Raw genomic sequence first — 141,288 nt, 5'->3', positions numbered from 1 at the left:
GGCGCCCGCCACCTCGCCCGGCTAGTTTTTTTTTTTTTTTTTTGTATTTTTAGTAGAGACGGGGTTTCACCGTGTTAGCCAGGATGGTCTCGATCTCCTGACCTCGTGATCCGCCCGTCTCCGCCTCCCAAAGTGCTGGGATTACAGGCTTGAGCCACCGCGCCCGGCCTTTTTTTTTTTTTTTTTTTTTTGAGATGGAATCTTGCTCTGCTGCCCAAACTGGAGTGCGGTGGTACGATCCTGGCTCACTGCAACCTCCGCTTCTCAGGAGAAGCTGGGATTACAGGTGTGCCCCACCAGCTCATTTTTTTGAAACAGAATCTCACTCTGTCCCCTAGGCTGGAATACAATGGCATGGTCTTGGCTCACTGCAACCTCCACCTCCAGGGTTCAAGTGGTTCTCCTGCCTCAGCCTCCTGAGCAACTGGGATTACAGGTGCATGCAACCATGCCTGGCTAATTTTTGTATTTTTAGTAGAGATGGAGTTTCACCATGTTGGCCTGGGTGGTTTGGAACTCCTGACCTCAAGTAATCTGCCCACCTTGGCCTCCCAATGTGCTGGGATTACAGGCATGAGCCACTGCACTCAGCCTCAGGAGATTCTTGTTTATATGTGTCCAAGGTGATCAGAGCACAGCTTGCTTTTCATACATTCTAGGGAGACATGAGCCATCAATCAACATATGCAACACCAACATTGGTTCAGTCTGGAAAGGCAGGACAACTTGAAGCAAAAAAGGGAAGATTCCAAGCGGGGAGGAGTTTTCCAGGTCATAGGTAGGTAACAGACAAATGGTTGCATTCTTTTGAGTTTCTGATTAGCCTCTCCAAAGGAGGCAATCAGATATGTGTTTATCTCAGTGACCAGAGGGGTGACTTTGAATAGAATGAATAGAATAGAATGGGAGACAGATTGGCCCTAAGGAGTTTCCAGCTTGACTTTTCCCTTTAGTTTAGTGATTTACAGGTCCCAAGATTTATTTTCCTTTAACACTATATACATGTATTTTTTTTTTTTTTTTTTGAGACGGAGTCTTGCTGTGTGGCCAAGGCTGGAGTGCAGTGGAGTGATCTTGGTTCACTGCAACCTCCGCCTCCAGGGTTCAAGTGATTCTGGTGCCTCAGCCTCCTGAGTAGCTGGGATTACAGCATACTTCACCACCACAACAGGCTAAGTTTTTATGTATTTTTAGTAGAGATGGGGTTCTACCATATGGGCCAGGCTGGTCTCAAAATCCTGACCTCAGTGTTCCTCCCACCTTGGCCTCCAAAAGTGCTGGGATTACAGGCATGAGCCACTGTGCAAGGCCAACACAGTAGTTATATTTTAATTTCAGATAAATGATGAATAAATTTTAAGTATATCTCATATTTGGAATATATTTATACTAAATACTGATTATTTAGCTGAAATTCAAATTTAACTTGGCATCCTGATTTAATTTTTTTTTTTTTTTTTTTTTTTTTGAGACGGAGTCTCGCTGTGTCACCCAGGCTGGAGTGCAGTGGCCCGATCTCGGCTCACTGCAAGCTCTGCCTCCCGGGTTTACGCCATTCTCCTGCCTCAGCCTCCGAGTAGCTGGGACTACAGGCGCCCGCCACCACGCCCAGCTAGTTTTTTGTATTTTTAGTAGAGACGGGGTTTCACCGTGTTAGCCAGGATGGTCTCGATCTCCTGACTTCGTGATCCACCCGCCTCGGCCTCCCAAAGTACTGGGATTACAGGCTTGAGCCACCGCGCCCGGCCTCTGATTTAATTTTTAAATTTAATTTTTATTTTGTAGCCATGGTCTCACTACGTTGCCCAGGCTGGTCTAGAACTCCTGGCTCCAAGCAATCCTCCTGCCTCAGTCTCCCAAAGGGCTGGGATTACAGATGTGAGCCAGGGTCGCCTGCCATTCTATATCTTTATTTGCTACGTTTGACAACCCTATTCTAATGTCATATAACAACAGCAATGAAAACAATAGCAAACACCTATCTAATAGGTTTTGTTTTGTTTTGAGACGGAGTCTTGCTCTGTCGCCAGGCTGGAGTGCAGTGGCGCGATCTCGGCTCACTGCAACCTCTGCCTTCCAGGTTCAAACGATTCTCCTGCCTCAGCCTCCTGAGTAGCTGGGACTATAGGTGTGTGCCACCATGCCCAGCTAATTTTTTGTGTTTTTAAAAGAGACAGGGTTTCACCATGTTAGCCAGGATGGTCTCAATCTCCTGACTTCGTGATCCGCCCACCTTGGCCTCCCAAAGTGCTGGGATTACAGGCATGAGCCACCACGCCCGGCCTATATCTAGCAGTTATTAAATGAAGTGAATAGCCTTTGAGTTTTGTATCCATTAACTCCTTTAATATTTATAAGGAAGGTGTTTTTGTGTGCAGCTTTTTGTTTGTTTTTTGCTTTTGGCTTTATTTCTTTTCTTTTTTGTGTGTGTGTGAGATGGAGTCTTGCTCTGTCATACAGTCTGGAGTGCAGTGGCGTTATCTTGCTTCACTGCAACCTCCGCCTCCCAGGTTCAAGCGGTTCTCCCGCCTCAGCCTCCTGAGTAGCTGGGACTACAGACACACACCACCATGTCTGGCTCATTTTTGTATTTTTGGTAGAGACAGGGTTTCACCATGTTGGCCAGACTGATCTTGAACTCCTGACCTCAAGTGACATGACTGAAACCACCTTTGCAAAATTATGACTGAAACAGAGAGAGATCTAACTTAACTGACTTCATCTTGCTTCTAACCTCCAAGCTGTCCTTGTTCATTCCTGGGTGTAGGCTGAACTAACTTTGGGAGAAACTTAGTTTATACTTTATAGTTTAAACAAAGACCGTAACAGCCCTTTACCAAAGCAGACCTCCTTCTTGACTGGGAACTAGATTGCCTTTGTAGGACTAACATTAGCCACAAGATTAGAGATTACAGTTTAGGGGTCATGCAGCTGGAGGCTACAAGATTCTGACCCTCCCTAAATTTCTCCTAAGATCAGTGCCCAGCACTTTGAGAGGCCCAGGTGGGCTGATCACCGGAGGTCAGGAGTTCGAGACCAGCCTGGCCAACATGGCGCAACCCCGTCTCCACTAAAAATACAAAAAAATTAGCCCGGCATGGTGGCGGGTGCTTATAATCCCAGCTGCTCCCAGGAAAGAGATCAATAAACTGGCTCATCTGATCCTGTGGCCCCCACCCAGGAACTGACTCAGTGCAAGAAGACAGCTCCGATTTCTTAGGATTTCATCTCTGACCAACCAATCAGCACTCCTGGCTCACTGGCTTCCCCTCACCCACCAGGTTATCCTTAAAAACTCTGCTCCCCGAATGCTCTAGGAGACGGATTTGAGTAATAATAAAAGTCTGGTCTCCCGGACAGCTGGCTCTGCATGAATTACTCTTTCTCTATTGCAATTCCCATCTTGATGAATTGGGTCTCTCTAGGCAGCGGGCAAGGTGAATTCCTTGGGCAGTTACACGAACAGCTGGGCCTTTCAAAGCGCTGGGATTTCACCTGGCGTGTTTTTGGCTTTATTTCATCAAGGAAACTGAGGTGGTAATTTGCCCAATGTCACGCAGCCACTATGTACAGGAACAAAAGTGCCCATGTGACTCCTATATAGCTCAGATTTTCTGCGCAGTTATGATTTTAAGTATTCTGTTATCCTGACTAGTTCTACTCAACACTCCTTGCCAAGCCATGCAACATTTTGTTCTAATGAGTATGATCACCACACTCAGAAGATGACTATAGTTTCGGCCAGGCGTGTTGGCTCACGCCTGTAATCCCGGCACTTTGGGAGGCCAAGGCGGGCAGATCACAAGGTCAGGACATCGAGACCATCCTGGCTAACACGGTGGAATTCCGTCTCTACTAAAAATACAAAAAATTAGCCGGGTGCGGTGGTGGGCGCCTATAGTCCCAGCTACTCCGGAGGCTGAGGCAGGAGAATGGCATGAACCCTGGAGGCGGAGCTTGCAGTGAGCCGAGAGCGCACCACTGCACTCCAGCCTGGGCGACAGAGCCACACTCTGTCTCAAAAAAAAAAAAGAAAGAAAGAAAATGACTATAGTTTCATGTAAAGTTGTGAAGGAGATACCCACCACCGCCTCTTGTTATTCCTGCTTTCTCTACCAAGTGTCCCCGCTGAAAAATCAACTGACAAAGGCAGATTAATAGAGAAAATGCATACACATTTATTAACATGCATGGGGTATGGGTGGGGCGAATCACACAGTAATTACCCAATATCCCAGTAGTTGTATAGCCTTATTTCAGAGAGGAGGGAGAGATCAGAAACACAGCAGTTCTGTTAAGGGGCAATAAATGATTACAAGTCAGAATGAATGGATAAGGGAACAGGGATTAACTTGTAAATGGTTCTCTTTGGAAACTGAATGAGCCTGAAAGACAGACATTGTCTTGTAAAAGAATCTGTTCTGATGTGATTACATTCTTGGTCTTCCTTCCTGCAAAAGATCAAAAGATAATAGACAGGGGGAGGAAAAACAATTGCTCTTGGAGGGTCCTTGGGTCTTTATGTAGATTGGGGAAGTCTCTTCCGACCCTGTTGATCTCTAGGGCATGTTTATTTCAAAAGACTCCTTATACCAGGGAGTCATATTTTGGGGTGAAGTTCCCTGTGTTCCTTTACTGGCCTTAACCCCAGTCAGTGGAGATGGATGAGGCAAAGATCTTCTGCTCCTACTGGAGTCCTTCCCAGCATACAGGCATCCCCCTCTGGACTTTGGCATCTGAGAAGGCATTAGTAATCGGAGAAAGTTCTGGGTACCTTCACATCACACCAAGGCTTTACTCCGCCTACAATTAAGAACCTAGGCCAGGCATGGTGGCTCAAGGCTATCATCCTAGCACTTTGGGAGGCCAAGGCGTGGGAAGGGAAGGGGGATAAGACCAGCCTGGTTTCTATTAAAAACAAACAAAAACACAGGCCGGACATGGTGGCTCATGCCTGTGATCCCAGCACTTTGGGAGGAGGAGGTGGACCAATCACTTGAGGTCAGGAGTTCCAGACCATCTTTACCAACGTAGTGAAACCCCATCTCTACTAAAAATACAAAAATTAGCTGGGCATGGTGGTGGGCTCCTATAGTCCCAGCTACTCGGGAGGCTGAGGCAGGAGAACCGCTTGAACCCAGGAGGCAAATGTTGCTGTGAGCTGATATCACACCACTGCACTCCAGCCTGGGCGACAGAGCGAGATTCCATCCCACAAACACACACAAACACATACATATACACGACAACAGCAACAAAAAACACCTGGCTATGTAGTGCTGGGCACAGTAGGGTCCCTAATAAATAGTTTGGTAGGAAATAAATGCATGAATTGCCCTTTTGCTTCATGTTTACCCCCGCACACTAAAGGAGAGATGGCTTTTGTTTATTTTGTTTCCTTTTAATACAACACGTTGTTACTTTTGTTTGGTATGAATGGTGAGCCAAGGCATAGTATTTATTGCTGGGTAATTTTGATAACATCAGAGATTGAGCACCTACTATATGCCAGACACTATTCTAGTCACTTGGGATATATCTCTGCAAAGATCCCAGTCCTCCGAGAGGCTGTAGTCCTAGAACTTTGGGAGGCCAAGACGAGAAGATTGCTTGAGCCCAGGAGTTCGAGACCAGCTAGGACATCATGGCGAAACCCTGTCTCTACCAAAAATACAAAAATTGGCTGGACATAGGGGTGTGTACCTGTGGTCTCAGCTACACGGAAGACTGAGGCAGGAGGATCGCTTGAGCCCGAGAGGTGGGGGGATTGCAGTGAGCCGAGATTGCACTACTGCACTTAATCCTGCACGACAGAGCAAGACCCTGTCTCAAAACAAACAAACAAACAAAAACCCTGGCAGATTAATTGGTGAAAAGGCATACAAAGTTATTAATGCGCACAGGGAGAATAAGAGAGTGATGATCCCAGCCCCTCAACGGGGAAGGGAAGGTTATATTCCATCTTGATGTTACTGAAAGAATGGGGAACATACCCCAAAACAGGATATAAGGGTAAATCATATGGTGGCCAGCAGTTATGGGATGGAGAGAAGCTGAAGCCTGGCTAGCCACAGTGGTCTGTTAGGTCATTGAAACCACACAGGTAGCAGCCTTCAGAGACAAAATAGGTAGTAAATATTCCTTCAGGCTTTAAAAGTTGTCAGGCTCTCAGCTAATGTTTCTACATCTGGGGAAGGGAGGGCTCCAAAGAAATCCTGGCTGCCTCAGGGCAGATTTTCTCTACAGATGCACGTCTTTCCCATGAAAGACAGCTTTCCTTCTATTCTTGTATTTCCAACCCTTCTGAAGAGGTATCTTCTTTTTCTTTTTTATTATGAAATAATAAAATATGTCAAATAAGTTTAATTAACTAATTTATTTATTTTTGAGATGGAGTCTTACTCTGTTGCCGAGGCTGGAGTGCAGTGGTGTGATCTCGGCTCACTGCAACCTCCGCCTCCCAGGTTCAAGAGATTATCCTGCCTCAGCCTCCTGAGCTGGGATTACAGACGCCCGCCATCAAGCCCAGCTAATTTTTGTATTTTTAGTAGACACGGGGATTTCGCTATGTTGCCCAGGCTGGTCTCGAACTCCTGACTTCACACGATCCGCCCACCTCTGCATTCCAAAGTGCTGGGATTACAGGCATGAGCCACTACACCTGGCCAGAAGTATATATTTTGAGGTGAAGTGAAATATTTTGGTTTCCTTCAAGGGAATTATTAGTTATCTTGCTGTGGTGTGGCCTTGGGAGATGCATTCTTTTCTGTTGTTTTTGCCACCTTCTTTGTTTGCCTGCGTTGGGCGCATTGTGGTCTGATGATCAATAGGCTGATTTTCACTTTCTCAAAGTAGAGACTACAGAAAAGTCGAACTTAAGGGCTTATGAAAAACTGCCTATGGAAGCTCAGAGTTTAATATGTTGCATCTTAGTGGACAGTAGGCCTTATGGGGAAAAATAATTAAATACGCTCTAAGGCCTGGAGTGGTAGCTCATGCCTCTAATCCCAGCACTTAGGGAGGCCAAGGCAGGAGCATCACTTGAGCCCAGGTGCTGGAGACCAGCCTGGCCAATATATAGTGAGACCCCATCTCTAAACAAAATTAAAAGTTAAGTACACTTAACTTTTCATAGTTTTAGAAGTAACCCAGGCTGGGCGCAGTGGCTCACGTCTGTCATCCCAGCACTTTGAGAGGCCTAGGCGGGGGGGTTGGCGAGGATCATGAAGTCAAGAGATCCAGACCATCCTGGCCAACGTGGTGAAACCCTGTCTCTACTAAAAATACAAAAAATTAGCTGGGTGTGGTGGCACGCATCTGTAGTCCTAGCTACTTGGGAGGCTGAGGCAGGAGAATTGCTTAAACCCGGGAGGCAGAGGTTGCAGTGAGCCGAGATTGCACCATTGCACTCCAGCCTGGTGACAGAGCGAGACTCCGTCTCAAAAACAAAACAAAACAAAACAAAACAAAGAAGTAATCCTTAGAAGTTAGGATATGCCTTATTTCTAAGCCATAAAATAGAAGGCTGTATTTACAAGAGACTTCTTTGGCTGCTCCCTTCCCCAGATCTAGGAGATATTAACTGAGAGTCTGACAACTTTGAAAGTCTGAAAGAAACATTTACCACCTATTGTGTCTCTGAAGGTTACTACCTGTATGGTAGCCTTTATTTGCCATAACATGGATAAACCTGCAGGACATTATGCTAAACGAAATAAGCCAGACACAAAGAACAATACTACATTATCTCACTTATATGTGAAGATGTGAAAAAGTTGAATACATAGAAACAGAGTAGAACAGTGGTTTACCAGGAGCGGAGTGGGGAGTGGGGACATCTAGGTCAAAGGGGACAAAGTTGCAGCTGCGTAGGATGAATAAGTCTAGATATCTAATGTACCACATGAAGACTATGATTATTGTTAATAGATAATATCGTATTGTATACTGGAAAATTGCTAAGAGTAGAGCTTGGGTTTTTACCACAAACACATACACAAAATATTCATGTGAGGTGATATGCTAAATCTGCTTGACTGTAGTAATCACTTCATTATGTACGTGTATATTAAAACAATGTTTTACACCTTAAATATATACAATTTTAAAGATGCATTTAAAAAAAAGCCAGGATATTCCAGACATATTTTGTTACTCATTTTATATTCACTGCAGTGTGAAAAGCACAACGCAAAGGGTTGTTGTTTTTTTTGAGACGGAGTCTTGCTCTGTCGCCCAGGCTGGAGTGCAGTGGCCCAATCTTGGCTCACTGCAAGCTCCACCTCCTGGGTTCACGCCATTCTCCTGCCTCAGCCTCCCGTGTAGCTGGGACTACAGGCGCCTGCCACCACGCCCGGCTAATATTTTTGTATTTTTTAGTAGAGACGGGGTTTCACCGTGTTAGCCAGGATGGTCTCAATCTCCTGACCTCGTGATCCGCCCCCCTCGGCCTACCGAAATGTTGAGATTACAGGCGTGAGCCGCTGCGCGCAGCCAATGCAAAGGTTTTTTTTTTTGTTTTTTTTTTTTTTTTTTTTTTTTTTTTTTTTTGAGACGGAGTCTCGCTCTGTCGCCCAGGCTGGAGTGCAGTGGCGCGATCTCGGCTCACTGCAAGCTCTACCTCCCGGGTTCACGCCATTCTCCCGCCTCAGCCTCCGAGTAGCTGGGACTACAGGCGCCCGCCACCACGCCCGGCTAGTTTTTTGTATTTTTAGTAGAGACGGGGTTTCACCATGTTAGCCAGGATGGTCTCGATCTCCTGACCTCGTGATCCACCCGCCTCGGCCTCCCAAAGTGCTGGGATTACAGGCTTGAGCCACCGCGCCCGGCCGCAAAGGTTTTTAAACAGACTCTCATTTAATTTTCACAGCCATCTCTAGAGTAGGTACTATTATCTATTATTACTATTATTTTGAGATGGAGTTTCACTCTGCCGCCAAGCTGGAGTGCAGTGTGGCGCAATCTCAGCTCACTGCAACCTTTGCCTCCCGGGTTCAAGGAATTATCTTGCCTCAGCCTCCTGAGTAACTGGGACTAGCCACTATACCCGGCTAATTTTTGTATTTTTAGTAAAGACAGGGGTTTTACCATGTTGGCCAGGCTGATCTCCAACTCATGACCTCAGGTGATCCACCCACATTGGCCTCCCAAAGTGCTGGGATTACAGGCGTGAGCCACCGCGCCTGGACTGTTATTATTATTATTATTATTATTATTATTATTATTATTGTCATTTTTACAGAGGAGAAAGCAGGAGCACCAAGAGGTAGGATAATTTGCTGGAAGACACACATAGCTTAGAAAGGGAAGCCGGGAGATAAGGGGAACAGCCCATTGCTCAGCCAAAATACTTGGCCAAGATCACATCTCTGATACCAGGAATGATATAACCTTTATTAACTGTTTACCATGTACCAGGCACTAAGTTCAGTGATTTCTAAAGACATCATGTAATCCTCACAGCAACCATATGTGGGTCTGCTGTCATCTTGATTTGAGAGAGGCTGAAACTGAGGCTCAGAACAGGTACCTAGCTCAAATCTTACTAGAGAATTGGGAAAGTGCAGATTCAAACCCAGGTCTTCCGACTGCGGGTTCCTAGTGGCCCCAGCCCCCGCTCCACTATATCAGCCTCTGCCAGGAAGCAAGCCGCTAACTGCGGACTTTCGTCGCTGGGGTTTCGAGCCCAGGACACACCTGTACAGACCCCCCGCTAGCCCCGCCCCTTTCCCGGAGGAGAAGTCCCCTCCACCAATCAGCGGCGCCGTGGGCGGGCCGCGGGCGCGCACGCTCCGGGTCCGCAGTTGAAGTGGCGAGAGCGCTCAGAGAAGCGACGCATAGCAGGCGGGGACGGAGCGGGTGCCTCAGTGTCCTTCCCCTCCCCTCTCCTGGCCTCGCCGTCCTCTCCCCGCAGCCGGACCGGAACTATGTGATCCCGGAAGTTCCGGGGCCTTTGCTGTGTGGGATAAACAGTAATGGCGGAGGCTGCAGCTCCCGGAACAACAGCCACAACATCAGGAGCAGGAGCGGCAGCGGCGGCGGCGGCAGCAGCCTCCCCCACCCCGATCCCCACAGTCACCGCCCCGTCCCTGGGGGCGGGCGGAGGGGGCGGCGGCAGCGACGGCAGCGGCGGCGGCTGGACTAAACAGGTCACCTGCAGGTAGGACGTTGCGCGGCGGAGCGCCGGCCGCGGGGAGGGGGCCGCGGGCCGAGCCTGCGGCGCGGGAGGAGGGAGAGCGGCCGGCCGGCGGCGTGAGGCGCGGGAGGGCGGGGACCGGCGTTGTCTCGACCTCTGCAGCCCTCGCGGCCGCCGCCGCCGCCGCCGCGTTCCCCCAGTCACTGCGTCAACCCCCGCTGGGCCGCGGAGACCTCAGCGCTGTCCGCGGAGGCCTGGCGGTGCGCGATTGCTGCGGAGCCGCGGGACTGCACCGCCGCTTACCCTTCCCTGAGCGCTGCCTGAGCTGGCTGCGAGTGCATCGGAGAGAGGTGGGCTGGCTCCTCCCCTGCCGCTGGAAGGATGCCCCCGCCGCTGCCTCCGGCTCCCGGGGCTCGGGAGGTGGGCTCTTCCAGCCGGTCTCCCAGCGATCCTCTCCGGGCCTAGATACCCCGCCGAGGGCCCCAGCGAGCTTGCCTGGCTCCCGGCCCTCTTCTTCCTCCGTGCCATCCGTTTGTAACGTCTTTCCACGTCCCTCGGTCCCTCCGCCCCCCATCCTCCGCCCAACTGTGAGAAGAAGCTTTTGTATTTCTTCTTTGTTTGTTTGTCGAGGTTGGCGGTGCGAGCTTTGTCTTAGAAGCAGGCGTTCGGGGGCCGGGGTCGTCTTCTCCACCCGTGGGTTTTTGAGCTGCAGATTATTACCCTCCCCCAGCACTGTGTTCCTCTTTTGAAATTTACGCATCTTCTGAAGGGCGTGAAAGGGCTCTTCGCTCCCGGAAGAGAGAGGTTTGGTTTTGGTTTGATATGCGAGACTTAAATATTAGAAAAATTAAGGGATGGCGGTTGTATGGATGTGTACGCTTGTAAAAAAAACTAGCTCTACGCAGAAGAGGGCATTTAATTGTACGTTTTTTATATTCCAGTTTTTAAATAGTGATCAGTAGCGACTGTAAGCTTTTCATTTTCTATCAGTTGAATAAATCAGCTGAAATGCCGGTTTTCACCTAGGTGGTGTAATTTAAATGCAAGTATGTAAAAATGATTCCTAATAAGAACTTGTAGTATTAAGGGTGAAATTTGAAACCTTCCCAGTCTTTGCTGGGATACATTTATCCTGGCGACCTTTGAAGCTCTCTCAGCCTTTGATATGATACATTTGAGGTGTGAAAAATAAGCTTAATTATTTTACATAATGGGATGTAGAAAGCAGAAACGCAATTTTAGATCACTTGTCTTATTCATCGGTGGATTGTAAAAATGGAATATTGCAAGGAATGATGATTTTAAAGTTTCTACTCATGGAGCAAATTATTTGAGTATCTGTTTCCCTTTTACAATGCTACAGTTGATTTATATGTGCTAGTTACGTCTTTTTAAAATTGAAGCCGGCCTGTCCGGGTGGCTAGGTCGGCGGTGGCTCACGCCTGTAATCCCTGCATTTGGAGAGGCAGAGGCGGATCTCCTGAGGTCAGGAGTTTGAGACCAGTCTGGCCAACAGGGTGAAATCCTGTCTCTACTAAGAATATGAAAATTAGGCCGGGAACGGTGGCTCACACTAGTAATCCCAGCACTTTGGGAGGCCAAGGCAGGTAGATCACGAAGTGAGAAGTTCAAGACCAGCCTGGCCAGGATGGTGAAACCCGGTCTCTACTAAAAATACAAAAAACGTTAGCCGGGCGTGGTATCAGGCCCCTGTAATCTCAGCTACTCGGGAGGCGGAGGCAGGGAGTTGCTTGAACCCAGGAGGCGGAGGTTGCGGTGACCCGAGATCACACCACTTCACTCCAGCCTGGGCGAAAGTGAAACTCTGCGAAAAAAAAAAAAAAGACCTTAGATTTACCAGTTTTTGGGGTTTTTTTGTATAGCTTTTGCTTGAGACTTTTGTTGTTGTTGTGCAGATTACTTGATAGGTCTGGGATTTTAGTGTTTGACATTGTTTTCGGTTGTTCTAGGTACCAACATGATCTCTTAGTAAAAACTATATTCTCATTTGGATAGAGGAATGTCAACTATGAGCTTTTTTTTTTTTTTTTTTGAGACAGTCCCCCTCTTGTTGCCCAGGTTGGTGTGCAAAGGTGTGCTCTCTACTCACCACAACCCCTGCCTCCCAGGTTTTATTGATTCTCCTGCCTCAGTCTCTGGGATTACAGATGCCTCAGTAGCTGGGATTACAGGCATGCACCACCACACCCGGCTAATTTTGTGTTTTTAGTAGAGGGCTTTCTCCATGTTGGTCAGGCTGGTCTTGAACTCCCGACCTCAGGTGATCTGCCCCCCCCTTGACCTCCCAAAGTGCTGGGATTACAGGCGTGAGCCACTGCCCCCGGCCTATGATCTGTATTGTACACTTTGAGCTCTCTGAGAAGAGCAGGGCCCTATTTTATCTGCAGGACTTTCCTCAGTTCCTGGCATAGAGCAGATACTCAGTAAATGCTTGAATGATGTTGATAAAGCCATACTTAGAATTACCCACTTTAACAGGAACTTTGTAAGATTCTTCTCCTTTCATTTAAAAAAAAAATTGTAAATTACTAAAGACAAAGTACTTAATAGAACACATGTGTATCTTTGTTGTTTTCTTTCTTTTTTTTTTTTTTTGGGACGGAATCTCGCTCTGTTTCCCAGGCTGGAGTGCAGTGGTTGTTTTCTTTCTTTCTTTCTTTTTTTGGGACGGAATCGTGCTCCGTTGCCCAGGCTGGAATGCAGTGGCAAGATCTCGGCCCACTGCAACCTCTGCCTCCCGAGTTCAAGCGATTCTTCTGCCTCAGCCTCCTGAGTAGCTGGGATTATGCCCGGCCACATGTGTGTCTTTCTGGAACTTGACCTTGTTCAGTCATTCAGTAAGTAAACATTGCACGCCAGCAATGGGAGACACAATATTAGGTGCTCAAGAGAGTGCAGACGTGTATACTATATTATAAATAAACATTTTCAATGTTTTCTAGGTAAACGTCCCCTAAAGAGAATCAGGTAGAGGTGTGGTTTAGTGTTTGTGCTGATTTCTCCCTATAGCACATCCCTCCTGTATCTAGGAATTTGACTAAAGCTGTTTTCTTCACTTAGGGTGTAATCCTCTTAAGTTAGTTTTGATTAGAATGTTTTTAATTGCTCAGAATCACCTGTATTTTCTTACTGGTTACATTTTTTCTGATGTTTCTCCCGAGGTTTTCATTGTGTTTTACTTCTGCTGCTTAAGTAAAACCTAAGAATACCTTTCTTCAGAAACTGTGTTATGCTGCCACCACCAGGCTGTTTTTCGTATCTTTTATTACAGGAATACTAAGAAATAGAAATATGCTCATTGCATCTGCTACCTTGAGTTACCTTGAGTGTGTGCAGTTAGAACAGTTAATACTTAAAGAGAAGTTGTAATTTGAATTTAGACCCCGCTTTATTAGAGTGCTTCTGTAATGGTAGATGAGTGTTCTGGTAGTTGAAATAATACACAAAAATCGAAGGTTTTTTGATTTTTATTTTTTGAGATAGGGTTTCTCTCTGTCCCCTAGGCTGGAGTGCAATGGCAGTGTCTTGGCTCATTGCAGCCTCCACCTCCCAGGCTCAAGCAATCAAGCAATCCTCCCGCCTGAACCTCCCCAGTAGCTGGAATTACAGGCACATGCCACCACCCCGGCTAATATTTGCATTTTTGGTAGAGACAGGGTTTCACCCTGTTGCCTAGGCTGGTCTTGAACTCCTAAGCTCGAGTGTGTTTCACCCGCCTTGGCCTCCCAAAGTGCTGGAATTACAGGTGTGAACCACCATGCTCGGTCTTGAAAGTTGTTCTTTTTTTTGAGACAGAGTCTCTGTAGCCGAAGCTGGAGTGCAGTGGCATGATCTCGGCTCACTACAACCTCTGCCTCCTGGGTTCAAGCAATTCTGGTGCCTCAGCCTCCTGAGGAGCTGGGATTACAGGTGCGTGCCATCACGCCCGGCTAATTATTTTTATGTTTAGTAGAGATGGGGTTTCACCATGTTGCCCAGGCTGGTCTTGAATTCCTGACCTCAGGTGATCCACCCGCCTCGGCCTCCCGAAGTCCTGGGATTACAGGAATGAGCCACCGTACCTGGTCTCAAAAGTTTTGAAAAATGTGGTTAACATAACTTAAAAATCGGCTGGGCATGGTGGCTCACGCCTATAATTCCAGCACTTTGGGAGGCCAAGGCAGGCGGGTCACTTGAGGTCAGGAGTTCGAGATCAACCTGGCCAACATGATGAAACCTCGTCTCTACTAAAAATACAAAAATTAGCTGGGCGTGGTGGCGGGCGCCTGTAATTGCAGCCATTCTGGAGGCTGAGGTAGGAGAATTGCTTGATCCCAGGAGGCGGAGGTTGCAGTGAGCCAAGACTGTGCCACTGCACTCCCGCCTGGGTGACAGAGCGAGACTTCATCTCAAAAAAAAAAAAGAAAGAAGAAAGAAAGAAGGAAATCCTTCTAGAAATTCTTTATCTGAGTGCTGTGATGTCCATAGTGAAATTTATTACTTGGAAACTACCTAGTGATTGTGAGAGGAAATAAGTAATAAATATTTAGATGGTATTAAAAGGTTATGCAGCTGGGAAAGAAAAATTAATTTGCTATTGGTACCGTGATTCACCATCACATCTAGCTGTCTTCTACAGCCTTTTATTCTTTTTTTTTGAGACGGAGTCTCAGTGGCATGATCTTGGCTCACTGCAACCTCTGGGCCCCCCACCCACCGCGGGTTCAAGCAATTCTCCTGCCTCAGCCTCCCGAGTAGCTGGGACTACAGGTGCGTGCCACCATGCCTGGCTAATTTTTTGGTTTTTTGTATTTTTAGTAGAGACAGGGTTTCACAGTGTTAGCCAGGATGGTCTCGATCTCCTGACGTCGTGATCCACTTCCCTCAGCCTCCCAAGGTGCTGGGATTACAGGTGTGAGCCACCATGCCCGGCCTAATTTTTGTATTTTTAGTAGGTAGAGGGTTTCACCATGTTGGCCAGGCTGGTTTTGAACACCTGACCTCTGGTGATCTACCCGCCTCAGCCTCCCAAAGTGCTGGGATTATAGGTGTGAGCCTCGGGGCCCACCCTACAGCCTTTTATTCTTTCTTTTTTCTTTCTTTTTTTTTTTTTTTTTTTATTTCCCAATCTCAGATGATCCGCCCAATTTAGCCTTCCAAAGTGCTGGGAATACAGGCGTGAGCCACCATACCGGGCTATATAGCCTTTTATTCTATTTACTTTTTTTTTGTTTTATGATAGGGTGTTGCCCAGACTGGCCTTGAACTCCTGGCCTGGCCTCAAGCTATCCACCCACCTCAGCCTCCAGAGTAGCTGGAATTACAGGCATGAGCCACCACCCCGGCTCTTCTACCTTTTTCTTTTTCTTCTCTCTCTGTCTTTTTTTAATCTAAGATGGAGTTTTGCTCTTGTTGCCCAGGCTAGAGTGCAGTGGTACAATATTGGCTCAGTGCAGTCTCAGCTCGCTGCAGCCGCTGCCTCCTGGGTTCAAGTGATTCTCCTCTCAGGCTCCTGAGTAGCTGGGATTACAGGCTTGTGTCACCACGCTCAGCTAATTTTGTATTTTTAGTAGGAACGGGTTTCACCATGTTGGTCAGGCTGGTCTCGAACTCCCAACCTCAGGTGATCCACCTGCCTTGGCCTCCCAAAGTGCTGGGATTACGGGCGGGAGCCACCGCGCCCAGCCTTCTACCTTTATCTGACAAGTACATATTATGTGCACAGATAGTAGGAGATAATAGGGGGAATAAACCAGTCTTTACCCATCAGGAATTTATAATCTAGTTTGATAAACAGTGTACTCACTCATTAAAAGTTAAATATCAAAGTAAGAAATGTCACTGCAGATGAATTGATTAAATGCCATATCTATAATTTATAGAAATTCCTAAAGAGGTTGTTAAGATGCCTAGAGATACTCTGAGGGTGCTGTATGGTTCTCTTGTACCCTTACAGGGTAACTTGGCAGTTTGTTTTCTATCTTGGAGGCCACTATTAGGTTTCTAAGAGGCACAGCAGTAGGGGGATTCTAGTAAATTTTGTCTTTATTACTGGACAGTGTCTCTCATGGAGTCAGTCTGCACGGTGGAAGGAACTTCAGAAATAATATATGGCCCAGGCTTTCACCGAAGGCAAACTCAACTTGGGTAGTGACATTAAGGTGAATTTGGATGATGGTTTTTTTTTTTGGTGGTGTCATTTAAAAACAAGACACCTACTTATATTCATTGGGTTTTGTTTGGAGGAGAAATTCTTTGACGTAGACTATCTTTTTTTTTTTCTTTTTCTCTCTTTTTGAGGTGGAGTCTCTCTCTGTTGCCCAGGCTGGAGTGCAGTGGCTCAGTGGCGCCATCTCAAGCCCAGGAATCTGAGACCTGCCTCTGCAACATAGCGAGACCCCCAGCTCTACAAAAAATTAAATTTGAGAGTTACTTGTTTAACATCCATAGATAATACATGTAGACATTTCTGAACTAGGAAGACAGAAAAGCCCTACCCAATTTTCTTTTTAAGGTGGAGTCTCACTGTGTTGCCCAGGCTGGAGTGTAGTGGCAGGCTCTTGGCTCACTGCAACCTCCGCCTCCCGGGTTCAAGCGATTCCCCTGCCTCAGCCTCCCGAGTAGTTGGGATTATAGGCGCCTGCACCACGCCCGGCTAATTTTTTTATTTTTAGTAGAGATAGTGTTTCACCATGTTAGTCAGAATGGTCTTGATCTCCTGACCTCGTGATCTGTCCACCTCAGCCTCCCAAAGGTGCTGGGATTGCAGACATGAGGCAGCGAGCCCGGCCCTTTCTTTGTGTTTATTTCGTGTGTTTATGTATTTGATGGTTGAATATATTAGCCATGAATACTAATTGGTTTTAATCTTTTCAAGGATTGGTTTTAATCTAGTTTTGTGGTCCTTTGTCTCACAGGTATTTTATGCATGGGGTTTGTAAGGAAGGAGACAACTGTCGCTACTCGCATGACCTCTCTGACAGTCCATATAGTGTAGTGTGCAAGTATTTTCAGCGAGGGTACTGTATTTATGGAGACCGCTGCAGGTAAGAATGTTTATAAATTTGTTCAGGGGTGGGTTGGAGGAAAAATGTAAAAGACGTAATTCTGATAGCTTTATATGTCATTGATTAAAAATAATGCTTTGAAAATGACTCTTGACTGGGCAGTGGCTCATGCCTATAATCCCAGCACTTTGGCAGGCTGAGGTAGGAGGATTGCTTGAGCTTGGAAGTTTGAGACCAGCCTGGGTAACCTAGTGAGACCTCGTGTCTACAAAATATAGAAAAATTAGCTGGGCATGGTGGTGTGCATCTGTAATCCCAGCTACTTCGGAGGCTGAAGCAGGAGAATTGCATGAACCCGGGAGATGGAGGCTGCAGTGAGTCAAGAGCCTGCCACTACACTCCAGCCTGGGCAACACAGTGAGACTCCACCTTAAAAAGAAAATTGGGTAGGGCTTTTCTGTCTTCCTAGTTCAGAAATGTCTTAGGTGTATTATCTATGGATGTTAAACAAGTAACCCTCAAATTTAATTTTTTGTAGAGATGGGGGTCTCGCTATGTTGCATGGGCTGGTCTCAGATTCCTGGGCTCAAACAATCTTCCTGCCTTGGCCTCGGGAAAAGTGTTGGGATTACAGACATGAGCCACGGAACCTGATCCACCCCCAAATTGAGTAACTTAAAACAGTGAACATTTATTAACTCAGTTTCTGGGGTTGTGGATTCTGAGTGCCTTAGCTGGATGGTTCTAGCTCAGAGACTCTTAAGAGATGGTAGTCAAAATTTTAACAAGGGTAGTAGTCATCTGAAGACTTGATGGGGACTCCAGGATATATATATATATATATATATATATTTTTTTTTTTTTCTTTCTTTCTTTTTTTTTTGTGAGACAGAGTCTCGTTCCTCTGTCGCCCAGGCTGGAGTGCAGTGGCAAGATCTGGGCTCACTGCAACCTCTGCCTCCCAGATTCAAGCAATTCTCCTGCCGCAGTTTCCCGAGTAGATGGGATTACAGCTGTGTGCCACCATGACCGGCTAATTTTTTATATTTTTGGTAGTGACAGGGTTTCATCATGTTGGCCAGGCTAGTCTCAAACTGCTGACCTCAAGTGATCTGCCCACCTCGGCTTCCCAAAGTGCTGGGATTACAGGCATGAGCCACGATGCCCAGCCAGGATTGTTTTTTGTTTGTTTGGTTTGGTTTTTTGTTTGTTTGGTTTGTTTTGTTTAAGACAGAGTCTTGCTCTTGTCACCCAGGCTGGAGTGCAATGGCACGATCTCAGCTCACTGCAACCTCTGCCTCCCAGGTTCAAACAATTCTCCTGCCTCAGCCTCCCGAGTAGCTGGGATTACAGGCATGCACTGCCCCGCCCAGCTAATTTTTGTATTTTTAGTAGGGACAGGGTTTTCACCTTGTTGAAAGGATGGTCTCAATCTCCTGACCAGCCCACACCAGCCTCCCAGAGTGCTGGGATTATAGGCATGAGCCATCACGCCCGGCCCACACACCCCACTAACTTTTGTATTTTTAGTAGAGAGGGGGTTTTACCATGTTGTTGGCCAGGCTGGTCTCAACACTTGCGCTCAGGCAGTCTGCCTGCCTGCCTCTGCCTCCCAAAGTGCTGGGATTAAGGCCTGAGCCACCATGCCTGGCCCACATGGGCCTTTTCATAGGGATGCTTTAGTGTCCTTGCTGCTTGGCAGCTAGCTTTCCCTAGAGCAAACAATTTAACAAAGGAGACACCACAATGCCTTTTATGACCTAGTGTCGGGAGTCATGTAGTGTCACTTCCACTGATTCTGGACTAAGTCCAGCCCACATGTAAAGGGAGAGGATTGGGCTCCAACTTTTGAAGGGAGACATGTCAAAGAGTTTTGCACATACTTTAAACCACTACCCTCGGTAAGACTTGACAGTGTTATAGTCAATGTTTTTTTGTTGTTGTTGAGATGGGTCTGGCTCTGTCGCCCAGGCTGGAGTGCAGTGGCGCGATCTCAACTCACTGCAACCTCCGCCCCCTGGGTTCATGCCATTCTCCTGCCTCAGCCTCCCGAGTAACTGGGACTGCAGGCGCCCGCCACCATGCCTGTCTAATTTTTTGTGGTTTTGGTAGAGGTGGAGTTTCAACGTGTTAGCCAGGATGGTCTCGATCTCCTGACCTCGTGATCCGCCCATTTCAGCCTCCCAAAGGACTGGGATTACAGGCATGAGCCACCGCGCCTGGTGTCATAGTCAATTCTACTGTCATTATCAGAAAATCTAGTGTGAGTCACTGGGTTCAAATGATTAGAGTTCAGAACCTGACATTATTGATGGGGTGGGATATTAATATTAAGTCATCCCACATCTGTTTATTAGAGAGTCCAGTCAAGATGGGGGTGAAGAGAAGATCTTTTTCAAATGACTGTAGGATTTCAGAAGTTGATCCCATGAAAACTTTATTTAGTTGTTATTCATTTTGCCCTCTGCTAATTTGTCATTAGAGTATTGCTGAAAAGGGGGAAAATGACACAGTGACATTATTCTCAAACTCTCCACCAGGTATGTCTTTTTTTTTTTTTTTTTTTTTTTGATACAGAGTCTTACTCTGTCGCCAGGCTGGAGTGCTGTGGCATGATCTTGACTCACCGCAACCTCCGACTCCCTGGTTCAAGCAATTCTCCTGCCTCAGCCTCCCGAGTAGCTGGGATTACAGGCATGCGCCACCACACCCAGCTAATTTTTGCATTTTTAGTAGAGATAGTTTCGCTATGTCAGCCAGGCTGGTCTTGAACTCCTGACCTCAGGTGATCCACCTGCCTTGGCCTCCCAAAGTGTTGGCGTGAGCTACGGCGCCCGGCCTCTCCACTAGACATGTCTTCTGCAGTCCCACTATAAAAGGCAGAAAAAGTAGTGAGAACTTCACCCTACAGTGATGAATGGGGAATCTTTGTGGTGGTACAGTCTCTGCAGGTATTGAGGCTAATTGTAAGGGAGCTGTGTTCCTTGAACTGGGTTCCAGTCTTTTGAGAGTTACTGCCAACTGTTACTGGGGCAGGAGGAGTTGAATATTGATGAGAGTGAAGAATCCAACCTCCCAAGCAGAGGGATGAGAATAGACTTTGAGATAGAATCAGAAGGCTATAGTTAATTAGCATTTGGTCCCTATTTCAGAAGAAGTGCTCATCTGAATGGACTGTGTGGATGAGTGAATGGAAAAATTGAAGGTTAAATTGAAGACATCTGTGCTAAGCCCTAGGCTTTGCATATTAACCAGCTTATTTTTTCAGGCAACTTTGCCAGCCCCAAATAGTTTTGAGACCAGAAGAAATTAGGTAGGTTCCCTATTTTGGTGAGCCTCTGATGTTGACGCAGATGCAAATGGCTCAACTTAAAAGTTGAAAGGGACTAGGCACGGTGGCTCACACCTGTAATCCGCGCACTTTGGGAGGCTGAGGCGGTTGGATCACTTGAGGTCAGGATTTCAAGACCAGCCTAGCCAACATGGTTAAACCCTGTCTCTACTGAAAGTACAAATATTAGCTGGGTATGGTGGCATGTGCCAGGAATCCCAGCTATTTGGGAGGCTGAGGTGGGAGAATCACTTGAACCCCGGAAGGTGGAGTTTGCAGTGAATCTAGATCTAGGCAACAGAATGAGACTTCATCTTAAAAAAGGGCGGGGGGGGTTGGCTGGGCATGGTGGATCACGCCTTTAATCCCAGCACTTTGGGAGGCTGAGGCAAGTGGATCACCTGAGATGGGTAGTTCGAAACCAGCCTGACCAACATGGAAAACCGCGTCTCTACCAAAAATACAAAATTACCCAGGCATGGTGGCGCATGCCTGTAATCCCAGCTACTTTGGAAGCTGAGGCAGGAGAATCACTTAAACCTGTGAGGCGGATGTTGTGGTGAGCCAAGATCGTGCCATTGCGGTCCAGCCTGGGCAACAAGAGCGAAACTCCGTCTCAAAAAAAAAAAAAAAAGCTGAAAGGAACCTTAATTGTTTTTTTTTGTTTGTTTCTTTCTTTGTTTTGAGATCGGGTCTTGCTCCCTTGCCCAGGTTAGAGTGCGATGATGTGAACATGACTCACTGCAACCACCACCTTTGGCTAAGTTTTTTGTTTTGTTTGTAGAGACAGGGTCTCCCTATCTCACCCAGGTTGGTGTCAAACTCCTGGCCTCAACTGATCCTCCCACCCTTGCCTCCCAATATGCCGGGATCATAGGTGTGAACCCACTGGGCCTCCTGACCTCTTAGTTTTCTTTTTAATAAGGATGTAGCTGCCTCTTTTTTTTTTTTTTTTTTTTTTTTGAGACAGAGTCTCGCTCTGTTGCCCAGGCTGGAGTGCTGTGGCGCGATCTCAGCTCACTGCAAGCTCCACCTCCCGGGTTCACACCATCCTCCTGCCTCAGCCTCCCGAGTAGCTGGGACTACAGGCACACGCCTCCATGCCCAGCTAATTTTTTGTATTTTTAGTAGAGATGGCGTTTCACCGTGTTAGCCAGGATGGACTCCTCCTGACCTTGTGATCCCCTTGTCTTGGCCTCCCAAAGTACTGAGATTACAGGTGTGAGCCACCGCACCCGGCCATAGCTGCCTCTTTTCTAAAACTCTTTAAAGGATGAGCCAGAATTGAGCTGGGTTTAGATCTCATAGCATAAAGTGAAAGAATGTAGAGAAACTATAGTAGTAGTCTACTTGAAAGTTTGGTGATAATTGTTGATTACAAGCTGATATAGGTGATTATTAAAAGATTGATTATGGACTAGCTAAATAAGGAATCTTAAAGAGAGGCTTGCTCTGTGATCTTGTTTTCCTATTAAAATTATATCTAGGAACTTAAACCTACTCCTTACTCTTTTTTTTTTTTTTTTTTTTTGAGACGGAGTCTCACTCTGTCGCCAGGCTGGAGTGCAGTGGTGTGATCTCAGCTCATTTCAGTCTCCGCTTCCTGGGTTCAAGCGATTCCCCGACCTCAGCCTCCTGAGTAGCTGGGACTACAGGCGCCCACCACCATTCCCAGCTAAATTTTTTTGTATTTTAGTAAAGACAGGGTTTCACCATGCTGGCCAGGATGGTCTCGATCTCCTGACCTGGTGACATCCACCCGCCTTGACCTCCCAAAGGGCTGGGATTACAGGCATGAGCCACCATGCCTGGCCACCTACTTCTTACTCTTAGTGTTGGGATCCTTTTATGTAACTTGCTCAATGCCCAGGGATTTCCCTCTTCATAGAGGGAGTAGATCATTGATAATGAAGGATAGCATCGTAGCCACAGCAGTTCAGAGGATTTTCTGCATCAGTGTTTTGTAATGATGGTGCTGTTGTTTAGTGAGGCCAGTTCTTTGTTGCTGTTTTGGGACTGTTCTTTGGGACTGTTTTGCATATTGCAGATACCTAGTATTCTCCCAGAATGCCATTAGAACTCCCAGTCTTTGTTTCTGGACACCCTCTGGGGAAAGGGGCGATATTGGCTTGGTTGACTTCTTTCTTTTTTTTTTAAGACAGTCTCGCTGTGTCGCCCAGACTGGAGTGTAGTGGTCTTTTTTTTTTTTTTTAAACAGTCTTGCTATGTCGCCCAGACTAGAGTGTAGTGGCACAGTGTCACAACCTCCACCTTCCTCCTCAGCCTCCCAAGTAGATGGGATTACAGGCATGTGCCACCAGGCCTGGCTAAATTTTGTATTTTCAGTAGAGATGGGGTTTCAATATGTTGGCCAGGCTGGTCTCGAACTCCTGCCCTCAAGTGATCTGCCTGCCTTGGCCTCCCAAAGTGCTGGGAATTACAGGTGTGAACTACTGTGCCTGGGCTGGCTTAGCTGACTTCTTGTTTGGAGTTTTGACTTTTGGACCAGCTGAAGAATCTGATACTTTAAAATACTAAAGGCCACAGAAGCAATGGGGTGGGGGTTGTAAACCAGCTGGGGAAAGAGAGGGCGTCTTCTCTCGCAGAGACAGAAAAATTGATTAAACTTCCTTACACATTTATACTAGGCTGGGCGGGGCAGATCACTTGAACCCAGGAGACCAATGCAAAAACCCCCGTATTTACAAAATAAAAATTAGCTGCGTGTGGTGGTGTGTACCTGTGGTCCCGGCTGCTGGGGAGCCCAGGGAGGTTGAATGCAGTGAGTTGGGATCGTGCCACTGCACTCCAGTCTGGGTAACAGAGCGAGACCCTGTCTCAAAGAAAACAAAAGATAGAAAGTGTGTAAAAATAATTTTTTTAGGCCGGGCGTGGTGGCTCAAGCCTGTAATCCCAGCACTTTGGGAGGCCGAGACGGGCGGATCATGAGGTCAGGAGATCGAGACCATCCTGGCTAATATGGTGAAACCCCGTCTCTACTAAAATATACAAAAAACTAGCCGGGCGAAGTGGCGGGTGCCTGTAGTCCCAGCTACTCGGGAGGCTGAGGCAGGAGAATGGCATGAACCCGAGAGGAGGAGCTTGCAGTGAGCTGAGATCCGGCCACTGCACTCCAGCCTGGGTGACAGAGCAAGACTCCGTCTCAAAAAAAAAAAAAAAAAATAATAATTTTTTTAAAAAAATTATCTTTTAAACCAGAGTTGTTTTGTTTGTTTGCCCACCACCATACCCAGCTAATTTTTGCATTTTTAGTAGAGATGGGGTTTCACCACATTGGCCAGGCTGGTCTCGAACTCCTGACCTCTGGTGAAAGTGCTGGGATTATAGGCGTGAGCCACCACGCCCGGCCAACTGCTTACTTTTGATTTTTTTCTTAGATATGAACATAGCAAGCCATTGAAACAGGAAGAAGCAACTGCTACAGAGCTAACTACAAAGTCATCCCTTGCTGCTTCCTCAAGTCTCTCATCGATAGTTGGACCACTTGTTGAAATGAATACAGGCGAAGCTGAGTCAAGAAATTCAAACTTTGCAACCGTAGGAGCAGGTTCAGAGGACTGGGTGAATGCTATTGAGTTTGTTCCTGGGCAACCCTACTGTGGCCGTAGTAAGTATTCTGAAGAAGAAAATAAGAGTTAGAGGGCTTGGATAGCAGTTCATCCATTTGCTTAGCTTTGACAACTTTCCCCTTTCTGATTCCATTCCTTTTTTAGTTTAATCTTAGTACAGTACTTTAATTTGGATTACCTAAGATTTACAGATAGAGTGAAGGAAACTTTGAATCCCAGTGAAATGAATTCAGAATGTTTTGAAAAACTGAATCCTCTCTTTAATGAGTACTTTTTGAAATTAAATTTCAATTACCCAAGACGTAGATAAAGAAGCAGTGTTTTTTGTTTTGTTTTGTTTTACAAGTCTAATCTTGGAAATACCAGCGTTATAAATCTGTAGCCCAGGCTAGAGTGCAGTGGCCGGATCTCAGCTCACTGCAAGCTCCGCCTCCCGGGTTCACGCCATTCTCCGGCCTCAGCCTCCCGAGTAGCTGGGACTACAGGCGCCCGCCGCCTCGCCCGGCTAGTTTTTTGTATTTCTTAGTAGAGACGGAGTTTCACCATGTTAGCCAGGATGGTCTCGATCTCCTGACCTCGTGATCCACCCGTCTCGGCCTCCCAAAGTGCTGGGATTACAGGCTTGAGCCACCGCGCCCGGCCAACATTCCTTTCTTTCAAGTGAAGAAATTAGTTCAGTAGACTGTTTTGGTATTTAATTGCAGTTTTATTTTCATTTTTTGAAGTTAGATTCTCAGTTCCCTTATAGTTCATGTATCTGCCTTATCGTTTGGACTTTTATCACCCTCTTACACATTTTCAGCTGCACCTTCCTGCACTGAAGCACCCCTGCAGGGCTCAGTGACCAAGGAAGAATCAGAGAAAGAGCAAACCGCCGTGGAGACGAAGAAGCAGCTGTGCCCCTATGCTGCAGTGGGAGAGTGCCGATACGGGGAGAACTGTGTGTATCTCCACGGAGATTCTTGTGACATGTGTGGGCTGCAGGTCCTGCATCCGATGGATGCTGCCCAGAGATCACAGCATATCAAAGTAAGTCTTTAGGGAGTGTGTGTGTGTTATTAGGTGTGATAATCATTATTTGCCTTTTCACAGCATGGTGGGTTTATTTCAGAGAAACATTTGATGAATTGAATGGTTATCAGTGAGTAGGGAAGTTTTCCTTCCTTGGGCTTCTTGGATGCTTTATCAAGAAGTCCAGTGAACAAAATTAACTGGGCATGGAGGCGTGTGTCTGTAGTCCCAGCTACTTGGGAGGTTGAGGCAAAAGAGAAAAAGAGGTCATACTTCCAGAACCTCAGACTATGGACTTCTAACATTTTTTTTCTCTTTTAAAAAATAATGTTTCTGAGATTCACGCTGAACATATTTAATCTTTTGAAAATGCACATTTCATTGGTTTTTAGAATATTTACAGAGATGTGCAATCATTGCCATTTTACAAATTTTAGGATACTTTGATCATCCTACACCCATTAGCAGTCACTCTTCGTTCCACCCTTCCTCCAGCTCCTGGCAATAACGAATGTGCTTTGTCTCTGGATTGGCCTATTGTGGACATTTCGTATAAATGGAATCCTGTAATGTGGTCCGTTGTGACTGGCTTCTTTCACTTAACATACTGATTTCAAGGTTCTCCGTGTGGTTGTGTGTATCTGTTCTTAGTTTTGATGGCTGAATTATTGTCATTGTATGACTAGACCACATTTGTTTTTCTATTCATGAGTTGATGAACACTTAGGTCATTTCCAGTTTTTGGCTATTATGAATAAGGCTGCTAGGAATATTGGTACATAGATTTTTTTGTGAAGATATGTTTTCAGTTCTCTTGGGTATATATACCTAGGAGTGGAATTGCTGGGTTACATAGGAACTCTATGCTTTATGTTTTGAGAAACTGCCATACTTTTCCATAGTGGCTTTAGGATTTTACATTTCCAGCAGCAATGTATGGGAGCCAGGGTAGGTTCAGAAGACAGTGTTATTACAAACTTTAAATTTATTGGAGCAAAGTTTGCTTCTAATCATTTCTATCTCTTTTAAATTTCCATCTGTTTAAATTTGGTTGTAGGGGGTGAGGCATGTTATGAGGTAGACATAATTTGATCCCCTTGTTTGTTTGTTTGAGACAGTCTTGCTTTGTCGCCCAGGCTGGAGTGTAGCAGCACAATCTCGGCTCACTGCAGCCTCCGCCTCCCTGGTTCAAGCCATTCTCCTGCCTCAGCCTCCCGAGTAGCTGGGACTACAGGCGTGCACCACCATGCCCAGCTAATTTTTGTATTTTTAGTAGAGACGGGGTTTTGCCATGTTGGCCAGGATGGTCTCAAACTCCTGACCTCGTGTGATCCACCCAACCTTGGACTTTATAAAATATGATGTCCACACAAAAATTGGTACATGAATGTTCTTGGCAGCATTATTTATAATAGCCCCAAAGTGGGCTAATCTAACCTAACCTAAGTGTTCATCAATCTGTCAAGCTGAGTAGTTGAAAAATCTCGAAGATGTTTTTCTTTAAAGGCACAAGAGAGTTACGTGCCTGTCACCCTTATTTTCTGACAGGTTTTAACTAGGGTCTTAACCTCATGTAGAAACCAGAAATAACAAACACTGTGGGAAGCTGTCTTTAATGTAGTTGAGCTCCAGGTTTGGGGCAGAGAAAATTGGGTAATTTTTCCATTCCCAAAGTTGAGTCTTCATAGTTTGATTTTCTAGTATTGTTAAGTACCGCCGCAAAACAAACAAACAAACAAAAAACCCAAAAAACACCACACCTGTGTTTACTAGTCAGCAAAGCTAATTTTTGTGTCACCTTGGGAACATTGTTTTTTCAGTTGACTGTTTGATTCTTTGAACGTGCATCATTAACTGTTGGTCAAGTTTTTCAGGATTCAATGACTCGATTCCACTTGTTCTCTCTCCACCTTCTCTAGTCGTGCATTGAGGCCCATGAGAAGGACATGGAGCTCTCATTTGCTGTGCAGCGCAGCAAGGACATGGTGTGTGGGATCTGCATGGAGGTGGTCTATGAGAAAGCCAACCCCAGCGAGCGCCGCTTCGGGATCCTCTCCAACTGCAACCACACCTACTGTCTCAAGTGCATTCGCAAGTGGAGGAGTGCTAAGCAATTTGAGAGCAAGATCATAAAGTGAGACTCCTCCCCAGTCTTCATTTGTGCTTTCTCTTTTGGGGAAGAATTTAGTAACTTGTGCCAACTTTCAACCAGATGGACCGCATTTAAATGCATGCATTTTATCTTGAAACTGGGATATTCTAATGGGGATTTCTTCTTTGTATTTCAGCTAGCTTCTAGGTTAGTTGGTGTATCTACCTACTTTTATTTGAATGAGGAAACCTTGTGTATCAGTTAGTAGAATCTTCGTGCTTTTTCTGAGGAGATTGTGTTTAATGGATTATTAGCCAGTTTAGGCTCAGTGAACAAACTGATCTAGCTCTGAATGTATGTTTCCTGACGTTTTACATTTTCCACTTTCCTATTCCATTCATTAAGCTAGCCAATAATCCACCATCCTTTAAAGATTGTTCTCATAACTGAACAAAAACCACATAATCTAAACAGAGCAAAGCTACAAGAAATAAATTTATTTAAACGAAAGAAAAAGGAGTCTGTGTGAAATGTCTTCTTTTGTTTTTGTTTTTTACCTAAGTTATATTAAAAAAAAAACGAACTGGCTAGCCGTTGAGTTGGATTTATAAAGGAGGTTGTTTTGCTTGAAAGAAATGGTCAGTTGTGTGACAGTATGTGGAACCCTTTCAGGAAATGCCCACATGCCTTTCAGTTAAGTCTTTAAGTCTGGAGGCGACACACCAGGGTGTGTCCTTGAAGAGTGGGCCTGTGAAAGGGGAATTTGCATTGCAGCCTGTTCATTGTTTCCCAGGTCCTGCCCAGAATGCCGGATCACATCTAACTTTGTCATTCCAAGTGAGTACTGGGTGGAGGAGAAAGAAGAGAAGCAGAAACTCATTCTGAAATACAAGGAGGCAATGAGGTATGAGCACTGCAGCCTTTTCTCAAGCGAAGAGCCCAACAGAGCTTGGGTTCACTTTGAAAAGAATGGTGCTGCATTATACACTCCTACCTCCTTCCTACCCTTCTTTGACTTCCCAGGAGAGTTTATTTTGTCACCCTGATAACACTTACCCAGTACGTATCTTGCTATAACACAGTCCTTGGGGTCCATACCAAGGGACTGTGTTATAAAGAGGTCTCTATTGTTGACAAGGCCCCACGAGTGGGGTTCTACGTTATTCTGAATCCATGTCATAGCTGTCCTGTGTTCTTGTGTGTTGGCTTTCTAGAAGATTTTCTCTCTATGGCATCTGCTTGTACTAGAGCTATTAACCAGCATAGACTTGAACAGAGTTATCGGTTTCTAGTTAGTGTTTCTTGCATTGGCACACACATGTTCGTAAGAACACATCTTGGGGAGGGCTGTAAGCTGACATACTGGTTCTATCCCTACCTGTTTAAAGAAACCCCGGATGATAGTCAAATACAGACCTGAAATCCACTGTGAATAAGGGTTGCGATATTTTCCTTTCCAGCAACAAGGCGTGCAGGTATTTTGATGAAGGACGTGGGAGCTGCCCATTTGGAGGGAACTGTTTTTACAAGCATGCGTACCCTGATGGCCGTAGAGAGGAGCCACAGAGACAGAAAGTGGGAACATCAAGCAGATACCGGGTAACTCTCACTGTTTTTTTAAAAGAGGGGAAATTCCAAGGTATCAGTTGAGTCCTGCACATACTGGGGTAGGGGAAGGAAAAGGTTAACGCTCAGATCTGGGAGCGAAAGTGTAGAGTATTAAAGGAGGAAACAAACCTCAGAAGCCTGGGAGGGATAGGAAAGGAAAAAATGTGTTAAAGTTCTAGCCTAAACAATTTCCATCAAGTAACCATAGGGGAGGAAGTGGTAAATGGAAACCCTAACTAAGAAGTCTGGTTCGTCATGCCCTCTGGTGTGCTGGACGTTTTGCCTTATAAACAACAGGATAGAAGATACTGCTCGACAGTGCCATCCCTATCATGGCCTTGTTTTTTACAGGCCCAACGAAGGAACCACTTCTGGGAACTCATTGAGGAAAGAGAGAACAGCAACCCCTTTGACAACGATGAAGAAGAGGTTGTCACCTTTGAGCTGGGCGAGATGTTGCTTATGCTTTTGGCTGCAGGTGGGGACGACGACCTAACAGACTCTGAAGATGAGTGGGACTTGTTTCATGATGAGCTGGAAGATTTTTATGACTTGGATCTATAGCAACCTTGCGTGGCGTGTGAACTGGTCTGCTGACCCCAGACAGCAGCTGTGCCCTGTGGTGGTGCGGCAGGGCCTGTGTTCTCTCCTAGGCAGGCCTCTCAACTCCAGGTGCTGTCCTAAGAATTTTTACCCAGGGCCTGTCTTCTCAACCCCTCACCTTTCCCTGAGGAGTGTGTTGTTTTCCCTGTTGAAAAAAAGTTACAAAAATAAATCTTAAAGTTAGTTTTTTGTAACACAAATTTAACTGTCAGACAGTTAGTGTAGGTGTGTTGCGTCATCTGTTTTCAACCAGATTGCGTTTATGGACTTTTCACACACTCATTTTGAGGACCCCAGGTTCAAAAGTAAAAGCAGTGGCCCTGCTTTGGGGTCCAAGAATAGGAGTGATGGGTGAAGGGACCTAAGCTGGCCAATAGCCCTCTGCCCCAGACATGGGATGTGGATCCTTGAGGTTTCTGGTGAAATCTGCACATCTGTGTTTTTTTTTTTATCTGTTCCCTACCCTGTAATCCCTACCACGTGCACTTGTTCTGTGGTTTTGGTCTCTTGTTTAATTGCACACAAGTAATACTACTGGGTAACCAGAATCAGGGGTGAATGTGTTGAGATTTCTACTGTTTTGCATGATAGGAAAATTGAGAAAGAATACATATAAAAGATAGAGAGGCATAACATCAATGCAGAGTTGGAAGTTGACTCCCAAGGGCTGACATGGTGTGTGTGAGTGTGGGTGTGTGATAAGCTTCTCATCCCTGCATAGATGCAGTATTCTTAGCCTTAGTAGAAAAACTTGGTTTAGTGGTTTAAGCCTTGTGTGACGGATAGATCTTAAAGGGCAAAGCAGTATATTGGTAGTTGTCAATATAGCAGTGCTAGCTCTGTCTATATAAATAGAGAAATGGGGTTAGCCATAGAGGTTAAAACTACCTGGTTATCCCATATATTAACACAAACTGGGTCTTGGATACACAGTTGTATTTAATGTTTTACGATCTAGCCTTTCCAGTACAGGCACTTTCTGAGAAACCTTTGTCCTCATTTGGGGCATTTTGTTGTCGGGTTTTTAGTGTTTGTTTTTGTGAGTATCTGCCTCATTCCACCCCTGAGCTTTCAGGTAGACAGATGTGGTTCAAAACTCTGTTCTAAGGTGTTTATTGTAGTGGAGTAATGGGTTTGCAGTGATAAGTCATACTTTTCCACCGAAGGGGAGGGCTTGGGAGAATCCCTGAGACTAGCTAAAGTTAAGTTGTTGGAAGAATTCCTTGATTGGAAATTTTACCTTTGTGTTTTGTTGCTCTGTTTCCTGAAAGTAACTCGGGGATGCTCCTGGTGTGTCCATCTACTGCTTTGATTCCTTGGATCCCGCTCATTCTTTCACTTTAAGAAAAAACAAATAATTGTTGCAGAGGTCTCTGTATTTTGCAGCTGCCCTTTTGTAAGAAGCACTTTTCCCAAATAAAACAATTTAAAAAAAAAAGTTGGCTGTTCTGTGTAATGAGCTGTTTTGAAATGTGCCAATGTCAAAGAATAATGATTTTCTTTCACTCACTCTTCGATTGGTCTCTTGTCAGGTATTCGTGAGGATAGATAATTTGAGAAATGTGTGAGAGAGAGAAAGAGGAACCTTAACTAACCGGGGTCATCAAACAATTCTATACTTGAAAATGTTCAAGACTAACGCTGAGCCGCCTGATCAGCAAAAGGCACCAGCAATTTTCTGCCACCATGCACTTGTGGTTGAACTTGCTTCATGCCCTCAGATAACGGGGGAAGGTCATAACATAATTGTGTTTTGAAAGCTTGTTGTTCTGCATAATTATTTTGTGATTTTTTTTTTTTTTTTTTTTTTTTTTTTGAGACAGAGTCTCGCTCTGTCTCCCAGGCTGGAGTGCAGTGGCCGGATCTCAGTTCACTGCAAGCTCCGCCTCCCGGGTCCACGCCATTCTCCTGCCTCAGCCTCCCGAGTAGCTGGGACTACAGGCGCCCGCCACCTCACCCGGCTAGTTTTTTTTGTATTTTTTAGTAGAGACGGGGTTTCACCGTGTTAGCCAGGATGGTCTCGATCTCCTGACCTCATGATCCACCTGTCTCGGCCTCCCAAAGTGCTGGAATTACAGGCTTGAGCCACCGCGCCCGGCCTATTTTGTGAATTTTTAAGGAGTTTTCATTATTGTGAATTTTTTGTGACTAAGAACCATTCTGCCACTCCCATGGAAGACTTCAGGTGACCTTTTTTCCACACTTATAAAAATAACTTCCTTGATATTAATATTTATATTAAGAATTTATGGCCGAGCATAGTAGCTCATGCCTGTAATCCCAGCACGTTGGGAGGCTGAGGCAGGCTGATCACGAGGTCAGGAGTTTGAGACCAGCCTGGCCAACATGGTGAAACCCCGTCTCTACTAAAAATACAAAAATAAGCTGGGTGTGGTGGTGCGTGCCTGTAATCCCAGCAACTCGGGAGGCTGAGGCAGGAGAATCACTTGAACCTGGGAGGTGGAAGTTTCAATGAGCCGAGATCGCACCATTGCACTTCAGCCTGGGCAATAGAGTGAGTGGGAGACTCCACCTCATAAAAAAAAAAAAAGAAAGAAAGAATTTATACTATTGGGGCCGGGCGCGGTGATTCATGCCTGTAACCCCAGCACTTTGGGAGGTCAAGGCGGGCAGATCACGAGGTCAGGAGATCGAGACCATCCTGGCTAACACGGCGAAACCCCGTCTCTACTAAAAATACAAAAAATTAGCCGGGCGTAGTGGTGGGCACCTGTAGTCCCAGCTTACAGGCTGGCAGGCTGAGGCAGGAGAAAGGTGTGGGCCGAGATCATGCCACTGCACTCTAGCCTGGGCAAAAGAGCAAGACTCTGTCTCATAAAAAAAAAAAAAAAGAATTTATGCTATTGTAAAATGTTTAACCATCTAGGAATCATTTCTGAGTGTGCTTACTGTAGTCATGACAATAACTGGAGATCCACTGAGTAGTTTGTTTCCGTAAGCTTGCAGTACAGCAGCTCCCTGGGGGAGTTAAGCCCACCCTCAGCTGTACTAATCAGGCTATTCTGGGGACCTGCAGAGGGATGGGGAAGAAAGAGCCTGAGAGATGGGTTGGTAGTGCTGGAGCTAGGAGGTGGAGAGCCTTGAGCATTTCTGGAAAGTAGGAAGAAGCACCCTGTTTGCATATCTGAATCTGCAACAGGGAGAGAAGGGTATGGCAAGGTCCAGGGAGTGGCAATCAGTCACTTCTGGGGTGTAGAGAAGTGTATGTTTAGAGCAACTTTTGTATCTTGGAAAAGGCAGTGGAAGCGTCTGTACTAGTCGGAGTAATCTGGAATGCAGATTGCCCCGCTCGCTGGATGCTTTGAAGAGTGAGTTCTCTTCTTCCCGCTAGTGTTAATTGCCTGTTGCAAAACAAGCTGAGGTGTAAGCATTGATGGATGGAATGTCTTACTTTCTCATTTGTGCAAAACTACAATTTCAACCTCTTCCCTGCCAATATACACAATAAATGACATCGCATCGTGCCAGTGATTTGGGAGAGAAGAGGCTTGGTATTGATAAAGGTAGTTGATAAAGGAGAAGAAAGAGCCTTGATATTGATAAGGTAGGTATTGAAATGGTAGTCACAGTACTGGCAACAGATTTCCAATCCTGCTTTGTGGGTTCATGGTTCCGTTGCAAGGCCCAGCTGACTTTCCTAGGCTGAAATGTGAGCAGAAGTGTCGTTTCTGGATGAAAGTTTAAGAGCCCACATGTGATCCTCTTTCCATGGCAACTAGTAAATTTTGAGAAGGTGACTGTTCAACCAGCCTGGGTCACCATGCTGGTATACTTAACTGGAACACTCAGTTAATCCATGAGGGACATGGAATGTGAGCAACTGATAAACCTTTGGGGTGAGAAGCCACTGAGCCAAACAGCCTGTCCTGTCTTGAAATCTTGTTTAAACTGTCATTGTATAAGGAAAATTAAGCAAAAGACTTTTTTTTTTTTTTTTTTTTTTTTTTTTTGAGACGGAGTCTCACTGTCACCGGGCTCGAGTGCAGTGGCACAATCTTGGCTCACTGCAGCCTCTACCCCTGGATTCAAGCAATTCTCCTGCCTCAGCCTCTTGAGTAGCTAGGCTACAAATGTGCGCCACCATGCCTAACTACTTTTTTTGTATTTTTAGTAGAGATGGGGTTTCACCATGTTGGCCAGGATGGTCTCCATCTCCTGACCTCATGATCCGCCTGCCTTGGCCTCCCAAAGTGCTGTAATTACAGGCATGAGCCACCTCGCCCAGCTGAGAAATAATTTTTAAAAACAGTAAGTCCTGTTACTGACGTACTTGTTCATCTGAAGTGGTTAATACAAACTCTCACGCAGTGGCTGTGTTTTATTACTTTTCAGTGTCCAGGACTTATTTCACAAACCTTTAAACAAGTTTACATTGTTGATAAAGGAAGTGCTCTGTTGCAAATTGTTTTAAGACACAGCTTATTTCTTTGTATTGAATGACAGGAAGAGATCTGTTGCTGGTAATAGAATATGCCTTAGATCTTACTTCCCCAGAACTGTCCTGGGCTCTTTGTTTAGTTCACTAGGTCTTTATCTCAGCCCCCTCATCAGTGTATAGAAGAAATAACACCACACAGTACCTGAGCAAATAAAAGCATTTTTAGGTTCTAGTGATAGGCTTCGCGCACACGTGTGTTTTTGAGATGGAGTCTCACTCTATCACCCCAGCTGGAGTACAGTGGCGCAGTTTTGGTTCACTGCAACCTCTGCCTCCTGGGTTCAAACGATTCTCCTGCCTTAGCCTCCTAAGTAGCTGGGACTATAGGTACATGCCATCACGCCCAGCTAATTTTTGTATTTTTCGTAGAGACAGGGTTTCGCCATATTTTGTTTGTTTTCTGAGACAGTCTTGCTCTGTCACCCAGGCTGGAGTGCAATGGCACAATCTCGGCTCACTGCAACCTCTGCCTCCTGGGTTCAAGCTATTCTGCCTCAGCTTCTCAAGTAGCTCAGATTATAGGCGCCAGCCACCACACCTGGCTAATTTGTGTGTGTGGTTTTTTTTTTTTTTTTTGAGGCGGAGTCTCCCTCTGAGCAAGAACAGAGAAAATTAAACATTAAGTAATGTTCTACCTCCTGTTTACCAGGCACTCTACTAGGAGATTTTTTTTTTTTTTTTTTTTTTTTGAGACAGAATCTCGCTCTGTCACCCAGGCTGGAGTGCAGTGGCCGGATCTCAGCTCACTGCAAGCTCCGCCTCCCAGGTTTACGACATTCTCCTGCCTCAGCCTCCCGAGTAGCTGGGACTACAGGCGCCCGCCACCTCGCCCGGCTAGATTTTTGTATTTTTTAGTAGAGACGGGGTTTCACTGTGTTAGCCAGGATGGTCTTGATCTCCTGACCTTGTGATCCACCCATCTCGGCCTCCCAAAGTGCTGGGATTACAGGCTTGAGCCACCGCGCCCGGCCTAACTTGTGTGTTTTTAGTAGAGGTGGGATTTCGCCATGTTGGCCAGGCAGATTTGCCTCCCAAAGTGCTGAGACTACAGGCACCACCACACCCGTCCTAAAACACTTAATGGATGACCTCTTTAGCAAAATGAAGGTATCCACATATTTTAGAGATAATTTGAGTCCTTGTGCATACAGGCACTGTACTACTGCTAGAGATGCTGTGAGCAGAACAAAGTTTGCAGAACAAGTGCTCATCAAACTAGCCCATGTGGTCCCTTCCACTTCCCAGGTCCTTTGTAGTTTGGTTGGTGCTGCGTGGCTAACTCACATCATGTGCTGTGTGCCCTCCTTGTCATTGTCTCTGTTTCATGGAGGTATTGGAAGCTGTGTGTTAAAGTGGCATAGTCAGAAGAGAGGAGGGATCCTGGATCTCTGTGTCATGGATAGAAGAAGAGCTCCCACCCCCAAAATCAAATTTTGTGTAAACAGATAAGTTGAGATTTGGGAGTTTTTTGTTTTGTTTTGCCAGTAGCCTAATATGAAATATCCTAATAAGGCAGTTGTGGCCCTTCATAAAACTGGTGACTGCTTTCCATAGGGGGCCTGGGCTAGTCTGGCCATGGAAAGCTCATTTGAATTGAGATCTGAATGGGAGAAAAGCTACCCTGCAGACAGAAGACATCCTGTGTTATAGCCTGAGGCAGGCAAAGGCAAGACATCCAACAGCTTTTCCTGGACATCACCATTAAGGACACTGGGTGGCCTACAGGGTGCATTCAACTTCCTGTGTTAGGTATAACTTTTACTTTCAGAAAAGTATATACGTGCAAGTCAGTAACATAACAATGTCAGTAACATTTACAGGAATAATGTTGGATTGCCTTAAAATATCAAAAACATTCTTCTACAATTTAATGCTTTAATAAACTGCGATACACTCACCTGATCATGACCTGCTGCAGTTGGAACCAGTCTCCAGCGCAGGGCTTCTCAGCCTTTAATGCGCAAATGAATGAGAGGAGGGGGTTCTTGTTAAAATGCAGATTCTGATTCATGGGTCTGGAATAGGCACAAGACACTTTTATTTCTTGAGACTGGGTTACTCTGTTACCCAGGCTGGAGTGTAGTGGCGCTGTCTTGGCTCACTGCAACCTCCACTTCCCGGGTTTCAGTGATTCTCCTGTCTCAGCCTCCCAAGTACCTGGGACTACGGGTGTGCATCACCACACCCAGCTAATTTTTGTATTTTTATTAGAGACGGGCTTCACCGTGTTGGCCAGAATGGCCTTGATCTCCTGACCTCGTGATCAGCCCGCCTTGGCCTCCCAAAGTGTTGGGATTACAGGCGTGAGCCACCGTGCCCAGCCACTTAAAAAAAAAAATTTAAACTTGGTTCCATAGGCCAAAACCAGTAAGAGCAAATCCTGCAGGCCAAATGCATGTAGAGGAATTTTGATTTAACATTTGAAATAATTTACAACTGAAAATGACCATATGGAAGTGCAGACTGTATTAAGTAAGGGGGTGTAGCAAGGGTACTAGTAAAAGAACTCCAAACACCCTTTTACCCTGCTGGGGTTCAATAACCAGTCAAATCTAGCAAGTTAGTGATTGATAAACCATCACGCATGCAACGTTGAAAGGCCCAGTCCTTTCTTTAGTCTGATTTTTGAAGTATTCTAATAATAACAGCTATTATTCTATTAAGCCAGTAAGTCTTCAGTAAACATATTTCTGTTATGATGGGTGGCGTGAGGGAAGTGGTTGAGTTTGAGAGGACACATGTGATTTCAAAAGCATTGAATGTAGAACTTTTTGCTCGGAATCGCAGCCCCATTATTGTCTTTCACCACTGCATACTGCTGGGTGCCCCGTACGTCTCCCTTCAATCCCATTGTTATTCTCTCCATCGAGGCTTGTCAACTGCCTCCTTCCATCACACCCTAAAGACCATCTATGAGCTAAACTTTAGTCTTAATCTATTTCTCATGCCATCTCTTTTTTATGGAGATCTAATTTACATACCCTAAAATTCACCCTTTTAGAGGGTACAATTTAGTGGTTTTAAAAATACAATGTTGGGGAGGGGCGCGGTGGCTCAAGCCTGTAATCCCAGCACTTTGGGAGGCCGAGACAGGCGGATCACGAGGTCAGGAGATCGAGACCATCCTGGCTAACACGGTGAAACCCCGTCTCTACCAAAAAATACAAAAAAACTAGCCGGGCGAGGTGGCGGGCAACTGTAGTCCCAGCTCCTTGGAAGGCTGAGGCAGGAGAATGGCGTGAACCCGGGAGGTGGAGCTTGCAGTGAGCTGAGATCCGACCACTGCACTCCAACCTGGGCGACAGAGCGAGACTCCATCTCAAAAGAAAAAAAAAAAATACAATGTTGGCTGGGCTCATGCCTGTAATCCCAGCACTTTGGGAGGCCAAGGCAGGTGGATCACCTGAGTTCAAGAGTTTGAGACCAGCCTGGCCAACATGTTGAAACCCCAGTTCTACTAAAAATACACAAAAATTAGCCTGGTGTGGTGGCATGCACCTGTAGTCCCAGCTACTCAGGAGGCTAAGGCAGGATAATTGCTTGAACCCGGGAGACGGACGCTACGGTGAACCAAGATCACACCACTGCACTGCAGCCTAGATGATCGAATGAGACTTTGTCTCATAAAAAAACAAAACAGGCTGGACACGGTGCCTCGTTCCTGTAATCCCAGCACTTTGGGAGGCCGAGGTGGGTGGATCACCTGAGGTCAGGAGTTCGAGACCAACCTGACCGACATGGAGAAACCCCGTCTCTACTAACATATACAAAATTAGCCGGGTACATGCCTGTAATCCCAGCTACTTGGGAGGCTGAGGCAGGAGAATCGCTTGAACCCAGGAGGCGGAGGTTGCGGTGAGCAGAGATCACACCATTGCACTCCAGCCTGGCCAACAAGAGTGAAACTCTGAACCCCGTCTCAAAAACAAACGAACAAACAAAAAACCGGAAAGAGTATGCAGTACTCACCACTAACTCGAGAACATTTTCATCACCACCCCCCTATCACCCCAAAAACCACTATACCCATTGGCAGTCACTCCCCATTTCTGTTTCCCTAGCCCCTGGCAACCACTAACCCATGCTACTACTACATAGAGACAGGATTTCTGTCTATGGATTTGCCTGTTCTGGACACTTCATATAAATGGAATTGTATAATCTGGCTTTTTGTGACTGGTTTCTTTGACTTAGCATAATGTTTTCAAGTTTCATCTGTGCTGTAGCATTTATCCGTACTTCATTTCTTTCAATGGATGGACAGTGTTTTATTGCAGGGGTCCTCAACCCAGGCTGGAGTGCAGTGGCATGATCTTGGCTCACTGCAACCTCTGCCTCCTGGGTTCAAACAATTTTTGTGCCTCAGTCTCCTGAGTAGCTGGAATTACAGGCGCTGGAATTGTGTGTTTTTTTGGGGTTTTTTTTTTTTTTTTTTTTTTTTGATACAAAAATGTAAGCCGGGCACAGTGGCTCACGCCTGTAATCCCAGCATTTTGGGAGGCCAAGGCGGGTAGATCACCTGAGGTAGGGAGTTCGAGACCAGCCTGACCAACATGGAGAAACCCTGTCTACTAAAAATACAAAATTAGCTGGGCGTGGTGGCGCATGCCTATAATCCCAGCTACTTGGGAGGCTGAGGCAGAAAAATTGTTTGAACCCGGGAGGCAAAGGTTGTGGTAGGCTAAGATCATGCCATTGCACTGTAGCCTGGGTAACAGGGGCAAAACTCCCATCTCAACGAAAAAAAAAAAAAAAAGTAAAATTACCAAAGACATTTTGGACTGAATATTAGATGATATTAGTGAATCACTGTAAATTTCCTTGGATGTGATCATTGTATTTAGGAGAATATTCTTTAAACGTTTTTTTTGTTTTAATTTTTTTGAGACAGGGTGTCAGTCTGTTGCCCAGGCTGGAGTGCAGTGGCATGATCTTGGCTCACTGCAACCTCTACCTCCTGGGTTCAAGCAATCCTCCTGCCTCTGCCTCCCAAGTAGCTGGGATTACAACCGTGGGCCACCATGCCCAGCTAAGAGGAGAATGCTCTTATTTGTAGGAAATGCATGTTAAACCTTTGGGGGGCTGAAGTGTGATATCTACTATATATCAAATATGGGAAAATTATAACAAAATTCAAATCTAGGTATGTGGGTGATGGGTAGACATTCATTGTTCTGTTCTATTATTTCAACTTTTCTCTGTGTTTGAAGTTTTTCATATAAAAAGGTAGGAGACGTCAGGTGCGGTGGCTCACGCCTATAATCCCAGCACTTTGGGAGGCTAAGGTGGGTGGATCACTTGAGGTCAGGAGTTTGAGACCCTGTCTGGTGAGCTCCTGGCAGAGTTCAGGTGAAACCCCGTCTCTACTAAAAATACAAAAATTAGCCAGGAATGGTGGTGGGCGCCTGTAATCCCAGCTACTCGGGAGGCTGAGGCAGGAGAATTACTTGAACTCAGGAGGTGGAGGCTGCAGTGAGCTGAGATTGCATCACTGCACTCCAGCCTGGGCAACAAAGCAAGACTCCATCTCAAAAAAAAAATGTTAGGAGAGAAATATTATTTTTTCACATCTCACTAGCTATCTAGAATACAGTCAGGAAGGGAAAAAGCTTGGAAACTCTGCTGTCCATAGCAGCAAAAGGCACTGAGGGGCTGGGGAACTAGAAGGATGGTGTATATGTATGTATGGGCAGGGGTCGGGGGGATGCTGCATAAAAGCCAGGGAAATGAAAAAATCCAAAGATGAAGTGCTGGCTAATATAAGCCAAGTCGGCATTTTATTATAAATAGTGATCAAAGAGAATTAATGGTGGCCACCCAGGTTCCCAGCTCTTTCATCACAAGCTTCTTGTGTGACTACATAAAGAACCTCATTCTGCTGAAGAAGAACCTCATCTTAAATCACCTCATTCCAACAGCCTGAGAAGCATAGGAGTACATTGTGGTGCCAGAACCAGGTGCCCTGGTGCCACCTGCGATCCCAGCTACTGCTACCTAGAAGGCTGGAGGATTGGTTGAGTCCAGGAGTTTGAGACCAGCCTGGGCAACCTAGAAAGATCAATTTACTTTATTTATTTATTTAGTTAGTTAGTTATTTATTTATTTAATTTGAGACAGGGTCTGGTTCAGTCACCCAGGCGGGAGTGCAGTTGTGGATCTTGGCTCATTGCAACCTCTGCCTCCCAGGCTAAAGCCATTCTCCAACCTCAGCCTTCCAATTAGCTAGGACCACAGACTCCCACAAACATGCCTGGCTAATTAAAAAATTTTTTCTGTAGAGATGGGGGTCTCCTCACTATATTGCCCAGGCTGATCTCCAACTCCTGAGCTCAAGCGATCCTCCCACCTTGGCCTCCCAAAGTGGGATGACTGGCATGAGCCACCGCGCCTAACCTGAGACCCTGTTACACACACCCACACACTCCAAAGAGTGCCAATGACACGCTGCTGCATGAGCCTGCGAGGAATGGGAGTACAGGGTGGCTGGATGCTCCAAGCTGCATGTTGTGAGGTTGTAGAAATAACTGATACTAGCGCTCGGCAGGCGACCCGCGGGCCAGGCGTCACAGGTGGCTTCTCCGGGCACGTTGCGCGCGGGTGTCGCTGCTGCCTGTGGGCCCCGGCCGAGCCTTCGTGCACCCCAGCTCAGGAGGGCCCTCCTGGACCCTGGAGTGGTCCCTCGTCGCGGAGAAGCCAGATGGGGCCCAGCGGCGGCTCGTTGGGGACGGGATCCAGCGCTTTGAGAGGCGGCTTCACGCTGGTGGGGATGAAAACGCTGCAGGCGCACAGCGGGAAAACCCTGCTACCCAAGGCCTGCGAAGGGTCCAGTGTGGTCCCGCGCCCCGGGACCACATGGGGAGACTTCAGCGCCCACATCAGCAGGAACCTCTTCCAGGCAAGAAACTCTGTGGAGGGGGCTCGGAGACGGATCCCGCTGTGGTTCCCGATCAGGGACCTGGTGAGCTGGGCACGGCGCCAGCACAGCTGCGGCCACCCAGCCTGAGGCCCAGGCCACCCTCCCAACTCCCTCGGTCAGCAAGAACCCAGGCCCACACCCATATCTGCCTCTCCCAAACCGCTTCCCTGTTCACCTCTGCCCCGCCCCAGCCCAGAGGAGTTTGAGCCACCAACTTTAGTACCTGTAATCTCAGCTACGCGGAAGGCTGAGGCAGGAGGATCCCTTGAGTCCAAGAGTTCAAGATCAGCCTGGGCAATGCAGAGAGACTCCATCTTTAAAATATAATATTTTTTTTCATAGGCATGCACCACCCCACCTGGCTAATTTTTCTATTTTTAGTAGAGATGGGGTTTCACCATGTTGGCCAGACTGGTCTTGAACTCCTGACCTCAAGTGATCTACCTGCTGTGGCCTCCCAAAGTGCTGGGATTACAGATGTGAGCCGCTGCACCTGGCCCCTAGAATTTTTAAATGGAATAAGGTAGGAGTCTCTCCAAAGAGGGAGTTTTCTTTGAAGATTACATCTTGGTCAGTGGATTCATCAAGAAACGTAGGAGGGTTTCCTGTACTGAAGTTGTTTGAACTCTGCTCTTCACCCCAACCCTTCTCCAGGTCTTAGTAGGTCTGAGCTGGGTGGGCAGCTGTCACCTTACTCTTCTCACTTGCCTGGAGTTCATAATGGAGCCTGCTTTCCCAGAGGCTTCACCCATGGCCAAGTCAGAAGAAGATAGTCCAGGGGCCCAGTGTGGTGGCTCACACCTGTAATCCCAGCACTTTGGGAGGCTGAGGCAGGAGGATTGCTTGAGTCCAGGAGTTTGAGACCAGCCTGGGCAGCATAGAAAGACCCCATCTATTTTTTTTTTTTTTTGAGATGGAGTCTCGCTCAGTTGCCCAGGCTGGAGTGCAGGGGCTCGATTTCAGCTCACCACAACCTCTGCCTCCCAGGTTCAAGTGATTCGCCTGCCTCAGTCTCCTGAGTAGCTAGGACTACAGGCATGTGCCACCATACCCGGCTAATTTTTCTATTTTTAGTAGAGACGGGGTTTCCCTATGTTGGCCAGGCTGGTCTCTAACTCCTGACCTCGTGATCTGCCCGCCTCGGCCTCCCAAAGTGCTGGGATTATGGGCGTGAGCCACCACGCCCAGCCACAAGACCCCATCTTTACAAAAAATACAAAAAATGAGGTGGGTATGGTAGTGCAAGCCTGTAGTCTCAGCTAGCTATTCATGGGGCTGAGGTGGGAGGATCACTTGAGCCTGGGAGGTCAAGGCTACAGGGAGTTATCTATGATCATGTTACTGTTCTCCAGATTGGGTGGCAGAGTGAGACCATATCTCTTAAAAAAAAAAGAAAAGAAAAGGAAAAAAAAAAAAAAAAGATAGTCCAGAGAACCCAAGGAGCACTGCCTCAGCCTTTTCTGTGGGCCAGGCAACCCGAGGCCTTTCCAGGATTGGTCATCATGAGTGACACACAGCATCCCTCCAACATCCAGTCAATTTCATATCCCTCTGTTCCTATGCCCTGGAAATTATGCTGCATTAACCATGTGTGATTTGATCTTGGAACCTGTTAGGAAATTATTCTAGAAATGGCGTTTGTCAGAACATGCTGGCACCAAGAAGCTGTAAAAGGTCCTTTCTGGGGCTGAAGGGCACAGGGCTTGGAATAGCGGCAGGAAGGGTTTTGCGAACCCTCTTTCTGAAGAGACACCACCCCAGAATTTCACATCCCCCACCATAACTCTTCCCTGGGCAGGCTAAGTGGCAGGCACCAGCCGCAGGGGCTCTGTGAGGTTGGGTGTAGGTAGTTCCGGGCTGTTTGCTCTGTGGATGGACAACGAAGTCCTTTACCATCGCTTCTTGTGAGGACAGTGCTTTGACATGTGCATTTTCAGATAATGTGAGTTTCTCAAGAATTTCTTTATGTCATCAAGCGTACTTGTGCCAACACATGGAATAGAGAAGGGCTTTATTCTCAAGGAACTAGTAGGCCACAGGGAAGATGCACCCCTTTCCACCTCTTCCCAGGTGGCAAGGCCTTAAATCCCAAACCAAGTGTCCAGACACTGAGCTTCAGTTCCCTGATGGCTGCTGAACAACATGACAATGATTCCCTATCACCTTTGTCTTGCTTTTATATCTTTTTTTTTTTTGAGATGGAGTCTTGCTCTGTCGCCTAGGCTGGAGTGCAGGGGCGCAATCTCGGCTCACTACAGCCTCTGCCTCCTGGGTTCCAGCGATTCTCCTGCCTCAGCCTCCTGGGTAGCTGGGATTACAGGCACATGCCACCACACCCGGCTAATTTTTTGTATTTTTAGTAGCGACGGGGTTTTGCTATGTTGGCCAGGCTGGTCTTGAACTCCTGACCTCAGGTGATCCTCCCACCTCAGCCTCCCAAAGTACTGGGATTACAGGCATGAGCCACCGCGCCAGGCCTGGTTTTATATTTTCAAAGCATTTTCACAGCCATTCCCTCTCTTGGTCCTCACAAGTGTTTAATTAAGTAACGGCATCATATGCTTGAGCAAAGGGAATTCACAGAGGTGTGTGACTTGCCCAAGGATACATAGTGCCCAAGCCTAGGGGTTTGAGTCTCACACCATCACCCTCTCCTTCTATCATGGGCCACGTTTGTCCAGGTGGGTTGCAGAGAGCTGTGGGCCCCTGCCTTGACTTGTTGACTAAGTGGGTGAGCCTGGGCACGTGCACACACACTGCCAAGTACCTGCACCCAAACACAGGAGGCCGCTATATTGGTGACAGACTTAGGAAGTTGGTTTTTCTGGTAGATGTCCTGGTAGAGACAGTTGATTGACTGAGGAAGGACCTGTGGATATGGCTGCGGTACCTCTCAGAACTTTAATGCAAATTCTTTTTGTTTATTTATTTATTTATTTGTTTGCTTGTTTGTTTATTTTTGAGACGGAGTCTCACTCTGTCACCCAGGCTGGAGTGCAATGGTGCAATCTCGGCTCACCGCCCCCTCTGCCTCCCAGGTTCAAGTGATTCTCTTGCCTCAGCCTCCTGAGTAGCTGGGATTACAGGCATACGCCACCACACCTGGCTGATTTTTGTATTTTTAGTAAAGACGGGGTTTCACCATGTTGGTCAGGCTGGTCTCGAACTCCTGACCTCAGGTAACCTGGCCTAATGCAAATTCTTAACTGGACCGTGGAAGCCAGGGTTTGGCAGCTGGTCTCAGAACTTGCCCTTTGTGAACACAGTGAGGAGAGGAGGGTTCTGTAAGGAAGGGCAGACGCTTCAGCAAAAACGAGGGACTCACATGACTCCTCCGGGCTGCGGCTTGTTTAGGGGAGCTGCTCGGGCGACTGGTGTCTTTGTGTGGAGCCCTCCCTCCACTCGGCACCAAGCAGCCATCTGCATCCCCTCAACACCTGTCTGGGAGGCCTGGAGTGGAGGACACCTATGCATAGAAAAACAATCTCCCAGTGGGGATGTCCACACTAGGATGATGGCTGTCCTAGCGGTGATCTCAGGCGTTCCCAGAAGGCCTCCTTCTCTCTAGATGCCTTTCTTTTCCTGTGATCCTGTGAGCTGAAGTCCTGGCTACAGTTCCAACCTTACAGCTTTATGTATAGGTTTGTGTCTTTGATTCCCATCAAAATACAGGTGTCTCAGGGAAGACAGGTACTCCAGGCTGCCATTGGTCTCTGACCTGAGATCTCTTCCTGGGGGTGGAGGAGGAGGGAAAGAGGGTGAGGCTTGCTTTCAGCCGAGGCTGCATGGCTGCTGCTCAGAACGGGAGAGGGCTAGCCCCCATGGGAGGCACGGCAGGCCCTTCATCTTGATCGGTGCCCACCCTGTGCCGGCACTGGGACACACACTGAACAGATTGATGGATCCATTCCTCAAGAATAGACTAAACAACAAGGAAGGAAGACTCTGTCGCAAGACAAGAAATGTCTAAAAGGCACCTTAACTGAGAAAAATGAAGAGTGCTTCCTGATGGTGAAGGAGAACTGGGAGGAGGCTCATGCTCCGTAGGTCTCCTAGTTTTGTCCTTCTTCTCTGTGGCTGGCTTAGTTTATGGATGTATCCTGAAGGTCAGAATTTAAATTCTGGCTCCTACCTAAGGACTCCTTGGGAACCAAGAAATGTATAAAGGAGCAGGAGAATAACTTAAGGCCAAGGAGAAGACCAGTCCAGGGAAGGAGCCCAAAGACTGCCTCCCTCTCGCTGAAAGGCAGATGGGCTGTGATTGGGGCCCTGATACTCAGATGCTAAGAGTGGAGCAGGGAGCCGGGCACGGTGGCTCATGCCTGTAATCCCAGCGCTTTCGTAGGCCAAATCAGGCGGATCACCTGAGGTTGGGAGTTAGGGACCAGCCTGACCAACATGGGAGAAACCCTGTCTCTACTAAAAATACAAAATTAGCTGGGTGTGGTGGTGCGTGCCTGTAATCCCAGCTACTCGGGAGGCTGAGGCAGGAGAATCACTTGAACCCAGGAGGCAGAGGTTGCAGGGAGCCAGATCGTGCCATTGCACACCAGCCTGGGCAACAAGAGCGAAACCCAATCTCAAAAAAAAAAAAAAAAAAAAAAAAAAAAAAAAAAAAGGGCTAGGCGCAGTAGCTCACACCTGTAATCCCAGCACTTTGGGAGGCTGAGGGGGGCGGATCACGAGGTCAGATCGAGACCATCCTGGCTAACATGGTGAAACCCCGTCTCTACTAAAAATACAAAAAATTAGCCGGGTGTGGTGGCACACGCCTATAGTCCCAGCTACTCTGGAGGCTGAGGCAGGAGAATCGCTTGAACCTGGGAGGCAGGGCTTGCAGTGAGCCAAGATCACGCCACTGCACTCCAACTTGGGCAACAGAGCAAGACACTGTCTCAAAAAAAAAAAAAAAGAGTGGAGCAGGGAAAGGGGGAACTGAGAGCTACTGCTGGATGAGAGGATGCTGGATGAGAGAAAGTCCAAGGATGTTAAGAGTAGCAGGCTGGGCGCAGTGGCTCAAGCCTGTAATTCCAGCATTTTGGGAGGCTGAGGCGGGTGGATCACCTGAGGTCAGGAGTTCAAGACCAGCCTGACCAACATGGTGAAACCCTGTCTCTACTAAAAATACAAAAATTAGCCAGGTGTGGTGGTATACCCCTATAATCCCAGCTACTCAGGAGACTGAGGCAGGAGAATCACTTGAACCTGGGAGGTGAAGGTTGCAGTGAGCTGAGATCGTGCCATTGCACTCCAGCCTGGGTGACAGAGTGAGATTCCATCTCAAAAAAAAAAAAAAAAAAAAAGAGGAGCAGCAGAACGCAGCTGGTACCTCTTTCCCCTCCACTGGCATCACAAACCAAGGGGACCATTCACTTCCCACAGACCTCACACAACTTCTGGCCACAAGAAGCAGCTCAGTAAATGGCAGCTGCAGTCATAAGTGGTGTTTGTCCTCCGGAAGCCCCAGGTGAGTGTGCACAGCTCCCTGGGACCCTGGAAGGGCTCCCTGGCCTGCTCCTGCTGCCTGCCCTGATGTCCTCTAACACAGTCCTGGAAACGAGGGGCGCCTGGTGCCTTCCAGCCTCCTCTTACATGTTTAGTTCTGAAATCCAGGGTTACTCCATTCCAGAAGGCACCAGCTGCTCTCTGGCCACATCTTACAGAAGGGGCAGTACAACGCTGGCTTGATATTCATCTATGAACCAATTTAATTTTAATTCAAAAATGACTTCTGATCTGGCAGATGATTTGGGGTTCTAGAAAGAAATTGGGTCAGGCATGGTGGCTGACGCCTGTAATCCCAGCTTTTTGGGAGGCTGAGGTGGGAGAATCCTGTGAGCTCAGGAATTGGAGACCAGCCTGGGCAACACAGCAAGACTTCATTTCTACAATTAAAAAAGAAAAAAGAAAAAAGACTGGGTGCAGCGGTTCACGCCTGTAATCCCAGCACTTTGGGAGGCTGAGACGGGCAGATCACGAGGTCAGGAGTTCGAGACCAGCCTGGCTAACATGGTGAAACCCCATCTCTACTAAAAACACAAAAATTAGCTAGGCGTGGTGGCGGGCGCCTGTAATCCCAGATACTAGGGAGTTGAGGCAGGAGAATCGCTTGAATCTGGAAGGGGGAGGTTGCAGTGAGCCAAGATCGCATCATTGCACTCCAGCCTGGGCAACAAGAGTGAAACTCCGTCTCAAAAAAAAAAAAAAAAAAAAAAGGCTGGGCATGGTGGCTCATGCCCATAATCCCAGCACTTTGGGAGGCCAAGATGGGTGGATCACGAGGTCAGGAGTTCAAGACCAGCCTGGCCAACATGGTGAAACCCAGTCTCTACTAAAAATACAAAAAAAATTACCTGGGCGTGGTGGTGGGCGCCTATAGTCCCAGCTACTTGGGAGGCTGAGGCAGGAGACTCACTTGAACCCAGTAGGTGGAGGTTGAGGTTGCAGTGAGCCGAGATCGCACCACTGCATTCCAGCCTGGGTGACAGAGTGAGACTCAGTCTCAAAAGAAAAAAAAAAAAGAAGAAGAAGATCAGGCGTGGTGGCTCATGCCTATAATCCCAGCACTTTGGGAAGCTAATGTGGGCAGATCACTTGAGCTCAGGAGTTCAAGATCAGCCCGAGCAACATGGTGAAACCTCGTCTCTACAACAAGTACAAAAATTAGCCAGGTGTGGTGGCGTGTGCCTGTAGTCCCAGCCACTTGGGAGACTGAAGTGGGAGAATCTCTTGAACCCAGGATGCGGAGGTTGCAGTGAGCCAAGATCCCACCACTGCACTCCAGCCTGGGTGACAGAGTATGACCCTGTCTCAAAAAAAAAAAAAAAAAAAAAAAAAAAGAAAAGAAAAGAAAGAAAGAAAAAACATTGCAGGTGTCTCCCCTATCCCAGGTGGGTGGCCAAGGCAGCCCTGCTAGAATAGAGTGAATTCCAGTTCCATCTCCATCAGACAGTTGCTGACCATTTGGCAAGATGGTACTTCTGGTATTTCTGCTAAAAGGCTTTGCTCCCCAAAGTGAAGACCTGAGGTGTGAATGTCAGGAACAAAATGATAGCAGCATTCTGGTTTCTAATTGCGGGCTTTTGTTCCATTCTCCCTGCCTGAGCTGTTTCAAACTGCTCCAGAATGTTCCAAACAGCCTCTTCTCTCTCTTGCTGTTTTGCCTCCTTCCTCTCCTTCACTACGCTCTTCTTCAAGCAAGAAACAAAATTCGGTAGAAGGCAGCAGAAGCGTTGGGGAGACAGAAAAGTGAAAGGGGAGAAGAGTACAATTCGTCCTCCCTCTCCTGGCCTGAAGTCCTGCTTTCTCCGGAGTCAAGAGTCAGTGAAAACAATGGTGCTGGTTTTCCTGAGAGTCAGCAGCTACGACCTGTGGTGTGAGTCAAGGGAGAAGCGTGACCCATCCAGACTGGGAGGATTAGGGGTGAGCGGCAAGTCCACGCTGGGGTCTAAAGTGCCACTGGGGCAACACTACGGTATCCTGGCTACCTTTAGTTTCAGAGGCTGCCTCTTTGGTGGGTGTGACTGGCTTTGCAAACATCTTAGCAAGTGCAGTGGGTCTTTTCACTTGGACCCTGGGCCATAAGAACGGGGCTGGAGTCCAGTGGGAGGCTGTTCAGGGCACTCTCCCCATATAGGTGCAGGCTGTTGCGGGCGATCAGCTCCTTGGCCATGAGCACGAAGAGTTCGTCTATGTTCTTGGATTCCTTGGCCGATGTCTCCAAAACGGCCAGGAGGCCGTACTTCTCAGCCAGTGTGCAGGCATCTTCAAACAGGACGTGCCGCTTTTCCCAGAGGTCACATTTATTTCCTGGAAGGAAAAAGATAAGCAGATATTCCATTGAATAACTTAATCTGGTTTCTTTCAAGATGAACTTTACAAATAACATTTTAGTTCTTCAATAGGCATGCATGCATTCATTCACAAATGGTAATTGAGGGCACACTTTTTTGTTTGTTTGTTTCTTTTGTTTTTTTGAGATGGAGTTTCACTCTTGTCTCAAGGTGGAGTGTAGGCTGTCGCCCAGGCTGGAGTGCAATTTGACTGTGGTGGTGATTAAAGGAATCTATGCATGTGATCAAATTGTGTATAATTATGCACAATTTGTCGCCCAGGCTGGAGTGCAATGGCGGAATCTTGGCTCACTGCAACCTCCATCTCCTGGGTTCAAGCGATTCCCCTGCCTCAGCCTCCCAAGCAGCTGGAATTACAGGCACCTGCCACCATGCCCGGCTAGTTTTGTATTTTTAGTAGAGATGGGGTTTCGCCATATTGGCCAGGCTGGTCTCAAACTCCTGACCTCAGGTGATCGCCTGCCTTGACCTCCCAAAGTGCTGGGATTACAGGTGTAAGCCACCGCGCCCAGCCCTTGCTCCTCTTTTTACTCTCTTTTTTTCCCCCCTCAAACAGCAGAGTGTTGGATGTTGTGTGAGACGGGGCTCATTTAGCTGAGTAGACTGTGATCAGGATTCGCTGGATTGGAGGTGCATAATGGAAGACTTTTTTTTTTTGAGATGGAGTCTCTGTCACTCAGGCTGGAGTGCAGTGGTGCTGTCTCGGCTCACTGCTACCTTTGCCTCCCAGGTTCAAACTATTCTTGTGCCTCAGACTCCCGAGTAGCTGGGATTATAGGCCAGTGCTACCATGCCTGGCTAATTTTTGTATTTTCAGTAGAGACAAGGTTTCACCATGTTGGCCAGGCTGGTCTTGAACTCCTGGCATCCAGTGATCTGCCCGCCTTGGCCTCCCAAAGTGCCTGGGATTATAGGCATGAGCCACCACGCCTGGCCTAAAGGACTTTCTGAGAAAGCTATAATTTACATACAATAAAAGTTTGCCTTGGTTTCCCTGAGGCAGGAATCTAAAGATAAAATTACTTTCCCACAGGATTTGTTCTACCAGACATCAAGATTTATTACAAAACTGTAGTAATTAAGACAAGCTAGACTAGTGTTACTCAACCTGGTTTTCATTACTGTCCCCACAGGAGCCTCTGTAGAGATTTTTTTCCCCTACTTCCCCCTTCTTCCATAAAACATGTTTAAGCCTTTTATTTTGAAACAATTATAGATATATGGGAAGTCATTATATATGTATATATTATAGACACGTGTATATATACACACATATATACACACATATGTATATATACTCATGTATGTATATATACACACACATATCTACACATATATACATATATACACACATATCTATGTGGGGAAAAGAAAGAGAGATCAGCCTGTTACTGTGTCTATATAGAAAGAAGTAGACATAAGAGACTCCATTTTGTTCTGTATTTGAGATGCTGTTAATCTGTGACCCTACCCCCAACCTTGTCCTTGCAAGAGACATGTGCTGCGGTGACTCAATGTTTAATGGATTGGGCTGTGCAGGATGTGTCTTTGTTAAACAAGTGCCTGAAGGCAGCTTGCTGGTTAAAAGTCATCACCATTCTCTTAATTTCAACTATCCAGGGACACGTACAGGGCCAAAGGTTGCAGGGACCTCTGCCTAGGAAAGCTAGGTATTGTCCAAGGTTTCTCCCCATGTGATAGGCTGAAAAAATGCTGCTAAAAGGTTTATGGAGATGTTTGCATATGCATCTCAAGGCACAGCATTTTCCTTTAAACTTATTCATGTCACAGAGATTTTTGTTCATATGTCTTACTGCCGATTTCCTCCCTACAATGATCCTATTGTCCTGCCACTCCCTTATCTTTAAGATGGTAAAGATAATTATCAATAAATACTAAGGGAACTCAGAGACCGGTGCCGTCGTGGGTCCTCTGTAAGCTGAGCACTGGTCCCCTGGGACCACTTTCTCTTTCTCTATACCTTGTCTGTGTGTCTCATTTCTTTTCTCAAGTCTCTCGTTCCACCTAACGAGAAACACCCACAGGTGTGGAGGGGCAGGCCACCCCTTCATCTCTATACATATATATATATAGAGAGAGAGAGAGAGAGAGAAAGGGGGGGTCCAGTTTACTCTTCACCCAGTTTCCCCCAGTGGTAATATCTTGTATAACTATAGCACATTATCAATATCAGGAAATTGACATGGGTGCTATCCACAGACTTTAATCAGATTTCTTGTCACGAGGCCAGGCTTGATGGCTCATGCCTGTAATCCCTGCACTTTGGGAAGCCGAGGCAGGTGGATCACCTGAGGTCAGAAGTTCAAGACCAGCCTGACCAACATGGCGAAACCCCATCTCTACTAAAAATACAAAATTAGGCCAGGCGCAGTGGCTCAAGCCTGTAATCCCAGTACTTTGGGAGGCCGAGACGGGCGGATCACGAGGTCAGAAGATCGAGACCATCCTGGCTAACACGGTGAAACCCTGTCTCTACTAAAAAAATACAAAAAACTAGCCGGGCGAGGTGGCAGGCGCCTGTAGTCCCAGCTATTCGGGAGGCTGAGTCAGGAGAATGGCATGAACCTGGGAGGCGGAGCTTGCAGTGAGCTGAGATCCGGCCACTGCACTCCAGCCTGGGTGACAGAGCGAGACTCCGTCTCAAAAAAAAAAAAAAAAATACAAAATTTTTTTTTGGTGTGGTGGTGGATGCCCGTAGTCCCAGCTACTTGGGAGGCTGAAGCAGGAGAATCACCTGAACCCAGGAGGCAGAGGTTGCAGTGAGCTGATATCGTACCATTGCACTGCAGCCTGGGCGACAACAGTGAAATGCCATCTCAAAAAAAAAAAAAAAAAAAAAAAAAAAAAAAATTTCTTGGCCAGGCACGGTGGCTCACACCTGTAATCCCTGCACTATGGGAGGCCAAGGTGGGTGGATCACCTGAGGTCAGGAATTCGAGACCAGCCTGGCCAACATGGTAAAAACCCTGTCTCTACTAAAAATACAAAAAATTAGCTGGGTGTGGTGCTGGGCGCCTGTAATCCCAGCTACTCAGGAGGCTGAGGCAGGAGAATCACTTGAACCTGGGAGGCGGAGGTTGCAGTGAACTAAGATCGTGCCACTGCGCTCCAGCCTGGGCAACAAGAACAAAATTCTTTCTAAAAAATAAAAAATAAAAAGACTTCTTGTTATGAAATGAATCAATGTCCCACGCACTTATTTGTGTGTATGTTTATAATTATACACAATTTGATCACATGCGTAGATTCCTTTAATCACCACCACAGTCAAAGCATTGAACAGCTCCATTCTCACAAAGCTCTCTTTCATGTTATTCCTTTATAACTCTCACCACCCCCGGTCCTCCGCCCCTGCTAACCACTAATCTCTTCTAGTTCTAGAATATTATATAAATGGATTCATATACGTAACCTTTTGAGATTATCTTTTTTTCTTTTTTTTTTTTTTTTGAGACGGAGTCTCGCTCTGTCACCCAGGCTGGAGTGCAGTGGCCGGATCTCAGCTCACTGCAAGCTCCGCCTCCCGGGTTTACGCCATTCTCCTGCCTCAGCCTCCCGAGTAGCTGGGACTACAGGTGCCCGCCACCTCGCCCGGCTAAGTTTTTGTATTTTTAGTAGAGACGGGGTTTCACTGTGTTAGCCAGGGTGGTCTCGATCTCCTGACCTCGTGATCCGCCCGTCTCGGCCTCCCAAAGTGCTGGGATTACAGGCTTGAGCCACCGCGCCCGGCCTGAGATTATCTTTTTTTTCACTCAGCTAATTCCTTTGAGATCCATTCAAGTTGTTGTATAAATCAGTAGTTTGTTTTCTGCATACCACTAATGGTTTTCACTGCTGAGTAGTATTCAATAGTATGCATGGACCAACATTTGTGGTTTTTTGTTTTTTGTTTTTTCAAACATAGTCTCTCTGTTGCCCAGGCTGGATTCTCCTGCCTCCATCTCTTGAGTAGCTGGGACTCCAGGAGTGCACCACCATGCCCAGCTAATTTTTGTATTTTTAGTAGAGACGGGGTTTCAAGGCTGGCCTGAACTCCTGACCTCAGCTGATCTGCCCACCTTGGCCTCCCTACATGTTGGGATTACAGGCATGAGCCACCACACCCAGCCAAGGACCAACATTTGTTTAACCATCCACCTTATTTATTTATTAATTTGAGCACAGCCTTGCTCTGTAGCCCAGGATGGAGTGCAGTGGTGCGATCTTGGCTCACTGCAACCTCCACCTCCCAGATTCAAGCGATTCTCCTGCCTCAGCCTCTCGAGTAACTGGGATTACAGGTGTGCACCCCCATGCCTGGCTAATTTTTGTATTTTTTGGAAAGACAGGGTTTCACCATGTTTGCCAGGCTGGTCTTGAACTCCTGACCTCAAGTGTTCCATCCACCTCAGCCTCCCAAAGTGCTGGGATTACAGGCGTGAGCCACTGTGCCTGGCCTTTATTCATTTTTTTTTTGAGACAGGGTCTTGTCCTGTCACCTGGGCTGGAGTGCAGTAGCATGGTCATAGGTCACTGCAACGTTAATGTTCTGGGCTCAAGCAATCAGCCTCTCAAATAGCTAGGACTACAGGCACACACCATCACACATGGCAAATTTGTGTGTGTGTGTGTGTGTGTGTGTGTGTGAGTGACAGGGTCTTACTTTGTTGCACAGACTGGAGTTCAGTGGAGTGATCTTGGCCTATGAAAATTTAATACCACAGATGTACTGTGTATGGCCTTTTGGAGGGTCATAAACCATTGTAATATTGAAGATATTTTCACTCCCAAGAGCATGAATGAATAAGATCAATGGAGAGGAAAAACAGCTCAGAAGCAAACTCATGTATAAATGATGTGTACTCTACAAAAAGATGGTGCCACAGAGCAGTGGAAAAGGTCGCCCTTTTTTTTTTTTTTTTTTTTTTTGAGACAGAGTCTCACTCTGTTGCCCAGGCTGGAGTGTAGTGGCACGATGTCGGCTCACTGCAACCTCCACCTCCTGGGTTCAAGTGATTCTCCTGCCTCCGCCTCCCAAGTAGCTGGGATTACAGGCACCCACCACAACACCCAGCTAATTTTTGTATTTTTCTAGTAGAGATGGAGTTTTACCATGTTGGCCAGGCTGGTCTTGAACTCCTGACTTCAGGTGATCAGCCCATCTCGGCCTCCCAAAGTGTTGGGATTACAGGCAATAACCACTGTGCCTGGCCAAGGTTGCCTTTTTAGTAAACTGTACCAAGACAATTAGATCTTTATATGAAAAAGTTTTGACCCATACCTTTCACCATACACAAAAAATCAATTACACGTAGATCACAGATCTAAATCTAAAGGCAGGGTAATGATAATAATTAATCGATTAAACTTTAAAAGGTAATATAATCCTGATGATTTCAATTAAGAAAAAGTTTCCTAAATAGGACACAGGAAGCAATCATTATTAAAGAAAAGATCGGCCGGGCGCGGTGGCTCAAGCCTGTAATCCCAGCACTTTGGGAGGCCGAGACGGGCGGATCACGAGGTCAGGAGATCGAGACCATCCTGGCTAACACGGTGAAACCCCGTCTCTACTAAAAAATACAAAAAAAACTAGCCGGGTGAGGTGGCGGGCGCCTGTAGTCCCAGCTACTCGGGAGGCTGAGGCAGGAGAATGGCGTGAACCCGGGAGGCGGAGCTTGCAGTGAGCTGAGATCCGGCCACTGCACTCCAGCCTGGGCGACAGAGCGAGACTCCGTCTCAAAAAAAAAAAAAAAAAAAAAAAAAAAAAAAAAAAAAGAAAAGATCAATAGATTGAAATATATTAAAATTAAGAGTGTCTGTTCACCAAAATACACCACCAAGAGAGGAAAAGGCTGGGTATAGTAGTTCATGCCTGTAATCCCAGTGGTTTGGGAAGCTGAGGCAAGAGGATCACTTGAGCCCAGGAATTCAAGACCAGCCTGGGCAATACAGCAAGGCCCCATCTCTACAAAACATAAAAAAAACTAGCTGGGGCTGGGCGTGGTGCCTCACATCTCTAATCTCAGCACTTTGGGAGCCTGAGGCCGGTGGATTACTTGAGGCCAGGAGTTTGAGACCGGAGTTTGAGACCAGCTTGGCCAACATGGTGAAACCCCATCTTTACTCATAATACAAAAATTAGCTGGGTGTAATGGCACATGCCTATAATCCCAGCTACTTGGGAGGCTGAGGCATGAGACTCGCTTGAACCCAGGAGGTGGAGGTTGCAGTGAGACAAGATTGGGCCACTATACACAGTGGGTCACAGTATATCTGGGTCACAGTTCGAGACTCTGTCTCAAACAAAAACAAAAACAAAAACAAAACCTAACTGGACATGGTGGAATGCTCCTGTCGTCCCAGCTACTTGGAAGATTGAGGCAGGAGGATTGCTTCAGCCCAGGAGTTCGAAGCTGCAGTAAGCTAGGATGGCACTATTGCACTCCAGCCTGGGTGACAGAGTTGGACCCTATCTATAAAAAATAAAACATAAAAAAACCAAAATGTTCCTTCCTTCAGGTATTTTTAAGAAGAGAGAGGGAAAGGGGACTCCACAGGGTGGAAGATGATGTTTGCAACACATGTAACTGACAAGGGCTGGGGCCTCCTTCAAGAGAGCCTAGTGCAGGGAATGCAGGTGACAGAGCCCAGCAGGACTAGTGCAGTGCCCTGGGGGGATAGCACCCCATCCCCCGTACCGTGCAGGCACTCATGCACAACCATGCTGCAAGATGCAGGATTCGATTCCTCTATCAGGCAACCTTGGCTTTTGAGCACCCCATTGCCTGAAAAATAAACTTTCTTCGAGTTGTGCTTAGTCTAAGACTCTTTCTACCTACAAAGTTGTCCTTCCTCCGTTCTCTCCTTCCCAGGGGCAGGTCTACATCTCATAGAAGACTCCCTGCCTCCTTCTGCTCCTTCTTTTTTTTGTTTGTTTTTTGAGATGGAGTCTCGCTCTGTTGCCCCCAGGCTGGAGTGCAAGGGTACGATCTCAGCTCACACAACCTCTGCCTCCTGGGTTCAAGCGATTCTCCTGCCTCAGCCTCCTGAGCAGCTGGGATTACAGTCGCCCGCCACCACGCCCAGCTATTTTTTGTATTTTTAGTAGAGACGAGGTTTCACCATCGAGACAGGCTGGTCTCGAACTCCTGACCTCAGGTGATCCACCTGCCTCGGCCTCCCAAAGTGCTCCTCCCAAGGGGATTACAGGCATGAGCCACCGTGCCCAGCCCTGCTCCTTCTTCTTTATCCCTCACTGCTGTTTCTCCCAATATATCTCTTGCATGTCTATCTCATCCTGTCCCAACATCTGCTTCCTGGAGGACCCACACTGACACAGACTCATTTTCAGAAGATATAAGCTACTCTGAGGAATTAACAAGAAAAAGATAACAAACAGAAAAATGGGACTTGGACTTGAAAAGTATTTCACAACAGAGGATATCCAAATAGCTAACACACATCTGAAAGGTGTTCAGTCTCATTAATAGACAGGGAAGTGCAAATGAAGAACACTAGTGATCTCATGACACACTTCTCAGGATGCATGGAAGTAAAAGGACTAACAGCACCAAATGTTGGTGAGGATGTAGAACAACTGGAACCCGCGCATGCTGCTGATGGGAGTACAGACTAGAATGACCACTCTGCAAGTGGTTTGAGATTATCTAGAGCGGCATGACCATGCAATTTTGCTTCTGGGTATTACCCAACAGAGCTGTGTGCCCATCGGCATCAATAAAGATGTACCAGAATGCTCAGAGCAGCATTATTTTCCTAGTTGCCCCAAACTAGAAACAACTCAAATGTCCATTGCCAACAGAACACAGAAATACTCTGTAGGGTGTTCTTGCAAAGGAATAGTATACAAATTATACAAAAGAATAGATTACAGCCACATGCAACAATGGATGAAACTCATAAACAATATCGAGGGAAAGAAACTTAGGCAAAAAGGTATGATTTTGTTTATATATAACGTATAAAACAATAGCAAAACAAGATGAGGCATGGTGGATCATGCCTGTAATCCCAGCACTTTGGGAGGCTGAGATGGGTGGATCACTTGAGGTTGGGAGTTCAAGACCAGCCTGGCCAACATAGTAAAACCTGTATGTACTAAAAATACAAAAATCAGCTGGGCATGGTGGCACCTGCCTGTAATCCCAGCTACTTGGGAGTCTGAGGCATGAGAATCGCTTGAACCTGGGAGGCGGAGTTTGCAGTGAGCCGAGATCATGGCACTGCACTCCAGCCTGGACAATGGAGTGAAACTCCATCTCAAAAAAAAAAAAAAAAAGCAAAACAAAACAAAACTGCAGTATTTAGGGATGTGGGCTTAGGTATTAAAATGATTAAAAAAGAAAAAAGCAAAAAAGTATTTATCATAAAAGCACTTGCCTTTGGGGCAGAGGGAGTAGGGAGTAATGAAGTGAAAGCTGGTGGGGGTGGAGAGTGGGCTGGCAATATTCTTTTTTTTTTTTTTTTTCTGAGACAGGGTCTCACTGTGTCACCCAGGCTGGAGTGCAGTGGCGTGATCACAGCTCACTGCAGACGCTACCTCCTGGGCTAAAGCAGTCCTCCCAATTCAGGCTCCCTCATAGCTGGGACTACAGGCACATGCCATCATGCGCAGCTAATTTGCAATTTTTTTATAGAGATCAGGTCTCCTGTGTTGCTCAGGCTGATCTCAAACTCCTGGGCTCAAGAGATCCTCCCATCTCTGCCTCCCAAAGTGTTGGGGTTACAGGTGTGAGCCCACAAGCAGTCAATATTCTCTGTCTTTTTTTTTTTTTTTTAAGAGACTGAGTCTCTGTCACCCAGGCTGGAGTGCAGTGGTGCAATCTTGGCTCATCACACCGTCCGCCTCCCAGGTGCAAGCAATTCTCCTGCCTCAGCCTCCCAAGTAGCTGGGATTACGGGTGCACGCCGCTATGCCTGGCTAATTTTCTTTTCTTTTTTGTATTTTAGTAGAGACAGGGTTTCACTGTGTTGCCCAGGCTGGTTTCGAACTCCTGAGCTCAGGCAATCTGCCCGCCTCGGTCCCCCAAAGTGCTAGGACTACAGGCATGAGCCACCACGCCCGGCCAATATTCTCTGTCTTGACCCAGCTGGTGTTTGCTCAGCTGTTCCCTTTGAGATAAATCAATGTGTACTTTTCTTTATATACTTAATATGTCCCAACAAAAACGATTTTGAAAATCCTTTCCCATAGTCGCTGTCATCAACCTGCTCAGTGTCAAAGCTGGACTTAGATCATAATGATCCCCAAAGAAGTTTCAATCCAAGACCGTTTTCAGCAGACATTAGCACATTTGAGTGCTATAGTAGGCTGGGAAAGGGGTCCCATGGAGACCAGGCTCTAGCCTCAGGCAGCTGTCAATGCTAACAGGGTCTTTGCAGGTGTGATTAATTTGAGGATCTTGAGATGGGGGGATTATTCTGGATTAGCTGGGCAGGCCCTGAATGCAACCGCAAGTGTCCTTACAAGGCGGAGGCAGAAGGAGCCTTGATCCCATACAGGGAGGAGAAGGTGATGTGAAGGCAGAGGCACACAAAGCCAAAGATTGCACCAGAAGCCAGAGGAGGTGAGGGACCGAGTCTTCCCTAGAGCTTCCAGAGGGGCACGGCCCTGCTAACACCTCCATTTCAGCCCCGCAGGACCGATTTCAGACTTGTAGCCTCCAGAACAGTGGGAGAACACATCTGCTGTTTTTAGCCCCCAGCTTGTGGCAGCTGGTTACAGCAGCCACAGGAAGCTCGTATAGCGCGCACCTTCAGGAGAAGCATGCGCGTGTTTTTAGCTGGTGAGCCTGAAGCTCAGGGCTGAGCTCTGCTTCTAGAAGAAAGGAATGAGAGCCCCTGGTGGAGGAAGGGATGTGGTGGGAAAAGGAACCTCTGCAGCCAGGAATCTGATCTACTCCCTGCATCCTGCGCCATCTGTGCATTTTGACTTTTTTTGTTTTATTATTATTTTTTTTTAGAAATAGGGTCTCCATCTGTTACCTAGGCTGGAGCACAGTGGCTCAATAATAGTTCACTTCAGCCTTGAACTCCTAGCCTCAAGTGATGTGCCCACCTCAGCCTCTGGAGTAGCTGAGACTACAGCATATACCACTGAGTCAACTCTTTATTTATTTATTTATTTATTTATTTGTTTGAGACAGAATCTCCCTCTGTCACCCAGGCTGGAGTGCAGTGGCATGCTCTTGGCTCACTGCAACCTCCGCCTCTTGGGTTCAAGCGATTCTCATGCCTCAGCCTCCCAAGTAGCTGGGACTACAGGCACTCACCACCATGCCTGGCTGATTTTTTTTGTATTTTTAATAGAGACAGGGTTTCACCATGTTGGCCAGGCTGGTCTCAAACTCCTGACCTCAAGTGATACGCCCACCTCGGCCTCCCAAAGTGCTGGGATTATAGGCGTGAGCCACTGCGCCCGGCCTTGAAGATTTTATTCAATCTGTTCTGTATGACTATTTATACATTTGACTGCATAAATAGTAATGTATTTGGCCATGGGGCATTGGCCCAGACCCTGCTGAGGGTGTTATGTAACACAGAGTACACTTTTCTAAAATCTGACAAATTCTGAACTCTGAAATATTTGAAAAAAACCCTGCTGAGAGTTTTTGTTGAGTGACTGTGGACCTGTAAATATAACAGGACTTTAAGCAGAAGGTTTGGCTAAGATCCTTAGAGGGACAACTATCAGATGCTGAAGAAAGTTATGAGACAGAGCATCCAGGATAACCTATAAAAAATGGTCGGCTCACTATAATCCCAGCACTTTGGGAGGCCGAGGCGGATGGATCACTTGAGGTTAGGAGTTTGAGACCAGTCTGTCCAGCACAGTGAAACTCTGCCTCTATTAAAAATACAAAAATTACCCAGGCATGGTGGCAGGTGCCTGTAATCCCAGCTGCTTGGGAGGCTGAGGCAAGAGAATCACTTGAACGCTGGTGGCAGAGGTTGCAGTGAGCCGAGACTGCACCACTGCACTCCAGCCTGGGCAACAGAGCAAGACCCTATCTCAAAAAAAAAATTTTTTTTAAATAAATAAATAAATAAATAAAAAATGAGGTCACCTCCTAAAGCCCTTGCTGCGATGGAGTGGGGATGGGAGAAAGATGGGAAGCCAGCCATGCCCAGAAGAAAGCAGGGCTGGGATCTGAAGTACCTTATGAACCATGTTCAGGAATATGTGCATTATTCTAAGGGAAATGGGGGCCTTTGAGGGTTTTACATGGGGCCATTAGGAGGAGCCGGGCCCCCTGTGGCCAGCTAGAGGAGGAAGAGCTGTACAAATCAACATGCAATCAACCACTGACACCGGGGTCATTCCTGTGCTGATGAAGTGGCTTCAAGGAGCTGGGGATAAACTTCTGAGACAGAAAGTAGCACCTGTATGAGGCAATATGTGCAGGGACACTTCCGTGAGGGATGACATAAATTTTTCTGGATTCAGGCGGGGAGGCCACATACAGAAAACAGGAAGGCCCCTGTGTCAGCCCTCTGACAGGGACACCTTATCAACTGGGAGACTGCAACACTCCAGGTCATCTTTGGGGGTATTTCTAGAACTGAGGAAGAAGTGAGGCAGAGATGGTTGTTATGAAAGACAGACTAGGGTAAAAATACCAAGAAAACATTCTGAGACTCCTGGAAATCCTGCGACATCCTGGCATCTGTCACCCTTCTCTGATGCATCTGTTTCACAGATTGACTAGTTAAAGATGGAGCTGGCTGGGGGAGAGGCAGCTGGGGGCTTGTGGGCTGGAGACAGGGAGCTGCCTTCAAAGATAGCACAGTGGGGCCAGGTGTGGTGGCTCATGCCTGTAATCCCAGCACTTTGGGAGGCCGAGGTGGGTGGATCACCTGAGGTCAGGAGTTCCAGACCAGCCTGGCCAACATGGTGAAATCCTGTCTCTACTAAAAATACAAACATTAGCTGAGGGTGGTGGTGGGAGCCTGTAATCCCAGCTACTCGGGAGGCTGAGGCAGGAGAATTGCTTGAACCTGAGAGGCAGAGATTGCAGTGAGTCAAGGTCACGCCACTGTACTCCAGCCTGGGCAACAGAGCAAGACTCCGTCTCAAAAAGAGAGAAGGTAGCACAGAGGGAGGCACCTGAGGTTGGACAGCTTTCCCTTCAGCCCAGAGGAAGAACTGCCTCCATTGTGTCCTGGAGATGCATGACCTTAATAAAAAGGTAGATCTGGTCCACATTCCTGGGGAAACCGCATGTAGCTTAGAACTGCTTCATTCACAAGTGAGATGCGTGCTATTCTGCCCTTCTCTAGGAGTCACTATTGCTGAGTTTCCTTCTGCCCCTGGAGGGCATGGGCTGCACCTGCCTGTCCACTCTGGCCCTTTGTATGCCATGGCACAGCTCTCCCATCTTTGCTCTACTACAACATAACTGTTTCCTTTTATTATTTATTTATTTATTTTTTTAAGAGACCAGGTTTTGCTTTCTCACCCAGGCTGGAGTGCAGTGGTGTGATCACAGCTCCCTGCAGCCTCAAATTCCTGGGCTCAAGTGATCCCCCCACCCCAACCTCCCACCACATCTCACTATTTTATTTTGTTTTAGTTTTTGTAGAGATGAGGTCTCACTATGTTGACCAGGATGGTCTCAAGCTATCCTCCTGCCTCAGCTTCCCAAAGTGCTGGGATTACAGGCATGAACCACCACACCTGGCCCAAAGACATTCATCACAGAAATAGAAAAGATTATCCTAAAATTTATATGGAACCATGAAAGACTCAGAATAGCCAAAGATATCCTGAGCAAAAAGAACCAACCTCGAGAAATCACATTGCCTGACTTCAAATTATACTATAGAACTATAGTAACCAAAACAGTGTGGTACTGATAAAAACAGACACATAGACCAATGGAACAGAATACAGAATCCAGAAATAAATCCATATATCTACAATAAAGTCACTTTCAACAAAGGTGCTAAGAACACATGTTGGAGAAAGGACAGTCTCTTCAATAGATGGTGCTGGGAAAACTGGATACCCATACGGAGTGCAATGGTATAATCAGCTCACTGCAACCTCTGCCTGCTGGGCTCAAGCAATCCTCCCTCCTCAGCCTCCTGAGTAGCTGGGACTGCAGGTGCACACCACCACACTCAGCTAATTTTTTTAATTTTTTGTAGAGATGAGGTTTTGCCATGTTGCTCAGGCTGGTCTCGATCTCCTGGGCTCAAGCAATTTACCTGCCTTGCCCTCCAAAGTGCTGGGATTACAGGCATGAGCCACCGCGCCCCACCTAGTTTATGTATTTTTTTTTTTTTTTTTTTTTTGAGACGGAGTCTTGCTCTGTCACCCAGACTGGAGTGCAGTGGCCGGATCTCAGCTCACTGCAAGCTCCTCCTCTCGGGTTCATGCCATTCTCCTGCCTCAGCCTCCCAAGTAGCTGGGACTACAGGCACCCGCCACTTCGCCTGGCTAGTTTTTTGTATTTTTTAGTAGAGACGGGGTTTCACCGTGTTAGCCAGGATGGTCTCGATCTCCTGACCTCATGATCCGCCCGTCTCGGCCTCCCAAAGTGCTGGGATTACAGGCTTGAGCCACCGTGCCCGGCCGTTTATGTATTTTAATGTACATTATTGGTAAACACTTATAAATTGACTCTTCTTTTTTCTTTTTAAAAATCCACTTGTGGCCGGGAGTGGTGGCTCACGCCTGTAATCCCAGCACTTTGGGAGGCCGAGGTGGGGGGATCACAAGGTCAGGAGATCGAGACCATCCTGGCTAACATGGTGAAACCCCATCTCTACTAAAAGTACAAAAAAATTAGCCGGGCGTGGTGGCAGGCACCTGTAGTCCCAGCTACTCGGGAGGCTGAGGCAGGAGAATGGCATGAACCTGGGAGGCGGAGCTTGCAATGAGCTGAGATCGCGCCACTGCACTCGAGACTGGGTGACAGAGCAAGACTCCGTCTCAAAAACAAACAAACAAACAAACCCACTTGTACCCAATAAATATATATATACCTACTAGATTCCCATAAACAAGTAAAAAACAAAATTCACCTGTTCACTCTGCAGTAGAGATTGTCAAAAATAAAAACAAAGGGCCAGGCACAGTGGCTTATGCCGTAATCCCAGCACTTTGGGAGGGCCAGGCAGGAGGATCACTTGAGCCTGGGAGTTCAAGACCAGCCTGGGCAATAAGGCAAAACCCCATCTTTACAAAAATTAAAAAAAAAAAAGGGACTGGGCATGGTGGGATCCAGTTTAAAGGCACTTTCTGGGGCCCTATCCATCACTTGCACATTTAAGATTTCATTTTCCACTGCCATCAGAAACACGCAGAAAGCTGAGCATCCTCAGAGGAGAGTAAACCAAAGTTAAAAACTTCAAAAATGCCATACCAATCAGCATAATGACCAAATTTGCAGCTCCATATTTCTCTATCTCATGAATCCAGTGAGGGACGGACTCAAACGTGGACCGCCGGGTGAGGTCATAGGCGATGATGGCCGCGTGGGCACTGCGGTAGTAGCTTTGGGTGATGGTGCGAAAGCGCTCCTGGCCAGCTGTGTCCCACACCTGCATCTGGAGAAGGACAGGAAGGGGAGTCCAAATCAGGGGTTCCCACAGGTAATGGGAACTCCTTCACCTACATCGTCTTAAAAACACAGTTTTCTGGGTCTCACTTCTAGATATTCAGACCCAGTAGATCTGGAGTAGGATGCAGGAATCTATTCTTTCAATTTTTCACTGGATGACTTGGGTATCCTCCTTGGCTGGGGAACTACCATCTAAGACAAACTTGTCCATTCTGCAACCCGCGGGACACATTTGGCCCAGGACAGCTTGGAATGTGGCCCAACACAAATTTTTAAACTTTCTTAAAATATTATGAGATCTTTTTGCAATTTTTTTTTTTTTTTTAGCTCATCAGGTATCATTAGTGTTAGTGTAATTTATGTGTGGTCCAAGATAATTCTTCTTCCAACATGGCCCAGGGAAACCAGAAGCTTGGACAGCCCTGATTGAAGGGATGCTGCTGTCCGAGAGGCGGACCTATTTTATCCTGGGGTCTTGTGTTCTTTGCCTTTTCACCTGATTCATCACGTGGTCCAGATTTGGGGACTCATCTTTTGAGCCTGCGCATGGATCTGAACACTGGCAAAGGTGATAATATTGGCCGAACTGTTTTGATTTTAAAGGAACACTCAAGCTGTTCATGTCTGGAATGTCCTCACAATAATGCCTCCCAAATTAGCCACCCAAGCAGCAGCACCAATTCACACAGCCTCTCACAGTGTCTGAGGGTAACAATTTCTTCATATTCTCACACTATTTATATAAAATTTATTTTTTAGAGAAAGTTTGCAAACCATACACCAAAGCTAGAGATAATAGAAAAATGAGGCTGGGTGCAGTGGCTCATGCCTATGATCCCAGCACTTTGGGAGGCTGAGGTGGCGGATTGCTTAAGCTCAGGAGTTTGAGACCAGTCTGGCAATATGGTGAAACCCCATCTCTACGAAACATACAAAAATTAGCTGGGCATGGCGGCGCATGCCTGTAGTCCCAGCTACTTGGGAGACTGACGCAGGAGGATCCCTTGAGCACAGGAGGTTGAGGCTGTAGTGAGCTGAGATCATGCGCCACTGCCCTCCATCTGGGCAACAGAGTGAGACCCTGTCTCAAAAAAAATTTAAAAAACCCCTCATACACCTATCATCCAGATTTAATAATTAATGAGATTTTGTTACTTGCTTCATCTAGCCCTTTCTGTTGATTTCTTTGAGGTATTTTTAAATTTTTAAAATTTTTATTTATTATTTTATATTTTTGAGACAGAGTCTTGCTGACTCCCAGGCTGGAGTGCAATGGTGTGATGTTGGCTCACTGCAACCTCTGTCTCCTGGGTTCAAGTAATTTTCATGCCTCAAGCCTCCCGAGCAGCTGGGATTACAGGCGTGTGCCACCACGCCCAGTTAATTTTTTGTATTTTTAGTAGAGACAGGTTTTCACCACGTTGGCCAGGCTGGTCTTGAACTCCTGACCTTGGGTAATCTTCCTGCCTCAGCCTCCAAAAGTGCTGGGATTACAGGCATGAGCCACCGTGCCTGGCAGTTTATGGCATTTTTGAGTACATAGAAAATTTGACCTCTTTTTTTTTTGAGACTCTGTCGCCTAGGCTGGAGTGCAATGGTATGATCTCGGCTCACTGTAACCTCTGCCTCCCAGGTTTGAGACATTCTTGTGCCTCAGCCTCCTGAGTAGCTGGGACTATAGGCGCCAGCCACCACGCCTGGCTAATTTTTGTATTTTTAGTAGAGACAGGGTTTCAACATGTTGGCCAGGCTGGTCTTGAACTCCTGACCTCAAGTGATCCATCTGCCTCGGCCTCCCAAAGTGCTAGGATTACAAGTGTGAGCCACCTTGCCTGGCCGCTAGAACATTTGACCTTTTAAGGCCAGGCATGGTGGCTCATGCCTGTAATCCCAGCACTTTGGGAGGGTGAAGTGGGAGGATTTGAGCCCTGGAGTTTGAGACTGGCCTGGGCAACACAGGAAAATCCCGTCTCTACAACAAATTTAAAAGATGAGTTGGGCATGGTGGGGTGCACCTGTGGTCCCAGCTATTCAGGAGGCTGAGGTGAGAGGATCGCTTGAGCCAGGGAGATGGAGGCTGGAGTGAGCTGTGATCATGCCACTGGACTGTAGCCTGGGTGACAGAACAAGACCCTGTCTCAGGCTGGGTGTGGTAGCTCACACCTGTAATCCCAGCACTTTGGGAGGTAGAGGCAGGTGGATCACTTGAGGTTAGGACCTTGAGACCAGTCTGGCCAGCATAGTGAAACCCTATCTCTACTAAAAATACAAAACTTAGCCAGGCGTGGTGGTGTGCACCTGTAAATCCAGCTACTTGGAATGCTGAGGCATGAGAATTGCTTGAGCCCAGGAGGCAGAGATTGCAGTGAGCTGAAATTGCGCTCCTGGACTCCAGCCTGGGTGATGGAGTGAGACTCTGCCTCAAAAAAACAAAAAGCCCTGTCTATCCCCTCCCCCCGCCAAAAAAATAAATAAATAAAAGCCAATTTGACCTTTATATAGTTAGAGAAATGTATAAATTTGAGCTTCATAGTTAGATTCAGCAATATTTTTTTATTGGCTTCTGGATTCGTGTCTCATTTAAAGCCTGATTTTCCCATTCCATGATGAGAAAAATAAATACTCCCATGTTTTCTTCCACTATTTGTATGATTTCATGTTTTGTATTGAAATATTTTATCGCTCAGACATGTGCTTTGTTGTTGGGAATTCTGGCTAAAAAAGGTGGAACTGGCTGGGCGCGGTGGCTCACACCTATAATCCCAGCACTTTGGAAGGCCAAGGCGGGCAGATCACGAGGTCAGGAGATCCAGACCATCCTGGCTAACACGGTGAAACCCTGTCTCTACTAAAAATATCAAAAAAAAAAAAAAAAAAAATTAGCCAGGCGTGGTGTTGGGCACCTGTACTCCCAGCTACTTGGGAGGCTGAGACAGGAAAATAGCGTGAACCTGGGAGGTAGAGCTTGCAGTGAGCCAAGATTGCACCACTGCACTCCAGCCTGGGCAATAGAGCAAGACTCTGTCTCAAAAAAAAAAAAAACAAAAAAGGTGGAATCAGTCCCGTCCCAGTGCCCTCTGACCTTCACTTTCTTGCCATCAATATCAAGGGAGCGCACGGTAAAGTCCACTCCAATCGTGTTCTGCTGTGTCTCCGTGTAGACTCCAGACTTGAAATGCTGCACCACACACGTCTTCCCCACATTGGAATCCCCAATGAGGATAATCTTGAACAGATAGTCAAAGTTCTCATCTGCTGCCCTGGCTGAGCCGGAGAAGTGCATGGTTCTTGCCACCTAGAACAGAGCTAGGTAGAAAGGATGGAATTCAGCACCAGGAACTGGGGATCCAGTACAAGACAAGACGGAGGGAGGTCATTACCTTCACAGCACTACATCCTTGTGAGAGGATGATGCTAATCATGCTAGTTAGGCATAGAGGAGTTGCCCCCATAAGCGGACATCTGCCTTACATGTGTTGATCTTACTTTAGGGGTGCTCTTGGAATAAAGAGTTTCTACTGCCATTCTCTGGTGGGTCCAGTGGACGGTCAACACCATCAGATAAAAGCAGTGATATATCCTAGGCCTAGAGATGAGGTGCCACATGCTCCATCAGAGTGCCTGGAAAGCAGGAGGATGGCTGAGGAAATGCCTACAGCAGTGACTCACCTGCCATTGGACATCCCACCAGTGTCAATTTTACCTGGGGAGAAAGACTCCCAACTGCTATAAGGCTGACCATCCAGGCCAGGCACGGTGGCTCATGCCTGTAATCCCAGTGCTTTGGGAGGCTGAGGTGGATGGATCACCTGAGGTTGGGAGTTTGAGACAAGCCTGACCAACATGGAGAAACCCCGTCTTTACTAAAAATATTAAACCGCCTGGGTGTGGTGGCTCATGCCTGTAATTCTAGCTACTTGGGAGGCTGAGGCAGGAAAATCCCTTGAACCCAGGAGACAGAGGTTGCAGTGAGCTGAGATCACGCCATTGCACTCCAGCCTGGGCAACAAGAGTGAAACTCCATCTCAAAAAACAAACCAAAAACAAAAATGCTGACCATCCAGGCAGCCAGCAACAAGGACTGATAAGCGGTGATTGGTAAGTCAACTTGGAGAAGAGTGACATGGCCTTTTTGTCTTGTTTGGAGCCTAATTTTTTCAACCAGGAAATTAGGATTTTGAGAATATTCAAAATTAAAATCATGGCTATAATGTTATGGCATAATTTACCAAAGGCTGGTTATGGCATGTTTTACCAAAGGTTTTTTTTTTCCTTTTTCCTTTTTTTTGAGACAGAGTCTTGCTCTGTCACCCAGGCTGGAGTGAAATGGCATGATCTCAGCCCACTGCGACCTCTGCCTTCCAGTTCAAATGATTCTCCTGCCTCAGCCTCCTGAGTAGCTGGGACTATAGACCTGCACCACCACACCCAGCTGATTTTTGTATTTTTAGTAGAGACAGGGTTTCACCATGTTGGTCAGGCTAGTCTCGAATGCCTGACCTCAAGTGATTTACCCACCTCAGCCTCCCAAAGTGCCGGGATTACAGGCCTGAGCCACCACGCACTGCCGGAAAATTAAGGTTTCTAATGACAGTGTTTCACAAACTAACTGATTATCAGAATTATCTGCGAGTATCATTGAAAAATATATATTTCCTTCTTTTTTTTTTTTTGAGACAGAGTTTCATTCTTCTTGCCCAGACTGGAGTGCAATGGTGTGATCTTGGCTCACTGCAACCTCGGCCTCCCTGATTCAAGCGATTCTCTTGCCTCAGCCTCCCAAGTAGCTGGGATTACAGGCGCCTGCCACCGGGCCCAGCTAATTTTTGCATTTTTAGTCGATACGGGGTTTCATGATGTTGAGCAGGCTGGTTATGAACTCCAGTCATCTGACCTCAGGCGATCTGCCCACCTCAGCCTCCCAAAGTGATGAGATTACAGGCATGAGCCACAGTGTCTGGTTGGAAAATAAAGGTTTCTAATGACAGTGTTTCACAAACTAACTGATGGTCAGAATTATCTGGGAATATCATTGAAAAAAATATATTTTTGGAGCTCATCCCAGACTTGCTAAACTAATTTTACCTTGTTCTTTTAAAAATTATTTCTTAGTATTCTTTTTTTTTTTTTTTTTGAGACAGAGTCTTGCTCTGTCACTCAGGTTGGAGTGCAGTGGTATGATCTCAAAACTGCACCAGGCCAGGTTTTGTGTTTTGTGTTTTTAACTTTAAAATACGTTTACTGTGCCAGGCGCAGTCGCTCATGCCTGTAATCCCAGCACTTTGGGAGGCTGAGGCAGAAGGATCACTTGATACCAGGAGGTTGAAAGTAGTCTGGTCAACATAATGAGACTCCCCACCGCCCCCCCAACCCCCAGCGCATCTTTATTAAAATCATAAGAAATAGGCCAGGTGCAGTGGCTCACACCTGTAATCCCAGCAATTTGGGAGGCTGAGGCAGGTGGATCACTTGAGGTCAGGAGTTCAAGATCAGCCTGGCCAACATGGTGAAACCCAATCTCTACTAAAAATACAAAAAATTAGCCGGGTGTGGTGGCATGCACCTGTAATCCCAGCTACAGGGGAGGCTAAGGCAGGAGAATGGCTTGAACCCAGAGGGCAGAGGTTGCAGTGAGCCAAGATCGCACCATTGCAGTCCAGCCTGGGCAACAAGAGCGAAACTCCATTTCAAAACACAAACAAACAAACAAACAAAAACACAAAACTAAAAACCTCTCTCTCTCCCCTCCCCTCCCCTCCTCTCTCTCATGCTGTCTCTTCCCCAGGTGATTCTGATGACGAGCCAGGCTTGGAAAACACCAATTGACCAAGTTACCTACCTGAAACTTTACTCCCACCATCAGCATCCCTGGCTTAAATGTCCACCTATGCTTCAATATCTCTGATCACAAGGAACTGACTACCTCCTGAAAAATTTCCATTTTACACCGGGCAGTTCTCACTTCTGTGGGACTGACACCTCCCTCCATGAGGTTTCCATCTGTCTAGCTCAGTGCTATCCTTACTCTGCCAAGACACATCACATTCCTGTTCCACATGACAGCCCATCAGATATTTGAAGCAGCAAGAATATCCCCCCGAGGAGAATATCTCCATCTTCTTTAACTGTTCTTCATGAGAGTGTGTTCGGACTCCTCATCCAATAGCTCTAAAAGTAACTGAAACCTGATCCCACTTAATGATCACATCTGATGTGCTGCAAATTGCCCCTGCCTTGTGACATCCTTCTTCACTTCTCTGTTTTACCCTGGTTTTCTCTAAAGTCATAGACAAGGACAGTCTGTCTCATCACACAAGGTAAAATGCACTCAAGTGTCCAATCTGCATGCAAAAACCCAGGGCTTTAAGGCGATGAAGAAGGATCCCATACCTCTCTTGGACCTCTCTGAAATCAATATGGGTAGATGATCCAGCAGACAACAGACACAAGCAAAGCACTTTTTTCCTGTCTGACTTTTCAACTAAAGACAGCCATTCCACTTCCGGTGTCTTGGTCTTATCACTGTAACTTGAGCTGAGACTTTACTTCCATGTCTCCCCTCACCCTCCGGAGTCCTCAGGGTTTCCACAAAAGCCCCCTTTCATTTAGCTTACAAGCCTTGCCGGGAGACACAGGCAGCGTCCACCCCGATGATGTCCTCCCGCCGGCATCCCGCAACCTTTGCCTTCCTGGTTCACCTGTCACTTACCTGTCCGGCTCTCTCACCTCTGCTGGTCAGCAGGTAATGTTTTCTCTTTCTTCTGGTTTTCCTTTTCAGCCCTCAGTGCCCCCTTCTTCCTCCTGCCTCGCTGCTTGGTGGGAAGTGTAGTTCTGGCCCCAGGTGTCAGGTTTGGCGTCCTGAGAAAGTGAAAGGAAAGTACAATCCCTCCCACCTGCCCTGAGCCCAGGGCTGCCGCAGGGTACAAAGCACCAGGTGAAAGTGGCCAGCACAGGGCAGAGCGCAGAGCCGGCTTTCTCACCAGCCTTTGCCAGCCTAGCAGAAAGCCCTCACGGGAAGGAATAGCCAGCGAATTCAACCAGCGCTGGCCCATACGATGCTGCCCCTGCTCCTTTCTTCTACTTACCTTCTCTTGTGTGTTCTTGCATCCTTTGCTCTCAATTTGTCCTGCTGTCCCTTGTTAGGAAAAAATTTCAGAATGTATCTCATGTAGTAAGAGTGACTGTTTTGCAAAATGTTTGGGTCAGTTGTACATGTGCATATTGTACTGGGTGATGTAAAAAAAAATTTTTTTTTTTGAGACAAGGTCTCACTCTGTCACCCAGGCTGAAGTGCAGTGGCACCATCATGGCTCACTGCAGCCTCAACCTCCTGGGCTCAATAATCCTCCTGCCTCAGCCTCCCGAATATCTGGGACTACAGCTGGCCTGGGGGTTGTTAGCTGAGAGAATATCAACTAAAGGAGGATACAGATCTTAAGTAATTTTTTTATTATATATATGCATATTTTTTAGAGACAGGGTCTTGCTCTGTGGCCCAGGCTGGAGTGCAGAGGCGTGATCATGGTTCACTGCAGCCATAACATCCCAGGCTCAAGGAAGCCTCCCACTTCAGCCTCCCAAGTAGCTGGGACTACAGTCATACACCACCATGCCCGCTTATTATTTATTTTTTTTTAGAGATGGGGTCACCCTATGTTGCCCATGGTGGTTTGAAACTCCTGGTTTGACCAGGCGTGATGGCTCATGCCTGTAATCACAGCACTTTGGGAGGCTGAGGTGGGCAGATCACCTGAGGTCAGGAGTTCGAGAGCAGCCTGGCCAACATGGCAAAACCCCATCTCTACTAAAAATACAAAAATTAGCCGGGTGTGGTGGTGTGCCTATAATCCCAGCTACTCTGGCAAGAGAATCGCTTGAGCCTGGGAGGTGGAGGTTGCAGGAGCCAAGGTCATGCCACTGCACTCCAGCCTGGGTGACAGAGTGAGACTCCGTCTCAAAAAAAAAAGAAAAAAGAAAAAAAGAAAAGAAACTCCTGGGCTCAAGTGATCCTCCTGCCTTGGCTTCCCAAAGTGCTGGGATTACAAGGCATGAACCACCGTGCCTGGCCAGATTGTAAGTAATTTAAGTCTTTGTTTTGTCAATCTGAATATCTCTTTGTGAGGAGTCAGAGAAAGGAGATGATGCAAAAAGAAGGAAACAAAAATTAAAACTAAAAGAACTTTGAAGGTATATGCAAAGAAAGAGCTGAAAAAAAAAAGTCTGCCTCACTCTCTCAAAAATTCTACCATAGAGCAAAGGTTACCGTGCAGAAACCCTCCAGTTTATCAGTCCCAGACGCTGGCGGTAGAAGCATGAAGCTGAGGTGAATTTTCCTTACTATTTTTTTCCACAGAGTCTAGAACAGTAACTGTCTCTCATTGTCTATCACAGGGGCCAGATTTTCTCCACTACATAGGATGTGATATGTAGGCAGTTAAATGGCATTAAAGACACAATAAGTAAAATTGAAAGAGACATATTGTTTGATAAAATGTCGACATTGGTGTCCTGTTTCCAAACTGTGGGCTGAGACCTATAAATGAGTCATGAAATCAATCTTTGTGGGTTGCAACCAGCTCTTTCACAAGCAGGGATTAGGAAATAATTTCAGAATGTATCTTGTGTAGTAACAGTGACTAATGTTTTGCAAAATGTTTGGGTCAGTTGTACACGTGCATATTGTATTGGGTGATGTAAAAAAAAAATGTTTTTCTTTGAGACAGGGTCTCGCTCTGTCACCCAGGCTGAAGTGCAGTGGCACCATCATGGCTCACTGCAGCCTCAACCTCCTGGGCTCAAGCAATCTTCCTGCCTCAGCCTCCTGTGTTTCTGGGACTATAGGTGTGCACCATCATGCCCAGCTATTTTTTTTCATTTTTTTCAGAGCCAGGGCCTCACTTTGTTACCCAGACTGGTCTTGAACTCCTGGGATCAAGCAATCCTCCCACATCAGCCTCTCAAAGTGCTGGATAACAGGTGTAGGCCACCGTGCCCGGCCTGAAATGTCTTTTTTACTGTAGGCTGGGGTCCACAACGTTTGGGAAGCACTGAAATACAGGGCAATGTATTCACTGTCCAAGAATATTACTTCTATGATGTCTTCAGATAACCTTGAAAATATTTATCTTACCCAAAATTCCAGTTACATATCCATTTTCAGGATACTCTCTTCTGGGTGAGATAAACTCAACACTGGCAAGCAGAGCAAGAGAACAAGAGACTCTGCCAAATATTGCTGCAGGGTGAGAACCACCAGCACAATGTGGAAATCCAGTGTAGGTCAAGATTCGCCCCAAATGTGTGATCGGGAAATAAAACCTGTTAGGTGTCAATGTCATGAAGCTAAGTGTCCAAATGTTGTCTTTTTCCGGTAATGGTTACTTTTTTTTCTTTTTTTTTTTTTTTTCCGAGATCAGGTTTAGCTTTTGTTACCTAGGCTAGAGTGCAATGGTGCGATCTTGGCTCACTGCAACCTCCACCTCCCGGGTTCAAGCGATTCTCCTGCCTCAGCCTCCCGAGTAGTTGGGATTACAGGCACCCACCACCACACCCAGCTAATTTTTGTATTTTTAGTAGAGATGGGGTTTCACTATGTTAGCTAGGCTGGTCTCGAACTCCTGACCTCAGGTGATCTGCCCACCTTGGCCTCCCAAAGTGCTGGGATTATAGGGGTGAGCCACTGCACCCCGGGTGGTTACTGTTTAAAAAAAAAAAAAGTCACCTGACTCAGACCCACTGAGCACTCGGAGAACATCTACAGGTAGAAAACACATTTTACAAATATTTAAATATCCTGATGGTTTTGGAAGTCAAGGAGAGAGAGATGCTGCCTCTGTCTACCACCCGACCCTCTCCACCAAGGTCACTATAAATACAAAGAGCATAGCTTGGGCTACAGGAAAGAAGGCATTCATATGTATAAATATGTGTGTATATATACACCTTTTTTTTTTATTTTTTAAGAGATTGGGTCTTCCTCTGTCATCCAGGCTGCAGTGCAGTGGCACAATCAGAGCTCACTGTAGCCTCCAAAGGCAGGGCTGAAGTGATCCTCCTGCCTCAACCTCCCTAGCAGCTGGGACTTCAGGTCCACACCACCACGTGGCTAAGAAGGCATTCTAGCCCTGAGTGGTGGTGACACAGGTCATATACTTGATAGTATACACACACACATATATATGTATACACCCATATATAAATATAATACAAAAAAGTATGTATTTCACTCTATGTATATATATTTACCATTTTAACCTTTTTTTTTTTTTTTTGAGACGGAGTCTCCCTCTGTAGCCCGGGCTGGAGTGCAGTGGCCGGATCTCAGCTCACTGCAAGCTCCGCCTCCCAGGTTTACGCCATTCTCCTGCCTCAGCCTCCCGAGTAGCTGGGACTACAGGCGCCCGCCACCTCGCCCGGCTAGTTTTTTGTATTTTTTTTTTAGTAGAGACGGGGTTTCACGGTGTTAGCCAGGATGGTCTCGATCTCCTGACCTCGTGATCCGCCCGTCTCGGCCCCCAAAGTGCTGGGATTACAGGCTTGAGCCACCACGCCCGGCCCATTTTAACCATTTTTAAGTGTACAATTCAATGGCATTAAATACATTGCTGTGCAACCAACATCACCATCCCTCTCCAGGACTTTTTTGTCATCCCAAATAGAAACTCCATAGCCATTAAACAACAATTTCTCATTTCCCCTTCCCTCCAGCCATGGGCAACCACTATGCTACTTTCCGACTCTATGAAGTTGACTATTCTGTCTACATCATATAAGTGTAATTGTACTGTACTGGTCCTTTTATGTCTCACTTATTTCACTTAGCATAACGTTTTTTAAGATTCATCTATGTTGTAGCATGTGTCAGAACTTGCTTCCTTTTTTAGGCTGAAAAATAAACGACTCACAATATATTTTTAAAAATAAAAGTAACATATTTGGCTCATTTATTTTTACTCACCCTGACATCATATTTCTCCTTGGATGCCCAGAGACAAAACTACCACTGTATAAGGGCAAATAAAAATGAAAAATAACAGGCTTAATTCCTCTGCTGGACATAGAGACTTCTCAGCCTTCTCTCTCTTCTTTCAAAATTTCTTTCTCTGTCCTTTTCAAATGTATACAAATCTTTATAACGGCAAAATGAGCCTCTTGCCAGTATCACAACTCAGAAATGTGTCCTCAAGGACTTGGGGGTCATCTTTTTGAAATGCAGTGGAGTTAGTGCCTGTATCTCCCAGTTCCTACAGGAGGGTAGGAGACTACACTTAGTGGGCATGGGCGCCTTGTTCAACTTATAAAACTACCTCCTGCTATAAAGATATGCGAAATTTGGCCTGGCGCGGTGGCTCACGCCTGTAATCCCAGCACTTTGGGAGGCCAAGGCGGGCAGATCAGGAGGTAAGCAGATCGAGACCATCCTGGCTAACACGGTGAAACCCCGTCTCTACTAAAAATACGAAAAAATTAGCCGGGCGAGGTGGCGGGCGCCTGTAGTCCCAGCTACTCGGGAGGCTGAGGCAGGAGAATGGTGTGAACCCGGGAGGCGGAGCTTGCAGTGAACTGAGATCGCGCCACTGCCCTCCAGCCTGGGCGACAGAGCGAGACTCCGCCTCAAAAACAAAACAAAACAAAAAAGATATGCGAAGTTTAAAAAACGAACAACAACAACAAAAAGTTATGTGAAGTTTGTTTTGCTTCTGGATAAAGCCAACATGAGTGGTCTCCCCAATTACTACTATTAAGTAGGAGGAACTATGTTTGACAAAAGGTGTTGTCAAGTTCTGTTATTTGAAGACTAGTGATCGTTTATCTTATGTAATGGTTGTTGTGGAGATTTTCTGGGTTAAGAGAAGTTTTTTTTTTCTTTAAAATTCGGATAAGTGTCTGTATTTTTTCCCTTTATTTAAGAAACGGCTGCGGTGCTGGTGGTGGTGGTGGGGGGCTCTCACTATCTTGCCCAGGCTGGTCTCAAACTCTTGTCCTCAAATGATGCTCCTACTTCGGCCTCCCAAAGTGTTAGGATTACTGGTGTGAGCCACTTGTGCCAGATTTTATTTTATTTTTTATTTTTTTATTTTTATTTTTGGAGGCAGGGTCTCCTTCTGTTACCCAGGCTGGAGTGCAGTGGAGCGATCACAGCTGCCAGCCTCAAACTTTTGGGCTCAAGCGATCCTTGCACCTCGGTCGCCGCAGTAGCAGGGACCACAGGCACATGCCACTACCCCTGGGTAATTTTTAAATTCTTTGTAGAGATGAGGTCTTGGCTATGTTGCTCAGGCTGGTCTTGAACTACTGGGTTCAAGTGATCCTCCCTTCTCGACCTCCTAAAGTGTTGGATTACAGGCGCGAGCCCACTGTGCCCGGCCTGCATTTAATTAGACACCTAAAATTTAGGCTGGTCAGTGGCACACTTAGCAGCATGTTACTTTTTATAAAAACAAAGACCGAATACCGCTTTTTTGGGAGGGGGGGGAAAGAAAAAGTATGCACCAGTTCTCCCCATATCGTTTCTTCTCTCTACCTCTGGTGTTTGCAGCTAACATTCCTGGCCAGGTCTGCAGCAACCGAGTTCTCTGGGCTCTCAGCCTCCGCCCTCCTCACCCTTCTCCGCGCCGGCAGGTGAGGCCGCGCCGAGGGACTACAACTCCCAGCGTGCCCCGGGACGGGAGGGTCACGGGAGGGTCACGTGGGCGTCCGGAAACCCTGGCCGCGGCGCCAGGGGTGAGCTGGCGGCGGGGGCGGCCGGCAGCGGAGCCAAGCCGAATCCGCGAGCGGAGCCGGGGCTGGAGAGCGGCAACCACTGCGGATCTCGGGTGGGCGAGCCGTGATGCGTGGGGCCGAAGACCTGCTAGGGGCGGGGGCTGGGGCGGGTCCAATCCGAGGGGCTTCCCCGGTCGGTAGGGCGGTGGGGAGATGTAGGTGGCGGCCCCCCTTGGGCGGGGCGACTAGGCAGGGTCGGCCGCTCGCCCCCTACATCTCCTCCCTGGGCCCGGGCCTGGCGTCCCGGCGGTCACGGGGAGGCTGTGATGGGGAGGATGGGGAGGAGAAGGACCCCCGGGGGACCCTGCGGCCCGGCCTGGATCCACGCGGCGGCGGCTTTTGTGCTCCTCGCCCGCCTGTCCTCCAGCCGTGGGTTGGGAGATTCTGACTTGATCAGAAAAGAGCTTGTCGTTCGGACCAGGAGAGAGGGGATGCTTTTCAGGTAGGTAGGGAAGGAAGCTCTTTGGGAAGGAGGTATAGAGATCAAAGAAGAAGCGTGGTCTCAGTGGAGTGACTGGTTTTGTTTTCTGGTAGCATGAACTCGATCAAGGAATTTGGTCAAATTATTCGTCATTCCCTCTTTACTCTTCTTCGCAGGATGTGTTCTGTTTATTCTCAGTTTTGACAGGAGATAATGGGAATGTGTCCCCGGAGTTTTTAGTGTTTTCTTGAAATGTAAGATGGTAGGCTATCTCGTGGTAACTGTTACTGAAAAGTTTATAGGGAGGAGTGGTTCCTGGGGTGAGCAAAATCATTCAGTTGTTACCTTTTTGTCCACCGCTTTATTTCTACCTTTACACAAATTTATACATACATACATATATATGTAATAGTTGTTGAAGGGAATGTCTTCAGTGCTTTGGTGCTTGATTTCTTTTCCGTTGGTTTGATGTTTCTTGGATACGAGGCTCTATACTAAAAACTCCATATAAATTATCTCGTTTAATCAATACATGAGGAAATTGAGCTTCGGGTCGGGCGTGGTGTCTCATGCCTGCAATCCCAGCACTTTGGGAGGCCGAGGCCTGTGGATCCTTTGAGGTCAGCAGTTCAAGACCAGCCTGGCCAACATGATGAAACTCCGTCTCTACTAAAACAAAACAAAACAAAAAACAAAAATTAGCCGGTCGTGGTGGCGCTCATCTGTAATCCCAGCTACTCGGGAGGCTGAGGCAGGAGAATCACTTGAACCCGGGAGGCGGAGGTTGCAGTGAACCGAGATCATGCCGCTGCACTCCAGCCTGGGCGACAGAGCCAGACTCTGTCTTTTTATTCTTCTTCTTCTTCTTTTTTTTTTTTTGAGACAGAGTTTTTGCTCTTGTTGCCCAGGCTGGAGTGCAGGGGCACCATCTCGGCTCACTGCAACCTCCGCCTCCCGGGTTCACACCATTCTCCTGCCTCAGCCTCCCGAGTAGCTGGGACTACAGGCGCCCGCCACCACGCCCGGCTGACTTTTCTATTTTTAGTAGAGACGGGGTTTCGCCATGGTGGCCGTGATGGTCTGCCTGTCTCGGCCTCCCAAAACGCTGGAATTATAGGCGTGAGCCACCGCGCCTGGCCTCAGACTCTGTCTTAAAAAAAAAAAAAAAGGAAAAGAAAAAAAGAAATTGAGATTCAGAGAAGCTGCTTAAGTGGAAGGTCTTAGATTCCATACCTGGCTTGTCTCTTGAATGACACCATTCTTCTATTAGTCTTTGATTTCCAGTCTCTGCCTAAGAAGGTGACCCGGAAACAATAACTTTATAAAAGTTAAGTCAACAGTGTCTTGCTGCTTTCTGGCTGTCAGGATCAACTGTCTTGTTCATTGTTTAAGGTTCTGATTTGTCTCTGTTCATCAGTGCTAATGTCATGTCACTACAGTGACCATTAACTAGATTATAAATCCTTTGTGTAGAAGAGGAAAAGATTTTTATCTTGAAAACTAGTTGTCTTTGAAACATGTCCAAAAACAGGGAGGAAGAATGTGGTTTTGGAAACCCTGGAATAAGATGAGAGATATTTACAGATAAATGCCAGGTATTTTATGTCTGTGGTAATGAGACAATTTAAGAAGAGAGAAAAATTACAGGAAGACTTGAGTTATGAATAAAAAGGATTATGCGGTACAAGTAAATGGCTTCATATAAGATAATGTGGGATAAAAAAGATACTTGTGGCTTGCTGCAGTGGCTCACGCCCATAATCCTAGGGGTTTGGGAGGCTGAGTCAGGAGGATCTATCTCTTAAGGCCAGGAATTCAAGACCAGACTGGGTAACATAGCAAGACCCTGTCTCTATAAAAACTAAGAAAATTAGCTAGGTGTGATGGTGTCCACCTGTAGTCCCAGCAACTTTTTTGGAGGCTGAGGCAGGAGGATCGCTTAAGCCTAGGTAGGAGATTGAGGCTGCAGTGAACTATGATCACGCCACTGCACTCCAGCCTGGGTAACAGAGTGAGACCCGGTCTTTGGAAAAAAAAAAAAAAGATACTTGTATGAGTGTGAGCATTGAGATGCTGAACTGCAACATATACAATACTGTAAAAAGGGTGAACTCAACTATCCTTTTAATAATTTCCCACATTCTTCTTTACACTTTGAATACACATAATCTTTTTACTCTGCAGACAAAAAAAATGAAGTCTGGGAGGATCTAGAATTAGGTCTGAGTTGGAATGTGCACTCCATCTCTTAAGAGAGATTGCTTTCTTTTTTAAAAAATTTTTTGAGGGCTGGGTGCAGTGGCTTACACCTGTAATCCTAGCACTTTGGGAGGCTGAGGCAGGTGGATCACGAGATCAGGAGTTCGAGACCAGTCTTGCCAATATGGTGAAACCCTGTCTCTACTAAAAATACAAAAATTAGCTGGACGTGGTGGTGCATGCCTGTAGTCCCAGCTACTTGGGAGGCTGAGGCAGAAGAATTGCTTGAACCTGGGAGGTGGAGGTTGCAGTGAGCCAAGATCATGCCACTGTGCTCCAGCCTGGGTGACAGAGTGAGACCCTGTCTCAAAAAAAATTTTTGTGTGTGATGGAGTCTCGCTCTGTCGCCCCAGGCTGGAGTGCAGTGGTGCAGTCATGGCTCACTGCTGCTTCAGTCTCGCGAGCTCAAGTGATTCTCCCACCTCAGCCTCCCAGATAGATGGGGCCACAGGTGTCCACCACCATGACTGGCTAATTTTTGTATTTTTTGTAGAGATGGGGTCTCCCTATGTTGCCAAGGTTGGTCTTAAACTCCTGAGCTTAAGTGATCCTCCCGCCTTGGCCTCCCAAAGTGCTGGGATTATAGGTATGAGCCACTGGACCAGACCTAGAGATTACTTTCTAATATCTGTTTTCTCATCTGTAAAATACTGAGAGAACTAAATGCAGTAATGCATGGTAGGTACCTAGCATGGTACCTGGTACTTTGTAAGCATTCAGTGTTCTGCCTTCAGCCAGCCAATTCATTGATTAAAAAAAAACTTTTTTTTTTTATATGGGGTCTCACTTTGTTGCCCAGTCTGGAGTGCAATGGTGCAACCCTGGCTCACTTCACTTCAGTCTCCACCTACCGGATTCAAGCAATCCTCCCGCCTCCACCTCTTGAGTAGCTGGGACTACAGGTGTGCTATTTTTCCCATCCTTTTGAGGATGGGAAATTACCATGCTCTGCTAATTTTTGTGTTTTTTATAGAGACAGGGTTTCACCATATTGCTCAGGCTGGTCCCGAGCTCCTGGGCTCAAGCTATCTGCCTGCCTTGGCCTCCCAAAGTGTTGAGATTACAAGTGTGAGCCATTGCGCCTGGCCCAAAAAATCTTTATTGATCATTCTCAGTGCTCTGCTGGGTCCTGTGGATGTAGCTGTGGGACTCAGGACAGAGAGAGCCACTGCTTTTATGGAGCTTACAGATGAACAGTAGACATGGAAACAATTAAACCAGATAATTGAGAGAAATGCTCTGAAGGAAAGAAATGACGAAAGAGATGAGACAGGTAGTAACTAGGGGAGACCATTTTAGATAGTGTGGTCAGGGAGGTCACTCTAGGGGGTGACATTTCATTGACTAGCCAAGAAAAGGAGCAAGCCGTTTGCCAAGAAGCAGGACAGAAGCACTTCTCTTGTAGAACAGCAAACACAAAGCCCGAAGCAAGAGGAGGCTTGATGGGTTCAGGGACAGGAGAGGGATTAGGTGTGGGGAGACAGTGGTGGTGGTGAGGGTGGGAGGTAGGTGGGCCAAGTAGAAAGGAGACAGGCTAGATCCTCACCAGGCGGCCTGGCAAAGGATTGGGAACCACCCAGCTGCCCAGTGGGGGACTGGTTAAATATCTAAAGATTCGTTCATGTCAGGGAGGACGGTACATGTGTTCAGAAAAGTGCAGCAGCTCTGCGGTTGCTTATATGGATGGACCTCCAACCTCTGGGAAGTGAAGAAAATGCACAGCAGATAGTGTGTGCTGTGTGCTTGCATTTGTGATCTTGGGGGCTCTCCCTGGTATGTGTGCAGAGGCACAGATTGTGCCCCTGAAGGAAAGAAAGAAGATATGAAAAAAACTGGTTAGGAGATCAGGGTGGACTGAGAACACAGGAGGGAGTTGTATCCTTTGAGGTTTTTTTTTCTTTTTTTTTTTTATTGGAACAGAGTCTTGCTCTGTCGCCCAGGCTGGAATACAGTGGCGTGATCTCAGCTCACTGCAACCTCCACCTCCTGGGTTCAAATGATTCTCCTGCTTCAGCCTCCTGAATAGCTGGGATTACAGGCACATGCCACTGCGTCCAGATAATTTTTGTATTTTTAGTAGAGACATGGTTTCCCTGTGTTGGCCAGGCTGGTCTCAAACTCCTGACCTCAGGTGATCTGCCCACCTCAGCCTCCCAAAGTGCTGGGATTACAGGAGTGAGCCACTGTGCCAAGCCATATCCTTTGAATTTTATACCTTAGGCATATAATACCAGTTGAAAAGTAATGAAATAAAACAAAACCCAACCTCTGCAGTTTAGTTATTGGCTCCAGCAGGCTCCTCCTCCATCTGTACCAACCCATCTGTCAGCCCAGTCCCTCCCCAGCCCTAAGCATCCTATTTACCTGCAGAGGTTAGACAGGCTTTGAAGGCTGTGGCAAAGAATCTGTGTTTTTATCTGAGTCTTGAGAAGGCAGTAAAGGGTTTTAAGCAGAACCTGTCGAGGTAGGCAGGTGGGAGATGCTGCTGGTGGTTTATCTTAGGCGATGGCAGTGAGGATGGAGAGGAGAGGGTGGCGGTCAAGAGGACCAGAACCAAGAGGCTGGGGACTGAGCTTATCCATCTGGATGTTGGGGTTTGGGATATATTTTGGAGGTGAAAAGGACTGGATTTAGTAATGGATTGGATGTAGAAGTTAAGGGAAAAGAAGTAAAGGCTACCTCGTAGTTACCTTGGTTGACTGTAACGAATGGCAGTACCTTTGCTGAGATGGGGAATACCAAGGGATGTCGTAGGTCATTAGCGACTATCTGGGCTGGTGGAGGTTACATGGACACCTTTCAGTCCCACTGGAGTGTAGCTCCAGCCAGGACCTTCAGTTATCTTCCTGCTTAGATGCTGGTCCACTGAGGGTTCCAAGTTGGAAAAGAGAAAGGGAGGGGAGAGGGTTCTCCCTAAGGAGAGTTTCCCGTACAGGCCACCAAAATGTTGCAGGTGATCAGCGACTATCTGGGCTGGTGGTGTAGGCGGTGAGAAGAATTTGCCAAGGCAGTTATAGGTATAGAAAGGCAGATTTATTAGAGAAGGTAGGAGAGTATGTTTGCAAGGAAGCAACAGGCAGGTCAGCAAGAGAGGAGCTGACTACAAGGAGATGAAGGCTTGCTGGAGATTTTATAGGATGGTGCTGTGTGCTGAAGAGGGCTTTGTGCAGTACAGATAACGATAAGGTTGCAGTGAGCTAACTTGCATTTTTCTATGCAGTGAGCTAACTTGCATTTTTCTATCAGCTGAGCGTCTGGTGATTACTGGGTGCAGGAAGATTGTAAGTTACTTGCGCAAAAGGGGTGTGTGTCCTGGACCACGAAGAAAGGCGGACTTAGTTTATCTGCTTATCCTTTTTGGTTTCCCCTGATCCCACCAGCCTGACTCCTTTTTCTCTAGTTAGAACTCCACATGGGAGGGATAGATTTGGAGGGAGAAGTGAAGAATTGTGTTTTATTTTATCTTTTGTTTTTTTTTTTTTTTTTTGAGACGGAGTCTGGCTCTGTGGCCCAGGCTGGAGTGCAGTGGCCGGATCTCAGCTCACTGCAAGCTCTGCCTCCTGGGTTCACGCCATTCTCCTGCCTCAGCCCCCCAAGTAGCTGGGACTACAGGCGCCCGCCATCTCGCCCGGCTAGTTTTTTGTATTTTTTTAGTAGAGACGGGGTTTCACCGAGTTAGCCAGGATGGTCTCGATCTCCTGACCTCGTGATCCGCCCGTCTCGGCCTCCCAAAGTGCTGGGATTACAGGCTTGAGCCACCGCGCCCGGCCTATTTTATCTTATTTTTTTGAAACGGAGTCTCACTCTGTTGCCCAGACTGGAGTGTAGTGGCCTGATCTCGGCTCACTGCAATGTCTGCGTCCTGGGTTCAAGCGATTCTCCTGCCTCAGCCTCCCAAGTAGTTGGGATTACAAGACGCATGCCACCATGACCGGCTAATTTTTGTATTTTTAGTAGAGACGAAGTTTCACTATGTCGGCCAGGCTGGCCTCGAGCTCCTAATCTCAAGTGATCTGCCTGCCTTGGCCTCCCAAAGCGCTGGGATTACAGGCGAGAGCCACTGAGCCTGGCCTAAGAGTTCTGTTTTAGATCTATGGAGGGATATGAAGTGGTCATTTGGATCCTGGAGGGTCTAAGTTAGAGCCATGAATCTGAGAATTGTTGACATAAAGGCATGGTACCCTAGGAAGGAGGAGAGAAAGATGTTGGAAGTTTAAAAAGAGAAGTGTGAAATCGCTGTCTCAGTTTGAGAAAGCAAAATTACTTGGAAGTGTAGTAGGCTTGCTGGGCAGTATTGCATGCCCTTTGAGGTTTGTGGTTTTGAATAAAAAGTGAATCAGCCTGCTCGAGTGGTTTTTCTGTGGCAAAACTCAGCTGCTTGGGTGCAGGGAAGGAGGAGGACAGAAACAAGGAAGTGCACTGTAGATTCTAAGTTGGTAAGGCGGGAAATGAGGACAGGACGGGGCTGGATAAGGGAAAAACGAGGCTACTGAATTGGGAGCCTTGTTGAGGTCAAATGACTGTTGAGGTGTGGTGTATTCAGGTAAGTGATCTGCAAGGAAAGGAAGCAGAAGGTTTGAAATCCGGTTACCAGCGTTCAGCCTTGCGTGGGTTTTTATTGCGGGATGGAGGAGAAGGGTGGTGGTGAAGAGAACTGGAACTGAGAGACCCAGGAGGAAACTTATCCACCTGGCCGTGGGGATGGAGGTTGGGTGACCGTGGCTCAGGATGCGGGGAGATCAGTCTCTGACATCTATGGGGAACAGCAGGCTATAGAGCCCCAAGGTGTGAGTTTCAAAGAAGGGGGTTCTTGGCAGGAAGACGCTCCAGAAATGGCCTCGGGGAGCAAAGACAACTTGGACCCCTTGTGTCCTTGAGGCATGTAGGTTGCTGGAGGGAAGATTTTCCCTCTTGAGAGGCGTTAGGGGAAGTGAAGGTATCGGAAGTGTCCAGAGTCTTGTAAGGATATGGTGCCTGCTACCCATGTAACTAGGTTTCCAGAGAGCAAGGATACGGGGCTTGCTAACCGTGTATCTCTGTTTCCAGATGGCATGGTCCAAAGGGCTAGGGGTGGGGTGTGTGGCAAGGCTGGGCAGAAGAGATGAATGGGGCAGAGTGGGTGTGTGGTGGCTTCACGTGTGTCATCTCTTTTCCTGCTGACCCCTCCCCTGCCCACTCTGCAGTCGACTTTCTTCAGAGAGTTCCTCATACGAGACAGTTGGGTTTTTTGGTTTGGTTTTTTTTTTTTTTGAGGCAGGATCTTCCTCTGTCACCTAGGCAGGAGTGCAGTGGCATTGTCATAGCTCACTGCAGCCTTGAAGGCCTGGCCTCAAATGATCCTCCTGCCTCAGCCTCCCTAGTAGCTAGGACTACGGTACATGCCACCACATCTGGCAAAATTTTAAATTTTTTATAGAGACAAGGTCTGTTGCCCAGGCTGATATTGAACTCCTGGCCTCAAGTTTTCCTCTTGCCTTGGCTTCTGAAGAACAGCTTTATATTTGGGTTGGAAAGGACTCTAAATACCACTGCAGAAAGTGAAATTAGAAATAATGTTTGGGGGAAATTTTATATCCCAAAGCAGTGTTGTAGAAGGCAGCGCATTGCCTTCCATCTGGACGTGTTGCTGCAGCGCGAAGTCATCTTTTACTAAGCAGTGATTGCACACTATTGTAACCGCCCAATGGGTTCGCCTTGCCTGCTGCCTAGACAGAGCCAATTTATCAAGACTGGGGAATTGCAATGGCAAAACAGTAGTTCACACAGAGCCGGCTGTGTGGGAGATGGGAGTTTTATTATTACTCAAGTCAGTCTCCCTGAGCATTCGGGGATCAGAGTTTTTAAAGATAATTTGGCGGGTAGGGGCTTGGGAAGTGGGGGAGTGCTGATTGGTCAGGTTGGAGATGGAGTCATCGCGGGCTGAAAGGAGTTTTTCTTGCTGCCTTCTGTTCCTGGGTGGGATGGCAGAGCTGGTTGAGCCACATTACCGGTCTGGGTGGTGTCAGCTGATCCATTGAGTGCAGGGGCTGCAAAATATCTCAGGCACTGATCTTAAGTTTTACAATAGTGATGTTTTCCCCAGGAGCAATTTGGGGAGGTTCAGACCCTTGGAGCCAGAGGCTGCATGACCCCTAAATTGTAATTTCTAATCTTATAGCTAATTGGTTAGTCCTGCAAAGGCAGACTGGACCCCAGGCAAGAAGGGGGTCTGTTATCAATTTTGTTTCAGAGTCAAACCATGAACTGAATTCCTTCCTAAAGTTAGTTCAGCCTATGCCCAGGAATGAACAAGGACAGCTTACGGGTTAGAAGCAAGTAGGGCCGGTTAGCTCTGATTGCTTTCACTGTCATAATTTCCTCAGTGATAGTTTTGCAAAGGCAGTTTCACTATTGTGTTCCATTCTGGAAATTACCATTTTTGATGGGTAGTCCTCTAGGACTAAGAAAAACTGGAAAAACTTCACTACGAAAATCACATGAGTTAGTGATTGTGAACTTGCTTTGGAAAGTAGAAGGTTATGGTTCTGGATTTTTTTTTTTTTTAAGACGGAGTTTTGCTCTTATTGCCTATGCTGGAGTGCAGTGGTGTGATCTTGGCTCGCTGCAACCTCTGCCTCCCAGGTTCAAGCGATTCTCCTGCCTCAGCCTCCTGAGTAGCTGGGACTACAGGCACCTGCCACCACGCCCGACTAATTTTTTTATTTTTAGTAGAGATGGGGTTTCACCATGTTGGCCAGGCTGGTCTCGAACCCCAGACTTCGTGATCTTCCTGCCTCGGCCTCCCAAAGTGCTGGGATTCCAGGGGTGAACCACCATGCCCGGCCAATGGTTTTCTGGATTTTATTTGATGGCAAGAATCTTATATATATATATATTTTTATATATAAAAAATATATAAATATATATATATATTTTTCTTTTCTGCAGAGAATGGAAGGAAAGGAATCCTTTTTTTTGGTTGGGGGGGGAGGGGGACAGGGTCTCACTCTGCCGTGCAGGCTGGAATGCGGTGGCACAATCTTGGCTCACTGCAACCTCTGCCTCCCAGGCTCAAGTGATTCTCCTATCTCAGCCTCCTGAGTAGCTGTGACCACAGGCACGCACCACCACCCCTGGCTACTTTTTGTATTTTTTGTGAAGACGGGGTTTTGCCATGTTTCCCAGGCAGGTCTCAAACTCCTGGGCTCAAGCAGTCCTCCTACCTCAACCTCCCAAATTTCAGGCATGAGCCACCATGCCTGTCCAGAATCTTATTTTTAACAAGGATTTTTTTTTTTTGGTCTTTTAAAATAATTCTAATGGGGGTTTAGGGAGATGTTGGCCAAAGGATAAAAAATTTCAGTTAGGAGGAATAAGTTTAAGAGAACTATTGTACAATATGGTGACTATAGGCTTTGTTTTTTTGAGACAGGCCCTCACTCTGTCACCCAGCCTGGAGTGCAGTGGCACAATCGCAGCTCACTGAGCCTCTAACTCTCAGGTGATCCTCCCATCTCAGCCTCTGGAGTGACTGGGACTATAGGCTTGCGCCATCACACCGGACTAATATATGTATATATATTTAGATGGAGTCTCGGTCTGTTGCCCAGGCTGGAGTGCAGTGGCGTGATTTTGGCTCACTGCAGCCTCCACCTTCTAGGTTCAAGTGATTCTCGTGCCTCAACCTCCTGAGTAGCTGGGATTACAGGTGTGCATCACCATGCCCAGCTAATTTTGTATTTTTAGTAGAGACAGGGGTTTCGCCATGTTGGCCAGGCTGGTCTCGAACTCCTGATCTCAAGTGATCCACTCGCCTCGGCCTCCCAAGGTGCTGGGATTACAGATGTGAGTCACTGCACCCGACCTAGCTAATATTTTTTTTTTTTTTTTTTTTTTTTTGACACGGAGTCTCGCTCTGTCGCCCAGGCTGGAGTGCAGTGGCCGGATCTCAGCTCACTGCAAGCTCCGCCTCCCGGGTTCACGCCATTCTCCTGCCTCAGCCTCCCGAGTAGCTGGGACTACAGGCGCCCGCCACCTCGCCCGGCTAGTTTTTTTTGTATTTTTTAGTAGAGACGGAGTTTCACCGTGTTAGCCAGGATGGTCTCGATCTCCTGACCTCGTGATCCGCCCGTCTCGGCCTCCCAAAGTGCTGGGATTACAGGCTTGAGCCACCGCGCCCGGCCGACCTAGCTAATATTTTTGTATTTTTTGTAGAAATAGGGTGTTGCTGTGTTGCCCAGGCTGGTCTCAGACCCCTGAACTCCAGCAATCCACCCGCCTTGACCTCCCAAAGTGCTGATGTACAGGCCTGTGAGCCACTGTGCCGGACTGGTGACTATAGTTAATAACAATGTACTCTATTTTGAAAATTGCTAAAAGAGTAGATTTTAAATTTTCTCACCACAAAAAATAAGTAGGTGAGGTAATGGATATATTAACTAGCTTGACTGAGCCATTCCACAGTGAGCACAGGTAAATATATACAATTTTTTTTTTTTTTTTTTTTTTTTGAGAAAATACTGAATGACAAGCTACAATGAATTCAGAAATGCTGAAATGAAATTCCGTTTTGAAATTTGGTTTTATTAATTTTTTTTCTTTTTCTTTTTTTTTTTTTTTTTGAGACGGAGTCTTGCTCTGTCGCCCAGGCTGGAGTGCAGTGGCGCGATCTCGGCTCACTGCAAGCTCCGCCTCCCGGGTTCACGCCATTCTCTTGCCTCAGCCTCCCGAGTAGCTGGGACTACAGGCGCCCACCGCTGCGCCCGGCTAATTTTTTCTATTTTTAGTAGAGACGGGGTTTCACCATGGTCTCGATCTCCTGACCTTGTGATCCGCCCGCCTCGGCCTCCCAAAGTGCTGGGATTACAGGCGTGAGCCACCGTGCCCGGCGGGTTTTATTAATTTTAACAGCATTTACACATACTTGAAAAATTTTGGAACACTCTTGTTCAGTGTGTATTTAGAGTGGTAAAGAGAGTATTCTTCAAAAAGTAGGACGTGTTCGATGGACTCCGACTTGACACAAACTCCTGTACACCCCAGGGTCCCTGAGCTCATGAATGATTGGAAATCGCTTCTGTGATAGATAGGATACATGTGCAAAGGTATTATTATTGCATAGGACCAAATGTTACAGTATTTATCTTAAATGCCATTATGCACACAGCAGGTGAATGTTTAAAACTGTTTTCCTGGGCAAGGTGGCTCACGCCTGTAGTCTTAGCACTTTGGAAGGCTGAGGTGGAAGGATTGCTTGAGGCCAGGAATTCAAGACCAGCCTGGACAACATGGCAAAACTCTGACTTAACATAAATGCAAAAAATAAGCTGGATGTGGTGGCGTGTGCGCCTGTATTCCCAAAGGATTGCTTGAGCCTGAGAGGTCAAGGCTGCAGTGAGCTGAGGTTGTGCCACTGCACTCCGGTCTGGGTGACAAAATGAAACCTTGTCTCAGTCAATCAATCAATCAATCAATCAGGCCGGGCATGGAGGCTCACGCCTGTGATCCCAACAATTTGGGAGGCCAAGGATGGTGGATCATCTGAGGTTAGGAGTTTGAGACCAACCTGGCAAACATGATGAAACCCCGTCTCTATTAAAAACACAAAAATTAGCTAGGCATGATGGCGGGCACCTATAATTCCAGCTACTTGGGAGGCTAAGGCAGGAGAATCTCTTGAACCTGAGAAACAGAGGTTGCAGTGAGCTGAGATCATGCCACTGCATTCCAGCCTGGGCAACAGAGCCAGACTCTGTCTCAGAAAAAAATAGATAAATAAAAGAATAAAATAAAGCCTGTTTGCCCAATGTGCATATTAAGCCTTTTCTCCCGAATCATTGTAACTTAGGAAAAGATCGTCTATTTAGAAACTAAATCCAAATGGCCTCAAATATCTTGGTAGTTATTTAAAGCTATTAATATAAGTGTACAGCCCTAGATTATGCAGCTCTATTGCCAATGTGCTGTAATTTCAATCTGTTGGAGCATTTATTTTTGGAATTATGATTTTACACGATACATTATTGAATTTCATATCCCATGCCCTTTCCTGGAGTACATACTACAGTGTTTTGAGGTGGGAAGGTGTCCAGTTCAAAGAGCTATGATTTGTAGAGAATGATTAAAGTTTTGAGTTTTTCCACTTGGGTTTCATGTTTAATTTTCAGGATGGAAGTAAATTTAGTCATAACACTAATAGCTCTTGTTTTTGTAACTTCCTGGAATTATAGACAGGAAGTTTATTTACATTTTGTGAGTGGAATTTTATTGTCCTACTCTGCACGTAATTTTATTAACATTTTCCAAGAAGAATGACTTTAAAATGAAATTAGCTAAATTCTACTGATTTGGAATTAATCCTTGGCAGATCAGTGGCTAATATAATTTATCTGAATATGTCACATACATTGTTACTTTTAGCCTTACAGCTCTCAAATGAGATAAGCCATTTTATGGATGACCACTTGTGATTTATAGAGCATGACCTGTCCCAGGGCTCACAGCCAGTAAGGAAAACAACTGTTATGTGTACATAATTGTAACCATCTCAACTTTGTTTCTTTTATCTGCAAGTTGCAAGAATGGCCTTTCTGCTGGGTCTCTTAGCCTTTAAGGTTTGGGTGCATCTATTGAGCTGTGGCTAGTGAAAATAAGTAGTGTAACAGTTCCAGTGAACATAGATCTGAGAGCCAAGCCCTGTGATTCTCTCTTGAGTATTGGGAGCTCTTGCATGTGTTCCCTACCTTGACTACTGTTGTATATTTATCATACAAGCCATTTTATGTATTTTTTTCCCCTGAATATGAGAATAAATTACATTACTTTTTCTGTTGTGGCGGGGGGCAGGCAAGGTCTTACTCTGTGGTACAGGCTGGAGTGCAATGGTGTGATCATAGCTCCCAGCCTCCTTGAACCCCTGGGCTCAAGCGATCCTCCTGCCTTAGCCTGCTGAGTAGCAGGGACCACAGACACGAGCCACCATGCTTGGCTATTGGTTTTTTTTTTAGTTTTTGTAGAGATGGGGTCTCACTATGTTGCCCAGGCTGTTCTCAAACTCTTGGGCTTAAGTGTTCCTCCCGCTTTGGCCTACTAAAGTGTGGGGATTACAGGCATGAGCCAACATGTCTAGCCTAAATTACAGTACTTTTCTAATGCTGTGGGTGTTTCCATTATAAAAATTATATTGATGTTTATTGTAGGCTTTTTAAGAAAAAAGTATATAGAAGAAAATTAAAATTATCCATTATTTCACTCCCCAGAGAGAACTGGTATATTCCCTATTTATTTGTATTATGTAAATACAGTTGGGTTGATTAGATTTATAACCATAACCAGCTCCCACTTTTTTTCACTTGACATTTTCTCATGTCATTAAAAAGTCTTCATGGCAAATGATTATAAATGATTCAGCCATTCAGACATACCATAATTTATTTAATTATTCCCCTATTATTGTATCTTTAAATCGATTCTGCAGACTCATAACTGGAGACATTAAGTTTAGCTGCTTACTTTATGCTTAATTGTTCTTGGATATCAGAGAATGGGTGCAGCTTTTAGAGAATACAGTCAAATGAAAAGGCACTGGGGCTGGGCACAGTGGCTTACTTTTGGAGGCCAAGGTGGGCAGATTGCTTTGAGCTCAGGAGTTTGAGACCAGCCTGGGCAACGTGATGAAACCATGTTTCTACAAAAAATACAAACATTAACCAGGCATGGTGGCTCATGCTTCTAGTCCCAGCTACTTGGGAGGCTGAGGCTGGAGAATGGCTTGAGCCTGGGAAGCGGAGGTTGCAGTGAGTCGAGATCGTGCTACTGTACTCCAGCCTGGGTGACGGAGTGAGACCCTGTCTCAAAAAGAAAAAAAAAAAAAAAAAGAAGCTGCTGGAAGTAGTGGAAGGAGATGGCAAGGAGTGGCCCGACCTCTTTCTCTGTTTCGTTGACTGACACAGTTTTTTTCATTTTGAGGGGATACTGGGGGGCAGACAGGGGTTAGGCAGCTTGCCCAGAGTCTTGCACTGGGACCTCACCTCAAGGCAATAGAAGATCGTGTAGAACATTGTCTTGAATCATTTTGTTTTGTTTTGCTTAGAGTCAGGGGTCTCACTTTGTTGCCCAGGGTCGACTGCAGTGGCGTGATCATAGCTCACTGTAACCTCGAACTCCTGGACTCAAGGGATCCTCTTGTCTCAGCCTGTCCAATAGCTGGGGGACTACAGGTGTGAGCCATTGTGCCCAGCTCCTCCTTTCTTTTGATATTAAAAATCTCCTCCAACACTTTGTGAAAAATACTTTTTATAGGCCTAAACACATCTTGTATTTTTTAAGGAATAGATCCCTGGAAATACATTTTTTTTAAGTGAAAGCAAGTTTATTCAAAAGTAAAGGAAGAAAAGGGCAGCACTCCATCGAGAGAGCAGCCCAGAAATTGAATTTTTTTTTTTTTTTTTTTTTTTTTTGAGACAGAGTCTTGCTCTGTCGCCCAGGCTGGAGCGCAGTGACCAGATCTCGGCTCACTGCAAGCTCCGCCTCCCGGGTTCCCGCCATTCTCCTGCCTCAGCCTCCCGAGTAGCTGGGACTACAGGCGCCCGCCACCTCGCCCGGCTAGTTTTTTGTATTTTTTAGTGGAGACGGGGTTTCACCGTGTTAGCCAGGATGGTCTCGATCTCCTGACCTCGTGATCTGCCCGTCTCGGCCTCCCAAAGTGCTGGGATTACAGGCTTGAGCCACCGCGCCCGGCTTAGAAATTGAATTTTTGTGTCAAACACTCTTGATGAACACGGCTAGATTGTCCTCCCATAATATTATACTAATTTTTACTTCTGTCAGTAGCGTGTGGGAGTTCAGGAACTGTTATACCCTGAGCTGCATTGAGCACAATCTTTTTTAACTATCCAAATGTTTTCTTGCCTTAATTATATTTCTAATATTACCAGTGGGATTGAACTTTTATTTCTTAAGTTCAATAGCCATTTCATTTCTTCTGAGTTGTCTGTCTATTTCCTTTGCTCATTTTTTCTGTAAGAATGAGTGATTTTCTTATCAGTTTGTATGAGCTCTTTCTATTAAGATATAATCTCTTGTCCAGGATTTTTTTTTTTTTTTAAGACTACCTAATAGCTTTAACATAATTATTAATCTAGTTTTCTGGTGTCAACTAGGCCATGAGATTTTTTCCCACAAGGCCTGATTATATGGTGACTGTAAATCGAAATAATTCAGTTTTTGGATAATCTGCCAAGGTTTAATAAGTCCATAATGTGTTTTGTCTTTCCAGAAAGAAGAAATGATGTAAATCACTCACTCTCCAAACTTTAAGGTCAAAGGTGAGAAGGAAGGTCAGGAAGAACATGGCCTGGCCAAGTGTTTTTCAAAGAGGGTCTCTGCTGTCCCGGTTCAGCCATCATCACGTTGTAGTGTTCCTGCTCACCTTCTTCAGGTAAGCACGTTGCTAAAGCTGCTCTCCTGCTTTTTTTCTTTTGAGGGAGCTATTGCATGGCAAGTGTCAAATGCACTGATGGGCATACACTTACAATGTTAGTTATTCCTTCTGTTGTAGTCTTGATAGCTCTAATATAGTAGTTCTCGAGGGCTATTTTGCCCTCCAGAGGACATTTGGCAGTGTCTAAGATAGTTTTGGTTGTCATGAGCAGGGAGGAATGCTACTTGTAGTTAGTGGTGGAGACCAGGGATGTTACTAAACGTTCTCCCATGCCCAGGACAGCTCTTCACAACAAAGAACATTTCGGCTCAAAATGTCAATAATGTGGAGGCGGAGAAGCCCTGGTCTGTTTGTGTTTTTTTTTTTATTTTGTACTTTTTTTTTTTTTGAGATGGAATATCGCTTTGTTGCGCAGGCTGGAGTGCAGTGGCATGACCTCGGCTCACTGCAACCTCCACCTCCTGGGTTCAAGTGATTCTCCTGCCTCAGCCTCCCGAGTAGCTGGGATTACAGGCACGTGCCACCATGCCCAGCTACTAAATAGAAACAGTTTCACTGTGTTAGCCAGGATGGTCTCGATCTCCTGACTTCATGATCTGCCCGCCTCGGCCTCCCAAAGTGCTGGGATTACGGGTGTGAGCCACCACGCCCGGCCAACATATCTCACTTCTTTTCATCACCCTGTTTGGAGAGAGAAGTCCTCTATTTGTTAAAACCAGGAGCTGGAGAACAAAGGTGATCTTAAGTGGTTCTCTTAGAAACATAGCATATACATCAGGCCATTGGGTGTTAGAGGCGTGCTATAAGTGACCTTATTACTCAGCTTTTTTTGATATTTCTGCTGAGTAGATTTTATTATTAATCTTTATGAAAGACACCAGAAATAATGTTTGTTTGTTTGTTTGTTTGTTTGTTTATTTGAGATGGGATCTCACCCTGTCACCCAGGCTGGAGTGCAGTAGTGTGATCACGGTTCACTGCAGCCTCTGACTCGCGGGATCAAATGCTCTACCTGCCTCAGCCTCTTGAGTAGCTGGGACCACAAGCACGAACCACCACGCCTGGCTTCTTCTTATTTTTTTATTATTATTTGTAGAGATGAGGTCTTCTTATGTTCCCCAGGCTGGTCTTGAACTCCTGGGCTCAATCAGTCCTCCCGCCTCAGCCTCCCAAAGTGCTGGGGTTATAGGCATGAGCTACCATGCTTGGCTCATCCTTTTTTTTTTTTTTTTTTTTTAAAGAGAAGAATTCTTGGCCAGGCATGGCGGCTCACACCTGTAATCCCAGCACTTTGGGAGGCCGAGGCGGGTGGATCACCTGAGGTCAGGAGTTTGAGACTAACCTGGCCAACATGGTGAAACCCCATCTCTCCTAAAAATACAAAAATCAGCTGGGCGTGGAGGCCCGCACCTGTAATTCCAGCTACTCGGGAGGCTGAGGCAGGAGAATTGGCTTGAATCTGGGAGGCGGAGTTTACAGTGAGCTGAGATTACACCACTGCACTCCAGCCTGGGCAACAGAGCGAGACTCCGTCTCAGGAAAAAAAAAAAAAGAGAAGAATTCTTTTTTTTTTTTTTTTTTTTTTGAGACGGAGTCTTGCTCTGTCCCCCCCCCAGGCTGGAGTGCAGTGGCCGGATCTCGGCTCACTGCAAGCTCCACCTCCCGGGTTCACGCCATTCTCCTGCCTCAGCCTCCCGAGTAACTGGGACTACAGGCGCCCACCACCTCGCCCGGCTAGTTTTTTTGTATTTTTTAGTAGAGACGGGGTTTCACCATGTTAGCCAGGATGGTCTCGATCTCCTGACCTCGTGATCCGCCCGTCTCGGCCTCCCAAAGTGCTGGGATTACAGGCTTGAGCCACTGCGCCCGGCCAAAAGAGAAGAATTCTAAAATTGTTCAGTGTCATGCCTGTAATCCCAGCAATTTGAGAGGCCAAGTGGTGGGAGGATCACTTGAGCCCTGGAGTTTGAGACCATCCTGGGCAACATAGCAAGACTCTGTCTCTATAAAAAATACAGAAATTTTTGTAGCCTGAGTAACCTGAGTAGCTAAGATTACAGGTGCACTGAGCGTGGTGGGGTGCGCCTGTAATCCCAGCTACTTAGGCTGGGGCGGGAGGTTCGCTTGAGCGCGGGAGGTCAAGCCCAGTGAGCTATGATCATAACTGCACTCCAGCTTGAGTGACAGAGGGAGATCCTGTCTCAAAAACTAAAAATAAATAAAATTGAGAGAGCCTCTCTGAATCTATTTTGGTTCAAGTGGCTGCTCCCCAAATAAAATAAAACACAATTGAATAAAAGAAATGGGCTTATACCTGTGATTTTTTTGAATGCTGTTTCTCCTTGCTATTCATTCATCTGTATTCTCTCTATTTTGTAGTTATTCATTGCTCCATGCTTCACGAAAAACATTTAGCAATGTCAAAGTCAGTATCTCTGAGCAGTGGACCCCAAGTGCTTTTAACACGTCAGTTGAGCTGCCTGTGGAGGTAAGCAGAACAAAGTGCTGGGATGGATTGAAGGAGATCGTGCCCACCCCTAGATTCTTCTTACGTTCTTTTTTGCATCTTTTGCTTGCCAGGACTCTGAAATGGCTCACTGTTTCCTATCACGTAAGAGCCAAACTATTCTACTAATTTCAAAGCCTACTCCGACTCAGTCCCATTTTACCTCTCCAGCTGGCTTATTTCTAACCGTTTAGAAATCACACCTTCTGGCTGGGCGCGGTGGCTCAAGCCTGTAATCCCAGCACTTTGGGAGGCCGAGACAGGCAGATCACGAGGTCAGGAGATCGAGACCATCCTGGCTAACACGGTGAAACCCCGTCTCTACTAAAAAATACAAAAAAACTAGCCGGGCGAGGTGGCGGGCGCCTGTAGTCCCAGCTACTCGGGAGGCTGAGGCAGGGGAATGGCGTAAACCCTGGAGGCGGAGTTTGCAGTAAGCCGAGATCCGGCCACTGCACTCCAGCCTGGGCGACAGAGCGGGACTCCGTCTCAAAAAAAAAAAAGAAATCACACCTTCTGACGAGGCTGTTTTTTCACTGGCTTTCATTAGTGCTGTACTCGTTTCTGTCTTTGAGATATTGCATGTTATCTTTTTTTTTTTTTTTTTTTTTTTTTTTAGACGGAGTCTCAGCTGTGTCGCCCAGGCTGGAGTGCAGTGGCCGGATCTCAGCTCACTGCAAGCTCTGCCTCCCGGGTTTTTACGCCATTCTCCTGCCTCAGCCTCCCGAGTAGCCGGGACTACAGGCGCCCGCCACCTCGCCCGGCTAGTTTTTTGTATTTTTTAGTAGAGACGGGGTTTCACCGTGTTAGCCAGGATGGTCTCGAACTCCTGACCTCGTAATCCGCCCGTCTCGGCCTCCCAAAGTGCTGGGATTACAGGCTTGAGCCACCGCGCCCGGCCCTTGCATGTTATCTTTTATGTGCTCTTTTGCCTTTTTCCACCTGTCTGAAGTTTGCCTTTCTCTTTGTGTCAAGATAAAATGCCACTTTTTTTTTTTCTTTTTTTGAAACAGGGTATCTTTCTGTTGCCCAGGCTGGAGTGCAGTGACACGATCTCTCAGGAAACATCTCTGCAGTCTCCACCTTCTGGGCTCAAGCAATCCTCCCACCTCAGCCCCCTGAGTAGCTGGGACTACAGGCGCTCACCACCATGCCCGGCTAATCTTTTTTTTTGTTTTTGAGATGGGGTTTCACCATTTCCCCAGGCTGATCTTGAACTCCTGAGCTCAAGTGATCCACCTGCCTTGGCCTCCCAAAATGCTGGGATTATAATGTGAGCCATCACACCTGGGGAAAATGCCACGTTTTCAATCAAGTTTTTTCCCAACTTCTAATTTTTCCCTTCACTAAACTCTTGTACACTGTGTATAGCATATTGTAATGTCTTGGTATTTCAATATTTTCTAATTGTTTGTTTTTCTTTTTTTGGAGACAGAGTCTCGCTCTGTTGCCCTGGCTGGAGTGCCCTGGCACGGCGCCATCTCGGCTCACTGCAAGCTCCGCCTCCCGGGTTCATGCCATTCTCCTGCCTCAGCCTCCCGTGTAGCTGGGACTGCAGGCGCCCGCCACCTCGCCCGGCTAATTTTTTTTTTGTATTTTTAGTAGAGATGGGGTTTCACCCTGTTAGTCAGGATGGTTGCTATCTCCTGACCTCGTGATCTGCCCTCCTTGGCCTCCCAAAGTCTGGGATTATAGGTGTGAGTCACCACACCCAGCCTGTTTCTTTTTTTACTTTAAATTTTTTTGTAGAGATAGTGTCTTGCCCTGTTGCCCAGGCTGGTCTTGAACTCCTGGACTCAAGCCATCTTCCGTCCTTGGCTTCCCAAAGTTTTAGGGTTACAGGTATGAGCCATTGCGCCCAGCCTGTTTCATTTGTTTGTATCTTGCTTATGTGCCTTGAAGTCAGGCGCAATCTCGGCTCACTGCAACCTCCGCCTCTGGGGTTCAAGCAATTCTCCGGCCTCAGCCTCCCAAGTAGCTGGGATTACAGGCGTGCACCACCACACCCAGCTAATTTTTCTATTTTTCGTAGAGAAGGGGTTTTGCCATGTTAGCCAGGCTAGTCTAATTCCTGACCTCAAGTGATCTGCCTGCCTCGGCCTCCCATAGTGTTGGTATTACAGGCATGAGCCACTGCCCCTGGCTAGAGTCATAAATCTTTTTTTTTTTTGAGATGGTGTCTTGCCCTTTCGCCAGGCTGGAGTGCAGTGGCGTGATCTCAGCTCACTGCAACATCCACCTCCCGGGTTCATGCGATTCTCCTGCGTCAGCCTCCCGAGTAGCTGGGGACTACAGGCGCCCGCCACCATGCCCGGCTACTTTTTGTATTTTTTAGTAGAGACAGGGTTTCACCGTGTTGGCCAGGATGGTCTTGATCCCTTGACCTCGTGATCTTCCCACCTCGGTCTCCCAAAGTGCTGGGATTACAGGTGTGCGCCACCGCCCCTGGCCCAGATCATAAATCTTAAAGATGGAAGTGGTCTCAGAGAGATCATGCACCCTGCCCTCCCAGATTGGAATCTTTCTTTGTCATTCTTGGAAGATAACCATCCAGCTTCTGCTTCAGTAGTTCTAGGCAGAAGAAACTTGCTGTTGTGTGAGGTGGATGCTTACATTTTTATTCAGCTTTTGAAGAATATTCCTCCCTGTCTCTGTAAGTTTCTGTTTAGGCAAAACATTTTTGGCTCCTTCAGCTGTAGTTTAGTGACACTGAGCACTGATTGTGGGATTTCAGGTACAGCCTGAACAATATAGAGAAAAACAGGATTTCGTTTAGGCACTAGATTTCCGGTTGTATTGCCTAAGGCTGCCTTTATTTTTAAGTAACTGGGTTGGGGGTTCCCAAGACCACCCCCAGTTTGGTGATTAGGAGGACCCAACATAGAGTATGTGTGGCTGTAATTTATTCCAGTGAGAGGATATGAGGTAAACTCAGCAAAGGGAAGAGGCCGGCCTGGTGTGAAGTCTGGAAGAGGCCAGGCCCAGAGGCCTCTTTCATTAATTTTTAATTTAAAAAGTTTTTAAATTATTTTTTAAGAGATGGGGCTCTTGCTATGTTGCCCAGGCCGTACTTGAACTCCTGGACTCAAACGATCCTCCTGCCTCAGCCTCCTGAGTAGCTGGGACTACACGTGTGTGCCACCGTGGCCAACTAAAAAAATATTTTGCTTATATATTTTTAAAAGTTAAAAAGTTAAACAGAAAAACATTTCTTAAGTGCTCTAAATAGCATCCTAAAAAGTACCTTTTATAGCTTTCATTTCTATGCTTAGCTCTGGGTGTTTTACAAAATGAGTTCAGCAGACACAGTCTCTGTTACCTTTAGAACTTATAATGGATCCACTGACATGGACAAACTTTGGAAATGGTAAATAAACATAATAAACATAAAATCTATGTCTATAGATAATAATCACTAGATATTATATTTGGGAACAACTCAGCTAAAAACTATAATAAAAATTTGTACAGTTCTTACATGAGAATAGTGCTAGAGAATCTAAAATTATCCCCAGGAGAAGGAAAAAGAATTTAAAGTGTCTTGGGCCAGGCGCGATGGCTCAGGCCTGTAATCCCACCACTTTGGGAGGCCTAGGTAGGAGGATTGCTTGAGGCAAGGAGTTTGAGACTAGTCTGGGCAACATAGAGAGACCACTGTTTCTACAAAAATGAAAAAAAACACCAAAAAAACCAAACAAAAAAACACTTTGGGAGGCCGAGGCGGGCAGATCACTTGAGGTCGGGAGTTTGAGAGCAGCCTGGCCAACATGGCGACACTCCATCTCTACTGAAAATACAAAAATTAGCTGGGTATGGTGGTGCATGCCTGTAGTCCCAGCTTCTTGGGAGGCTGAGGCAGGAGAATGGCTTGAACCCGGGAGGTGGAGTTTGCAATGAGCCGAGATCATGCCATTGCACTCCAGCCTGGGTGACAGAGTGAGACTGTCTCAAAAAAAAAAAAAAAAAAAATTTTAGCTGGGTGTGGTGGCACATATCTGTACTCCCAGCTACTTAGGAGGCTGAGGTGGGAGGATGATTTGGTCTCTGGAGGTCAAGGCTGCAGTGAGCCATGTTTGTGCCACTGCACTCCAGCTTGGGTGACAGAGCAAGACCCTGTCTCAAAAAGTGTCTTTGGAGATTCCATCTCAACCTTGTGCACAGCTACTTGGTAGATTCCCACGTAAACATGTTCCACTCTGCCTTATGCAAAGAACCGCATGCATAAGTTGGCCTGTCGTCCATCCTCTGCTCACCACTTTGAGGAAGCCCTTCCGTGTTAGTGAGCCTCCCCTGTCCTCCTGCATAGCCCTTATTCTGTTATAAACATTCTCACCTGGGAAACCCACACAGGGACCTTTAGTGTGTGCACAGGAAGTACCTCACATCGAGCAAGTGTAGTAGCTTATATAGTCCCCCCAGCACAATACAAGAAAACCCTGCAGTACATTCAGGCTGGTAAGTTCACATCAAACGTACGCTCAGACCAGGTTGAATCACATTTAGCATGTTGACTTAGTTGTATTGGTGACTTTCATTAAACATTGGATGGTTCACTGTGAATAACTGGAACATGACTAACCAAGTAGTATAGTCATCCTGATCTGAGCTATGTTATTGATGTTAACTTTCTTCTCCAGGCTTTTTTCTGTTACCCTGTTTCCTGCATCTGTTTGTTAGTCCTACTTTCTTCTTTTAGTTTTTGGTTCGGTTTTGTTTTCCATTTAAGTCAACAGTCAAAAAATATATTTCAACTGAATTCTGGCAGTGAAGCAGAAAAAAAAGCTGTTTAAAATCTGTTAATTCTTGGAAAAGCCACACCTGCAGGGAGTTTTCGGTAACTTCTTGGAGGAGTAAAGAAAACCTACAACTTTGAGCAGCTGCTTAATAAGGTCCTTGTCTCTAGCTCACACCGGTGCGTGTACCCAGCAGGGCTTAATCATGGGTCCTGATCAGTCTGGTGGGCACACAAGGATGGAAGACTGTGGTTGCAGGGAAAATGTGGGAACGTCACTCTCATTGAAGACATTTAGGACCCCAAATTGGCATTGCTGAAAATCCTGTTTGATGTCAGCTGTGTGAGCCTGCGCTGCTTTCTCATCTTGGATAGAACGCGTCTTCACAGTATGTGTGAGGTGGCATTAAAGTAACCAGATTGGTGCCAGAAGCCACCCAGAAATGAGTTCCACTGCTTTGGAATCACACTTTATTATTTGTTTATGATTTGGGGATTTTATTTTTTGTTAAAGATATATTTCTTTGATTCTTTTGTTGTTCATAAGCTGGATTATTGAGTATTCACACACGTGTGAGATGTGCCACCCTTGGACCTTGTTACAACGTGGGCACATTACTCACTTGACATGGATTAAAAATAAAGATTTTTTAAAAAATTGCTGATTGCGATTTTTCTCTTTAAAATTCTCTTAAAGGTAATTTTTTTTTTTTTTTTTTTTTTTTTTTTGAGACGGAGTTTTGCTCTGTAGCTCAGGCTGGAGTGCAATGGCGCTCTCTCTCAGCTCACTGCAATTTCTGCTTCCCAGGTTCAAGCGATTCTCCTAAGTCTATGGAGTAGCTGGGATTACAGGTGCACACCACCACGCCCGGCTGATTTTTTTTATTTTAGTAGAGATGAGGTTTCACCGTGTTGCCCAGGCTGGTCTCGAACTCCTGAGCTCAGGCAATCCACCTGCCTCCGCCTTCCAAAGTGCTAGGATTACAAGCATAAGCTACTGCACCCGGCCTGTTTTTTTTTTCCTTTTTTTTTTTTTTTTTGAGGTGCAGTCTTGATCTGTCGCCCAGGCTGGAGTGCAGTGGCACAATCTTGTGCTCACTACAACCTTTGCCTCCTGGGTTGAAGCGATTCTTTTGCCTTAACCTCCTGAGTAGCTGGGACTACAGGCGCGTGCCACCACACCTGGCTAATTTTTGTATTTTTAGTAGAGATGGGGTTTCACCATATTGGCCAGGCTGGTCTCAAACTCCTGGCCTCGTGATCCCCCCATCTCGGTCTCCCAGAGTGCTGGGATTACAGGCATGAGCCACTGCGCTGGCCTTGTTTGTTTTTTAAGATGGGGTCTTGCTCTGTTGCTCAGGCTGGAGTACAGTGGCATGATTATAGCTCACTGCAGCCTTGAAGTCCTGGGCTCAGGCGATCTTCCCATCTCAGCTTCCTGTACTCTGGCACTACAGGTGTGCACCAGCATGCCCAGCTAACTTATTTTTATTTTTGTAGAGATGTGGGGGGTGTCTCACCATGTTGCCTATGCTGGTCTTCAACTCCTGGTCTCAAAGGATCCTCCTGCCTGGGCCTCCCAGAGTGTTGGATTATAAGCATGAGTTACTGGACCCAGCCTCTTTAAACATTCTAAAATCTAATTTTTTTTTTTTTTTTGAGATTGTGTCTTGCTTTGTCACCCAGGCTGGAGTACAGTGTCAATCTCAGCTCACTGCAACCTCTGCCTCCTGGGTTCAAGCGATTCTTCCACCTCAGTCTCACGAGTAGCTGGGCCTACAGGCACATGCCACCGCGCCCGGCTAGTTTTTGTATTTTTTGGTAGAGATAGGGCTTTGCCATGTTGGCCAGGCTGGTCTCAAACTCCTGACCTCAAGCGACCAGCCTGTCTCGGCCTCCCAGAGTGCTTGGGATGGTAGGCATAAGCCACTGTACTTGGCCTAAAATCAAAATTTCTTTCTGGCCGGGCGCGGTGGCTCAAGCCTGTAATCCCAGCACTTTGGGAGGCCGAGACGGGCGGATCACGAGGTCAGGACATCGAGACCATCCTGGGTAACACAGTGAAACCCCGTCTCTACTAAAAATACAAAAACTTAGCCGGGCGAGGTGGCAGGCGCCTGTAGTCCCAGCTACTCGGGAGGCTGAGGCAGGAGAATGGCGTGAACCCGGGAGGCAGAGCTTGCAGTGAGCTGAGATCCGGCCACTGCACTCCAGCCTGGGTGACAGCGCGAGACTCCGTCTCAAAAAAAAAAAAAAAAAATTTCTTTCTGTAACAACCCATCTCAGAAATGCCAGGATATTATAATTAGTAAGTACCTCAGAAATGATTTAGTCCAAGCATTTTCTAGCTTTTTGGTCATAGGACCTCAAAATGTTTTTGGTTATATGGGTTTATATCTATAGATACTAGTTTAGAAATTAAAGCTGAGAATTTAAAAAATACATTGGAGTTTTTGGGATTGCATTTTAATGAATTAAATAAGTCAATAAATAGTAACATAAATAACATCTTCTGAAAAATGACTTTTTCAAAACAAAATAATGAGTGGCATTGTTTTTACAGTTTTGCACATCACTTCATGTCTGTTAATAGGAGATAGTGGGTTTTCATGTCTCCTTTGAATTCAGTGTATTGCAGAGTTTATTCAAAGATCTTTAGCTGGGCATGGTGGAGTGTGTAGTCCCACATACTCAGAAAGCTAATGCTGGATCGCTTGAGCCTAGGATTTCAAGAGCAACCTAGGCAACATAATGAGACTCCATCTCAAAAAAAAAAAAAAATTCTTTGAAATATAGGAAGAAAATTTGGCCTTTTTACAGGTTTGAAGTTAGAAAAGAGGGAAGTGTTTTTGTAGCCTTTTCAGCTAGTTATAGATGTTCATTTGTCTTTGGTACTACAGCAAAATTTGGGTAAGTGATAATTTCTTAAAAATTAGTTCCAGTGATGGAATCTGAAACTATCAATGCACTTTGGAATACTCTTACATTAAGATCCATTGGTCTGTGGTGTTCTTTGGATCTTTAAAGTGACAGGCTCATTTCATTCATGTCTGAGGCAATCCCTGCCAAATACTCAAATCTGAGTAACTAGTTTCTCAGTCAGTCTTTCAAGTCAAAATACGTTCTAGCTGCTTTGGTATCAGAAGTGATTCTTGCAGACTTTCTACTTACTGACACAGAATATGAAAAATTATTGGCCGGACGCAGTGGCTCACTCCTGTAATCCCAGCATTTTGGGAGGCTGAGGGGAGCAGATCATGAGGTCAGGAGTTCGAGATCAGCCTGACCAACATGGTGAAACCCCGTCTGTACTAAAATTACAAAAATTAGCCGGGCATGGTGGCACGTGCCTGTAATTTCAACTACTCAGGAGGCTGTGGTAGGAGAATCGTTTGAACCCGGGAGGCAGAGGTTGCTGTGAGCCGAGATCGCACCACTGCACTCAAGCCCGGGCGACAGAGTGAGGCTGTGTCTCAAAAAAAAAAAAAGAAAAAGAAAAATTATTTTACTCAAGGACCTACGGTTTATAAAATTAAAAATTTTTACTGCTTCATGAAGGACAGTCTTATTTGACACTGTTATTATTATTATTTTTTTTTTGACATAGAGTCTCATTCTGTCACCCAGGCTGAAGTGCAGTGGCACAATCTCAGTTCAGTGCAACCTCCTCCTTTCAGGTTCAAGCAATTCTACTGCCTCAGCTTCCCGAGTAGCTGGGATTGCAGGTACTCGCCACCGCACCGGGCTAATTTTTATAATTTTAGCAGAGATGGGGGTTTCACCGTGTTGGTCAGGCTGGTCTTGAACTTTTGACTTCAAGTGATCCACCCTCCTGGGCCTCCCAAAGTGCTGGGATTACAGGTGTGAGCCGCCCAGCCCAGCCGACATTGGCTTTTTAAAATCTTTTTTTGGTTTTTTATTGTAAGGATGTTGCAGTGGGCGATATGGTGATTACTAGTGCTGTCTGGCGTTACTGCCTTGGTTTATGCTAAGGTGCGGCAGTTTCTCTCCAGTGCAGAAGGAAACAAAGTCGAAAGGACATCACATTTTAATGTGGTGCAAATAATTTTGACCTTGCAGACCCCCTTGGAGGAAGGCTCTGGAGGCCTCTCCGTCTACCCGAGTTCCGTGGACCACAGTTGGAGGGCTGTGATCTGGTCCATCTCCCATGCTGTTGAAGAACCCCTTCTGCATCTTTGAGAAATTACCTTCCCGTTTCCCTCGGGGATGTCTATTGTGGGGGAAATTCACTACACCGTGAAGCAGCCCATTACATTTTTGAAGGTTCTGTAAACTAACTCAGATCTTTTTTCCACCGCTGGCCCTTCATAAAGTTGAGGATAACTTTTCACAGATCCCCTGTGTCTCTCTTTTTCAGCATAAATTTGTATTTCCATTTCCTTCAGTGGTTCCTCTCATGGCCTGGTTTCGTATATCCTGCTCATCTTTCTTTAGAATGAAAATGAATGGACATTATTTAATTCATTACAAAAGATACTGACAAAATAACCATGGGTTATTTTCACTGTTAGACCCTGTATAAATATGTGTAAGACTTGGTTCTTATCCTAAAGGAATTTAAAAAACTGGATTCATTTCAACACAGCTGAAGAATATAAACATCCTGCAGAATCATACATGGCATTTTGCAGTTAGAAAGAACCTAGCTCTCGGCTGAGTGCGGTGGTTCATGCCCGTAATCTCAGCACTTTGGGAGGTGGAGGCGGGCAAATCACTTGAGGTCGGGATTTCAAGACCAGCATGGCCAACATGGCAAAACCCCATCTCTACTAAAAATACAAAAACCATCTGGGCATGGTGGCACGTGCCTGTAATCCTAGCTGAGGGAGGCTGAGGCAGGAGAATCCCTTGCACCCAGGAGGTAGAGGTTGCAGTGAGCCAAGATCGCGCCACTGCCCTCCAGCCTGGGCAATGGAGTGAGACTCCATCTCAAAAAAATAAATAAATAAAAATAGAACTTAACTCGTTTTGTGGTTCTACAGACTGGCCACTGAGGTACTCTGAGAGCTGCTCAGCTGTTTTGTCGTGAATGGGTTGTAGGTGAGATGCGATCTCCCTTCCCTAAGCTCCTGGGGTTGCTAGGTGGGGCTTGGGATAGTCTCCTCCTGATTTTAGACTGGTGGATATTCCCAGGCCAATCAGCTCTGACCTTGAACATCATCTTCAGTTTACCCCAGTGTGTTGTACAAAGATCGTTTTCTATGTGGGCCTATGAAGAAGCTGAGAAGTATTGGGATAAGTGGCCTCTCTAGGGCAACAAATTCTTTGTTTTTTTTTTGTTTTTTTTTTTGAGATGGACTCTCGCTCTGTCGCCCGGGCTGGAGTGCAGTGGCACGATCTCGGCTCACTGCAAGCTCCGCCTCCCGGGTTCACGCCATTCTCCTGTAGCGCAACAAATTCTTAAGCATAGAGTTGGGGTTGTAAGTTTTCTGAGTACCAGACTAGAAAGATAATAAAGTTGGCAAGACATTGTGATTTGATTGAAGTAGGTTAATGAAGGACACTTTTTTTCATTTTAAAAATCAAGATGTGATTTATAATTACCTTTTTAGTATACAGTTCTACAGTTTTTGATAACACATATAGTGTTGTAACTATTCCAAGATATAGAACATCACTCCCTAGATTCTCTTTACCCCTTGTTAGCCCTTCTTGCTTCCCTCAGCCCTAGGCAACCACTGATCAGTAGGAAATTATTTTTGAAGAGTATTGTAAAATGTTTCCTTTGATGGAGTTAGACTTAATTTCTCCCATCCAAGTAGTAACCAGGCCTGACCCCACTTAACTTCCTATATCAGATGAGATCACATGCTTTCAGGGTGGTATGGCCCTAGATGGTAGGCATAATTTCTAATTGATTGGATATTGAATTCTGCCAAACAAAAAGATTATAATCAGAATGTATTTCTTCTAAATGTCTGCTTTTAAACTTACTGCCCCACTTTCTTACTTAATTCACTTAGTCACTAGCGTTTGGGCATTCTAATGATACATGTTTGAGGTGATAGGTTAATTGCCCTGAATTGATCATTACATGTTGAATATATGTTGAAATATGACACTGTACTCCCTTAATATGTACAATGATTATGTGTCAATTAAAAATAATAAAAGCAAAAAAAAAAATACTAGTTATTTCTTTTCTTTTTTTTTGAGACGGAGTCTCGCGCTGTCACCCAGGCTGGAGTGCAGTGGCCGGATCTCAGCTCACTGCAAGCTCCGCCTCCCGGGTTCACGCCATTCTCCTGCCTCAGCCTCCCAAGTAGCTGGGACTACAGGCGCCCGCCACCTCGCCCGGCTAGTTTTTTTGTATTTTTTAGTAGAGACGGGGTTTCACCGTGTTAACCAGGATGGTCTCGATCTCCCGACCTCGTGATCCGCCCGTCTCGGCCTCCCAAAGTGCTGGGATTACAGGCTTGAGCCACCGCGCCCGGCCATTTCTTTTCTTTTCTTTTTTGAGACGGAGTTTTGCTCTTGTTGTCCAGGCTGGAGTGCAATGGTGCAATCTCTGCTCACCGCAACCTCCACCTCCCGGGTTCAAGCAGTTCTTGTGCCTCAGCCTCCTGAGTAGCTGGGATTACAGGCATGTGCCACCACGCCCAACTAATTTTGTATTTTTAGTAGAGATGGGCTTTCTCCATGTTGGTCAGGCTGGTCTCAAACTCCTGACCTCAGGTGGTCTGCCTGCCTCGGCCTCCCAAAGTGTTGGGATTACAGGTGTGAGCCACCGCACCCGGCTATACTAGTCATTTCTGAATGCATTTGAAGTAAAAGTTGGTCTTGAGCATTACTGGTGTTTTGGAAGTGTTTGTGAAGGGGCTTTGGGAAACAGAAAGCGCTAGCAGATTCCACAGGGACTGACCCATTCCTGCTGTCTTACTGCAGATCTGGAGCAGCAACCATTTGTTCCCCAGTGCAGAGAAAGCGACTCTTTTCCTCGGAACACTGGATACCATTTTCCTCTTCTCCTATGCTGTGGTAAGTTTTAGAACTCTAGGGTTTAAAGGTAAAGAAAAATGTAAAAGGAAACAACGCTGAGCCTTACGAAATGTGTACAGGATTTTCAATTTGCTGACCGAGGCAGAGTTCAGTATTTCTGAAGTTTATATTTTTTATTCTTCCCATTCATTTATTAATTCATTCAACAGATATTTATTGCTCATGTAGCACATGTCAATGGGAATTTATCCTGAACAACGCAAAAATGCCCTGCCTTGATGGAGCCTGTGTTCTTCGGTGGGGAGCTTGGGGAGACAGTCACCAAATGCTATAAATAAATTGTAGAGTACATTTGAAGGTGATAAGTGCAATGAAGGAAAATAAAGCAGAGAAGGGGGACTAAAGGGGCCTGAGTGAGGTTGTAATTTTAAGTAGCATAGCTGGGAGACCTCAGGAGGCAGCGGGCATTTGAGTGAAGACCCAAGCAGGTGAGTGAGGTCGGTGTGCTTGGATCAGAGCTGTAAGAAGTGAGGCCAGAGATGTGGCGGGGCTCAGATCAGTAGGGTTTTGGTGCCTTTGTAGGGGCTTTGGCTTTAACCTTGAGTGCGATGGGAGCTGCTGGAAGGTTTTGTGCAGAGCAGCAGTAGGACCTGACTTAGGTTTGGACAGGCGCACTTGCTCTGGGAGCTGAGTTCTTTGGAGGTGAAGGATGATGGTGGCTTGGGTCCAGCATAGCAGTAACAGAGGTTGCGGGAAAGTAGATTTTAGTAGTGTGTTGGAGGTAAAGCCAATATTTTTTCCCTCTTGAATGTGGAATGTAAGAGAAATGTGTGAAGAACACCTCCAGGGTGGAAGTGTCATGGTGGAGGGGAAACTGGGGAGATAGAAAGATTTGGGGACTCGCTTTTGGATGCATTACATTTGACCACTACTGCCCAGATGATGAAGAGCACGCGCTTGGCCATTGAGTCAGAGTTCAAGGTATAGGTTCAGGCTGAAGATACACATCCCAAGGATTGTATTGGCCTTTATTATTATTATTATTATTTTTTATTTATTTTTTTTTTGAGACGGAGTCTTGCTCTGTAGCCCGGGCTGGAGTGCAGTGGCCGGATCTCAGCTCACTGCAAGCTCCGCCTCCCGGGTTTAGGCCATTCTCCTGCCTCAGCCTCCGGAGTAGCTGGGACTACAGGCGCCCGCCACCTCGCCCGGCTAGTTTTTTGTATTTTTAGTAGAGACGGGGTTTCACGGTGTTAGCCAGGATGGTCTCGATCTCCTGACCTCGTGATCCGCCCGTCTCGGCCTCCCAAAGTGCTGGGATTACAGGCTTGAGCCACCGCGCCCGGCCTGGCCTTTATTATTTTTATTATTTTTTATTTTTGAGACAGAGTTTGCTCTTGTCACCCAGGCTGGAGTGCAATGGCACGATCTCGGCTCACTGCAACCTCCGCCTCCCGGGTTCAAGCAGTTCTCCTGCCTCAGCCTCCCGAGTAGCTGGGATTACAGGCATGCACCACCACGCCCGGCTAATTTTGTATTTTTTTAGTAGAGATGTTGGTCAGGCTGATCTCGAACTTCTGACTTCAGGCGATCTGCCTGCCTTGGCCTCCCAAGTGCTGGGATTACAGGCATGAGCCACTGCGCCTTCCCTTTTAGATGATGTATAGATCAAAACTGTGAAACTGCATGAATTGATCAAGGGAACAGGCGAGGGCAGGGAAGAGGTGTGAAGCCTGAGCCCTAGGGCTTCCACTCCTCAGAGGTGGGTGAGGAATGGGCCAGGTGGCGGGGATGGAGTGGTAAGGAAGGTGGGGCTAGGTGTGGTGGCTCACGCCTGTAATCCTAGCACTTTGGGAAGCCGAGGCGGGTAAATAACTTGGAGTCAGGAGTTTGAGACCATCCTGGCCAACAGGAAGAAACCCCGTTTCCAATAAAAATACAAAAATTAGCCAGATGTGGGTGCCTGTAGTCCCAGCTACTTGGGAGGCTGAGGCAGGAGAATTACTTGAACCCAGGAGGAGGAGGTTGCAGTGAGCCGAGATTGTGCCACTGCACTCCAGCCTGGATGGCAAAATGAGATTCCGTCTCAAAAAAAAAAAAAAAGCAAGGCGGGATCCTGGAGAGGTAGCATCCTGGGAGACATTCCACGGTGGTGAGGAGTAATTCAGCATAAGGATAGGCAGCTGGCATCTCTGGCTTGCTGTAGGAACGGCTGTGGTGGCTCCCACATTAGAGTTCTGGAGCCGACAGTGGCAGCAGCTGGAACGTGGACTGTGAGAGGAGCCTTCCTTTTCTCCCCAGCATATAAGATGCTGTCTTTAAGTGTGCCTTATTAAAAACGCCTTTTAATTCTCAATGTTCAGGCCATGTGAAATACTGGGTAAAAGTCCTGAAGTAGTTTCTAAATGTTTATTTGGTTAATTATATTTATTTATTTATTTATTTTATTTATTATTTCTTTTTTGAGATGCAGACTTGCTCTGTCGCCCAGGCTGGAGTGCAGTGGGGCAATCTCAGCTCGCTGTAGCCTCTGCCTCCCAGGTTCCAGCAATTCTCCTGCCTCAGCCTTCTGGGTAATTGGGATTACAAGTGCACGCCACCATGCCCGGCTAATTTTTGTATTTTTAGTAGAGACGGGGTTTCACCATGTTGGCCAGGCTGGTCTCGAGCTCCTGTCCTCAGTTGATCCGCCCACCTCTGCCTTCCAAAGTGCTGGGATTACAGGCGTGAGCTACCACACCTGGCCTATATGTGTGTGTGTATAGTGTGTGTGTGTGTGTGTGTGTGTATGTGTATATATATATATATATATATATTTTTTTTTTTTTTTTGAGATGGAGTCTCACTCTGTTGCCCAGGCTGGAGTGCAGTGGTGCAATCTCGGCTCACTGCAGCCTCCACCCCCTGGGTTCAAGCAATTCTTCTGCCTCAGCCTCTCGAGTAGCTGGGACTGCAGGCATGTGCCACCACGCCCTGGTAATTTTTTTTGTATTTTTAGTAGAGACGGGGTTTTACCATGTTGGTCAGGCTGGTCTCGAACTCCTGACCTCAAATTATCCGCCCGCCTCAACCTCCCAAAGTTCTGGGTGGGATTATAGGCATGAGCCACCACGCCCAGTCTATTTGTTTAATTATGAAGAGTATCTTTTCTTCAAAGAGGAAACAGAGAAACAGTTGGAATGGTTCTCTGGTCATTCATTTAGTCTGTGTAAAATCCCCAGATAGGGGCACTGGGCTTTGGCTAGAGCTGGTGACAGGGTGCTTGCTTCTCTTTGAGCCACTCATTTCCTTCAGGGACCATTTTAAGAGGCAGTGCAGTCTACTGGAAAGGCCAGCTCTGCCATGATTAACTAGCTGTGTTAAACTTGGTTGCAAAGTAGAACTTAACCTTTTTTGGTATTTAGTTTCCTCATCTATAGAGTCATCTAGAGGAATAAATAGATTTAGGACATAAAAGATCAGTGCCATGAAAAATCAATGGTCATGGTTTTTTATCTTGAGCTGTACTTCCTTCTGTAATTTAGGGTCACTTTGCTTTCTGCAGCAAAACAGAATGTATTGATTCTGGCAGGGCACGGTGGCTCACACCTGTAATCCCACCCAGCACTTTGGGAGGCTGAGGCGGGTGGATCACCTGAGGTCAGGAGTTCGAGACCAGTCTGGCCAACATGGTGAAACCCCATCTCTACTAAAAATACAAAATTAGCCAGGCATGGTGGTGCACACTTGTAGTCCCAGCTACTTGGGAGGCTGAGGCAGGAGAATTGCTTGAACCTAGGAGGCAGAGGCTGCAGTGAGCCAAGATCGCACCATTGCATTTCAGCCTGGACGACAGAGTGAGACTCTATCTCAAAAAAAAAAAAAAAAAAAAAGCATGTATTGTTATGTCATCATCTAAAGCAGAATTGAGATTTTCTTCGTCCCTTTTGTTCTGTGTAGCATAAGTCCATGTGAGGGGCAGCTAGACAACATAGAATTTACTTTAAGGCTGACATGGTTCTCTTAGGATGAGGAAGCTTGATGATAATGAGGGAGAAACATTCATATTTAAATTTATCTTTTTTTTTTTTTTTTTTTTTTGAGATGGAGTCTCACTCTATCGCCCAGGCTGGAGTGCAGTGGCGCAATCTTGGCTCACTGCAAGCTCCGGCTCCTGGGTTCAAGTGATTCTCCTGCCTCAGCCTCCCGAGTAGCTGAGATTACAGGCACGTACCACTGCGCATGGCTAATTTTTGTATTTTAAGTAGAGACAGGTTTCACCATGTCAGTCAGGCTGGTCTTGAACTCCACCTCAGGTGATCCACCCATCTCGGCCTCCCAAAGTGCTGGGTTTACAGGTGTGAGCTACTGCACTTGGTCATGTTTTTTTTTTTAGAGATGGGTTCTTGCTATGTTGACCAGTTTGGTCTTGAGCTATTGGCCTCTAGCAATTCTCCCCTCTCCCAAAGTTCTAGGATTACCGGCGTGAGACACCACGCCCAGCCAAGTTTTTCTAGTGATATAGAGATACTCAATTTATCAGAAACACCTGGTCCTAACTGAGTTTAGGTTTTAAGTCAAGACATTTTAAATATTTATGGAAGAAACCTAAAGTCTGCTGCCCTTAAGGTCTTCAGTCTCACTTCCTGCCATGATCTCAGCATTTTAATTCCTGCCCCTCAGTGGGAGGAGAGTAGAAGACAGAACCTGTCTCCAACTAATTATTGTCTCTGCCTTCCTACTCTCCCTGCCTTGGGATGTCATGAAACCCAAGGGTCAGATTCAACAGGCGGCTGGTGTGCCCTGGAACCTTCTATTCCACTTTTTACAAGTTTGGAACTGAAACTGCAGGGCGTGTGGTAACACATGTTAACCCAGAGTGCAGATGGCTAAGAGGAATCCCTTTGGGAGAGCTTATCACTGATGGGCAGGAATTAATCTAGTCTAGAAAATGGAATATGTTTGTGTGCTTGTTTCATTAGAATCATTCTTACCTATTTTTTTCCAGTTAGAGAATCAAGTAAAACCAAAGTTTGCCCTGAATTTTGGTGTGTTTGTGGTAGAGTATGCAGAAGCCCACGGCCATTTCCTTTTTTTTTTTTTTTAAATTTTTTTTCCTTCTATTTTTGTAACTTTTTTGTTTTCACTTCATTACTGACCCTGTTATCCAGCCCACTGCCATTTCATGAAACGTTTGTGAAACTCCTGTAGACAGCTAGCCTAGGCATGTGAATAAGGGTTAATTTTAAATAATGTCTGCGTTTGTCTCATTTGCTTTTCAGTGCATGTTACTTTTTCATACTGTGTTGTTATTTAGAGCTGTAAAAGAAAATGCTTTATTTTCAGGGCCTTTTCATCAGTGGCATTGTTGGGGATCGGTTGAATTTGCGGTGGGTTCTGTCTTTCGGCATGTGCTCTTCTGCATTCGTGGTAAGTTGAAAAGGTCTTATTATTATTTTGGTCAGGTATCTTAGAATCCAAGTCAACCCCCTACTTCTCTGTAGAATAGAATAGTAAGATTAATCCTCAGTGTTCGAATCCCTCATTTGCCTTTTCACTTAGATGAGTCTTTTTTTTTTTTCTGAGACAGAGTCTTGCTCTGTTACCCCAGGCTGGAGTGCAGTGGTGCGATCTGAGCTCACTGCAACCACTGCCTCCTGGGTTCAAGTGATTCTCCTGAGTTGCTGGGACTATAGGTGCAAGTCACCACGCCCGGGTGATTTTTGTATTTTTAGTAGAGACGGGGTTTCACTATGTTGGCTAAGCTCATCTCTGACCTCAAGTGATCCTCCTGCCTCGGCCTCCCAAAGTGCTGGGATTACAGGCGTGAGCCACCGTGCCTGGCCAGATGAGTCTTTTTAGAGTAAGATTCTAATCAGGTCCCTTTGTTGTCCCTCAGGCACCAGCAGAGTTAATCAGTAGTCTGACTAAATGGCCTGGCATTCGCTAGACCCTGGCCCCAGCCTGCCTTCCCATCATATTTGTCACTCTGCTTCATCCCTTTGCTCCAGCCAAGCTGGACTGCTTTCCAGGCCACTAACACCCTGCTCCTTTCTTTTTTTTTATTTTCATTTTTGAGATGGAGTTTCGCTCTTGCTGCCCAGACTGGAATGGAATGGTGTGATCTTGCCTCACCACAGCCTCCACCTCCTGGGTTCAAGCAGTTCTCGTGCCTCAGCCTCCCGAGTAGCTGGGATTACAAGCATGCGCCACCACGCCTGACTGATTTATTTATTTTTAGTAGAGACAGGGTTTCTCCATGTTGATCAGGCTGGTCTCGAACTCCCGATCTCAGATGATCCGCCCACCTAGGCCTCCCAAAGTGCTTGAATTACAGGTGTGAGCCACCGTGCCCGGCCTCATCCTGCTCCTTTCTATCTCGGTGCTTTTGTTCCTGCTGTTCTGCCTGCCTTGGATGGTCCCCTATTCAGCTCTCCATAGTCCGACTCACAGTCTCCTTCAAGCATTGGCCAAATGACACCTCTTTGAGAATGCCGGTCTCTCTTCTGAGCTCCCGTGCCTGCTTCTTTGCAGGCACTTGAAACAGTCTGCTGCTTAGCTTGGTTGTTTCTGTTTCAGTCTTGCTTTCCCTTAGGGTGGGCGTGGAGTGGTTAAAATCACAGATTCCCTACACCAGGACAGCCTGGGTTTCTGTCTCTCTTCTGTGGTTTCCTAGCTTATGATTTCTGTGAACTTCAGAGGGAGATATGCATATTACCTCTCCCTGGCTGGCAGTGAGGACTGCAAGTTTCTGTATGTGAGGCGTTTGAAACAAGTGCTGTGTAGGGAAGGATCCATATCTGACTAATCTTTTCTTTTTTTTTTTTTTTTTTTTGAAACGGAGTCTTGCTGTGTCACCCAGTCCAGAGTGCAGTGGCATGATCTTGGCTCACTGCAACCTCCACTTCCCGGATTCAAGCCATTCTCCTGCCTCAGCCTCCTGAGTAGCTGGGACTACAGGTGTGCACCACCATGCCTGGCTAATTTTTGTATTTTTAGTAGAGTCAGGGTTTCACCATGTTGGCCAGGCTGGTCTCAAACTCCTGACCTCAGGTGATCTACCTGCCCCAGCCTCCCAAAGTGCTGGGATTACAGGCGTGAGCCACCGTGCCCGGCCTCTATATCTGACTAATTGTCATTGTTTACTAGCTTCTAGTCAGGAATTTTTGTTGATTAAATGAAACCATGGAGTTTAGTTAGACCATAATTTATTATGATTATTATTTTTTTTAGAGATAAGGTCTCAGTTTGCTGCCTAGGCTGGAGTGCAACAGTGTGATCCCGGAGCCTTGAACTCTCAAGCTCGAGCAGTCCTCCCACTTTAGCCTCCTGAGTAGCTGGGACTGTAGGTGTGTACTGTTATACTCAGCAATTTTTAGATTTTTTAGTCATGGGGTCTCACTATATTGCCCAGGTTGATCCTTGAACTCCTGGCCTTAAGTGATCCTCCCTCCTTTGCCTCCCCAAACACTAGAATTAGAGGCACAAGTCCCTGCGTTTGGCCTACTATTGTTTTTCAGTGTTTGTCATTTGAGTGTAAGTAAAACCTTTTTTTCCTCTTGAAATTTTAGAGATGGAAGCACTTTATTTTTTATGAGTTGCTTACCCACACATATAAACATATTATTTTAAAACCTGTGTACAGACTTTTTTGCTTTTTATATATTTTTTAAAAACTGCAGTTTGTACATAAACTTGCCCTTTTTAAGCATATTGTTCAGACTTTCAACAGATGAGTAGTTTTGTGACTGCCCCTCCTTTCTCCAGCCCCTGGCAACCCCTGATCATTTTTCTGTGTACCGTTTTGCTTATTCTAGAATGTCTTATAACTGGAACCAGACAGTATTATACATGCTATTTTTTAATCATGCAGAGTATTCTCAAAATAGAGTTTGACTGTAGATAAAATGTCCACTTGAGCAAAATGCCTGGAAAAAAGCAGCCCCTTGATGAAAGCTGCTAAATGATTCAGCAGATCACAAGTTCGATAGGTTTCGCTTTCGTTGATTAACTCAGGAGCTGCAGCCATAACAGTGGCTGGTACTCACCCCGTGCCTCTGCCTAGAGCGGCGCCTGGCACTGTTCCGGGGAAGGTGGCCTCCCTGGGCTCATTCCATCCTCACAGCAACCCTCTGGAGGTTGCTGTTCCCTCCACATGCACAGTCTGAGGGTGAGGAGATGGAAATAGATGTCAAACGAGGAATTCACTTTTTAGTCTTGGAAGATGTCAGTTAGAGCGCTGATAGCTTAATGACTTCACGTCTTTGACATCACCTCCGCTGTGGTGGGCAGTGATTGGGCGGCTGCCTCCTCATTGTGGCTCTGAGCAGGACCCCTGTGATGCCAGCCACATGACTTACAGGCACTGGCTGTGTGAGTGTATCCTTCATGTGGTCTCTACTCTGAAGCAAGTGGGTGGAGTGGCATCCCCTGAAAGTTTCAGTGTGGCTGTTACATATTCCTTTTGTTTTCTCCTCTTCAAGGTGTTTGTCTTTGGCACGCTCACAGAATGGCTGCGTTTCTACAACAAATGGCTGTACTGCTGCCTGTGGATTGTGAACGGCCTGCTGCAGTCCACCGGTTGGCCCTGTGTGGTTGCTATTATGGGCAACTGGTTTGGGAAAGCCGGGTATGCCACTTCTTTCCTCTCTGATTTCTCTGTTTAAGTGGTTTCCATGATGAATTTTTCAGATTTGTCAAAGTCAGTTACTTTGATGCCTTAGATATCACCCACATCTTTCATTAGCAAGTCAGAGGAGTTCAGGGAGAGAGAGTTTCACGTCAGTGTGCGTTGGAAATGGTGTGGGCCCTAGAAGTGATCCGGCCCAGGAGACACATTCCTACTACTCTTTGGGCTGTGGGCAGATTCTGAGTGTGGGCCAAGTCAGGAGGTCTCAATTTTTTATTTTACTCATTGTTTCTTTAGAGAACATAAAAATCTCATTTGCTATCTGTCGTGTATCTTCCTTTGGGTTTTGCCTTCCCTGCCCATTTTTGAGAGTGATCTTATTTAACCTTTTTATATTAAAGATAAGGAAATTGAGGTCAAAGGTTATTCATGTGACCTGCCCAAGGTCATGTAACAAGGGCTCTAATTAGATTCAGATGAAGAACACCAGACTTTGGGGCTTGATCAAATGGGGTACTTTTTTCCCCTAAACCTTCAAGTAGCTTTTTTTTCCTTTTTTTTTTTTTTTTTTTTGAGACAGAGTCTTGTTCTGTCACTAGGCTGGAGTGCAGTGGGGCAATCTCCGCTCACTGCAACCTCCGCCTCCCGGGTTCAAGTGATTCTCCTGCCTCAGTCTCCTGAGTAGCTGGGACTACAGGCGTGTAACATGACGTTCAGCTAATTTTTTTTTTTTTTTGAGATGGGGTTTTGCTCTTGTTGCCCAGTGCAATGGTGCGATCTCAGCTCACCACAACCTCTACCTCCCAGGTTCAAGCAATTTTCCGGCCGTAGCCTCCTGAGTAGCTGGGATTACAGGCATGTACCCCCACACTTGGCTAGTTTTACATTTTTAGTAGAGACAGGGTTTCTCCATGTTGGTCAGGCTGGTCTCAAATTCCTGACCTCAGGTGATTTCGCCCTCCTCAGCCTCCTAAAGTGCTGGGATTACAGGTGTGAGCCACCACGCCCAGCTATAATTTTATATATAAATGGATTCATACAGTATGTACTCTTTTTTTTTGTCCTGTAAAGAAAGGGTCTGTGTTGCCCAGGCTGGTCTCAAGCTCCTGGCCTCAGCTATTCTGCCTTGCCTCCCAAAGTGCTGGGAATACAGGCATGAGCCACCACGCCCAGCCTTTGTGTCTTCTTTTATTCAGCATAATTAGAAATTTATTCATGTTTATTCATTCACCTGTAGATGAACATTTGGGTTGTTTTCAGTTTTGGGCTATTACAAATAAAGCTCCTGGGAACATTTGTGTACAAATCCTTGTGTGGACATATGCTTTCATTTCTCTTGGGTAAATACGTAGGAGGAGAATGGCTGGATCATATGTTAGGTGTGTATTTCCCTTTTTTTTCGTTTTTTCCCAAGATGGAGTTTTGCTCTTACTGCCCAGGCTGGAGTGCAATGGTGTGATCTTCTCTCACTGCAACCTCCGCCTCGTGGGTTCAAGTGATTCTCCTGCCTCAGCCTCCGGAGTAGCTGGGATTACAGGGGCCTGCCGCCACGCCCAGCTAATTTTTTATATTTTTAGTAGAGACAGGGTTTCTCCATGTTGGTTAGACTGGTCTTGAACTCCTGACCTCAGGTGATTCACCCGCCTTGGCCTCCCAAAGCGCTGGGATTACAGGCGTGAGCCTCCGCGCCCGGGTGCATTTACCATTTTAAGACACTGGCAGTCCAAAGTAGTTGTACCATTTTACATTCTCATCAGCACAGCATAAGGATTCTTATTACTCTGTGCCCTTCCCAGCACTTGGCATGCTTGGTGTTTTTTGATTTTAGCCATTTTAATAGGTGTGTAATGATATCTCATTGTGACTTTAATTTGCATTTTTCTCATGTCTAATGACTTGAGCATCTTTTTAAAAATATTTTTGCTTTGTTTTGTTTTTGAAACAGGGTCTCGCCCTGTCACTCAGGCTGGAGTACAGTGGTGTGATCTCGGCTCACTGCAACCTCCGCCTCTTGGTTTCAAGTGATTCTCTTGCCTCCCTCCCAGGTAGCTGGGATTATAGGTGTGCAGCCACTATGCACAGCTAATTTTTGTATTTTTAATAGAGACGGGGTTTCACCATGTTGGTCAGGCTAGTCTCAAACTCCTGACCTCAAGTGACCTGCCCACCTCAGGCCTCCCAAAGGCTAGGATTACAGGCGTGAGCCATCTTGCCTGGCCAATTCAGTGTTTTTTCATGTGCTTATTTGCATATTTTTTTGTGTGAAGTATCTATTAAAATCTTTTGCCCACTTTTCAAAGACTTTGTATTTTGAGATGATTGTAGATTCATGCTTTTTACCATTCTGTTGCATTGTCTGTTGTCATATTTTACTGAGTTTTGAGAGTGCCTTACATTCTGGATATAGCTTTTTTGGGGGGTGGGGGGAGGCGGAGTCTTGCTCTGTTGCCAAGGCTGGAGTGCAGTGGCGTGATCTCGGCTTACTGCAACCTCCGCCTTGCAGGTTCAAGCTGTTCTCTTGCCTCAGCCTTCCAAGTAGCTGGGATTACAGGCATGTGCCACCACGCCCAGCTAATTTTGTATTTTTAGTAGAGATAGGCTTTCTCCATGTTGGTCAGGCTGGTCTCGAACTCCTGACCTCAGGTGATCCGCCTGCCTTGGCCTCCCAAAGTGCTGGGGTTACAGGCGTGAGCCACTGTGCCCGGCCCATTTTAGTGTATTTTAAAAAACTTTTAAAATAGCGTGTTTAGTCTTGGTAGTATGCACCTTGGTGGTTTTGGCTGTTTTGTATTTTGAACTGCCCAGAGTATCTCTTCTGACCGTGGTCCTTTGTCTCCCACTGTTTTCCATCTTAGACGAGGAGTTGTTTTTGGTCTCTGGAGTGCCTGTGCTTCTGTGGGCAACATTTTGGGAGCGTGCCTAGCTTCTTCTGTTCTTCAGTATGGTTATGAGGTAGGTGTTGTTTTCTAGCTCTCATGCTCTCTCTCTCTCTGTGTGTGTGCGCACATGTGTGTTGCTTTTTATATATTAAATAATACTGTGGCCATTTAAAACTATGCAGAACTGTGTCTGGATAGGGCAAGGCTTGTATTAAAAGTAGTCAAACTTCTGACCGGGCATGGTGGCTCACACCTGTAACCCCAGCACTTTGGGAGGCTAAGGTGGGCGGATCACCTGAGGTCAGGAGTTTGAGACTAGCTTGGCCAACATGGTGAAACCCCATCTCTACTCAAAAAATACAAACATCAGCCGGGTGTGGTGGTGCATGCCTATAGTTCCAGCTACTCCGGATGCTGAGACAGGAGAATCACTTGAACCCGGGAGGCGGAGGTTCCAGTGAGCCAAGGTCGTACCACTTCACTCCAGCCTGGGTGACAGAGTGAGACTCCATTCAAAAATAATTTTTAAAAAAAGTAGACAACCTTTTGATATATTCATTAAAAGTAGACACATTTCTGATATATTCAAACACATAAAAATTATCCAGACACAGTTCTACATAGTTTTAAATGGCCACAGTATTATTTAATATAAAAAATTATTCATAACAAAAACACTATGGAGAGCCTAAAGACATATAACCAGTTGAGAAGTATTTGCAACTGATGTTACAGATAAAGGACTAACCTGGGTCAGGCATGGCGGCTCCCACCTGTAATCCCAGCACTTTGGGAGGCTGAAGTAGAAGAATCACTTGAGCCCAGGAGTTCAAGACCAGCCTGGGCGATATAATAAGACCTCGTATCTACAAAAAAACTAAAAAATTAGCTGAGTGTGGGGGTGTGTGCCTGTAGTTCCTGCTATTCAGGAGGCTGAGGTGGGAGGATTGATTGCTTGAGCCTGGGAGCTGGAGGGTACAGTGAGCCAAGACATACCACTGCACTCCAATCTGGGTGATGGAACAAGACCCTGTCTCAAAAAAAAACAAAAAAACCCACCAAAAACAAAGGCTAATCCCTCTCATATGTAAAGAGCATCCATGAATTTTAAGAAAAAGACCAACAACAGAAAGATACAGAATTTGAATGTATAGTTATGGAAAGGATATAGAAATGGCTTGTAACTATATGTAAAATATTCTACTCACTGCTTATTCATTTAATAAATATTTAACTCCCCATATGTGCTCTTGGAACTGTAGAATATAGAACTGACCAAAAGAGACAAAAATCTCTGTTCTTACAGAACTTAGCAGGGAAATGCAAATTAAAGCTATGTTATTTAAAAAAAGGAGGGGGGGAGAAAAACTATACTCTATACTTATTAGACTGGTAAAAATCCAAAAGTTTGAAAACATGTTGTACTTGTAAGAACCTGAAGAGACAGGCATTACAATCGAAAGACTAACAGAGTCACTAACTCGTGGAGGGATCAAAAAGGCAGTATCTTATCAAAATTACAGCTACACACACTGAGCAGTTCCACCTCCAGGAATTATTCACACAGATGAATAGACTGAAACACATGCAAATGATACATCTACAAGGTTCTTTATTTTGGCATTGTTTATAATGCCAGAATGTTGCAGAGCAGTGCACTGCAACAATCTCAAAAGTGTGCTAAGTGGGCCGAGTGCGGTGGCTCATGCCTGTAATCCCAGCACTTTGGGAGGCCAAGGCAGGTGGATCACAAGGTCAGGAGTTCGAGACCAGCCTGGCCAACATGGTGAAACCCCGTCTCTACTAAAAATACAAAAATTAGCCAAACATGGTCACGGGCACCTGTAATCCCAGCTATTCCAGAGGCTGAGGCAGAGAATTTCTTGAATCTGAGAGGCAGAGGTTGCAGTGAACCAAGATCACGCCACTGCACTCCAGCCTGAGTGGCAAAGCAAGACTCTGTCTCAAAAAAAAAAAAAAAAATAGTGTGCTAAGTGAAGACGGCAAGGGTGTAAAACTGTATTGAATGCCGTTTTTGTAAGAAGGAAGAATGAAAGAGAATATGCTTGTATTAGCTTGTATGTTTCCAAAACGATTTCTGGGCAGTAAAAATGAACAGCAATGGTTATATGTTGGGAAAATTGGGAGAATTGAGCAGATAGGGAAGGTGGGGTAGGAGGGAGAGTTTTTACTGTACATTTTTTTATTTTTTCCAAGACTGAGTCTCACTCTGTCACACAGGCTGGAGTGCAATGGTGTGATCTCAGCTTACTGCAACCTCCTGGGTTCAGGGGATTCTCTTGTCTCAGTCTCCTGAGTAGCTGGGATTACAGGTGTATGCCACCATGCCTGAGTAATTTTTGTATTTTTAGTAGAGACGGGGTTTCACCATGTTGGCCAGGCTAGTCTCGAACTCCTGACCTTGGGTGAGCCGCCCACCTCGGCCTCCCCAAGTGCTGGGATTATAGGCGTGAGCCGCCATGCCCAGCTTTACTGTATATCTTATTCCTCTATTGCTTGAATCATGTGAATATATCACCTACTCAAAAACCTAAATTATTAAAAGTAAGTTTGCTCTTTTAAAAAGTGGATACATTTTTAAACAGCTCACCAAGAGTTTTGGTGTAGTTAGGGTCAGTGAGAAGTCCTTCATTCCCTTTGTTCATGGCCACCTTTATTCTAGGCTTCTTAGCCTCACCCCTGGATTATGTAGTTGGTTCAGATGAAAATTTCTGTTCACCTTCTGTGCTGCTCTCAGATTTGACTTCTGGAAACACTGCTTTAATTTTGTCACTCACTGGTTTAAAAATTCAGAGTGTCCACATCAGGCTCCATTCTCTGTTAAATAAAAATTCAGCCGTGCAGCCTGATGATGGAAAGTCTTTAATCTACCTGTCACCTTTCCAAATCAGTTTTCTTCCCTATTATACCCTAACAGAAGCCCTCTCCTTGAGTCGTGCAGTAAGCTTTCTATCTCCTTCCACCCCGTGCCTTTGCTTACCATGTGCCTGGAAAGATGGACAATTGGCTTTCATTTTCCATTCTTCCCTAAGACAGTGTCTTACTGCTTCAGCCTCTTCAGCTCTTTCCTTCGTCTGGATTCCTGTATGTGTTTCTCAGTAGGATTGGGCCTTCTCATTTATCCAACTACATGGTGCTTTATAATATTGTTTCATGTATTAATCCCTTCAACTGTATGTAATACCTTCGAGGGCAGATACTGTCTTTTATGGGAGGCTATGTGATACAAATAACTAGATTTTTGGAGCTAGTCTAATTTCACAACCATAATAGTACCACTTAGTATCCAGGGGACCTTAATTTTCCTCTCTGAGCCTCATAGAATCACCAGGAAGAATTAAATGAGAAAACACGAGTAGAACACTTTGCACATCGCCTGGCCCAGTAGAAGCACTGGGTGCTGCCTTGCTTACCAGTCTCCCTTCCCACCTCTCCCCAACCCCCACCTCCCCCCACCTGCCTTTACTGAATATGCTTGTGATGACTGTCCCCAGATATGTAAGGACCCCCTTTCCCCCTCTCCTCCAGTATGCCTTTCTGGTGACGGCGTCTGTGCAGTTTGCCGGTGGGATCGTTATCTTCTTTGGACTCCTGGTGTCACCAGAAGAAATTGGTGAGGAGAAGCCGTCCCTTCTATTCCGAATGTCTTACTATTATGGCCAAAAGGAAATCTGAGGCCAAAAAAATCGAATCTCTTTTTTCCTAGGAGAACTCTGAGCTCCTTTTAGTGAGTGAAAGGAGAACAGTACTGCCGTTTGAGTCCTGTCGACATTGTAGCCAGCCCCTGGCACAGCTGGACATGTTTGAGGGGAGTGATGCACATCTTTTGTAGATACAGGAAAATCTTCGCATTTGCAAATGATTTTTATAATTGAGACACTGGCAAGGAATGAACATGGATGTATTTCTAATTTCACTTCTTGAAACATTTCTTTTCATCCATAAAAATGATTCACAAAAATGATACCTGTACTTAAATACAGATCACATACAAGCGAAACCACAGAAGCAAACAGATGTACAATTCTTCTATCTTTTCAGGATTTTTAGACAGACTGTGTGACTTTAATTGACCTTAGTTGACCTTGGTCTCTGGACTTTCGTTGCTGTTTCTGTAAAATGGAAATAAAAATAACATCGCCCCATCGCCCCATAAGTAGTGATGTATGCCGAGCCCTTCGCACGTGGTGGTCTCTCCATAAACAGTGGCTGTCGCTGTTGTTTTAGGTCTCTCAGGTATTGAGGCAGAAGAAAACTTTGAAGAAGACTCACACAGGCCATTAATTAATGGTGGTGAAAATGAAGAGGAATATGAGCCGAATTATTCAATCCAAGATGATAGTTCTGTCGCCCAAGTCAAGGCAATAAGCTTCTACCAGGCGTGTTGCCTTCCTGGAGTCATACCGGTAAGAGCCACTCACATCTCACCACTGCCAGGGAGGTGTGAGAGCCCGTGACATCCCCTCTGCCTGGGATAAAGCTTCCCTAAGTCTTGAGCCTGTCTTGGATACTTTATTTTAGGAATATATGTTCTGAGGAATGTTGTCTCGGGCCCCTCAGCTTATCTGATCCCTAATGCAGGGGTTGACAAACCTTCCATGAAGAGGCAGAGAGTAAATATTTTCGACTTCGGGAAACCATCCAGTCTCCCCACTACTCAGCTCTGTAGAGCAAAATAAGTCACAGAAAACATGGGACAGTTAGGCATGGCCAGACTTGGCCAAAGAGCCCTGCTTTCCTGACCCTGATCTAGTATGTGACTAAAAAGGCAAAATTGATATTTTTTAATGTCTACTTTTGGGCCTTTCAAAGTATTATAGGATTATATGTGGACCAAGAAGAAGGGTTGTGAATGGTTCCTAAGTCTGCCTTGCCCCTTTTATTATTTGTTTATGTTTTTGAGACAGAGTCCCGCTCTGTCACCCAGGCTGGAGTGCAGTGGTGCAATCTTGGCTCTCTGCAAGCTCCACCTCTCGGGTTCAGGCGATTCTCCTGCCTCAGCCTCCCGAGTAGCTGGGATTGCAGGTGCCTGCCACCACACCCAGCTAATTTTTTGTATTTTTAGTAGAGACGGGGTTTCACTGTGTTAGCCAGGATGGTCTCCATCTCCTGACCTCCCTGCCCGCTTTGGCCTCCCAGAATGCTGGGATTACAGGTGTGAGCCACCGCGCCCAGCTTGCCCGCTTTTAAAGGGTCCAGAACAGAGCACTCCACAGTCTTTCTTGGTCATGCATTCCAGTGTTTTCCACAGCCTGTGCAGTCAGGAAAGCCTTCTAACGTCTACACTAAATCCCGTCTGCAGTTTTTCTGTCTTGATGTTTCGGGCGCTCTAGCACTGGAGTGGAAGTTAAGAGGCCTAGGTTATGTTTCCAGCTTACCCACTAACTTTCTGTGACACTTGGGGTAAGTCACGCAACCCATCCGTGTGTCTCAGTTCCCCTTCCCATGGAATAGAAATTATTCCAGTCTTCCCCGGGGCCTGTAACATTGGGCTGTTGTGTTTTGAACAAGCACCTGTTGTTATTTCATTTGTCAGCGGTGCTTTATGAATGTGATCCCTCAGGTAGAGTGATCTGTAGGCCATCTTAATACGTGCCTGTCAATCCTCTTCTGTCGGTGCCCCCAAGCTGAGAGAACTCACGTTTCCAACAGAGTTAAGTATGAGTTAAAATGTAATTTTCCACAATCCTTTAACCCAGTGATGATAGACGATATAAGAGAAATGCAGGTTGCTTTAGGCCTGTTCTTATGCTATTGATTATTATCTTTTAACTGGTTTTTAAAATACTCTACTGGTAATAGTTTAATTTTTGAGAAAGATCTTTGTTGTGACTAAATATGGACCGCTTTTGCTGTTCCTTTGTTCTTCACAAGCTGTTGTTCTCTGACATGGGCAGGGATGTAAAGGAAATCTAGTTAACTTAATTCCTTTGTCTTTGTAGCAGGCTGTCTGGTCAGAATGCACTCGTGATTGGGATTTGGCCCTCTAGGGGGTGGCTGTTGCCTGCCAGGGAAGCTGTTTTAAAACAAGTGATACCTAGGGAATAACTGGCAGCTCCAGGGAAAAGAATATACTAGCCAGACACCCTTTGAAGTCAGCCTCTCTGTTCCCCCCACTTTTTCCTTTGATGCTAAATGTCAGGATTTCCTGGTAGTAATGTGTTGAATATAGGAGGCTCAGCCCCACCACCGTCTTCATGTAGCTGCAGCATTTTTTCCCCTAAAGGAGAGAGTCACAAGGACGATGATGACATGTTCTTTCATTTTTGACTCGCCAGAGAGACTCTCTTCTTTGCCACCGGACCGGGGTATGTGGAGCTTTTGGAAACTAGTGTGAAAGGGATTATCATGCTGCTGCCTTCTTAGACCTTGGAACTGTAGTGTAGCCCCTTTGCTCTCCATTGTTCATAGTGTTGCCTTGGCAAGGAGTAGAATAACCAAGCCCGTTTGGCTGCTCCCAGTAAAGGCCGTGGTGCTTCCTGGACTTCTTTGCCTGTGGTTAACGCTGGTTAGTGGCATGAATACCATTCATCTTTGTGTGAATAAAGAAATGTGGGCATGTGCCCTGCCTTATAGACTCCAAACACTGGCTTGCTTCTGCTGGAGAACTGATAGGAGGAGAAACTGGAGACAGCTAAGAAGTAGCCATATGTGTTTTTTATTCCAAAGGCCTACTGTACATGCCTGTCTAGAAGTTAACAGGGATGAAGAGCAGAGGGAGACTGGCTGAAGTCAGGCATGTGGGGGTTTGTAGAGATGTTTAATTGTAAAATCAGGTTCTGTTCATCCTAAATTCCTTTATTTTGTTTTGCTTTTAAATGACATTAAAAATGGTGGTCATGCTGTGCTATTTGTCCCTCACTGAGAGTTGAATGCTTTTCTTGTAGTACTCACTGGCCTACGCCTGCTTGAAGTTAGTGAATTACTCCTTCTTCTTCTGGCTCCCCTTTTATCTGAGTAACAACTTCGGCTGGAAGGAGGCGGAAGCCGACAAGCTGTCCATTTGGTACGACGTTGGAGGGATCGTAGGTATGCCAGTGATGCGCCTTTTCCATAATAAAGTTAGTCACTAGTGATCTTTTACTGGGTTGTGAAATCTGGCCTCATTTAAAGTTTTATTACTTATTCTACAGCCATTTCCCTAAACTGTCCTATTAGTAAACAGCCAAACTCTTAAAAAAAAAAAAAAAAGGAAAAAACAAGTGGTCCATAGAAAGGAAGACCCAGCCTAAGGCAGCGCTGTGATTTACTGGGCTCTTTTTTCTTAGTCCTTTGTTGATGGATCAGTTCTTTTGTCTTGGGAAGCACATGGAAATCTCTTTAAATGCAATCCTTTCATACGGCTTTCTCATTGATATCTTAGCTCTAAAGCTAATTGTATGTCGGAGATCCAAGTTAGAATGTGAACGTGTTCATTGTATCTACCTCCCGCTTTCCCCACCTCCCCCAGCCTAATAAGGGAGAATACACCAGTCCCCCCTTTATCTGTGGTTTCACTTTTCGAAGTTTCAGTTACTCTTAATACTGTACAATAAGATATTTTCAGAGAGACCATTCACATAACTTATGTTACAGTATATTGTTATTGTTTTCTATTTTTGTTAGTTACTGTTAATTTCTGTGCCCAACTTATAAATTAAACTTGATCATGGGAATGTATGTATAGAAAAAAACATAGTATATATAGAGTTTGCTACTGTCTGTGGTTTCAGGCAAACGCGGGGGTCATGGAACATATCGGCTGAGGATAAAGGGGAACCACACCTTAGTATGTAGGTTGTCAGATCATAGAGGTAGACGTAACAGCAGGGATTAACTTTTGTGAATGTTTTACAGTTGTTTCATTGTAAACAAAGATTTTAATAGTGGTTTATTTTGTGGTAGCTGGACGTATCAACAAGGAAGTAATAAGTATGAACAAGGAAATAAGACAGAGGAGCAGAATGTACTTTAGTGGGTATTACTTACATGGCTATGCCAGATCTTAATAACCTTCAATAATGTTAACGGTTAGAATTGTGGTGAGACTCAACTGCCATGAGCTTGTGAAAGCACACAGTCTATGCTAGGCAATCTAATATTACTGTATTTGAACTTGGCTGCCCGCATTCTTAAATCCAGAGCCAAAGGTGAGGTTGCAACCTTTAGACCTCACCGTACTTCTGTATCCTCTGAAGTTGAAATTGTCCAGCTGCCTCCTGTCTGATAAGGACACACCAGATGTCCTGTAGCCCCTAGAACTCAGAATGGTGCTGTATGTGACATTGTTGCTTGAAAGATTCATATCCCTGCTTTTTAAAGATTGTGTCCTATTACCAAACCATAACTGCTAAATTTTATTTTAGTGAATATTTACTAGCCACTATATATATATATATTTTTTTTGGAGATGGGGATACTGCTCTGTTGCCCATGCTGGAGTGCAGTGGCATGATCTTGGCTCACTGCAGCCACAACCTCCTGGGCTCAAGCGATCCTCCCACCTCAGCCCCCTGAGTACCTGGGGCTACAGTCACGCACCACCACACCCAGCTATTTTTTTTGTATTTTTTGTAGAGATGGCGTTTCACTGTGTTGCCCAGGCTGGTCTCAAACTCCTGGGCTCAGGCAATTTGCCCACCTCCGTCTCCCAAAGTGCTGGGATTACAGACGTGAGCCACTGTGTCCACCTACTGGCCTCAATATACTGTAAGACACAATTTTTTATTTTTTGAGACACAGTCTTGCTCTGTTGCCCAGGCTAGAGTGCAGTGGCACAATACAGCTCACGGTAGCCTCAGCCTCCTGGGTTCAGCAGCACGATACGGTTCACCACAGCCTCAACCTCCTGGGCCCAAGCAATCCTCCTACCTCAGCCTCCCAAGTAGCTGGGAATATAGGCACGTGCTACCATGCCCAGCTAATTTATCTTTTATAGAGATAAGGGCACTGTGTTGCCCAGGCTGGTTTGAACCCCTGGCCTCAAGCAGTCCCCTGGCCTTGGTCTCCCAAAGTGCTGGGATTATAGGTGTGAGCCACCATGCCCAGAGAGACATAGTTCTTAATTCATTATCTTTTAAATTAAAAAGAAAAATCAGAAATAGCATTCACAGCTTGTTTTTGTAAGGGATAGCCGATGGTTTTGACCGTTTTTCCTTTTTTCATGTTTTGCTGTCTGATTTGTGGTCGCCTGTCCGCATTGGTCATCATGGCGATTTAACAGACAGTTTATCTTCCTAAAAGGAAGTAATGGAGGACCCCTTTTCAGGGAGTCAGCCATATTTTTTTTTTTTTTTTTTAGACGGAGTCTCACTCTGTCGCCCAGGCTGGAGTGCAGGGGCACAATCTCGGCTCACTGCAAGCTCTGCCTCCCAGGTTCACACCCTTCTCCTGCCTCAGCCTCCTGAGTAGCTGGGACTACAGGCGCCTGCCACCATGCCCGGCTAATTTTTTGTACTTTATTAGTAGAGAGGGGGTTTCACCATGTTGGCCAGGATGATCTGTATCTCCTGACCTCGTGATCTGCCTACCTCGGCCTCCCAAACTGCTGGGATTACAGGCGTGAGCCACCGCGCCCGGCCCAGCCACATTTTTTGATAGACCAGTGTTAGGCTGCTGCCAGTGAGACTAGAGGGCCAATGGGGAGCACACCTCAGGTGAGCGAGCTAAATTAGAAGTGATTTTGATTGCTCGACACTCTGTGCTTGAAGGTGGAACTTTGCAAGGCTTCATCTCTGACGTACTACAGAAGAGAGCGCCGGTTCTTGCCTTGAGTCTACTTCTGGCGGTTGGGTCCCTTGTCGGGTATAGTCGTGAGTATTCCTTTGCAATTACGAATTCCTTTGCTTCCCTAATCTGGTAGGAATAAGGCATTTTGTCTGGAGTCAGTGACCAGTGCTAGGGAGAGCCTGGAGACCAGCTTCAAGGCCTGATATGCCCACCTTTGCATTGTCCTGTGAATGCCTGGGAAACCTGTCATCACATCGTTTTATTTGTCTTGGGAGGAAACTGACATCTCTTTTGCTTTGTTAATTTGCTTAAAAGCTTGCTTGGGAGTGTATATGCTTTGTTTGGGGGAGGCTCCAGAGGCATGGCATTATAGCCAATAAAACAATAAAAAGGGAACAGGTTTCAAAAGCGGAAAGATGGTAATTAGTAGGTGTGGTATATGTCCCTTAAGATGCTGCTGAGACAGGAGTAGGGCTTTTCTTTAGCTTTTAGAAGTCTCGTTAGCTTGAGCACCAGCAAGAGGCAGACGTTACAAATCAGAGTTGAAAGCGGCAGAGAGAGTTGTGTCTCTTTGTTGTCTCTGGGAGTGATTTGTGAGGTCGCGGAGACTCAGATCTTTGCGTACTGTTGGCAGAGGCACGTGGAGTCCGCTTTTTAAGTCACTGTGGTTTGTCTGTGTCTTCCCTCACAGGTTCTCCAAACGATAAGGCCATCAATGCCCTTCTGATGACTGTTACAGGTGCGGCCCATGGCTCTGCTCCACCGTGCTTCTGCTACTCTGTCAATTCAGAGGAAAAGGGAAACTGTTTTCTCCCTCAATTTGAGTAGTACCGAAACCTTAATTACAGAGAATTCAGATTTTAGAAGGAAAGATGTCTCCTTTTCCAGATTATTTTTCTCTGCTCTTTCTTACATCACCTCCTCAGTCCTATTGTGACAGAAGCAGTCCCTATTGACAGAAATTTTCTTAAGATTTTTTTTTTTTTGAAATGGAGTCTCGCTCTGTCACCCAGGCTGGAGTGCAGTGGCGCGATCTTGGCTCACTGCAAGCTCTGCCTCCCAGGTTCATGCCATTCTCTTACCTCAGCCTGCCGAGTAGCTGGGACCACAGGCGCCCGCCACCACGCCTGGCTAATTTTTTGTATTTTTAGTAGAGATGGGGTTTCACTGTGTTAGCCAGGATGGTCTCGATCTCCTGACCTCGTGATCTGCCTGCCTCGGCCTCCCAAAGTGCTGGGATTACAGGTGTGAGCCACTGCATCTGGCAGATTTTCTAAGATTTTTGATTACTGTCCCAGCTTCTGCTTTTATTTCTAGAAGTGACTTAGAAAGATGCCACATGGGAGACCAATTCACAAGCTTTCAAAAAAATCCACAATAGCTTGTGTCTCCTCCTGTGTTGGAGTCGGTCAGCATTTTGTCACTTGAGCACTAGATAGAATAGTTGGGTGCATTTAGGGACTATGTTATAGAAAAATTACTTATTTTATTTATTATTTATTTATTGAGACAGAATCTTGCTTTGTTTCCCAGGTGGAGTGTAGTGGCGCAGTCTCAGCTCACTGCAACCTCCACCTCCTGGGTTCAAGCGATTCTTCTGCCTCAGCCCCCTGAGTAGCTGGTAATATAGGCATGCACCACCCTGCCCAGCTAATTTTTGTATTTTTAGTAGAGACAGTGTTTCACCATGTTGCCCAGGCTGGTCTCAAACTCCTGACCTCAGGTGATCCACCCGCCTTAGCCTCCCAAAATGCTGGGATTACAGGCATGAGCCACCGTCCCCAGCCAGAACAATTACTTATTTTAAACTTATTTTATTTTTATTTTTGAGAAGGAGTCTTGCTCTTGTCACCCAGACGGGAATGCAGTGGTGCGATCTCAGCTTACTGCAACCTCTACCTCCTGGATTCAAGTGATTCTTCTGCCTCAGCTTCCCGAGTAGCTGGGATTACAGGCACCTGCCACCACGCCCAGCTAATTTTTGTATTTTTAGTAGAGACAGTGTTTCACCATGTTGCCCAGGCTGGTCTCGAACTCCTGACTTCGGGTTATCTGCCCACCTCAGCCCCTCAAAGTGCTGAGATTACAGGCATGAGCCACTGCGCCCAGCCAGAAAAGTTACTTATTTTAAACTTTAGATCGTGCTTGGCAGAGTGAGCTGCTCATTCTGCTTGGGGTACATGGAACTGATACCAGCAGTGAGAACAGAATCACCTGGGCCATCCCATGCCTGATTCATGGGCAGCCTCACTGAGAGCAGTGGCAGGTAGCGTCACCTGCTCCATTTCAGTGGCTTTTTCCTCTTTGCTCTTTTTTTCAGTATTCCTGGTTGAATTTGTGTAGTGGAAAGATCATACGATGCAACTCTACCATAATAGAATTTATTTGACAAGCTAGTGCAGTTGATATTAATGAATGTAAACTTCACAGGATTAGACAGGCTATGTGTTTCACTATATTTTTGTATCTTTGGGTTCTACAAAATATACTAGAGTGTCACATAATTCAAGAAGAGATTTCAGGAACGTGGATGTTAACTATTAATAGTTTGAAAATGATACTATTTGGGGGTTTCCTTTTTTTTCCACGTCTGTCCAACATATTAAGAAAACTATTGGGATATTATTTTGCCTTATGCAGTAGATTGCTAGTGGTTGTGAATTGTGTTTTAATAAGAACCTGTTCTGTTTGTGACTTCAGGATTTTTTATTGGTGGACCTTCTAATATGATTAGTTCTGCTATTTCCGCGGACTTGGGTCGCCAGGAGCTCATCCAAGGGAGCAGTGAGGCCTTGGCCACTGTCACAGGAATTGTTGATGGTTCGGGGAGCATTGGAGCTGCTGTGGGCCAGGTGAGAGAACAGGAGAGGGGCTGGGATTCTAATGTCTTCCCTCAAAGGCGCCTGAACGTGAACCTGCCCTCTGGGCCTCAGTAGGTGGCACTCTTGTGCTATAGAACGCTGTTCCGAGAGCCCAAGGACTTCCGTCTCCTCTCAGAACCAGCTGATGCCTCCTAATGTGGAAGAACTCTCCATTTTTTTTAGTTCCTTTTTTCTACTTATACTTCTAGATTCTTCCTGTCTGCACATAAGCTAAGACCTCATAAGACAGACAGATCCTTCTGCCCCAGCCCACCACCCCCTTCTTTCTTTCCAGGCTGAACCTGGTGTTCCATGGCCAGGGGCGCTTCTTGTTATCCCCACCTGGCATGTGGACCCCACCATTGCTGTCTCCTGTCTCCCTCTCCCAGACACTCTACTGCATACATGTTCCTTCCTGGGCCCCACCAGACATGGCCATGGACTCTGCAGCTGCTTCTGAATCACTTGCTCTACTTCCTGTGTGTCCAAAAATCTCTGACCGTATCTCAAAGAGTGGCCCATAAGTGTCTGGTATCAGAATCATCTGGGGCACACATTAAAGTACAGAACACCAAGCGTACTACAGACTCGCTGAGTTAGAACCTACAGATCTGTATTTTCAACAAGCCGCCTCGGTGATTCTTCCGCACTCGGATGTTTGAGATCCCTACACTAAGATTGGCCTACTATACTTAGAACTATTTACGTTGACCTTTTTTTTTTTGGCATAAATTCAGGCTTTCTCTGGGACAGATATTTCTTTTCTGGCACAGTAATGAGTCATGCCTCTTCTAGGATATACCACTACAGATTGTAGAGTACTAATTTTGCTAAAAGATGGATTTGAGAGTCATCTGTATGGATAAAAATAGTTGAACCTGTGGAAGTGAATGAACCATTTAATGGGGAAAGAGAATGTTGGCCGAGCCTCAGGGAATGCCCAGTGGTCAAAGAAAGAGGAAGGCAGCAGAGTAACCTATGGTCAAGGGAACTGCGTTTGAGAAAGCGTTAGTAAGGTCATGGATGTAGAGAGGTCAGTAGAAGGAGAACTGAAGGATTTGTCTCTTAGGCTCTTAGTTTTGACATCTAGGAGGTCATTAATAGCCTTGACGATTATTGTTACTTGCTTGGTGGGGGTGAATTGCTAATGTCTGATTGCTAGTGGTTAATGAGAGACAAGTATTGAGGTAAAGTAAGCCATGTTAATACTTTGACTACCTAGCCGTATTTTAATAGTCTATATGCGCTTATTAATGTCTGTCCCTCCCACTGTAACATAAGCTTCCTGAATGTGGCATTTTGTTGTATGTTCTTCTGTCACCTTAGTACCGAGAACAGTGACTGGCACACGGTAGACATTACTTGTGGAATGAACGATTGATATGCTTAGCATATTTGATTATAAGACTAAAGGGCAAAAAAAACCCAAAGAAACAAAAACCTTAGCAAAGACTTGAAAAATGTGCTTACCTGATCATGCTCTGGAGTGGGAATTGAAAAATGCTCCCAGCCGTCAGTTCAGATATTTTCCTCTTTGGGGTAGAGAGTGACTGCATTGGGCATCCTTTTCTGACATTATATTATTTTAAGTTATCCTTCATTTCGAATGTTTTCTTCACTAACTAAATGGGTGGATTATAATGAGTATTTCAGAGAGTTTGCTTTTATTTAGATTGCCTCACCTGCCAGTATCCAGATCCCTCACTGTGAACTTGGGTCCTAGACTGACCTTCATGGTCGGGGAAGCATATCTGGAGTAAGTCACTGTTAGCTTTACTCATTCCTCTTCCATGTTGAGTTTTGAATGATTTCCCATTGCCTAAGGGGTGAAATCCCAAACTCTGTGACTTAGCGTTAAACTCTATCAGTCCTGTCCTTAGCCAGTGTACTAATTTACCCTGAATAACTTTGTTGCCCCCATCTTTCCCTGACTTCCCAAGTAAAGAATTGTTTCTCCTTCAGGTTGCCATAGCAGTTGATGCGGTCCTCTAGTAGGCACCTGTCACGGTGTAAAGGGGATACACCGTGACAGGTGCTGTGCTTGTTTCCTTCGTCTTTGCATACCCAATGCTTAGTGCTTTTTTTGACATATACTAGGAGTTCAGTAAAATTAAATTGCAGTATCTGCCCAAGAGAAATGAGAATGAATGTCCACATTAAAACTTATACATGAGGCTGGGTGTGGTGGCTCATGCCGGTAATCCCAGCACTTTGGGAGGCCAAGGCAGGAGGATTGCTTGAGGCCAGGAGTTCAAGACCAGCCCAAGCAACATAGTGAGACCCTCATCTCTACAAAAAAAAAAAAAGTGAGCTGGGCATGGTGGTATGTGCCTGTCCCAACTACTTAAGAGGCTGAGATGGGAGGATTGCTTGAGCCTGGGAAGTCAAGGCTGCAGTGAGCCATGATCACACCACTCCACTCCACTCCAGCCTGGGTGACAGAGCCAGACCCTGTCTCTCTCTCTTTTTTTTTTTTTTTTTTTTTTTTGGAGACAGGGTCTGACTCTGTCGCCCAGGCTGGAGTGCAGTGGTAGGATCTTGGCTCACTGCAACCTCTGCCTTCTGGGACTCAAGCGATTGTCCCACCTCAGCCTCCCAAGTAGACTGGACTACAGGTACGCACCACCACGCCCAGCTAATTTTTGTATTTTTTTTTGTAGAGATGGGGTTTCACCATGTTGCCCAGACTGGTCTCAAACTCCCGGGCTGAAGTGATCCTCCTGCCTCGGCCTCTCAAAGTGCTAGGATTACAGGCATGAGCCACCTTGCCAGGCCAAGACCCTGTCTTAAAAAAAAAAAAAAAAAAAAAGATAAAGTTGCAGTCAGAGTTTGGAGCACCCTGTGCTTCCTTTAGTGGATGATTAGACCTCTTTTTTGCTTCACATGATGTGATCTAATATAAATCACATAGTCATTCTGCATTAATTTTTTTCACATGTACATTTCAGTAATAATGTGATCAAAGAATGTTATCCTTTTGTGCCTGTGGCCAAACTGATTTTTGACAAGGGTGCCAGGACCATTCAATGGAGAAAGGATGGTCTCTCAATAAACAGTATTGGGAAAACTGGATATCCACATGAAAAGAATGAAGTTGGAGCTGAGGAGTGGGGGAGGAAAGAAAAAAAAAAAAGAATGAGGTTGGACTCTTACCTTACCTCATATGCAGAAATTACCTCAAAATGAATTAAAGGCCTAACTTTAAGAACTTAAAATTGGCCGGGCGCGGTGGCTCACGCCTGTAATCCCAGCACTTTGGGAGGCCGAGACGGGCGGATCACGAGGTCAGGAGATCGAGACCATCCTGGCTAACACGGTGAAACCCCGTCTCTACTAAAAAATACAAAAAACTAGCCGGGCGAGGTGGCGGGCGCCTATAGTCCCAGCTACTCGGGAGGCTGAGGCAGGAGAATGGCGTGAACCCAGGGGGCGGAGCTTGCAGTGAGCTGAGATCCGGCCACTGCACTCCAGCCTGGGCGACAGAGCGAGACTCCGTCTCAAAAAAAAAAAAAAAAAAAATTTAAATAGAATTACCATATGACCCAGCAGTTCCACTCCTAGGTATTTCCCAAAAGATTGAAAACTGGGGGCCGGGCACCATGGCTCACGCCTGTAATCGCAGCACTTTGGGAGACCGAGGTGGGCGGATCACTTGAGGTCAGGAGTTTGAGACCAGCCTGGCCAACATGGTGAAACCCCATCTCTACTAAAAATACAAAAATTAGCTGGATGTGGTGGCAGGTGCCTGTAATCCCAGCTACTTGGGAGGCTAAAGCAGGAGAATTGCTTGAACCTGAGAGGTGGAGGTTGCAGTGAGCCAAGATTGCACCACCGCATTCCAGCCTGGGTGACAGAGGAAGACTCTGTCTCAAACAAAAAAGAAAAAAAAGAAAACTGAGACTCAGATATTTGTATGGCAACATTTATGGCAGCATTATTCATAGTAGCCAAAAGGTAGAAACAACTCCGGTCCATCAGCAGATGAATGGAGAAACAAAATGTGGTATATCCATACAATGGAATACTAATGAGCCATTAAAAATAAATGAAGGGAGGTTACAGTGAGCTGTGATCATACTATTACACTACAGCCTGGGCAACAGAGAAAGACCCTGCCCCTTTTAATCCCAGCACTCTGGGAGGCCGAGGCAGGTGGATCACCTGAGATTAGGAGTTCAAGACCAGCCTGGCCAACATGGTGAAACCTCGTCTCTACTAAAAATACAAAAATTAGCCGGGCATGGTGGCACCTCAGCTATTTGGGAGGCTGAGGCAGGACAATCCCTTGAACCTGGGAGGAGGAGGTTGCGGTGAGCTGAGATCGCACCACTGTACTTCAGCCTGGGTGACAGAGCAAAACTCCATTTCAAAAAAAAAGGGGGGGGGGGCAGGTGCAGTGGCTCACACTTGTAATCCCGGCACTTTGGGAGGCTGAGGTGGGTGAATCACCTGAGGTCAGGAGTTCCAGACCAGCCTGGGCAACGTGGTAAAACCTCATCTCTACTAAAAATACAAAAATTAGCCAAGTATGCTGACTCACGCCTGTAATCCCAGCTACTTGGGAGGCTGAGGCAGGAGAATTGCTGGAACTTGGGAGACGGAGGTTGCAGTGAGCAGAGATTGCCCGCTGCACTCCAGCCTAGGCGACAGAGTGAGACCCCATCTCCAAAAAAAGAGGAGTGAAGTTCCAATGTAGTCTACCCTGAAAGCATTATGCTAAACATTCCAGACATAAAAGGACAAATATTGTGATTCCATTTACATGAAATATCTAGCATAGGCCAATTCATGGAACCAGAAAGAAGAGGTTAGCAGGAGCTGGGGAGATGGGCAGTTAATTTCTTATTAGGAACAGAGTTTCTATTTGGATGATGAAAAAGTTTAGAAATAGATAGTGGTGATGGTTGTACAACATTATGAATGTAACTGATACCACTGGATTGCACACTTAAAAATGTTTAAAATGGGCCGGGCGCGGTGACTTACGCCTGTAATCGCAGCACTTTGGGAGCCCAAGGTGGGTGGATCACGAGGTCAGGAGATCGAGACCATCCTTGGCTAACACCTGTCTCTACTAAAAATACAAAAAATTAGCTGGGCGTGGTGGCAGGCGCCTGTAGTCACAGCTACTTGGGAGGCTGAGGCAGGAGAACGGCGTGAACCCGGGAGGCAGACCTTGCAGTGAGCCAAAATCACGCCACTGCACTCCAGCCTGGGCAAGAGAGGGAGACTCCATCTCAAAAAAAAAGAAAAAAGAAAAAAAAGATTAAAATGGCAAATTTTATGTAAGTTATATCTTACCATAATAAGAGAAAAAAAGAAAATGGGTTAAATAAGTGCAATTAGATCCTTTTCAGTAATTGAAAAAGTAAATGGATATGCTGTAGGATGCAAAGGTAGTACAGCAACACTGTGAGCAAACAGCATGATTGGAAAATGAGTGGCATACTTAAAGACAAACTCTTTTTGAGGCATCAATTATAGTACCTTTCATTGGAAGAAAGAATGATTAAGTGGGTGTAGCTTGTGGATGTTCATCTTCCTCTCTAAATAGCAAAGTGAATAAAATAAACCTTCTGGGCCGGGTGCGGTGGCTCACGCCTGTAATCCCAGCACTTTGGGAGGCTGAGGCGGGCGGGTCACAAGGTCAGGAGATCGAGACCATCCTGGCTAACACAGTGAAACAGCGTCTCTACTAAAAATACAGAAAGTTAGCCGGCTGTGGTGGCAGGTGCCTGTAGTCCCAGCTACGCGGGAGACTGAGGCAGGAGAATGGCGTGAACCCGGGAGGTGGAGCTTGCAGTGAGCCGAGATTGCGCCACTGCACTCCAGCCTGGACGGCAGAGCAAGACTCCGTCCCAAAAAATAACCAATAAATAAATAAATAAATAAACTGACAACTTCTACTATATGGTTTTTCCATTTAGACTCTGCATGCTTAAATGGGCCGTTAATCACAGCAGGCACATGTATGTGGAAGAGCTCTGTAAACTGCAAAACATACAAATCCTGTGTTCCCTTCTTATTTTCTAAAATAGCCATGTTTAATCTACTTTTTAGCTGCTTCCTTTTATAAACTTATAAAGAATTATATTGTAATTTTTTTTTTCTCCCTTTTAGTATTTAGTGTCTCTGATCCGGGACAAGCTAGGATGGATGTGGGTTTTCTACTTTTTCATTCTCATGGTAAGTAGGTGCTCCTTTAAAAAAAAAAAGTCATTTTTCTATTAATTAAGTTCAAAGCATTTACTTAAGTCACTTCTTCAGCAGAATTGTTGATTGCTTTTAAAGGCGCCTTTGTGAAAAGTAACATTTTATTAGTCTAAAAGACACCTCCTTCTTCTCCTTCTCCTTCTTCTCCTTCTCCTTCTTCTCCTTCTCCTTCTCCTTCTTCTCCTTCTCCTTCTCTTCTTCTTCTCCTTCTCCTTCTCCTCCTTCTCTTCTTCTTCTCCTTCTCCTTCTCCTTCTCCTTCTCCTTCTCCTCCTTCTCCTTCTCCTTCTCCTTCTCCTTCTCCTTCTCCTTCTCCTTCTCCTTCTCCTTCTCCTTCTCCTTCTCCTTCTCTTCTTCTTCTTCTTCTTCTTCTTCTTCTTCTTCTTCTTCTTCTTCTTCTTCTTCTTCTTCTTCTTCTTCTTCCTCCTCCTTCTTCCTTCTTCCTTCTTCTTCCTTCTTTTTCTTTTTTCTTCTTTCTTCTTCTTTCTTCTTTTTTTTTTTTTTGAGGCAGTCTCGCTCTGTTGCCCAGGCTAAAGTGTGGTGGCATGATCTCGGCTCACTGCGGCCTCTGCCTCCCGGGTCAAGCGATTCTCCCACCTCAGCCTCCCGAATAGCTGGGATTACAGGCACCTGCCACCACGCCCGGCTAATTTTTGTATTTTTAATAGAGACGGTGTTTCACCATATTGGCCAGGCTGGTCTTGAACTTCTGACGACCTCAGAGGATCCACCCGACTCGGCCTCCCAAAGTGCTGGGATTACAGGCATGAGCCACTGCGCCTGACCTCACATTCTTCTTTTTAAGGAAGAAAAAGGCTCTCAGTTTGCTCTTGACCTGAGTCTAATGAATATTGCCATTTATGACTTCAGAAAAACAAGAAGAGACTTATTTAAAGTATCACCAGCCCCTAATCAGTATACTCTTCTAGGCTACTCTCTATCTGCTGAATATAATTTAGGAATTCTGAAGTAAATTACAATGTACACCAAGCAACACTGAGTTAAAAGAGAAGCATTGCTGTAATTAACACTGTCATGTTTCCCGGTTCTAAAACGGTGATAGTTTCTTGAGGAAATATTTATGATGCCCTAGACAATCTTGGCTGGGATTCTCTGCTTTCTTGGAAATAGCCAATAAAGAATAAGTCGTTGTTTATTTTTTTAACTTTTTTTTTTTTTTTTTGAGACGAAGTCTTGCTTTGTCACCCAGGCTAGAGTGCAGTGGCCGGATCTCAGCTCACTGCAAGCTCCGCCTCCCAGGTTTACGCCATTCTCCTGGCTCAGCCTCCCGCGTAGCTGGGACTACAGGCGCCCGCCACCTCGCCCGGCTAGTTTTTTGTATGTTTTAGTAGAGACGGCGTTTCACCATGTTAGCCAGCATGGTCTCGATCTCCTGACCTCGTGATCCGCCCGTCTCGGCCTCCCAAAGTGCTGGGATTACAGGCTTGAGCCACCGCGCCCGGCCTTTAACTTATTTTTTTGAGACAGGGTCTCATTCAGTCACCCAGGCTGGAGTGCAGTGGCACGATCACAGCTCACTACAGCCTTGACCTCCTGGGCTCAGGTGATCCCGGGCTCAGGTGGTCCTCCCACTTCAGCCTCCTGATTAGCTGGGACTGTAGGTGTGTGCCACCACGCCTTGGTAACTTTTTGAATTTTTCCTAGAGGGGGTTTCACCATGTTGCCCAGGCTGGTCTCAAACTCCTGAGGCTTTGTGCTTTTAAAATGTTGCTCTCTGTTATGAGCTGTGACATACTGAGGCACATTATTGGCGGGACAGTGCTCAAGACAGGTCTACCCGAGAGTGTGGAAGGCGCCAGGGACGCATTCAGTATCCTGTCCTCAAACCCAGGGCACTGGGACTGAAGGCAGCCTCCACCACCCCTACTCCAGGCAGCTGTCCTCTTGCTGTGGTCAAGGATTCCCGGGATAGTCCAGCTCCAGGAATACCTTGGAGCTTGCATCTAATTGCCATCTAGCTTCCAAAGACTGGGCCATATAACTTGTGTTCCATTTCTGACATTCGTGCTAAGTAGAGGGAAGTATCTTGTGATGAACTTTCTGATGTGATCATGCTAGGAATTGTAGTAGAAAGAAGACTTTGTTACAAGGATCATCGTTTTAATCTGAGCCTCTGGTCTCAGTTCTCTGCTCTGCCTATGGCAAATTATGTGTATGTGGTGTTCTTTTTTTTGGCAACTGAAATGTGATGTTAAGTATTTTGTAGTATTAGCCATACTTTTCAAAATCATTTTCTAATTCATTGACGATTAAACGTTACCTTTGTATGAAGTCAAAATGAATGTAATTGTACAAATCCATTGTTATGTTCAAAACATGACGCTCTAACAGAAGTAACTTGTTGTTGCATTTTTAATCCTATTTTCTCTTCACAGACAAGTTGTACAATTGTGTTTATCTCGCCATTAATAGTGAGGGAAATATTCTCTCTCATGCGAAGGAGACAGGCTCATATACTGAGGGAGTGACTGGTGCCTGCGAGACAGAAAGAACAACGTCAGCCACATCAGGACCGTTGGGGCTTCGAATCTGCCCTAATTTGGGTTTCTCTAGGAGCACCAGCCTGACCTTGGATTGTCAGGGCTCTCTCAACACTGCCAGCCACCTGAGATGCTGACCAGCGGTGAAGGCTGAGCGAGTTTTCTACACTACAGGAATTATTGTTGATGATTTTTGTTGTTTCGTGAATGTGCTGAGTGACCTCTGACTGTGCCAGCATCTTTGTGTGGCCTGTTGAGGTTTAGCATTTTAACCTTAACTGTTGTTTTGGACTTGAACTTTCTCTAGCCTCAAAAATGGAGTGAATAGGAGGCAAAGCCACGCGTGGTTTGTGTTGGTGATGTGTTCCACAAATGGAAGAGATCATTGCATTTTGCTTTGGTAATGAGTTTATAGAGAGTGGCTCATCTTTGAAGCATCAAATCCCGATCAAATGCTCAAGCTGGACCGAGCTGCCAGCCTGCCTTGGACAAAGAATCCCTCTGTTCCCTGTGGTGGGAAAGATCACACTACATGCCTGTTGAATGGCTCAGTCACTCTGTGTCTGATCCAAAAGTCATTCAGCCCTAGAAGCATGAATATCTTCAAATTATTGTCAACTGTTCTCCTCCATCTTCATTCAAATTAACTTTGGCTCCTGGAAGTATTTAGTCTTCCTTTCAAGGACCATAAGGTACATCAGTTATCTCGAACATTCCGACATGTAACTCGCAGCCGAAGCAACTCCACCCCAGATCTGTTGTCTGGGAACTTTAGGATCCTCTAGGAAGCTAATCTGCTTAGTCTGTTTTTAGAGGATTGATCTCTGGCACAACCGGGTTCCTGGAGTTACCTCAGCTGAGGACTAGAATTAGAGAAAAGGGAAAGACCTTTTGTTCTAGTAAGTGTCAAGTACGGATGCTCTTTGACTTACGGTAGGGTTACGTCCCAGGCAACCCATTGGAAGTCAAATGCATCTAATACCCCTGACCTACTGAACGCCACAGCTTAGCCTCGTCCACCCTAAATGTACTCAGAACACTTAGAATTGCCCACAGTTGGGTAGAATCATCTAACACAAACTCTGTTTTATAATCAAGTGTTGAATATATCATGTAATTTATTGAATACTGTACATTATGTCGAAATTGCAACCGTTTCGCACCATTGTAAAGTCCAAAAATCAGAAGCTCAGGACTGACTGTACGTGACATTGAATCACATGAGTGGATTACTAGGGCCTGAGGGGTGTCCGTTCTTTAGAAAATTGTAGAGTATATATCTTCAGGGCTGTGAATTCCATACTAGTTATCAATATTTTAAGATCATTCTGTATATGTATATATTTTAAATTATACAAGCAAGCTAGGAGGAGAATGTGCAATTTTGAAGGACACCTAATTTGCATTGGGTTAGGGAATATTTTTCAACCTCTTGCTTTATACTCTGATATGGGGTGTGTTTATGAACTTGTTAATATTATTTAATCATGCAGATTTCCAATCATTGTATTGCTCATTTACTGACAAAAAGGGAAAATACGAAACACAGAAAGGGGAAATAAACTGACTTTTATAATGAACCTCCGTTTCGGTATTTAAATGTATATACCATGAGTGCTGAGATTTAGAATGTGATCAGTGCCCTAATGTTTCCTGATACTGAGCGTTCCCGGGTGAGCCCACGCTAACCCACAGCATTGCTGGGTCACCTGCTCCTTCACCCGAGGTGCTGGGTCACCTGCTCCTTCACCCGAGGTGCTGGGGTGGCTTCATTTCCATCTGTTCTGTGAAAACTTGCCCTTTCCTACTGTGGAAGACTGTGCTCCGTTTGGATGAATTGCCCGGTTGTAAGTTAAGGGCCATCTGTTTTCTCATCGAACCTCTTGACTGGCGTTTGGTTCAGAGTTTCCTTTCCAGCTGCACTGTGGGTGTGGTCTCATCTTTGTGTCCCCACACCAGCCAGTGTTTTCTTACCCAGTTGAACCTTAGATTGGTGACTGTTTCCCTGACTTTTCTGTGGCCCCCGAGCTGTATTGAAATAAAACCATTTTTTGATTTTTTTTGAGACAAGAGTCTCGCTCTGTCACCCAGGCTGGAGTGCAGTGGCACGATCATGGCTCACTGCAGCCTCGACCTCCTGGAGTCAAAAGTGATCCTCCTGCCTCAGCTCCCAAGGAGCTGGGACTAGCCTCCCAAGTAGCTGACTGTGCGCCACCATGCCCGGCTAATTATTTTTAGTCTTT

General features: G+C 46.1%; 3 protein-coding genes, 1 long non-coding RNA gene and 1 other non-coding gene across 21 annotated transcripts; 4 read left to right on the top strand and 1 right to left on the bottom strand.

Annotated features, from left to right (window-relative positions):
* Positions 1-8,385: 8,385 nt before the first annotated feature.
* On the top strand, positions 8,386-8,927 carry LOC144339991 (uncharacterized). The gene is made up of 2 exons (XR_013415647.1): positions 8,386-8,504; positions 8,837-8,927. It is a non-coding gene; the product is annotated as an uncharacterized LOC144339991 (long non-coding RNA).
* An 874-nt stretch (positions 8,928-9,801) lies between these two features.
* On the top strand, positions 9,802-30,732 carry MKRN1 (makorin ring finger protein 1). Of its 15 annotated transcripts, XM_077997564.1 has the most exons (12): positions 10,257-10,485; positions 10,766-10,939; positions 12,848-12,993; positions 14,797-14,905; positions 16,195-16,296; positions 17,053-17,181; positions 23,872-24,101; positions 24,866-25,092; positions 26,994-27,208; positions 27,960-28,070; positions 28,627-28,765; positions 29,126-30,732. In XM_077997564.1, exons 6-12 carry the CDS (start codon positions 17,060-17,062, stop codon positions 29,336-29,338), a joined length of 1,257 nt encoding a protein of 418 aa, XP_077853690.1. In that variant the 5' UTR covers positions 10,257-10,485; positions 10,766-10,939; positions 12,848-12,993; positions 14,797-14,905; positions 16,195-16,296; positions 17,053-17,059; the 3' UTR covers positions 29,339-30,732. The 15 variants fall into 15 exon arrangements, with proteins under 15 accessions (XP_077853689.1, XP_077853682.1, XP_077853693.1 ...); XM_077997559.1 differs by lacking the exon at positions 16,195-16,296; XM_077997563.1 differs by lacking the exons at positions 10,257-10,485; positions 10,766-10,939; positions 12,848-12,993 and adding an exon at positions 9,802-10,159.
* A 16,211-nt stretch (positions 30,733-46,943) lies between these two features.
* Positions 46,944-70,055, bottom strand: RAB19 (RAB19, member RAS oncogene family). 2 transcript variants are annotated; one of them, XM_077995221.1, is made up of 4 exons: positions 69,923-70,055; positions 66,279-66,502; positions 62,999-63,182; positions 46,944-48,561 (listed from the first exon to the last, which is right to left on the bottom strand). In XM_077995221.1, exons 2-4 carry the CDS (start codon positions 66,477-66,479, stop codon positions 48,293-48,295), a joined length of 654 nt encoding a protein of 217 aa, XP_077851347.1. In that variant the 5' UTR covers positions 66,480-66,502; positions 69,923-70,055; the 3' UTR covers positions 46,944-48,292.
* A 5,841-nt stretch (positions 70,056-75,896) lies between these two features.
* SLC37A3 (solute carrier family 37 member 3) lies at positions 75,897-140,625 on the top strand. 2 transcript variants are annotated; one of them, XM_028846370.2, is made up of 15 exons: positions 75,897-76,011; positions 91,894-92,055; positions 94,438-94,546; positions 106,203-106,295; positions 111,582-111,665; positions 114,719-114,864; positions 117,720-117,816; positions 121,293-121,377; positions 121,992-122,170; positions 124,652-124,793; positions 127,454-127,555; positions 128,164-128,211; positions 130,173-130,324; positions 136,454-136,519; positions 138,941-140,625. In XM_028846370.2, the coding sequence occupies exons 2-15, from the start codon at positions 91,967-91,969 to the stop codon at positions 139,031-139,033; spliced, it is 1,485 nt and encodes a 494-aa protein (XP_028702203.1). In that variant the 5' UTR covers positions 75,897-76,011; positions 91,894-91,966; the 3' UTR covers positions 139,034-140,625. The 2 variants fall into 2 exon arrangements, with proteins under 2 accessions (XP_028702203.1, XP_028702205.1); XM_028846372.2 differs by lacking the exon at positions 136,454-136,519.
* On the top strand, positions 99,824-99,925 carry LOC114677279 (small nucleolar RNA U13). Its single transcript, XR_003728564.2, has one exon. It is a non-coding gene; the product is annotated as a small nucleolar RNA U13 (small nucleolar RNA).
* Positions 140,626-141,288: the final 663 nt, after the last annotated feature.

This window comes from Macaca mulatta, chromosome 3 (assembly GCF_049350105.2).
Source record: "Macaca mulatta isolate MMU2019108-1 chromosome 3, T2T-MMU8v2.0, whole genome shotgun sequence".
Classification (NCBI taxonomy): Eukaryota; Metazoa; Chordata; class Mammalia; order Primates; family Cercopithecidae; genus Macaca; species Macaca mulatta.
This window is presented reverse-complemented; position numbering and strand designations above follow the sequence as displayed.

Excerpts from the sequence above, each read along its gene's own strand:
- RAB19 (XM_077995221.1), bottom strand. The coding sequence starts at position 66,479 with ATGCACTTCTCCGGCTCAGCCAGGGCAGCAGATGAGAACTTTGACTAT. Across the intron at positions 63,183-66,278 it reads TTGATGGCAAGAAAGTGAAG|ATGCAGGTGTGGGACACAGC; the intron begins GTCAGAGGGCAC and ends GTCCTTCTCCAG. Across the intron at positions 48,562-62,998 it reads TTTGGTCATTATGCTGATTG|GAAATAAATGTGACCTCTGG; the intron begins GTATGGCATTTT and ends TTTTCCTTCCAG.
- MKRN1 (XM_015135050.3), top strand. The coding sequence starts at position 9,975 with ATGGCGGAGGCTGCAGCTCCCGGAACAACAGCCACAACATCAGGAGCA. Across the intron at positions 10,160-17,052 it reads ACTAAACAGGTCACCTGCAG|GTATTTTATGCATGGGGTTT; the intron begins GTAGGACGTTGC and ends TTTGTCTCACAG. Across the intron at positions 24,102-24,865 it reads GCAACCCTACTGTGGCCGTA|CTGCACCTTCCTGCACTGAA; the intron begins GTAAGTATTCTG and ends ACACATTTTCAG.
- SLC37A3 (XM_028846370.2), top strand. The coding sequence starts at position 91,967 with ATGGCCTGGCCAAGTGTTTTTCAAAGAGGGTCTCTGCTGTCCCGGTTC. Across the intron at positions 94,547-106,202 it reads CAGTTGAGCTGCCTGTGGAG|ATCTGGAGCAGCAACCATTT; the intron begins GTAAGCAGAACA and ends GTCTTACTGCAG. Across the intron at positions 128,212-130,172 it reads CCTTCTGATGACTGTTACAG|GATTTTTTATTGGTGGACCT; the intron begins GTGCGGCCCATG and ends TTGTGACTTCAG.